This window comes from Myodes glareolus, chromosome 2, assembly GCF_982192425.1.
Source record: "Myodes glareolus chromosome 2, mMyoGla1.1, whole genome shotgun sequence".
Classification (NCBI taxonomy): domain Eukaryota; kingdom Metazoa; phylum Chordata; class Mammalia; order Rodentia; family Cricetidae; genus Myodes; species Myodes glareolus.
In genome coordinates, this window is record NC_142027.1 from 45,047,528 (window position 1) to 45,169,423 (window position 121,896).

At 43.9% G+C, this 121,896-nt stretch overlaps 1 protein-coding gene, 1 non-coding gene and 1 pseudogene across 2 annotated transcripts; all 3 read left to right on the forward strand.

Moving 5' to 3' along the window:
• Positions 1–21,104: 21,104 nt before the first annotated feature.
• On the forward strand, positions 21,105–121,434 carry Gpr156 (G protein-coupled receptor 156). The gene is made up of 10 exons (XM_048422842.3): positions 21,105–21,275; positions 53,804–54,232; positions 54,571–54,707; positions 87,796–87,925; positions 88,189–88,299; positions 101,590–101,715; positions 102,595–102,690; positions 105,289–105,525; positions 112,261–112,419; positions 118,398–121,434. Exons 2-10 carry the CDS (start codon positions 54,137–54,139, stop codon positions 119,676–119,678), a joined length of 2,373 nt encoding a protein of 790 aa, XP_048278799.3. The 5' UTR covers positions 21,105–21,275; positions 53,804–54,136; the 3' UTR covers positions 119,679–121,434.
• On the forward strand, positions 89,155–89,311 carry LOC125393003 (U1 spliceosomal RNA). Its single transcript, XR_007229669.1, has one exon. It is a non-coding gene; the product is annotated as a U1 spliceosomal RNA (small nuclear RNA).
• On the forward strand, positions 96,563–97,485 carry LOC148122955 (small ubiquitin-related modifier 2 pseudogene; annotated as a pseudogene).
• Positions 121,435–121,896: the final 462 nt, after the last annotated feature.

The following is a 121,896-nucleotide window of genomic DNA, read 5'->3' on the forward strand; positions in this document are numbered from 1 at the left end:
TTCCTACTTGAAGAAAAGTTTAAGAGGGGATTTAACCAACCAACATACAAAACCCAACAGAGCTAGGGGGATGATAATGGGAGGTCATGGTAGTGAGCAATGAAAATTGAAATAGATTGTAGGCAAATGGATGGAGCTAGAAAATATATTGAGTGAAGTAACCCAGACCCAGAAAGACAACTATCACATGTACTTACTCATACGTGGTTTTTAAACATAAAGCAAAGAAAGCCAGCCTATAAACCACAATCCCAGAGAACCTAGACAACAATGAGGACCCTAAGAGAGACATACATGGATCTAATCTACATGGGAAGTAGAAAAAGACAAGATCTGAGTAAATTGGGAGCATGGGGACAGTGGGAGAGGGTTGAAAGGGAGGGGAGCAGAGAAAAATGTAGAGCTCAATAAAATCAATAAAAATAAATTTTAAAAAATTGAAATAGAGGTACATAGATAAAAACACAGACGGTGAACGTATAAGCACGCATGATAAACAGCACAAAGGCTAAATGTGTAAGACCAAAATTGTAAGACGTGCAAGAAGAATTAGATAAAAAAGTTATACCCAAAGACTCCAATATTCTGATTTCAGAATTGATCAAATCTTGAGCACATTTTATGCATGGTATGGCATGGTAAAAGAATTGAATAATTGGGGCTGGAGAGATGGTTTAGCAGTTAAGAACACTGGTTGCTCTTCTAGAGGTCTTGAGTTCAATTCCCAGCAACCACATGGTGGCTCACAACCTTCCATAATGAGATCTGATGTCCTCTTCTGGCTTACAAGGATCTGGCAGAACACTGTATATATAACAAATAAAAAAATCTTTTAAAAAAGAAACAAAAGAATAACATGATAAAATGGGTGTCTATGTATAAATACACCATCTCTCAAATGAACAAAAAAATAAAAACAAGATATTTTGGTATCTATAGAATGCTTACAAAAGTCAGATGTATTTAATACTGAATTCATCCTTGAAGAGAGAAGACTACCCCAGCATTCAGAAGGTAAAGGAGGAAGGATCATGAGTTCAAGGCCAGCCTGGGCTACTAGTGAGAACCTGCCTGAAAAACAAACAAAAACATTGTTAACAAATTCTCACAAGGACAGTCTCTGGCCCTGTTGCTTTGTTTGTATTGGTGAGTCTGTCACCCAAGGCCCTTTGCTTTTCTCTGCATTGCTGCGATGTGTCCTTAGACATAGTTTTTGATCTCATGAAAATAAAGTTGGAATTAGATCATACAAAAATTATCAAAATTGGGACTAGAGCGATGGCTGAGCCATTTGGCGTTCATACAGTACTTCCCTCACAGAGAACCAGAGTTTGATTCCCAGCTTACAGGACAGACAGCTCACAAACAACCTGGAACTCCAAAGCCAGAGGATCCGGCAGCCTCCTGGGGAACCTGCACTGACAGGCCCCTACCCACACACAGAAGCGCATGCATACACAAAGTTATGATTTTTAAATGATCAAAATCATGTGAAAAGAAAAAAAATTCAAAGTATAAAGTACTTAGAATCAACCAGAAAGAATCAGTGAATATAATAATATGCAAAGAGAATACTGCAGGCCCATCTCACTTATAGAACATAGGCATGAATATTCTAGAAAAGGTATTAGTAATCCAGATCATCTATCAGAAGGATTACCAAACACCAGACCCAAAATTATGATCTCTAGTTGAGGAGAGAGATGGAGGGAGATGTTTGAGCTATAAAATTGAGATATTTTAAAATTTGTCCTCATTGTTACTGAAACCAGTGCTGGAATTGGGAGGTGTGGCCCCAGTTCAGTCACCTGTCATCCACATGCCTGGAATGTGCACACCCCTCTCTGGCTCTCATTGTCTTCATGTGAAAGTAGAGCATACCTGGGTCTATTCTGGGAGTCTGTGGGTCTAGGACTACGGATGAGTCACAAGAATCCAGCCCAGGTTTTACCTAGGTTCTGTACAAGTCAAACCCTTGGTTACTCAGGAAGAAAACTGGTCACACTGCCCAATAAATCTTCCTGCTCTTTAATTTCACACAACAGTGCAGAGTCTAATTCCAACTCAAATGGGAATTCAAAATGACTAAGTTCTCCTTCTCAACCTACTCCAGGCGAATATGCGTGTCCTGGCTCCTTACTGAGGGCCCATAAAAGCCAAGGTTAACCTCAACTGCCTTGTGAGAGTCACAGACACTGGCAACAAGCTTGTTTTGAATCCCACCTCAGAGCTGCTCACACACCCAGCCTTCCTGTCTTCCTGCAAGTAATTTTTATTAAAGTGAGTTTACATATGCTTATTTACTTACTTTCTAATTTTAGAAAAACAGGCAGGCACAACAGAAATTTAACATTTTAACAATTTCCTTCCTTCCTCCCTCCCTTTCTTTTTTGTTTTTGTTTTTTTTTTGGGGGGGGGTTGTTTTGTTTTGTTTTCGAGAAAAGGGTTCTCTGTGTAACAGCCTTAGCTGTCCTGGAACTCACTCTGTACTCAGAGAGATCCACAGGCCTCTATCTCCCAAGTGCTGGGATTAAAGGCGTGAGCCCCTGTGCCTGGCTCATTTAAAGGAGTTCAGTAGCATCGAATACACCCACAGTACACTGTTGTGCAACCCCTTATTCACATTTTACATTTCCATTCATTAAAAAGAATAAATGAACCGGAGGGTGAGAAGATGCCGTTCAGCCATCTCAGAGTGCTTACTGCTCTTTCAGAAGACCTGGGTTTGGTTCCTAAAGCCCACATGGCCGCCCATAACTGATTGTACTTCCTGTTTCAAGTTCTCTTTTCCCCATGCAGGCTCCTGCACTCATGTGGTGCACATAATCTCAATGCAGGCTCACACACATGCAGGTAAAATAAAGAAATTAATCTTTTAAATTAATAAACAACCAAAGGCTAAGGATGTAACTCAGCAGGGGCTTGCACGGAGATCCAGGTTCGATCCCTGGTATCACATGAACACGGTATGGTGGTTCATGCACATAATCCCAGCACTGGGAAGATTGAGGACAACCTAGGATGCATGAGATCCTGTAAAGAGACAGACACCAACTGAAGGGAAGGATTCCAGGAACATAGGTGGCCAGGGAAAACTCCGTTCTGAAGACTGGCCTAAAGAACTACATCGATCGACTAAGAAGAAATGAAGAAATTTTTAAGGGGCAAAGTTTATTGAACTCCCTGTTGCTCCCCAAGAGCCTAAATGGTGCTGTTCTGTGATTGACAGCCAAGACAGTAATGATCATAGTTGTAATAACGTTTTAATCAAACCCAGGAATGTTCACATATGCTGCCCATAGGCCTGAAGAGTCATTCATTTTATGGTTGAAAAGAACAAAACAGATCCTATCTGGGCCAGCAGGAAGCAATGGAGACCAATGGAGATATGGAGAAAGGTTGAACAACTGTGAAGGATCCCCATGTGGTAACAATCAGACCACTTTACTCGACCTTAAATTTCAAAGTATTTAAATCTTAGAGTTGAAAACTTTAACAAAGTAATATACATAATGGATAATTGACTAAGGTCCATTAGGTTTTTGGAGGTTTTTTTTTGTTTTTTGTTTGTTTGTTTGTTTGTTTGAGACAAGGTTTTGCTATAGATTTGGAGCCTGTCCTGGAACTACCTCTATAAATCAGGCTGGCCTCGAACTCACAGAAGTCTGCCTACCTCTGCCTCCCGAGTGCTGGGATTAAAGGTATGTGCCACCACCACCCGACCAAAACAAATGACATTTTAAAAGGGAAAACTAGAACAGGGAATTTCTCAGGACTGTCTTACATTGTACAGCAGAGCCATCATTCACACGGCACGAGTTTAGGATTTAGTCCAGTAGAGTCCTCAACTAGGATGAATGGGGTCGGCTCAGTCCAACGTCGCTCTAGACCTGGCCCAGCCTGCCTAGGAACCAGACAGACTCAGTAGCCCGGAACCCTTTGTCGTCCCCTGTTTCCCCACTTCCCCCCACCCCTGTCCTTCAATGTCAGAGATGTACCTCAAAGAAAATCATTTTGGTCCTTGCTGTTTCAACCTGACAAACTTCCCCTTAAATACAGGCACCCTTGCATGCTCAGGTAGGAAAGAACATGGGGCAAGTTGTGGCAATATGTTATTTGTTGTGGAGTCTGGCCCCAGGCCAAAACCCCTGTATGTGACCTTTGAAAACTGACTGTGGGCTTTGCTAGGCGAGCCTCCTACACTCGAGGCACTGCCAGTTAATTGCAACTTGAACTGAAGTCAAGGATTTGCCTCCCTCCCCCCTCACGAGCCAGCCATGCCCATGTATTTATCTTCAAACCTCGGGCACCTTCCTCCATTCAGAGACCTCTCCTAGGAGTTGGCTGCTGCGGTTCCCTGGCACTTTCTCTTTACTGAAAGTCTTGCTGGAGCACATTCTGTACTTCGACCCAGGACCTTTCCACCCCTAGCCTCTTTCCCTGCCTCCTAGTCCCTGGTGGAATACGCAGCCTTCCTTTCTTAAAGGCTCCTCAACAGTGAGAGGGCGGCTTCCGATTAAACTGCACACACCAGAAAAGTTTCATTGATGAGCTAAATGCCCAGCAACGAGGCTTGTGGAAATGAGATTTCGTGCACCTAAGATAAAACTGTGCAGGCATTTAAAATGATGGATATAATTGAAAGGTGGTTTAATTATTAGTGGCTCTAAGTAGCACGCACTCCATCTTGTACATTCAAAAAGTACAACAGAATAGATCCAGATGTTACCTCTGGGAGCTATGATGTCCAGCGGTGACAGTTTTACCTATCTGTGTTTGGTCAAGGACATTAATATATTGTTTCTATAATAGAAGTTATCATTTTTAATATTCATACTCTTTTAAGAAGCACTTGTGTTTCTGGAGTTCATCTCTGAGTTTAAGCTTGCATACGAAGACTAAGCTACAATGTTGCTAAGTGGTTTGTAATAGTGAACATTTAGATGCGGCTCAATCTTGATTGCTTGAGAAAACAGAGAATAGCTTCTAGCATATGCATAGATTGTAATATTGGCAGCTTGACTGAATATTTAATGGTCTGGAAAGGCTTTCATGATATATTAAGTAATAGATTTAAAGTAACGAGTTACACCACTGTATTTTCATGCCTTTGACCTGGCCACTCCAGTTCTGAGAAAGACTAGCACAAAAAAACAAGTGTCAACATTGTGTCATACCAGTGACACATTAGAGGCTGCTCGAATTTTACCAATGGAGAATGCTGGAACAATGGCACATTCACATAGTGGAGGACCAGCGACCCTTAAAAAGAATGAAGTCTTTATGGACAAGCAAAGAAAGTGTGATTTAAGTGTGTAAAGTGTCATATATAAAAAAATGTAATTATACATATCTATATGTATACATGCCACGCACAAAAATGTAATTATATATGCATATATTTCATACATAGAAATGTACTTTTATGTATGGTGTATGGATATTATGCATATATAGACAATACAGACACAAGTATGTGCATGTGTGCATCATAGGATTGAATTCAGGACCTCACAGAAGCAGGGAGGGGAGGTATTTTCTTAAAAGCATTAAGACTAGGTAATTCATTCTCAATTTCTATCTTAAGAAGAGCTAAGATAACCATTAAGCTTCCCAGCCTCAGAGGACTGCCTGGGTTTGGACTCTGGACATCGTGCTTGGAGGAGTGTGGGAGTCCTGTTAAAACTCTCCCTCCAGATCAGGAGAGGGGAGGAAGAAAACAGAAAGTAATGGAAACAGAAAGTACTAGGAAAGAAGAATTGGGAGCTCAGTGGAGCAAGAGCAGGAAGCAGCTGAAGAGGAGAGGGGAGGCCAGTGAGGGAGGAATGGATGAAAACAAAGCATAGTGATGTATGTGTACAGAGACGCCATGATGAAACCCATTGTAGGGCAAGCACCATGGTTCAGTGGTTAAGAGCATGCACTGCTCTGAGAGGGGACCCAAGTTTGGTTCCCAGAACCCGTGTCAGGTGACTCATAACCACCTACAACTCAAGTAGCGGAGGATCCAGTGCCTCTGGCCTCCGCATACATCTGCAGTCACAGGTCCATGTGCACATGTGCGCGCACACACACACACACACACACACACACACGTCTGAAAATAATAAAAATAAATCTTAATTAAAAACAAAGCGGGGAGCTATGGTGTATAAAATATTTTGTGGCAAAAGCAGGTTGGAGATGGTGCTGGTTAATCTTTGCCAGAAACTTAGACATACCTGGGAAGAGAAAAACGCAGTTAAGAAATTGTATCCAACACACTGACCTGTAGGCAAGTCTGTGAGAGTGGCTTTGTTTGTTTGTTTTCTTTTTAATTATTTTATTGTATGGTATGAATGCTTTATGTGACAGTCTGTCTGTGTATCACATGCATTCCCTGTCCACGGAAGTCAGAAGAGTACAGTGGAGTTACAGATAGTTGTGAGCCCCCATGTAGGTGCTAGGAATCTAACCCAAGCCATTTGCAAGAACAGCTCCCACATTTTCTTAATCAATGATTGATTAAGATCACGGTATGGAGTACTAACCTTGGCAGGCAGGTAGTCCTGGGCTGTCTAAGAAAGTCAGCAGCATTACTCCATTGTCTCTGCTTCTCTGCTTAAATTCCTGCCTCTAGGTTCCTGCCCTGAGTTCCTCCTCTAACTTCTCTTTATGATGGACGGACTGTAAGCTGTAAGGAGAGACAAACCCTTTCCTCCTCAAGTTGCTTTTGGTCATGAGGTTTTGTCACAGCAGTAGAAAGCAAATTAAAGAGTTGGAGAGATGGCTTAGCGGCCAAGAGTACTGGCTACTCTTGCAGAGGAACCACGTTTGGTGGCTCACTTGTAATCCCAAGCCCCAGGGGATTCAACACTCTCTTCTGGCCTCCTTCAGCGTGGCATGCACACAGTGCCCAGACATACATGAAGGTAAAACATTCATACACATAGAATAAAAACAAGTAAATCTTGAAAGAAAGGAAAAAATGAAGGAAGATAGGAAAGAAGGAAGGAAGAATGAAAGAAGAGGACAAAGAGAAAAGAAAGAAAAGAAAGAAAGAAAGAACGAAAGAAAAAAAAGAAAGAAAGGGAAGGAAAGCAAGAGAACTTAAGACAGAGTTCACTTATTTTTGTCTTTGTTTTGTTTTGTTTTGCTTTTTTGAGACAGGGTTGGTGCGGGAGAATTATCTGTATTCTGTCAATCATATTTTAATAAAACGCTGATTGGCCAGGCAGGCAGTATAGGCAGGAAAGCCAGACAGGAAGTAGGGGTGGAGCAAAGAGACTGGGAGTATTCTGGAAGCAAAAGCTCTCTCTCAGCCACTCCTGTACAGACCACCGAAGAGGCAACATGTAAGCTGTCACACCGAGAAAGGTACTGAGCCCATGTGGCTAACATAGATCAGAATAATGGGTTAAGATAAGTTATAAGAACTAATAAGTAGCCTGACCTAATGAGCCAATCAGTTTATAATCTTATGGAGTCTTGTGTGTGATTTTCTTTGTTGCTTGCCGGCTGTTGGGGTACTGGGAGGGACAGATACCCCAACAAGTCAGCCCTCTTACTACATATGAGTTCTTAGGGTAAAAAAGGAAGAAGTTTGGAGAGAAATAACTACGTCCATATTCCCAAATATTGCTTATAAATGTTCTTTTACATTTAAAGGGGGATATGATATAGATATAAATAATTTGCTTTGTTATGGATTTTAAGGTCAATTTTGTTATATGTGTATATATTTCTGATTTTGATTGTGTAGTTCATTTAAAAATGCAATGTATAATTAAAAATATAGGTTGTTAATGGATAATCATCGATAATAGTCAAGCTTGTAGTAATGTTAGTCTGATTTTCTAGAAGTGCATAGATATATTTCGGATAGACATTCATATCTTTCAAAGACTACAGAACATGACATTTAATGTTTTAATAACTTAGGACTTTTCATGACAATGAGACACGTCTGCTCCTGGCAGCACCAATCTACTTCAAGAGGAAGATGGGCATCGAAGAGGCTCCTTATGGAGTTGGTTAGCCATTTGGGCAAGAAACTGCTCTTGCCTGGACTGTTATATAAACTGGACACAGAGAACCCACAGAGAGAGAACTGCTGAACTTGCCTAAAGGTGAGATGATCTTTCGGGGTTCCTGATTCATGAAAGAGTCTATGAGACATTCTACAGGACACAGCAGATAGTGACTGAATTGCCTTTAAAATTTCCTGCTTCATGGAAATGTCTCTGGATATTATGGGCCTGAAGGCCAAAGATGGGTGCCCCAACGATACAGAGGAACTTTGGGTGACTGTCCAGGCAGTGAGATGTCTCTGTCATTTCTAGAGTTTTGGAAGTTGCTTACTTCTTGTTTACTTAGGTAATATATCCTTCTGGAGTCTTTGATGGAGTTAAAGAATGGATAGTCGTAGTTATAGTTTTCCATTATTATGATAAAGATTTTGTTATAAATATTGTGACTGTAATTCTTGCTTGATAACTGTTTTGTTATATGTAATTTTACTATGTTAAAATGAAAGCCTTTCTTTTTTGTTTAAACAGAAAAAGGGGAAATGATGGAGGAGGGTTATCTGTCTATTGTGTTATTTTCATTGGTCAATAAAGAGACTGCCTTGGCCCATTTGATAGGACAGAAAATTAGGTAGGCGGAGAAAACAGAACAGAATGCTGGGAAGAGGGCTATGAGACAGACGCCATGGAGCCAGTCACCAGGTCAGACATGCTGAATCTTTCCCGGTAAGCCACACCTCGTGGTGTGATACAGATTAATAGAAATGGGTTAATATCAAGATATGAGAGTTAGTCAGTAACTAACTCTCTAAGAGATAATGGGCCAGGCAGTGCTTAAATGAATACAATTTGTGTGTTGATATTTCTGGGACTAAGCTAGCCATGTGGGAGCCGGGTGAGGCGAAAAGCAGGCCTGCCCGCAGCCCCTCACTACACAGGGTTTCTCTGTGTAAGAATCCTGGCTGTCCTGAAACTCACCATGTAGTCTAGGATGGCCTCAAACCCAGAGATCTGTTTGTCCTTGCCTCCCTAGTGCTGGGATTAAAAGTTTGCACCCCTGCCACGCGGCAATCTTTTGCTTAATACAATGTGTACTTCTGTTTCCCACAAGTCTTCTCCTGGGTGTCTTGTTCCTACCTGTCCTGTGGAATCATGGTCTGACAGGTGAGGCCTAGAAGACAGGTCCCTGTTGAGAGTCACAGTGGTGTTCTACCCCTATGGCCTTGGGTGCAACCACGCACTGACCAAAGAGGACGCTCACTTCTTTAAAAGGCTTGCTGGTAGCTAAAGGAGTAACCGAAGTGCTGCCTTAGGCATGGCTGTACCATGAAAAGGACGACCTAACGAAAGCCTGCTCGTTACTATGACTCAGTCTCTTTGTTCACACAAGACAAACACCCACACATAAGGACCAGGATTGCCCTACTCACGTTGTAGGAAGTTATTTGATTTGTGCCCCTGACACAGTTCTAACCCACTGGGTTATTGGAAGCCTATGGGGCACTGGTCCCTCTTCTTCAAAGCTGCTGCTGCTGCTGCTGCTGCTGCTGCTGCTGCTGCTGCTGCTGCTTCTGGGATCTTTCCTCAGGACAGATTCTTCCCATTGACGTTACTGTTTATTTCTCTAGGTACCACCCGGTGTGTACATGGTTAATTTTTCATCTCTCTGAACTTCTTTCTTCACTGTATTTATTATTATTATTATTATTATTAGTTTGTTTTTCAAGACAGGGTTTCTCTGTAGCTTTGGATCCTGTCCTGGAACTAACTCTTGTAGACCAGGCTGGCCTTGAACTCACTGAGATCCACCTGCCTCTGCCTCCCAGGTGCTGGGATTAAAGGTGTGCACCACCACTGCCCACTCTTTCTTCATTTTTAGAACAAGATGTTTGGCCTTGACTGTCTCGAAGGACCGACCGGTGCCAGTTTTGCAGCGCTCCACCTGCCTGCTGAGTCAGTTATAGAGGAAGGCGGTCACAGTTTTCTTTCCCCGGGTGGTCTTCAGACCCGGTGGGGAACCCCTCTGCGCTGTGTTTCCGTTCAACAGCACTGACGTTTAACCACGAGTCTCCACTGTCTGTTTAGACAGTGGTCAGGACATTCTAGTCCCACCCTACTGGACCAGTCATCTCCCCTTACTCCCCAGCAAAATCTCTGCAGTTCAGTCAAAACAGGCCTCTTGCCTTGGGCATCCCTGTGTCTCTGCGATGCTCAGGGGTCTTTTCCTTTGGGGGAATTTCAAGATAAAACTCCTAGGACTTTGTTTTCAAGTCTAATGAGGAACAAAATGAAAAGGGAATCACGATGAGAATCCAAAACAGAAGTTATAGTTTTTGAGAGGGGTTGGGGTGGATAAAAGGCTTAACTTAGTCAACGACAACAGCTAATTGATAATCTATCGATATAAACTTAGGTGATAACAGTGTTTGGACCTATGTGAAAACATTTCATCTACCAGCTGGACACTGGGTGCCTTTTCTTCTGTTTGCCTTGAATTCCCCACCCTTCTTAAGACGGCTCACTAATGATATTTTATATGCAGACCGTTTCTACTGAAATGTGTACATGTATACCATCAGTCTATCTTCAACTTCCTGTCAGCCATCTTGCAATTAGGAATTCATCTTGCTGTGTAAGCTGTTCCAACTTTGGAAACACTTCACAAGTTAGTTATCTTCAAAAAGTGGCCTCCAAAGTGTCAAGACCTCAATTTCAAAAATCTCTCCGATGACATGAATGAAGAATTCAACATTGTTGGAGAAAGTGAGATGTTAACATGGTGTATTCAATAATATATATATATATATATATATATATATATATATATATATATATATATATATATATATAGGGATTGAGTAGACAGCTCAGTGGGTAAAAGCACGTGCTGCTAAACCTGGTGACCTGAGTTTGATCTCTAGAGCCCATATGGTGGAAGGAGAAAACTGAGAAAAAGAGACTCCCTTAAGTTATCCTCCGACTTTCAGAGGTCATACTGTATTTTGTGTAAGAGCACACACACACACACACACACACACACACACACACACAATATAAGTAAATAAATTTATTTTTTTTTTAAAAAAGCAACAGTAAAAGCTGGGGCTATAACTCAAGTAATTAGTGCTTACCTGGCAAGCATGAGGCCCTGGGTTCAGTCCCTAATATAAACCGGGGGAGGTGGCCCCCTTCTGTAACCCTAGCACCCAGCAGACACAAACAGGAACACAAACATTAATTCAAGTCATTCTCAGTGATATAGAAAGTTCAAGGCTCTCTGGGATAGCAGGAGGTCCTATCTCAAAATAAGAAAAGACAAAAATAAAAAGCAAGTTATTTTAAACACGGAAACTCTAATGCCATGTCCGTTAACATCACTGCATCAGTCACCTTTGTTCCTGTCTTAGGGTTTCTGTTGAAGAGACACCATGACCACAGCAACTCTTATTATAAGAGAAAGCTGGTGAGGTAGCAGAGAGTTCTAAACCTAGATCTGCAGGGAGCAGGAAGAGACAGTGATCCACGAGGCCTGGCTTGAGCTTCTAAAACCTCCAAACCCACCCCCAGTGACACACTTCCTCCCACAAGGCCACACTTCCTATAATGCCACTTCCTGTGGACCTGTTGGGGCTGTTTTCACTCAGACCATCACAGTATCCTTGAAGTAAAATACAAGAGAAACACAACATAATGGGAAGGAGGTATTTGGGTTCATGATCTCAGAAGTTACAGTACATGGTTGATGTAGATGTTTCTAGGATGGAGTAAGACAGATTGTCACAGCATGTGGGGGGACACCCTCCCCCAAGCCTTATAGCCAGCAGGGGACTAACCTAAGGAGAGGTGAAGAAGGAGACTGAAGACAGTGCCATCTTTGCAAGCACTAGGTCAAAATCTTCCGAGACCGGCCTCGTGATTTGCTTTTGTTACACATTTAAACACAGTAGAACTCGTGACCTGTGACCTTTACAATAAAGATGAATTCTATTGGCTGATAAGCAGAGCTCAGGGCTAGGATTTAGAGGAAGGATCTGTGATAAGCGTAAGGACAGACTCTGTTGCTGGAGGATGCAAAGTTCTCGGGACCCCTTTCATAGGGATGTGTCCTATCCACTGCAGGGTTAGATTAGGGCAGAACAGTGTTCAGGATATTCGAGGGATTCAGGCGGAGGCTGGCTCCCGATAAACTAGCAAAGAATCGCCAGTTTGTTTGACCACATCACTCCAGCGTTCTTGGTGACCAAGCATCAATAGACCAGGGTGATTGACAATCCTGGTTTCTCCAATGCTTATTCTAAACTGTGCTTAGTGTAATAACAAACAGAAGGGCCAAGAAGAGCAAAACTGTTACTTTCATGGTGGTCAAAGAAGAGATACAGACAGACAGACACAGACAGAGGCCTGGAAGAAGATAGGGCCCCATGAATATAACACCCTACTTCTTCCTGTGACCTCTGGAAGTTTCTATCACTTATCAATAATGCCATCAAAATGGGGAGTCAAGGAGGCTGAAAGAATGACTCTGTTGCTGAAGTGCTTGGCGTGTAAGTGTGAGGAGCTGAGTGAGTTCAGGTCCCTAGAACTCATGTAAAAAAAAAAAAAAGGCCTGGGTTCAAGCCTACATCAAGCCCTAATGAGGTGCCCTGGAGTTCATTGGCCAACTAGTCAAACCAACTGGTGAGCTCAGCTCACTAGGAGACTCTGTCTCAAACAAGGCGGAGAGCAATTGAGGAAGACAATGTCAGCCTGTAGCCTCCACATGTAAGCGAATACACGCACACCTGCACACACACACATGTACGTACATACAGCGCATACACACACAAACAAAAACAAGTTTGTTAGTGGTTTGACCAACTCATAGACTGCTGGTACAATCCAAGATGCTTATTCAAAATAGTGGCAATTGATCAAAATCACAGCTGCCTGAGGCAGCAATACCTATTGGGACAAATAAGAAATTTAAAAGAGCCAGGTGTCGGTAGTGCATGCCTTTAATCACAGAGTCCAGGAGGTAGAGGTAGGCAGATCTCTGAGTGCTAGGCCAGCCTGGTCCAGAGTGAGTTCCAGGACAGCCAGGGCTACACAGAGAAACCCTGGCTCAAAAAGCCATTAAAAGAAAAAAAGAAAAGAAAAGAAAAAGGAGAAAGAAAAAAGAGAGAGAGATCGAGAAAGAGAGAGAGGGAGGGAAGAAGGGAAGGAAGGAGTGAGGGAGAAAGGAAGAAAGTTTTAAAAAAAAATCTGAAGAATAAAGATGGGCATGGTGGCCCATGCCTGTAATCTTTAAGGTTAGACTGTTTCTCATAGTGAAGTGAATTCTAGACCAGCCTATACAATAATGAGACTCTCTCTGTCTCTGTCTGTCTTTGTCTCTCTCTCTCTCTCTCTCTCTCTCTCTCTCTCTCTCTCTCTCTCTCTCTCTCTTCCAGAGCTGAGGACCAAATCCAGGGCTTTGTGCTTGCTAGGCAAGAACTCTACCTAACTGAACTAAATACCCAACCCTGGTCCTCTCTCAGATAGATAGACAGATAGACAGACAGACAGACAGGCAGATGAATAAGGGAAATGTGGTTTGTATGCAATAGAATTTTTTCAGCCATAAGGAAAGATGAAGTCATTCCATTTTCAGCAAAACAAGTGTGACTGGGAATAAGCAGATTAAGCCAGTCTCAGAAAGACAAATCACACATTTTCCCCTCATTTGGAGGTCCTGAACATTATAGGCAAACAAAGACATAGATAAATAGATGACATAAAAGTATATATAAAACTGCCTAGAAGAATAACAGGGAGTAGTTAGATGGGGAAGATGGGAATATGGATATTAGGGTATGGGGTTATGTTCAAAATACATAGAGTACTTCCATTAAAATGGTCTTATGTAACACCATGTAATACAATTTTAAACTTTTTAATTTAAAAGCAGGGGAATTTGAAAAGCTGTCACATTCCCAGATATGCAGAAAGGCACAGCATGTGCAGGGCTGTGTGCAGAACTGGAAGAGACTAAGAAGGTAATCGTGTGGTACAGAAATCTCACAAGCTTGAAAAGCAAGGAGAGAGAGAGAGAGAGAGAGAGAGAGAGAGAGAGAGAGAGAGAGAGAGAGAGAATATCCAGAGGCATCTGGAAGAGTCTAGAAACAGACAGGACATGGCCAGGGGTGTCTTCAGGAGAAGGGAGAACAGGAGAAAATAGTGGAGAGAGTAGAGATGGAGACTATGGAGGGGGGAGTCTAGAAAGTAGGGATCCGAGGAGAGAAGGGACAGGAGGCTAGCATGGGGCTTGGAAATGCATAACAGACATTTGTGAATAGAGACTGTAGGAGGCTGGAGGCAAGCATGGGCTTTGATAAGCAACCACGACCTACATCTGTCAGTAGAGAGTCATATGTCCCTTCAGTCAGAGGCTTGAGAAAAGACTCCTTTTGTCAGACAGAAGCCAGTTTCACAAATTCCTCGGGAAGTCTGGTTTTTTGTGTAACCACCAGGAGTCCTTCTATAGTCTAGGTTAAGCTCATTTCTGGATGTACAGACTGTCTGAGAAATTTCTTCCCAGGTTCACTCAGTGGTGTGTCTCCTTAATCTCCTAGGTGACTCTAAATCTATTCAAATTGGCAATGAAGATTAGTCAGTACAGTTATTGACTCAGAAAGCAACAAAGCCTTTATGATAAAAAGGTACCTATTTCATAATAATCTTTAATCAAATGTTCTTAATTCTCCAAATCAAAAATATAGGCTGTGTTTAAATGCTGACATTAAAAATAGATCCTACTATTCACTGCCTACAAGAAATTCACCCCAGTAACAAACACACATACAAACTTAAAGTGAAGAGATGTAAATATTCTAAGTTCACAGAATCAAAAATTAATCAGGTATAGTTTTTATTCATATCAGACAAAGCAGACTTTGAGCCAAAGTTATTCAAAAGAGATAAAACATGATCAATACAAATTAATAAAGAGAACATCCTTCAAGAATTTATTGATCTATTCAACTTCAAACATGAAAGGACACATAGCTAGAGATACAATAAAAGAATATAGCATCAGGGGGCTGGAGAGATGGCTCAGCGGTTAAGGGCATTGTCTGCTCTTCTAAAGGTCCTGAGTTCAATTCCCAGCAACCACATGGTGGCTCACAACCATCTGTAATGAGGTCTGGTGCCCTCTTCTGACCTGAAGGCATACATGCAGACAGAATATTGTATACATAATAAATAAATAAATATTTTTTTAAAAAAGAATATAGCATCAGTACCCTGCTCTCATAAGTAGATATAAAAATATACCTCCAAAAATCAACTAAGTTAAGATTCAAACTGTTCTGCAGATCAAATGGATTCAACAGACTTCTACAGTATATTCTGTTCAACAACCATGAGATGCATATTCTTAGAAGACCACAGGACTTTCTCCAAAATAGTCATCCACAAAGCATTTCTTTTTTTTTAAGATTTATTTATTTATTATGTATACAGTATTTTCAGTACTCGGCCTGCAGGCCAGAAGAGGGCACCAGATCTCATTACAGATGGTTGTGAGCCACCATGTGGGTGCTGGGAATTGAACTCAGGACCTTTGGAAGAGCAGATAGTGCTGTTAACCACTGAGCCATCTCTCCAGCCCCACAAAGCATTTCTTAACAAAAACAAAATAAAAGTAACTTCACATCTTGTGAAACCAAACACAATTAAAAACTTAAATCAGCTCCTAGAGAGTCTACAAATCAATGAAGACTGAACAACAGTGTATTTTGGCATGAACAGTGGGCAAGTGGGCTTTGGAAAAAAATGTTGAAAAAATATTTAAGGAATTTTTTTAAACCTAGAGTTGAATGAAAATTAAAACACAAATTACCAGAAATTTTGGAATACAGCCAAGAAAGTTCAAGAGGGAAGGTTGGAGCCACAATGGCCTATGTTGAAAAAATCAGAGCTGTCTCAGAATTATTAGCTTATCTAATTATTATTTCAAGGTCTTAAAAAGTGAAGAGCAAAGTAACCCTGAAATTAGTAAGTGGGAAGAAGTAATAAGATCAGGGTAGAAATTAATGAAAGGCAAACTAAAAGAATGATACAAAGGAACTATGAGACAAAGGGTTGATTCTTTGAAAAAATGGCAACCTCTTAACCAAAGTAACCAAAAGAAAATGGGAGAAGACCTGAGTTAATAAAATAGACTGGAAAAAGGGGCATAGTTACAGCAGATCCCACTGAACCGGAGGACACTAGAGAAAATTTTGAAAACACACCTTCCATTAAATGAGAAATATAAGAAAAAAATGGACACATTTGACCTACTAAAATAGTAGTACACAAACAAACTATATAGGGCATTAACAAGCAAAGAGAATTAAGCAGATATGAAGAATCTTGTAATGAAGACAAGCCCAGTGCCTGGTAGATTCACTGCCGAATTCTATCAGACCTTTGAAGAATCACCCAGATACTCACACTATCCCATAAAACAGAAAGGGGAAGAACATTTTCAAAAATGACAGAGATCCCATCTCACCCCATATCTTCTTCTCAGCACCTCATGGAGCCTTCTCAAAAATTGATCACATACTAGGTAACAAAACAAACCTAAACAGATACAAATAAATTGGAATTACCCCATGTATCTTATAAGGTCACCGTGGCTTAAAATTAGAATTCAACAGCAACACTACTTCCAGGAAGCCAACAAACGCATGGAAATTAAACAATGCTCACCTGAATCATCAATGGGTCAAGGAAGAAATAAAGGAAGAAATTAAAGACTTCCTAAAATTCAATGAAAATGACCACACAACATACCACAATTATGAGACACAATGAAAGCAGAGTTAAGAGAAAATTTCATACCACTAAATATCTACATAAAAAACTGCAAAAAAACCCACACTGGTGCATTAACAGAACATTTGAAAACTCTAGAACAAAAACATAAAGCCAGTCACACTGAACCTTATAGAAGAGAAAGTGGGAAGTACATTTGAACACATTGGCACAGGGAATTACTTCCTAAATATAACCCCAGCAGCACAGACACTGAGAGAAACAATTAATAAATGGGACCTCCTGAAACTGAAAAGCAAGGACATGGTCAACAAAACAAAATGGCAACCTAAAGAATGGGAAAAGATCTTCACCAACCCCACATTTGGACAGAGGACTGATCTCCAAAATATACAAAGAACTCAAGAAACCGGTCATCAAAAGAAAAATGAATAATCCAATAAAAAAATAGAGTATAGACCTAAACAGAGAACTCTCATCAGACACTTAAGGAAATGCTCAACATCCTTAGCCATCAGAGAAATGCAAATCAAAACAACTCTGAGATTCCATCTTACACCTATAAGAATGGCCAAGATCAAAAACACTGATGACAACCTATGCTGGAGAGGTTGTGGGGAAAAGAGAACACTCCTTCAGTGCTGGTGCGAGTGTAAATTGTTACAACCCCTTTGCATATCGGTATGGCAATTTCTCAGAAAATTAATAAACAACCTTCCTCAAGACCCAGCAATACCACTTTTTGTAAACCCAAAGGATGTTCAATCATACCACAAGGACATGTGCTCAACTATGTTCATAGCAACATTGTTTGTCACATCCAGAACCTGGAAACAACCTAAACGCCCCTCGACCGAACAATGGATAAGAAAAATGTGGTACATTTACACAATGGAGTACTACACAGCAGAAAAAAAAGCGATATCCTGAAATTTGCAGGCAAATGGATGGAGCTAGAAAATATCATTTTGAATGAGGTAACCCAGACCCAGAAAGACAATTATCACATGTACTTACTCATAAGTGGTTTTTAAACATAAACAAAGAAAACCAGCCTACAAACCACAATCCCAGAGAACTTAGACAACAATGAGGACACTAAGAGAGACATAGATGGATCTAATCTACATGGGAAGTAGAAAAAGACAAGATCTCCTGAATAAATTGGGAGCAAGGGGATTGTGGGGGAGGGTTAAAGGGAAATGGAGAGGAAGGGAGGGGAGCAGAAAAAAATGTAGCTCAATAAAATCAATAAAACTAAAAGTGATGGATCTGTTTTAAAATATAATGGAATTATGCCATCTATAGTAAAATGGGTGGAGCTAGAAATCATCCTGCTTAGGAAAATAAGCTAGCTCTAGGTTGAGTACATGAGTCTGTAGAACGCTTGCAGGAAATCTGGGTTCAGTTCCCAGCACCATAATGGCAGCTCACTAGGATATGCAATTTCCTCTTCTGAACTTGGTGGGCACCAGGCATGCACTTGGTGCAATGTGTACTTGCAGACAAGCACACATTAAATAAAAACAAATCCATTTTTTAAAAGATTACAATCACATGTTTGGGATACAGAAGCAGGAGAACTGCCATAGGTTTGAGTCTGGCCTGAGATACATGCCACATGAGACCCTGTTTTCAGGCAATTATACAATATATGTTTTATTATACACACATATATGTATATATATTAAGTATATAATATGTATTTATTATATCTATATCTATATCTCTATATATGCTTGTATATGAGGATTGGAGTTTGGGGGAATCCCCACCTTAGGGTCAGCTGGATAATTAGATGAGGCAAATCAACAAACATCGATTCAGTGAGAGACCCTGCCTGAATAAATGTGGTGGAGAGAGAAAGAGAGAGAGAGAGAGAGAAAGAGAGAGAGAGAGAGAGAGAGAGAGAGAGAGACTTAAGCTTATTTATTTATTTATTTATTTATTTATTTATTTATTTATTCGTTCATTCATTCATTTTTGAGACAGGGACTCACTCTGTATATTAGGCTGACCACAAATGCAAAGATTCATCTGGCTCTGCCTCCCAAGTGTTGGGATTAAGGCATGCACCAGCATCTCCAGGCTGAGATGCAAACCTTGTTAAATAAAATAAAAACATAGGTGGTCAATGCTCTTAGGGAATGAAGATGAGGCAGAAGTATCCTTGGACTTGTACACTCGGGTAGTTACCAGGGTGACAGGAACACACAGCTCGCTGCGGCGCACAACTCAATTTAGGTCTGGAACAGACAGAATGCTAAGAAGGAAAATTTTAACTCATCTCACAACCTGAATGATAAGATCTGGAAGAATGACGTTGAAGGACAAGACATTTGATTCAGACATTGAAGGGCTGAGGGCATTTCAACAGGTAAAGATGTGGATGGCGGAAGAGAAGGGGCCAAAGAAATAGATGCATCGACAGCCCGGGTGTATTCAGAGATCTGCAGTTGATAAGGCTTGATGGAAGCGGAAAGAGGGTTGGAAAAGCAGCTGCCACTCCGACTGTGAAAGCTTGGACGGTGTTAAAATGGCGAGGTCTAGTTATTGCAGGAGTAGGCGGGTGGTTTGTTTCGCCATGAAAGTGACATATTCTCAAGTCTGTGCTGATGGTGAGGAGACCTGAGGCAAGAGAACCTGTTAGGAAACTAATAAAATGATTCAGCCCAGGGTAATTAAAACTTAACAAGGGCAGCAGTGTGGGAATGCAGAGGGGAAGAGTCCCCAGAATCACTTCTGAAGTAAATGTGGTAGTGCCAGGTGGGAGATGAAAATCGGTGCCCAGTACCTGAGGAACTGCGGGACAGTTTAATGGAAAAAGGACAGAAGGGTGGGAAAAGGGACCGGGCTGGAAGGAGTCCAGTATAGAGGGGCACTGAGAATAAAGGACTCCCTTTAGAGGGATTTTGAGGGAAGGTAAAAGGCCAAAGAGATCAGAAGGGAAGTCCTTAATGTGGAACCACAGGCTCAAGATCCAGCTTTGCACTCTGAAGTGAGCATTAATTAGCCGAGAAAGGTTGTCCTGGAAATGTGTGTGTGAATGAGCGCGCACGAGTACTTACTCGTGGAGGCCCGAAATTGATGGCCTTTGTCTTTCTCAGTTGTCCTCAGCCCTAGTTTTGAGACAGGCATGCGCACTGAACCTGAAACTTACCAATTTAGACTGGCTGTCCAGCAAACCCGGGAGATCTGCCCGTCTCTGTCCCTACACACACACCTCCTCCCCGCACTCCGTGCACTCCCAACTCCGGCCTTGAGATAATAGTCACGGGGCTTTTACACACAGGTGTCAGAACTGACTCAGGTCCTCGGGCATTGTTCCAGCTCCCCCACCCCACGACTCCATGGCCTTTTAAACCAAGTAACTCCAAAGGCAGAGAATCAAAGGGACCTCCTCAACCCCTCCATGAAAATTTCTAACCGTGCAGAACCGGAAGTCACGTTTTGCTCATTTTCTTATATAAAGTGCTTGCTTAATTTCTTTTCTAATACTTTTCTCTTTGATGAAGTGTGTTCCTGTGAAAAGAAGCCTTTGAGTGGCATAGTGGGCGTGTAAAAAGTTAAACCCAACCCTCCCTGCCGTGTGATCTGAACCGTGCAGCCCTAGTCGCTTCCACCTCCTCTCCTGTCCCTAAAGTATGTGGTAAAAATGTGGTGTTTGTGGGACTGAGAAGTGGCTTCCTGCCTGAGCGAATCCTACAGTCATCGCAGTCCCTACATCCTTGTACATGGACACGTGGGTCTGTAGTTTTAGAATAAGACAAATGAAGATATGAAATTCAAAGTAAATTCCCAGGACTCAGCTCACACTCGCTCCCAACCTGGGCCCAAGCCGGGTTTTCCTTAAGTGAGTCCGACACAGGTACATTCCTACTAGCAACATTCTTGTCTTTCTGATTCTAAAATAAGCATAAACTCAATGCAAAGAATCAAAAAGTACAGAAATAAAAGAAGAATAAGGAAAAGGGAAGAAGAGAGAAGGGGAAAAGAGAGAGGGAAGTAGGAAAGGAGAGAGACAGGAAAGGCGTGGGGTGGGAGGGACGCAAAGGCCCGGAGAAAACTAATGGATATCTAATTCTCAAACAACACGAACAAGTTTGGGACCTGAGTCTGAGGAACCAGGCACAGGACCTGAGCATCCTCCTAGACAGCGTCCCTCGGGGCACTTTGAACGCACTGCGAGGAGCTGCCCAGGGGACTGTCGAAGAGAGCAGATGGGAGGATGCGGGTGTAGTGGAGCAGTCTGCGGCGAAGCGCAGAATCGGGTCCTGGCGCGGGGTGGCGCCAGAGGAGGGACGGCGTGCAGGCAGGGGAGGAGGCGACCCGCAGGGCACCGCGCACACCGCACAGCCGCCACTCCTGCTGTCAGCGTGGCTATGGGTGCGTCCGCGTCCCTCCCGCCTCCTTCCAGCCCCGAGAGCCCACCAGAGACCTGGAGAGCACGCTCATCCCAGCCACAGCGGCCGGGGACCCCGCGAGGTGAGCAATGCGCCCTTGAGGACCCCACACGCGAGATTTTGTAAGAGCTCCTGGTGGATGCCGTGTGTCCACAAAACACGGAGCACCCGAATTCTACAGTAAGAAGTAGAGAGGGAAGGGGCACTTCCTTCTCTGCAAAACCTGGGCAGGGTATTCTGGAATGATTTAAGAAATCCAAAAAGTAATAGAGAAGAACGCGTGGCCACGCATCAGGGATGCAGATGGCAATTTGGGAAGGAAAAAAAAAAAAAAGAGGAGAGAGTGCTGTAACTGGGTGTGAACACAGTGTGACTTCTCTGTTTTGTTGAAAGAACGGCAAACTGCTGAAAAAGAGGTTTCAGAACTAATTCCCACAGTCTGGAGATTTCCAAGCTTGACCCCAAATCTACCCTGCAGGTGCAAGCTCCTCCGGAGGGCAGGGCAGCAGGCTGCTGTTCCCAATCCTGACTCTGAAGTCTGAGAAAAAAGTTTTACTACACTGTGTACGATGTGTGTGATGGCTTTGTTCCTGGGCACCAGGGGAGTGCCCCAGGCTCCCGAGCGTCCTTGGATCTGGCCAGCACTTAGAAAGCTAGGCACCACGTGCTGCTTCCTTAGCTTTCCTTGAAATGCTACCATTTCAGGAGTAAGATCCTTAGGGGAGGATGGCATGGCTGTTCTTACCCATATACTGTTGTTCTGGGTGCATGCATGATGAATAGGTAAATTGTACCCTGACCCTATAATGAATTGATTTTTCCATTGTATTCTTTAAACGTGATTTAGAGGGTGACATGGTGTGCACACTTTGGTGAAAAGAAAAGGTTTTCCGGTGGGAGTTTAAAACCACCTTGTGTGTTGGTGTGTTAATTAGGCAGCCAGGTGGGTAAAGAAAAAAAACAACCTTTTTCTCCACCAACAGCTGGATTCTCCCAGCAGTTGGAGTACTAGCCAGGCTTCCAAATTTGTAAATTATTTGCTTGTATTTAACTGCTGCTGAAGGAACACTTGGGTGTATACAGATAAGTAAAGGAGAATCGACTTGTCTGGGGCCTTCAGACACTTGGAGTCTGGGTTATAACGTGCTTTGGTAAACTTAGCTTAAATCAGGGCTCTCTCAGAAAGGGTGGTGTTGCTCTCTGGTCCTCATTTTGCCTAATTCCCTTTTGGGATGACTACTGTATCTGGCATATTCTCTTTGTTTCTCTGCCTCTCACCTCCAACTTTCAGCTTCTCTCTGTTCCCTGATGGCCCAGAGTTGGCCTGGTCAGAGGCAGAACAGTGATAGTCTGGAGACAGACGTGCCCTGGTCTAGGGAAAATGGAAATGTCCCCCAGCAGAGACAAGGAGGGTAAACAGCAGGAAGCAGCTTCCAGCCTAAAGAGCGGAAGGATGGTCAAAGGAATGGGGTTGCCTGCAAAGAAGAGGCCTTGGACACATTGTTCCACGAAGAGGGCTCCTACATTCCACTGACTCCCTATTTGTCCTTAAAGGTATTTGAAAGTGGTATTGGAAGAAAATGAGGCTCCTGAGAAGTGTACCAGCTCCTCAGATTTACCTTTTAAAAAATCTCTGTGTGCCTGCGTGTCTGTATGTGTCTGTGCGTCTGTGTGTGCAGGCACAAGCAGTCAGAGGATGCCACAGGTGTGGGTTCTTGTCTCCACCTTGTTTGAGGCAGGGTCTCTGGTATTTGTTTGCTGTGTGCACCAGGCTAGTTGGCAAGAATCCAAGGAGTCTCCCATCTCTGCCTCTCCCCTCCAGGCCTGAATGCACTGTAACATCTGGCTTTATTTGTGTTCTGGGGATCTAAACACTTCTACAGCAAGCAGCTTACCTACGGAATGCATGTTTCGTTTCAGATCTTGAATGTTTTCCAGGGAGTAACTTGGGCCAGTGAAGCACAGAAGCGGAGAAGTGCAGGCTGACTTGAACAGAGAAACTGGACTTGATAGTTGAACAGAAAACAGATGGAGCCCTTGTTTTCAGAAAGGATTGAGAGCTATTGGTGTTTAGTTTCTGATGAGTTTGCTAAAGGATGCTGATCACAAGTGCAAATCCCTCACTTCTTTCCCACCAACACTTTATTATGAGAAATTTTATATATACCCAGAAGTTACCTACCTTTCTTTTCATAAACTTTTAATAATCTTATTTTTAAAAATTTATTGCTGGGTGGTTGGTGGTGCCTGTCTTTAACCCCAACACTTAGGAAGCAGAGACAGGTGGATCTTTGTGAGTTCAAGGTTAGCCTGGTTTACAGAACTAGTTCTAGAACAGCCAGGGATACACAGAGAAACCCTGTCTCAAAAAAAAAAAACTGCTTATTTTTATTTTTTGCATGTGAGTGTTTTTGACTACATGTATGTCTGTGTGCCATATGCATGCAGTTCCCATGGAGAACAGAAGAGGGCATCAGATCCACCTGGAACTGGAATTACAGGTGGTTGTCAGCTACCACGTAGGTGCTGGAAATGGAACACAGGCAATCGGGAGGAGCAGTCAATGCTCTTAACCACTTACCCATCTGTCTAGCCATTTTAATTATCTTAAAACATAAAAAAAATAAGAGTTTGAAACTCAGATGTATGTGACCCAGGCCTGGACAAAGGTTAAATCAGAAACTGATTAGGAAAAGAATATTAGAAAGATATTTTTGAGAAAATATTAATTATATTATATAAATTTTGTTCTTGTAAATCTCTCATAACAGACAACAGATCTCTTGATTTGGGGGTGTTCTCTCTCTCTCTCTCCCCTCTCTCTCCCATCCTCCTCCAAATTTAAGGTAGCATATGTGGTAAAGAGACAAGAGGAGGAAACGCACACTGATGCTATTCTTTTACTCACTCATTCATTTATTGAAGCAGGGTCTTTCTATGTAGTCCACGCTGACCTCCAATTCCCAATCCTCCTGACTCAGCCTCCAATGCAGGAATTACAGATGTCTTATTCTTAAGACACCAGTTGGAGTTATCACTCCCTCCCCCATGTAAAACCCTCCAATAGCTTCAACTCACACTTGAATAAAATCCAGTCCTCTATCAGAGGTGACCACAGCCCTGCATGATGGGGTGTGCTTGACTCCACTAGGTCACATGGCTGTGGTTTTCACTGCTGAGCTCATCCCCCCTGATTCTTGTGGCCTTAGTGAGAATGTCCCTGGCATTTGCCACTTTTCAGTGCTGTATCTCTGTCTCTGTCAACTGGACAGATCCTCCACTGGAAACACCGTAAGAGCTAGAGATTTTTGTTGTTGTCTTATGGCTATGTTCCCACTTGGCAAATGATAAGCAATTAGCAGATATTACTGAATCAATTAGGTAATGAATAACACAAAGCCTTATCGCTTTCCCACCAGGCTTGTGAAACCAAGTTTTAAAAAAAATGGTAAAATACTAGAAGTCAGGTAGTCAATACTTTACAGGTAAATGATGGTCTGGAGATCAGTGAACTCCTTTATCTTACTGGTGTTCCTAAGCTTTGCCTGCTGGAAGTCGGTTCAGTTCTGGCCACACAGCCCAAGCAAAATACACAAAATTTCCCTCCCTCAAAATTTCCTTCATGCCTTTTTCTAGCCGCCCCCACCATCCGGAAGTGGTAGATTCCTCCTGCCTGGATGTTAATGGCTCCTGCACCCACGTAAATGCATTTGCGTAGATATCCTCTTTGTCTGACTTCTTTTTGCAGCAGTGTCTGTGAGAGCCATTGTTGTTATTGAGTATATCAATAGGATATTTCCTTTTATTGAAATAAAATGAAAGCCACCTTGAAAGGTGGTGTCCGTTGTATGAATATTACTGTTATGTTTATTCATGTTCCTGTTGATGGACACTCAGGTTGTTTCCAGTTTGGGGCTATTTTGAATAAAGCTGCTATGATTATGCTTATAGATTCTGCCTCTGTTTAGTCCTAAGTATTTCACTTGAAATAGAAAATCCTCCTGTGTCCCTGTGTGGAGAGACGTATGGCAAATTGATGGGTTCAGTGACAGGCAGTGTGGTGTCCTTCTGGAGATGTTGCTACTAGGAACTGATCTGCCTCATATTCTGGTGGGGCTCGCGCTTGAAAAATGAGCACCCATGCAAATCAGGGGAGCCCTCAGGTATTCCGTAGATGTATTTTAGGTCCTTAAAGAGACAGTGTGCCATGCCTCCTCCCTCACTGTTATATGCCCCTCCTCCTCTCCAGCTTCCCAGTCCCAGCACAAGCTGACGCTAATCAGCCTCTGAACACTATGCTACTGAGGTGTTAAAACATTCATGAGAAGGAGTCTTGTTCAGAACCTGATCAAATATTTATGTGTTTCCATGGGGCATTGGTTTCCATCTAGATTTCTTCAGGCGTTTTTCTGAGCTTTTTGTTATACTCACGAGACATACAGACAGATGATACAGCCTCAGATGATCCCGTGCTACTGAGGCCAACCTTAGAGCACCCTGCTCTCTGGAGACAGAGATAATTAGCACACAGAAAACTATTAGCTTCCCGTGTGTCCACATCAAGCATGCACTGTTGAAATGGCTGAGAAGAGAAGGGCTTGTTAACGTGATTTGGAGGGGTCAGCGAAAAGAATGCGCTAGAATGAAGGATTCATTAAAGTGGGATGCTTACACCTCAAATGCTAGGATGAGGGGATCACTCTTGTCCCAGGCTTGTCTCTTAAAGAAACAGAGCATTACATTCCCATCTCTTTTTTATAATAAAAAGCAGGGGATTAGGCACCACAGGTTGAAGGAATTGGGGCAACGATTCTCAAGACTGCTTCCGGCTTATTTGTGGGCATCATCTTTTTGGGGGAACCTGAGAAGGCTGGGCACTGGCCACATCCTGGCATAGTTGGTCTCTTTGCTCCTGTCCGGTGTTTGTGGTATGGAAATGTCTGGTGTCTCTTACACCTGTTTAAGGTATTGACAGAACAGAGGACAAAGTTAAATTAAGGGGAAAAACAGTTTAGGACCAGGGAATTGAGGGGGTGGTGTATCTGACTTGTTTAAGGTGGATCCTTCAATTTGGCTCCCTGGAACTCATAAGAATTCTTTGGGTTTGAGAAAACAGGAGTTTTAGACATATGTATTGTATAAACGGTAGCATATTTATGTCAGAATGACTGTGACAGATATTTTTGCACAATGAAAAGTATTTTTAAGACTATGGAAGGCAGCATGAGAGAGAAATTTGATCTAAAATTTGTTTGGTGAGGCTGTTCTTTTAAACCGGCAAAAACTCTCGCTGTCACACTGCATCAGAGATCTTTGAGAAGGATAAAATTTTACTTGAGTTACTGATTAAAAAATGACAGAGAACTTAATTGGTTGGCAGCCAGAGCTACTCTTCAGGGTCCTCCATGGTCGCTGAAGGTCACATTTGCCTTTTGCTGTTTAGCGCAGGGTCTGCCAGACTCCAGAAGATCCTGTGGGCTGAGAAATCTGTAGGAGGACAAGCCTACCTTGACCTGAGCAGCTAGCCTGTCGATTCCAGCGATTCTGTCCACGTCAGGAGATCTTCAGTTTAGATGAAAGGCAGTTTTGCCCAGTGGTCCGCGCTTGGCAGTTGAAGTGAATTGTGGATGGACGTTGTTCTGTGCCCATTTGTCTTCTGTCTTCTTTGGAGGAAGCAGAGTGCTCCTGCTAGGAGCCAACCTGTCTCTTTTTGTTGTGAAAAGTTTTTTAATAATCAAATATTTAAATATCACATTTCCCAGATCTCTGAGCAGTTGAGGTCTGTTTATTATGTATAACTACAGTACAGAATCTACCTGGAGGGCTGGGTCTGAGCTTGACCGAAATGACTCTCAACGTAACAGGTAAAATTTACACTCATAAAAAAGACAGAAAGAAGAAGAAACTGCTTGCAATAGAAGGTTAATGGCAGAACTGACAATAGTAGAGACCATCCTAATATATTTTAAATGAGGGTTGGATTAAATATAAGGTATTTTTGTAAGAGACTTAAAAGTATATGCCAGTTTAAAACATGAGATTTATTGTTTTTGTAGTCTGAAGTGAGATGAATTAACAATTATAGCAGTAAGTACAGGTGCATTAAGTTACATGTATGAACACACAAACAGAGAGTGAACAGGAATTGGGGAAAGTAGGTGGACTTGGTGGGCTCTACCCAAGGCACGCCACTGTGCAGAACAGACATGTAACAGAGTCAACAAGAGGAATTTAGTGGAAAAAAAAATAAGTAAACAGAGTACACTTCAGTAAAGATGGGAGAACCTGGTCACCTGACCTGGCTCAGTGGTAAGGTAACAGAGTTAACAGTGGAGAACCAGGCAGGGAATACCTCAGTAAAGCTGGCAGAACTTGGTCAGCTGACCTGGCTCTCAGCCAAGATGGCTGTGAAGTCACCTGACCCCAATCAAAATGGCAGTGGTCACATGTTGTATGGAAAAGCCACAATTTTTGAGCTGCAGGGATTTTAAGCTTAATAAGAGAAACCCAGAGGTGTGATCCACCCTGTGGCTAAGCCGCCATGCCACAAGCTGCAGAGGGGGGCAAAAGGCTGGAACCAAAAAAAAAAAAAACTGCACCATGCCACAGATGAAATTGGAAAAAGCCGGGGAACTGACATGGATAGCTTGCTACCCACAGCTGAATTTGTGAAAACCAATGAAACACCACTAGGCACACTGTGAGACGTCTCTCGACTGTGGCGGGGTGTGAATTAGTGTAAACATAGCAGGGACCCGTGGGCCGGGCGTTCCCTGACCCCAGGTGGGGTGTTATGGCCTGACTGAATCTGGTCGGGGTGACTCAGAAGTCAGAGAGGCCAGAGGCTGCTCTGAGTGACCTTTTATGGCGAGGAAAAAAAAAGGAAAAGAAATGGGAAAAAAAGAGAAAGAAGAATCTGTCGGATGCCCCACACAGAATGTGCAGGCTGATTGACCCCAGGTCAGTCCAAACATGATTTTAGCTGAGGGAAGGAACCATAACAGAATGGGGGAGACTCACCAATAGAAATCGGTGGTGGGAGTAGGAAAAAAAATTGGTTCAGAAGTCTCGTCATGGTACCAATGAAATGGATTTGCTGTGAGTCTCAGGCAGCTTGCTGAGGGGTCGAGACCATGCAACAGGTACTAAAATGAAGGTGGCTGGTCCCCAGGCTTGTGGTGGCTGGCTGGTCCCCGGCGAACGGTGTGGGCAGGAGGCGACAAACAGATAGGTGGTGGGTGGGAGACACAGAGATCGGTACACAATATAGAATGAAGTTGGACATTTATTCGGTGTTATGGAGGGGGAAGGAAAGGGGGGAAGCGGGAGGGAGAGAGAGAGAGAGAGGCAGAGAGAGAAAGAGAGAGAAAGAAAAGGGGGAGAGAGACTACCTTTCTGAGAGAGGGGACAGAGAGAGAGAGAGAGAGAGAGAGAGAGAGAGAGAGAGGCTGAGGCTGCAAGCAGGAAGGAAGTGGGCATGGCTTGTCTCTTAAAGAGACAGAGCATTACAGATGGATGGATGGATGGATGGATGGATGGATGGATGGATGGATGATATATAGATGACAGATAGAAAGGAAGAAAGATAGATGGTAGACAGATAGAAAGGAAGAAAGATAGATGGTAGATGCATGATAGACAGACAGACAGACAAATAGAGACAGATAGCAGGCTAGCAGAGAAAGCTAAAGGCCAAGGTATTGATGGGACTTTAGTCTGTTTGTCATAGGTATCCATGTAACTTTTGGCCAGAAATTGGGTCAGATTTTGAGTCATTCTTGGTATATGCATCCAACATAGGCAAAATCTTGAGATATGGTCGTAGAAAGTACTTCCAGACTATTCTCTGATGTCCTGTCCAGTCTAGAGAGAGGCTCGGTGCAATCCAATCTAAGGGAGGTGACAACAGGAGGTTAGGTTCCCTTAATATATTACCAGACAGGACCAGAGCAAGTCTCAGTACCCACCTTACTACTCCCAACAAAATGCAAATGCTCCAAGTTAAACAGGATTTAGAGGCTGCATGCTGATTCTCAGCTCTATCATAATTCCTTTACTTAAATGAGGGTGACTGGGGCCTAAATACCCCTTCATCCAGCATCTGTCAGCTGAGGGTTAGTAGGTGTGGTGGTCTGAATGACAATGGCCCCACAGGCCCAAGGGAATGGCACTACTGGAAGGTGTGGCCTTGTTGAAGGAAGTGTGTTACTAGGGGTGGGTTTTGAGATCTCGGATGCTCAAGCCAGGCCGACTGTGTCTCTTTCTTCCTGCTGCCTGCCCTCAGGATTCAGAACCCTCAACTCCTTCTCTCGTACCATGTCTGACTGTGGTACATGCTTCCTGCTGTGATAACAATGGACTAAACCTCTGAACTGTAAGCCAGATGCAATTAAACACTTGCCTTTAGAAGATTTCACAGTAATAAAATCCTAAGACAAAAGCAACAAAAGGCTAAGCGATGGGGCTGCCAAATCATCATCCTAGTCCACCAGACTGGATTGTGTCAACAGCTAGGAGTGGAACCAAAGTCATGTGCATGATGGCCCCTGGACAGGGCTGCCAGCCACCTTCCTTCAGGCTGCAGGTTCCTATTCAAAACTGACCACACTTTTTATCAAACTGGGATGTTGATTTTTTTTAACCTGGAATGAATATTGGTATGAGGGATGTTAAGTGTGATAGCCTTCCACAGTGATGCTGTGCTGGGGACCGTAACAGAGGAAATGATGGTTCTGGGACATCAGACTTGGGAGTAGCAGTTGGGGAACTTTGGATCCATAGCCATCCTTGAGTATCTGAGACAAGCTGGTTCAGAAGCCCCTGTGGATACCGAAGTCTCCAGATGCTCACGTCTCTCATGTGAAATAGTGTAATATTTGCATATAGCCTGTATGCATCCTCTTGCATAATTTTAGATTATTTATGGTACCTATTACAATGTAAATAATTCTATATTTTGTTGTTTAGGGAATGATGACAAGAAAAAAAAATCTATGCACAGACACAGTTTTCCTTTCCCCAGTATTTTCAGTGTGTGCGCAACAGAGTCCATAGATGCAGAACCTTTAAGATAGAAAAGGCTGGCTGTATGTGGATTAGCCAGAGCTCTGGAGTCAGGGACAACAGTTCCCACAGATAGAGAAGGCTCACTGTTTGTGGATTAGCCAGAGCCCTGGAGTCGGAGAACGTATTTCTTGGAGTGAGAACAGGAAATGGCATGGGAAGGTCTCAGGCAGAAACTTCCATTCAGGCTGGTTGAAATTCTTCTCTTGCTATGATGGCACGGCAGCGTTCCAGAGTGACACTGTGTGCACTAGGCTTCCCATGGCCACCACCTCTGCTGGAACATCAGGCTGTCCATGGGCACTGCCGGCACTCCGTCATGGATTCCTGAGGGTAATTGGAAAGACCTCGAGAGAAAAAGCAAAGGTGAACATCTTAACTAGGAAATGCCAAGAGCCTGAAAGTGTGGCCTGGGCTGAAGGTGTGGTAAGGACTTGAAAATGCCAGTTTAGCAAGATTCTGGATCAACAAAACTTTTCTTGGAGGCTAGGCATGGTGGCATATGCTTTTAATCCTTGCACTGAGAAGACAGGCCAATCTTTCTGAGTTTGAAGCCAACCTGGTGTACATAGAGAGTTCAGGCCAGCCAGGGCTACTTAATGAGACCCTGACCCAACTCCAACCCCCCCCCAAATAGAAGTCAAGTAAGTGAACTGGAGAGATGCTTAAGACAGCTCTGTTCTTCAGGGGCCCACAGCTTGGTTCCCATCACCCACATGGTGGCTTTCTGATGTAGGAAGTCCTTCTGTATATGTGTTGTTTTTATTGGTTAATGAATAAAGAAACTTTCTTGGCTGTGGTAGGACAAGAGAGTAGAGCTAGGCAGGGAAAACTAAACTGAATGCTGGGAGAGGAGAGGTAGAGTTTGGAGAAGTCATGTAGCCCCACTGGAGACAGACACTGGAACATTACCTGGTAAATCACAGCCTCGTGATAATACACAGATTAATGGAGATGGGTTAATTTAAGATATGAGTTATCCAGAAATACGCTTAAGCTATTGGCCAAACAGTATTGCAAATAATATGGTTTCTGTGGCATTATTTTGGGACTGAGCAGCCAAAAATGAACAAGCAGCCTCCTACAACAGCTCTCTACTACCTGTAACCCCAGTTTCACGGGGCCCAACACCCTCTTCTGATCTCTACCATCTCTAGGCAGGCATATGGTGCATATACATGCATGCAAACAAAACACTCATTCAGATAAAATAAAAATGTAAAGGCAACATAAGAGGACAGAGGAGGTATGGTTTGCACTGGGTAGGACTGTAGGAGAGAAATGGATGCTGGAAAATGAGTGAGTAGGTAAAAAGTTAATTCTTCGGATTTTCAGCTTAAAATGTTTTGAATTCCACACACATATCTGTCACACCACACACACACACACACACCAAGATCCTGTAAATGTCTATTAGAATGAAACCAAGTCACAGAACCAGAGCCAGGAATGAGGGCCATTGCTTGCCCAGTGCCATTCTGGGGATGAGAACTGGAAGGCCCTCGGGTGTTTGCCAGATCTGCTCAAAGTCTCTTCCACAAGACCTATCACGGCCTCTTCAAGCCTGAGAGGCCATGTTGCCCCACAGCTTCATGAGAATTCCTGCAGAGGCTGGGCCAGCTCTGTATGCCCCATCTCTGGAGGAAGCAAGCAGAGCCAGCAAAGGCCGTTGGGGGTTGGAGTGGTGGGATTCCGCAGACAGAAGCCTAGGCTATTCTTGTCCATGCCTCTGCTGGCTGCCCATGGACTCTGGCGGCCTCCCGGGAGGCTACACGTAGCCGAGACATTGGAGTAGTGATGATTATCATTTCTCCAGCGCTCGGATTGTCCGGTAGCACTGGCGACTCTGTGCTTTAATTGGCTTCTCTTGAGTGACATGAGGTGAGTCCTCTCTCCAGGAGAAGTTTCTCTCTGCCTTTGTCCACGAGGATCAATTAAAAGCAAATGTCAGAAAACCACATGCACCACTGGGCTCTGGGGACTGGTCTTACTTGCTATTATAAGTTTTCAGGTCCTTTAAAACGTTAAACCATGTTGAATTTTTTTGAATTTTTAAATTACAAATTAATACTCACATTATACAATGAGTCAAGTAAGAAAGAGGTATATGAAAAGTGCTATTGAACCTAAACTTTGTGTATTCGCTTCATTGTGGGGAATGTGTCAGAGGTTCAGTGTGAATGCTTTCTTTCTAGTTCATTCCAAACCAGTTATTATGAATTATATTTTATTTTATATGTAAAAAGAATAACAACATACCAGTTACTATTTTCATTTTACTTATCATCACATTATGTGCATATTCTAGGTTAGCACATATAAATCATCCAATTTGCCATTAATAGAAAATTTTCCTAAGTTCTCCACTGATAACTATTCGTGCTTACCTCCAGATCCTTTGCTTTTACACAACAAACTGTGCTATATTCAGTATACGTTGTCTCTGCACACAGTTTGAGGGGTTTGTTTGTGTTTATCTAGTTTTTTTTTGTTGTTTTTTTTTGTTTTTTGTTTTTTTTTAAGCAGGACTGAAGGTTGAACCTAGGGCCTTATGCGTGCCATGCAGGGCTCTACCACTGAGCTGTGTCCCTAGTCCCCATACACGTTAGTTTCCGTTTCTGTTGGAGAGATTCCACAGACTGGCATTTCTAAACCAATGGGAACACACACAATTGTAATTCTAGGGTGGATGAGGGGATCCTTGCCACCTTTTATCTTTCTCCCCCTACCTTCCTGCAGGAAGACCCGTGTGCAGGAGAGCCTATGGAAGACTCTCTGCCAAGTCTGGATTATACCAGCTCAGCGGTAGGGAGTCTGCCGGTCTCGGTTTCATTGTATCTAGCTCTTGCTGTTGGTTGGCCAGACTGTTTATAATTCCCTTTGCTCATTTATTCCATGCTGTGGAGTAGAATTATACACAGCCTTCATCTGGGGTGGGGGTGTGTGAGGGGCAGTGTGTTGGGGAGGGCCGGGCTTTCGATAGTTTCCCTGCTCTCCCAGCAAGCCGGATCTGCTGTGTTTATAGCGTGCTTTCTTCAATGGTTTCCCTGAGAAAGGTCCTTGCGTTCCTGTCTCAGTCTTCTTCCATTTTCAGGATTTGGGGGAGCTTTATAAGTATATAGTCAATCAACTGTAACTGATTATTTGACATGAGGATAATTACATGCGAAGCTTGGGGTCGGAGCTTAAGGATCAGCGCCAAGCAGCAGATGTGAGCATTTAAACAAATGGTTTTTGGGAACCCTGGAGTTAGGAATGAACTTTCCAATGGAACTTGGCTTTCAGTTTTAGTTTTGCTCTTGTTGTGATTTGAAATTTAGTCTGTTGGGTCAGGGAAAAGCAGAACTCCCAACCATACCAGAGATGGCGAGACCAGCAGAAGGCCCCTGAGGGAGGCTGCTGAGTACAAGTTAGCAAGATCCAGCTGACAGGAAAATAGCGAGATGTTTAAGTCCCCAGTGAAGGCGGTGTGTGGACGAGGACCTGTGAGCTAGCAGACATGTGGGAATTTGTGACCCTAACCTTAATCTGCACTTAAAATGATAATGCTAGCGATTAGGGCCTTTCCCGGGCGGTCGGTTTCCTGGGAACACTTCTGCAGGCTGCTAAAGAAAAACTGCTTCCAGAGGCTGTAGTTCGGGCTTAGGAGCTTCAGAGTAGATTTTGAATCCCAGATTGAACACTAAAATAACAAAACAGAATAGAAATTATTACAACTAATTTCTATAGACAAATGTTTAAAGCTAGTTTTCACAAAAACATTAGCTTTTATGTTAAAATGTATTTTACATAAGCTTATAATTTTCAAATACATATTCTATGATAATAATAAAATTAGTGCATCTGTCTTTTATAACTTAAGGATTCTATTCTGTATTTTTCTTTCTTTCTTGGTTTTTCTTTATGGAAAGTGTTTCTTTATGTAGCCTGGGCTGTCCTCAAACTCACTCTGTAGACCAGGCTAGCCCCAAACTTACAGAAATTCATCTGCCTCTGCCTCCTGGGTACTGGATTAAAGGCGTGCACCACCATCACCTGACTCTATTAAGTATCTTTTTTTATATTGAATACAGTTTTTATCTTATTTATTGTATTTTATTTTTCTCTTTATATACTTTTTATTGATTTTTATTGAGCTCTACATTTTTCTCTGCTCCCCTCCCTGCCTCTCCTGTCCCCTTGAATCCTCTCCCATGGTCCACATGCTCCCAATTTACTCAGGAGATCTTGTCTTTATCTACTTCCCATGTAGATTAGATCTATGTATGTCTCTCTTCGAGTCCTCATTATTGTCTAGAATCTGTGGGATTGTGATTTGTAGGCTGGTTTTCTTTGCTTTATGTTTAAAAACCACTTAAGAGTGAGTATATGTGATAATTGTCTTTCTGAATCTGGGTTACTTCACTCAAAATGATATTTTCTAGCTCCATCCATTTGCCTGCAAATTTCAGGATATCATTATTTTTTTCTGCTGTGTAGTACTCCATTGTGTAAATGCACCACATTTTCCTTATCCATTCTTCAGTCAAGGGGCATTTAGGATGTTTCCAAGTTCTGGCTATGATAAACATTGTTGCTATGAACATAGTTGAGCACATGTCCTTGTGGCATGGTTGAGCATCCTTTTGATATATACCCAAAAGTAGTATTGCTGGGTCTTGAGGAAGGTTGTTTATTAATTTTCTGAAAAATTACTATACTGATATCCAAAGGGGCTGTACCAGCAAGCACTCCCATTAGCAATGCTACCTTTTCCCCACGACCTCTCCAGCATAAGTTGTCATCAGTGTTTTTCATTTTGGCCATTCTTACAGGTGTAAGATGGAATCTCAGAGTTGTTTTGATTTGTATTTCTCTGATGGCTAAGGATGTTGAACATTTTCTTAAGTGTCTTTCAGCCCTTTTAGATTCCTCTGTTGAGAGTTCTCTGTTTAAGTCTATACTCCATTTTTTTTATTAGATTATTTGTTCTTTTGATGACCAATTTCTTGAGTTCTTTGTGTATTTTGGAGATCAAACCTCTGTCTGATGTGGAGTTCTTGAAGATCTTTTCCCATTCTGTAGGCTGTCGTTTTGTCTTGTTGACCATATCCTTTGCTTTACAGAAGCTTTTCAGTTTCAGGAGGTCCCATTTATTAATTGTTTCTCTCAGTGTCTGGGCTACTGGGGTTATATTTAGGAAGTGGTCTCCTGTGCCAACACATTCAAGTGTACTTCCCACTTTCTCTTCTATGAGGTCCAGTGTGGTTGGCTTTATGTTGAGGTCTTTGATCCATTTGGACTTGAGTTTTGTGCATGGTAATAGATATGGGTTGATTTTTATTCTTCTACATGTTGATATCCAGGTATTCCAGCACCATTTGTTAAATATGCTTCCTTTTTTCATTTTATATTTTTTGGTTCTTTGTCAAAAATCAGGTGTTCAAAGGTGTATAAATTAATATCTGAGTCTTCGATTCGGTTCTCTTGGTCCTCCTGTATGTTTTTATGAAAATACCAGGTTGTTTTCAGTATTGTAGCTCTGTAGTAGAATTTGAAGTCAGGGATGGTGATGCCTCCAGAAATTCTTTTATTGTACAGAATTGTTATGGCTATCCTGGGTTTTTTGCTTTTCCATATGAAGTTGAATATTGTTCTTTCGAGGTCTGTGAAGAATTTTGCTGGGATTTTGATGGGTATTTCACTGAATCTGTAGGTTACTTTTGGTAAGATTGCCATTTTTACTATGTTAATTATACTTACCCAAAAGCATGGTCTTCTTCAATTTCTTTCTTCAAAGATTTAAAGTTCTTGTCACACAAGTCTTTCACTTGTTTGCTTAGAGTTACTCCAAGATATTTTATGCTATTTGTGGCTATTGTGAAGGGTGATGTTTCTATGACTTCTTTCTCAGCAAATTTGTCATTTGTGTAAAGGAGGGCTACTGATTTTTTTTTTTTAGTTAATCTTGTATTCTGCTACATTACTGAAAGTGTTTATGAGTTGTAGAAATTCCTTATTAGAATTTTTGGGGTCGCTTATGTAAACTATCATATCATCAGCAAACAGTGAGACTTTGACTTCTTCTTTTCCAATCTGTATTCCTTTGATCTCCTTTTGTTGTCGTATTGCTCTAGCTAAGACCTTAAGAACTATATTGAATAGATAGGGAGAGAGTGGACAATCTTGTCTTGTTCCTGATTTCAGTGGGATTGCTGGGGGTTTCTCTCCATTTTGTTTGATGTTGACTGTTGGCTTGCTGTATATTGCCTTTATTATACATATTTAGGTATGTTCCTTGTATCCCTGTTCTCTTTAAGACTTTTATCATGAAGGAATTGTGTATTTTGTCAAAAGCTCTTTCAGCATCTAATGAGATGATCATGTGGTTTTTATTTTTCAGTTTGTTTATATGGTGGATTACATTGACAGATTTTCATATGTTGAACCATCCCTGCACTTTTGGGATGAAGCTGACTTGATCATGGTGGATGGTTTTTCTGATGTGTTCTTGGATTCGATTTGCCAGTATTTTATAGAGTATTTTTGCATCAATGTTCGTGAGTGATATTGGTCTGTAATTCTCTTTCTTAATAATGCCTTTATGTGGTTTGGGTATTAGGGTAATTAAAGCCTCATACAAAGAGTTTGACATTGTTCCTTCTGTTTCTATTGTGTGGAACAATTTGAGGAGTATTGGTATTAGATCTTCTTTCAAAATCTTGTAGAATTCTGAGCTGAAACCATCTGGTCCTGGGCTTTCTTTTTGTTGTGAGACTTTTGATGACTGTTCCTATTTCTTCAACAGTTATAGGTCTGCTTAATTTGCTTATCTGGTCTCTATTTAATTTTGGTAAGTGATATTTATCCAGAAAGTTGACCATTTCTTTTAAGTTTACCAATTTTGTGGAATACAGATTTTCAAAATGTGACTTGACGATTCTCTGTATTTCCTCCATGTCTGTTGTTATGTTCCCCTTTTCATTTCTGATTTTAATTTGGATATTCTCTCTCTGCCTTTTGGTTAGTTTGGATAAAGGTTTGTCTATTTTGTTGATTTTCTCGAAGAACCAACTCTTTGTCTCATTGATTCTTTGTGTTGCTTTCTTTTTTTTTAATTTTGTTGATTTCAGCTCTTATTTTGATTATTTCCTGCCATCTAGTTCTCTTGGGTGAGTTTGCTTCTTTTTGTTCTAAAGTTCTCAAATGTTCTGTTAATTCACTAGTGTAGGATTTTTCCAGCTTCTTTATGTAGGCATTTAGTGCTATGAACTTTCGTTTTAACACTGCTTTCATTGTGTTCCATAAATTTGGGTATGTTGTGTGGTCATTTTCATTGAATTTTAGTAATTCTTTAGTTTCTTCCTTTATTTTTTCCTTGACCCACTGATGATTCAGGTGAGCATTGTTTAATTTTTATGTGTTTGTGGGCTTTCTGAAATTAGTATTCCTGTTGAATTCTAATTTTAGGCCATGGTGATCCATTAAGATATATGGGGTTGTTCCAGTTGTTTTTGTATCTACTGAGGCTTGTTTTGTTACCTAGTATATGGTCAATTTTTGACAAGGTTCCATGAGTTGTTGAGAAGAAGGTATATTCTTTTATGTTTGGATGGAATGTTCTATATATGTCTGTTAATTCCATTTGAGTCATAACATTTGGTAGTTTCCTTATTTCTCTGTTAATCTTCTACCTGACTGACCTGTCCAGTGGTGAGAATGGAGTGTTGATGTCTCCCCCTATTAGTGTGTGGGGTTTAATGTGTAATTTAAGCATTAGAAGTTTCTTTTACATATGAGGGTGTCCTTGTTTTCGGGGCATAGGTGTTCAGTATTAAGATTTCTTCTTGTTGGATTTTTCCTGTGACTAATATGAAACGTCCTTCTTTGTTTCTTTTGATTGATTTTAGTTTGAAGTCTATTTTGTTAGATATTAGGATAGTTACACCAGCTTGTTTCTTAGGTCTATTTGATTGGAAAATTTTTTCCCAACCCTTTACTCTGATGCAACGTCTGTCTTTGAGGTTGAGGTGTGTTTCTTGTATGTATGCAGCAGAAGGATGGATTCTATTTTTGTATCCAATCTGTTAGCCTGTGTCTCTTTATAGGTGAGTTGAGTCCATTTATATTAAGGGATATTCGTGATCAGTGATTGCTATCTCTTGTTAATTTAGTTTTTATTGTTGATGATGCTATTTTGCATGTTTTCCCCATCTTTGGGATTTGCTGTTGTGAGACAATCAATTATCTGTATTTTTGTTGATGTAGCCAACTTCTTTGGGTTGGAGTTTTCCTTCTAGTACTTTGTGCAGGGTTGGGTTTGTGGCTAGATATTGGTTAAATCTGGTTCTGCCATGGAATATCTTGTTTTGTCCTTCTATGGTGATTGAAAGTTTTGCTGGGTCTAGTAGTCTGGACTTACTTCCGTGGTCTCTTAATGTCTGCATAACACTTGATCTTCTGGCTTTTATTTTCTCCAATGAGAAGTCAAGTATAATTCTGATAGGTCTGCCTTTATATGTTACTTGGCCTTTTTTCTTTGCAGCTATTAATATTCTTTCTTTATTCCTTATGTTTAGTGTTTTGATTATTATGTGGTGAGGGGACTTTTTTATGATCCAGTCTATTTGGTGTTCTGTAAGCTTCTTGTATCTTCATAGGCATATCTTTCTTTAGGTTGGAAAAGTTTTCTTCTATGATTTTGTTAAATATAATTTCTGTGCTTTTGAGTTGAACTTCTCCTTCCTCTATATCTATTATTCTTAGGTTTGGTCTTTTCACAGTGTCTCATATTTCCTGGATATTTTGTGTTAAGCTTTTGTTAGATTTAATGTTTTCTTTGACTGATGAGTGTATTTCCTCTATTGTATCTTCAGCTCTTGAGATTCTCTCTTCCATCTCTTGTATTTTACTTTTTATGTTCACATTTATGGTTCCTGATCATTTTCTCATGATTTCTGTTTTTATAATTCCTTTGGGTTGTATTTTCTTTATTGTCTCTAATTAAGTTTTCAAGTCTTGAATAGTTTCTTTCATATGTTTGATTGCTTTTTTAAAAATTTCTTTACGAATTTACTGATGTCTTCCATTTTTTGTTGGTCTTTTCCTCCATTTCTTTGAGGGAATTTGTCATTTCCTTTTTAAGGGCCTCTAACATTCTCCTGAAGTTATTTTTTAGGTAATTTTCTTCTCTTTCATCTATATTTGGTTGTTCAAGACTTGCTGTTGTAGATTTTACTGGTGTCATGTTGTTCTTTGTGGTGTTGTGTGTATTCTTACCTTGTCTACTCATCTTTTCCTCAAAATGGTGTGGTTGGGACTGTCTTTAACTCTGGTGATTAATCTTCTAGGTGCCAGTGGATCCAATGCTCAGATGGTTGTTCCTCATGGTACAGTCAGTGCCACGGTTCTAGTTACCCCATTGGTCACTCCGTGTTCCTGGAAGTCACTCTGTGCTCCTGGGGTTTGCTCAGCTCCCATGGCTTTGGCTGTCTCAGACCTGCACTGGACTAGATTGCTGGCTCAGACCTGTTTCTGTAAATGTCCCTGATCTGGATCTGCTCCTATGGAGTCCCTGGCTTGGGGTTGGTTCTACAAAGGTCTCCTGCTCTGAACTTCTCCCTCAGAGGTCCTAGACTTAGGTGTGCCTGGACTCACAGAGGACCTAGCTCAGGTCTACTCCCTCAGAGGTCCCAGACTCACACCCAGACCCGCAGAGGTTTCTGGTTCCTGCCTACTCCCTTGGAGGTACCAGACCAAGGCCTGGACCTGCAGAGGTTCTGGCTCAGGCCTATTCCTGTAGCATGATGGGGGCCTGCTTGTTGGGGTATCTGTCCTGCCCGGTACCCCACAGCCAGCAAGCCCCAAAGAAAATCACACAGAGAGTCTGCATTAATTATAAACTTATTAGCCTATTAGCTCAGGCTACTTATTAGCTCTTGTAACTTATATTAACCCATTATTCTTATCTACATTAGCCACATGGCTAGGTACCTTTCACAGCATGGCAGATCACATGTTGCTCCTTTGGTGGCCTGGGCAGAACTGCGGAGGGAGCTTCCTGCTTCCCAGAATACTCCTGTTCTCATCGCCCTGCCTCTACTTCCTGTCTGGTTGACCCACCTATACTTCCTGCCTGACCAATCAGTGTTTATTCAAAATAAACAGATTGGCAGAATACAGACAATTCTCCTGCACCACATACCCTCAGAAGTCCCAGACTTGCGCCCAGACCCACAGGGGTCCTGCCTCAGGTCTACTGTCTCAAAGGTCCCAGATTCCGGCCCAGAACTGCAGAGTTCTCTGGCTCTGGCCCACTTGCTCAGGACTTGTGTCTGCTCTTGTGGAGTTTGCTGTATCGGGTCTGCTCCAGCCCAGGTTGCTGGCTCAGTCCTACTTCTGCAAAAGTCCCTCATCTGGATCTGTTCCCTCATTCACTGTCCCAGACCTAGGCCAGGGTCACTCCGGCACAGAACACTGACTCAATTCTGTTCCTATGGAGTTTACTGCCTCAGGCCTGCTCTGGCCTAGGTCGCTGGCTCAGTCCTACTCCTGTGGATTTGTTACCTCAGGCTACCTTAGTCCAGCTCACTGACTCAGACCTGCTCTGACCTAGGTAACTAGTTCAGTTCTATTAAGTATCTTAATTAGTGCTGTAGTTAATAGTAAGGATGGTCATGCTGTATAGTATTTGTACCCATAGGGTAAAAATTGCCTTTATTTTTAAATTACATTTCTTTGTGTGTGCTCACCTGCAGCCACAGAGTGCATGTCAAGATCAGGGATCGAGTTGAGGGACTTGGTTGTCTCTTTCTACCATGTAGGGCCCAGGGATTGAACTCAGGGCTTTAGACTTAGCAACAGGTGCCCTTACCCACTGAGCCATCTCACCAGCCTGTAAATGTTCTTTAAACTGTTTTGTCTTGTGAACAACAATAACAACAACAACAACAACAAGTAAGGTTAAAGATATTTCCAGCACGCAGTATCTGCTTCCGGCATCACAGGCTAACTGGCAGTGGACTGTTGCTCCCATAGAGAAAAATCTAGAAAAGCCATATTTAAAAAACTACTCAAAGCCATAGAAGACATACTAAGGCAGCGAAGAACTTAAGAGCTAAGACCCTGCCCCCCAGAGGAAAGAAACTCATTAAATACCTTGCATTCCAAACTGACTCTTTGCTGGAGCCACTTGCTCAATAATAAACAATGAAGTAGCTGCTAGGAGTCTCAGAAGAATCTTGTGCGATCTGATAGGACTGAGAAGGGCACAGGAGCACGGGGGACCACAGTCACAAAAGGGAAGGGGCCCAGTGACATCAGCCTAGTGGTGGATGGACTGCCTTGGAAGCAGCACAGACAAAAGAAGTATTTAGAAAATCACGCAGTGGCTGAGGGGATTGGAGCAATTGTTCAGAGGCCAAGAGTATCGCTCTTCCCAAGGATGAGAATTCAGTTCCCAGCACATGTGTCAGGAAGCTCACAGGCACCTGTAACTGCATCTCCAGAGGGATCAGATGCACTCATGCGCACATACCCACACACAGACATACACATAACAAAAATAAATATTAAAAAATTTAAAAGCTGGAAGGCTAACCGGAACTACTTGTATTGTTTTTTTTTAAATGTTTTTTAAAAAGTTTTAAGTGCATGGGTGTTTTGCCTGCATATGTGTCTATGCAGCACATTGATGTAGTACCCACTGAAGCCAGAGGAGGGCATCAGAGTCCTTGGAACTGAAATTATAGATGTTTGTTAGTCAGCATGTGGGTGCTGGGAATTGAACCCAGGTTCTTCTGGAAGAGCAGCCAGTACTCTTAATTGCTGAGCCATCTCTCCAGCCCTCCTACTTGAAGATAAAAATGAGGTTCAGGTCCTACCTAAGTGGAAAAGCCTGAAAAGCAGCCTAACTATTTTCTGGGGTTCCTGAAGGTCTGTGGCTGCACAGTTGGGGAGACAGAAGTCTTGTACAGTATGAACGATCAGCCAGTCACTGACTAGATCAGAAGAAACTGTTCTTATTTCGGCCCCCACAGAAGCCATTTCCATTTTCTTTTGAGGAAAGAAAACTATCTAGGGCATTCGTGTGCTTAAAAATAATTTATGAGATTCGGCAAAATAAAACAACAGGCACACAAAAATGCAGCTTCCAGAACGCAGTATGAAAAGGATAGCTCGAAGTCCCCGCTTTCAGAGTCTGGGGAGACAGGCAGCTATAGTTCCCAGGAAGGAATACTGGAGAAGAGAACCGTGGAGAAGACGTCAGAGAGTTTCTCAGGACACCTTAGGCCTAACTGTGTGATAAACAAGACAACAAAAATAATTAAGACTATCAAGGATAGCAACATAATAAACCTACTTCACCCTGTTGGTCTTTATGTGACCTACTACTCAACAATAGGAAAGTAGACCTTCTTTTTGGCTTAGTTACTTTGGTGTTGTCTGACAAAGCACCATGACTGATGTGGGATTCCCCTCTCTATGCTACCATTGGTTAATAAAGAAGCTGCTCCAGCCTATAGCAGGGCAATATAGCCAGGTTGGAAGAGAAAGAGAGAGAGAGAGTAGATGGAGTCAGAGAGAAGCCATGTAGCTGCTGAAGGAAAAAGACGCCAGTGAGAACCTTACCCAGTAAGCCACAGCCTCGTGGAGATACACAGATTACTAGAAATGGGTTAATTCATGATGTAAGAGCTAGCTAGAAATATGCCTGAGTCATTGGCCAAAGAGTGTTGTAATTAATATAGTTTCTGTGTGATTATTTGGGTCTGAGCGTCTGAGAAACGAATGAGCAGCGTCTGTCTACACATGACAAAACTGCTTATAAAAAACAGTATTTAATTTGGGCTCACTGCTTCAGAAGGTTAGAGTCTGTGACCTTTACGGCAGCAGGCAGCCGGACATGGTGCTAGAACAGTGGCTGAGAGCTCACTTCTGACACATAGGCAGGAGGCAGAGAGAGAGCTCACAGGGACTAGGGTGGGCGTTTGAAATCTCAAAACTCACCCCCAGTAACACATCTCCTCCTACAAGGCCACACCTCATGATCCATACATGAAGTTCCATACTGAATCAAGTATTCAATTATATGAGCCTATAGGGGTGGTTCTCAGTTAAGCCACCTCACTTTTTAAGTATAAATGGAACATATGTTTGAGTATAAATGGAACATATGGTCAAGACAGACCATATGTTGCATTCTATCATACCATAAAAATTCGATAAGATTAAGGAGATTGAAGTTATTCAGAACATGTTTTTGAACATGGTAGAACTGAGAAATCAATAAGAAATCTATAAACATTTGATAATAAAATAACATGCTTCCCAAATAACTTATGAATCAAAGAATTAATCAAGGGCTGGAGAGATTGCTTGGTGGATACAGTATCTAGCACACAAGCACGAGGACCCAGCTTCAGACCCACAGGAAAATCAAGAATGATGGCATGCATCCCTAACCCTTGGCTGCGGTAGAGTGCGGGAAGAGCTCTAGAGCTTGCTAGCCAAGACGGCTAGTCAGCCACTAAGTTCTGGGTTTATCATGTTTTTTAAAAAAAAAAGGTGAGGTCTAGTAGAGGAAGATGTTAAATCTGACTTTCACCCTCTACATGCACTCAAACACACATGTACAGGCATGTACACAAGCCTACATACACACAAAAATTTCATGAACACAAACTAGCTGGGTATGATGGCACACACCTTTAATCCCAGCACTTGGGAGGCAGAAGTAGGAGAGTGTTTGTGAGGGCAAGGATAGCCTAGTCTACATAACGCGTTCTAGGACAGCCAGGTCTACACAGTGAGACCCTGTCTCAAAAAAAAAAAAAAACAAAAAAAAAAAGAAAAGAAAAAAAGGTAAGTTGGGCGGTGGTGACGCATGCCTTTAATCCCAGCACTTGGTCGGCAGAGACAGGCGGATCTCTGTGAGTTCAGGGCCAGCCTGATCTACAGAGTGAGTTCTAGACAGCTAGGGCTGTTACACAGAGAGACCGTATTGAAAATCTAACATGGATGGGGGGCATCACTACAGAGTCTACTTTCTCCAGGAAAGTGTTCATAGCCTTCTTATGTATGACTGAGAGCATTTAAGAATCATGACTTGAATGATGAAAGGATTGGGTGGGTTTTTCTCTTTTATTGAAAATATGTTTTTTCATATAATTTTCATACATTTTTCATACAATTTTATACTTTTTTTCATACTGTAATCATTCTGATCACAGTTTCCCTTTCCTAAACTCTTCCCGATTCTTCCCTTCCTTCTCTTCTACCCAGATCTACATCGTTTCTATTGTTAGAAAATAAACAGGCATCTAAAGAAGAATAAGAAAAGAAAAACAAGTCAGAATAGGATAGAACAGAAGAAAAAGCCAAAAAAATGCACATGAGAAACACATACAGATGTAGAGACACATATGCTTGCACACACAGGAATCCTGTTAAAGTACAAAATCAGAAGCTATAATATATACTCAAAAGACTGGTAAGGTAAACAAACAAACAAACAAACAAACAAGCCCTGACACAATACTATGGGACAAAGAATCAAATATGTCATTCAATTCATTTTGTGTTGGCACTACTGGATACAGGGCATGCCGTTAAGAACAACCAGGAGGAAACCAATTTTTCTTTGTGAAAGTTATCAGGCAGAGAAAGCTTCTGGGTTGGAGGTGAGGGTATTCCTGCTTCCCTCAGCACTAGGACCCCATCAGATGCAGACCTGTGCGAGCCCTGTGCACACTGTCATAGTCTCTGTGAGTTCATATGTGCGTCGGTTGTGCTGTCTGCCCGGTTTCCTTGGTGACCTCCACCCCTCTGGCTCTTACAACCTTCTAGTTGTCTAATTTCCTAATCATACATCTTTGAAGTTGATTCTGAAGAATAACTCCAGTGGCTTGACACGTGTGTGCACATGGTCTTTATCAGAGTAGCCTGCAGGGTGTTATATCAATGGTTTGTGCAATTTGTACTCTGATGGAGTCCCGTATTCCTTGGCTGAGCTAGGGTTCTCGTTGGATGACTTCCCAGGTAATAGCAGCCATCATCACCTAAAACTTGTGAGAAGGCAAGGCCAGGCAGGGCAACATAGCAAGAAGTAAAGGCTGTGGGGAGAAGAAGTAGAGCAGGGAGAGCAAAAAGGGGCAGAGGGAGGAGAAGAAATTCCTGAGTTTTAGCTACGTTAAGGATAGCTTGTTAAGCAAGTGGCTGCAGAGTGACTGGGGTATTGATAGTCTGTATTTTCCAGCTTTCTCCTAAAAGAGCCCAAACTGCCCCCACTCAAGTGATGATGTGGATTGCACAGCAATGTTGAACTACAGTTTAGGGAAATCTATATCCAGTTCAGACGGGAAGTCACAGACAGTGTGAGAGCTCTCTTATCCCTGCCCAAAGGCTTTCAGGATGAGCCCCGGGGTCCCAGAGGCTTTGGCCCTCACATCTGTTTGTGGAGTAGAACACCCAGTCCCTTGAACAGAGTGATCTTCACAGGCTGTGTGGCGTCCTCACGAATGTCCTTTAGCCTGGGGCTCAGGGTCACTGTGCCCAGGAACTTAATGAGCCGCTCAGCCTGCGATCTGAGAGGGACAAGGTTCTCTGCTGCAGGAGGTAAAACCTGAGCTGTCCAAAACCCAAATCTGAAGCCTTCACCTTACTGTTCTGTCTGGTTTTCCTGTGGCTAGAAGCTTGATTTGGTAGGACACCCGACTGTTTGGCTGGCGAGAAATGACAGCAGGGACTTCACAGCAATTTTCATTGAAAGAGAGCAGCCAAGTGTCATTCATCCTTGGCCCTTAATAGTTTTCAAATGGGAACTTTATTGCATATTAATGAGCACTAATTTATATTTGTGGACTCATTTTTATGGAACTCATACCAATATAATTTACCTAATAGTAGCTAAGCGTCACTAGGTAACAGTGGAACTCTGAAAGTTAGTGACAGTTTCGTATGATGCTTTGTTTTTTTTCAATTATCAAATTCTGGTCTGTGGAATATTAAGGGGTCTCAAGAATCCAAGTATGAGGCAGCAGACATTCACAAGCTGGTTTTGTGGTTGTGCTAGCATGTACCTGAGAGTCAGCCACACATTTCAGGGCAGGTCTCTGAAGTCAGGAGATATGCCTGAGAAATGCAGCAGTATCCCAGCTAGTGAATTGTTGCAGATTATTACTTTAACTGGGCAAAGGTGTGTTACGGTTGTTTCTGCTGCATTTGTTTAATTATGTAAAGTGTGTTGCTGTTTTGCCTTGCCTGCCTGAGGTCCCTGATTGGTCTAATAAAGAGCTGAACAGCCAATATCTAGGATGTAGAGGGATAAGTGGGGCAGAGAGAGTAGAAAGGGAAGAGGAAACAAGAGAAGAGAATGAGGGAGAAAGAGAAGGAAGTGCCTGGGACCAGCCATCCAGGGAGCTGCCCACCAGCCAGACATAGAAAAAACAGGAAAAGTAGGACATACAGAATGAAAGAAAGAAGAGAAACGGAGGGGAGCAGAGAAAAATGTATAGCTCAATAAAATCAATTAAAAAAAAGATTGAAAGAAAGGTAAAAAGTTCCAACGCAAAATGTAGATGAAGAGAAACAGGTTAAATTAGGTTCTAAGAGCCAGCAAGAAGTGAGCCTAAGCTACGACCGAGCATTTGACTAACAATAAGTCTCCGTGTCGTGATTTGGGGGCTGGTTGGTGACCCAAAAGAAAGCCTGCTCCAGTGAACCTCTGGGTCATGTCAGCAAATAGGTATTGCTTGCCTACTGTGTGTAACAGGCACTGTGCTAAATGCTTGAGTAGTACTGGGTTGGCTTGTTCCAAGGGACATCCCTACCTCTTAGCACAGTGGCTAGCAGGTAACGTTAATCATTGTTCATTGAATTAAATGATATGATCTCTGCTCTCGAGGTCTGTAATTCATTATTCTTACAAAAGCTGATTTTTAAAATTTTATTTTATTTTCTGTGCATTGGTATGCGGGTGTTGGATCCCCTGTTGGAGTTACAAACAGTTGTAAGTGGCCATGCAGATGGTGGGACTTGAACCCAGGTCCTCTGGAAGAGCAGCCAGTGCCCTTAACTGCTGAGCCATCTCTCCAGCCCCACAAATTGTAGCTACAGATATTCAGGGAAACAATATGGATGGGTGGATAACGTTGGTTATGTGTACCCTCATGTTCTGTGTAGATGACCCTTCTAGATAGTGGAAAAGAAAGAAGTTGGCATTCATTGAAGATTCAGTAGGTATCAGTTGCCTTTGCATATGTACCACATGTGACATGATTTAATCATCAGCAGTCCCGTGAAGCATATATCCCTGTTTCATTGAGCAGGCAGCTAAGAACTGGAGAAATCCTGTCCCCAGACACTATTAGAGTATTATGAAGCTGGAGCTTAAATTGAGACCAAGCTATGTTTATCACAGTGCCATTAATGGATTAATTAATTGATCAATTAATCTCAGCATAGGAGGGAAGTCAGACTCCACATACTGGATGGAGGGGTAAGTTGGCCCAGGGACAGACATTACAGTATTCTCTTTGTTTAGATGACTCGCTGTTTATAAAAATCTCACTGCTTATAGGAAGGTACAAACACTTAATGCTCTTGCAGAGGACCAGGGTTCAGTTCCTAGAGCTCTCGCATCAGCTCACAGTGCTCCGTAACTCCAGAACATGGGCATCTGATGTTCTCTTCTGGCCTCTGTGGGTACTTTGACTGGAACCTGTGGGAATCCAGGCCAGCATCCCGTCTGCATACTGGCAGCAACAGCATCCTAGAGAAACAAAATGTACCATCACGGGGATCTATGAACATCCACACCCTTTTTTCCTAGCTCTGGAGCTCCGTCATGATTCAAGTTGCTCTGTTGTGCTTTATTGTATGGTGCTGGCAATCAAAGCCAGAGCCCAGAGCATACTAGGCGAGTCCTTTACCTGAACTGAGTTCCCAGGCCTGTCACGATTCCATTTTACTGTTAGTTAGGCGGGGTCCTACTCAATTGGAAGTGAGAATATGATCCAAGATGCTTGTGTTTGAGACATAAAAACATATGGTTCGAGTGTAAAGGACGAGTCAACACTTGCATATTTTCCAACACACACAGGCTTATAGATGTAACTTTAAAAATAATAAAACCTTCCCCCCATTGTTCTGACATTTTTCCTGGGGAGACTATTTCTGTTCAACCCAGAAAGGGAAGGCAATGACTGATCAAGTTAATACTTCTGTCTAAGTCCACTGTGGAGAACAAAAGAACTTTCAGGTTACTTACAGAACACGAGGGAGGGGTTACCTTGAGCATGGTAACACTTGGGCAGCTGAAGCAAAGCCCAACCCTGTTGTCAAGGTTTCTGTCCTGCCCAGTTCTCACAATCATTAAGTTCCAAAGAAATCACACAGAGGTCTACATTAGTTATAAACTGATTGGCCCATTAGTTTAGGCTTCTTATTAATTCTTATAACTCATATTAGCCTATTATTCTTGTCTATGTTAGCCATGTGGTTTGGTACCTTATTCGGCAAGGCAGTCACATCTTACTTCTTCTGTGGCTGGGTCATGACTGCAGACTAGGATTTCCTTCTTCCCAGAATTCTCCTATTCTCATTGACCCACCTCTACTTCCTGTCTTGTCCTGCCTATACTTCCTGCCTGGCTACTGGCCAATCCGTGTTTATTTAAAATTTAATTGACAGAATACAGACCATTGTCCCACACAACCCAGCATGGGTGGCAAATCGTGAAACCCATATCCTGGAGTTCCCTACCCAACTCACATGTTTGCTGCTTACACAACCTGCGGGACAGGCCTTCTGTGTCGGTTTCCCTCCAGTGAGTCTTTAAGTTTCTTGAGCCTCTGTAGTCTTTTAAGTTTCTTGTGAGTTTCACAAGCTGGTGAGTCTCCCTCTCCTTCTGTGTTTTAATCTGGAGGAAATGGCCACACAATTAAATTTACCTTGTTCCCTCTCTAGATTCTTTGGCTTAGGTCCACATTTACATCTGGAATCATTGTTTGGCAAAAAAGACCTTCTTCGGTCATTTCTCTTTTTAAAATATATTTTATAAAATTCTTAGAGTTTCATATATGCATACAAAGTATGTTGACAACATTCACCTTCATTCCTTCCTCCAGTTCCTACCAGATCCACCCAACTCCCAACTTCACTGGACACTTTATGTACACACATGTGCAGATAGACAGACATATAGACAGACGGATGGATAGAGATACAGATATATCCCATTGAATTCAGTTTGTGCTGCCATACATAGGCATGGGGCAATCTATTGGAGCAAGGCCCATCTACCAGGGCCACACCTTAAAAAGAAAACAGAAAACAACTCTCTGCCCTCTAGAAGCCATCAACTGCTTAGAGCACCTAGCTCTCATATTTTCTCAGCCTGAAATTTTTAGACAAGGTTATTACTTCTTTCAAACTGTTTTCTCTCCTCTCCACTCAGAATCCTGTTACGTGTGTATTGGAGCATTCCCAATCATCTCTACGCTCATTTTTATTGACCATTCTCCTCCTACGCTTCATCTTCAAGAATCTCTCTTGCTAAGTCTTGAAGGTAACCAGTATTTCTCTCTAAAGTATTTAATCTAGGGTATTTTGTTTCAGAGTTCTATTTTTATCCGAGGGAGTTCTGTCCAGCTCTTCGTATCTTTGTTTCCTGGCCCTTCTCGTGTTTGGCTTTCAGTTCTCGTAGCGATGTAGACCAGTTGTTTTAAAGCCTGTATGTGCTTAGCTGCATCTTTTCTGTTATCTGTTTCCATCAAACTATATTTTAAATCTTTTATATTTGTGAGCCATATTTATTTTGAATCTTTAAATGTCTGGTATGTTCATTGGATGTTGCATGTGTGTGTATGTATCTATATGATCATCTACATGTGCATGTGGGGTGCACATGTATTAGATATATGTGTGCATGCACATGGAGAGGCCAGCGGTTGGAGTAACTTATCTCCTCCAGTTGTCTCCTCTTTACCTTTTGAGACAGGATCTCTCCCTGACTTTATTCTCTCTAATCCAGCTACACTGGCTCTTCCTGTCTCTGCCTCCCCAGTGCTGGATTGCAAATGTACATCGCCCTGTTTGGCTTTTTAAAAAACGTGGATGCTGGGGATTGAACCCATGTCCTTATGCTTGTCAGCAAGCATTTCACAGCTGAGCCATGTCTCCAGCTCCTGGAGGATAGACATTTCTAATTTATGTTGCTAACTGTTAGATCCTGTTGTGTTGCTGAAAAAGAACTGGGTTGTGTTCTTGAGATGGCTGAATACTCTGAGAATTGCTCTGGTCCTTTGTAGGCTTCTTTGTTTGCTTGTTATTTGTTTCGTTTGTTTGCTTGTTTGTTTTGAAGCACTGTTAGGGCAGGCTCACAGCATCCTTTGGACTTGGGTTAATTTAGTTCAACTCTTATGGTGTGATTTTCCTGACGATTCTCTTCAGGGTTCAGCCTATTGTGAGTCTCTCTTCTCCGGCTGCTGGGAACACAGTGATGGCTGCTCTCGGGGCTGTGCAGCTGCTGCCTACAATAGTCACTGCTGTCACTTGTGCAGAGACTGTGAAAGCCTCAGGCTCCCTGCGGATCCCCTAAGCACCTTCTCTCTCTTTACTCCTCTCTATACTTTCCCTATTCCAATACTGTATTTTATAGATTCCAGCCACCTCAACAACCCTAAACTCCAGCTTTTACTTTCTCTTTTTCTCCCTCCCTCCCTCCTTCCCTCCTTCCCTTTCTTTCTTTCTTTCTTTCTTTCTTTCTTTCTTTCTTTCTTTCTTTCTTTCTTTCTTTCTTTTCTTCCTCTTAGCAAAACATCTAGTTTCTGTTTGGATTGGTTTTCCCTCCTGGTGCCCCAGTTCAGAATTTGCCTGCAGGCAGAATGTCTCTTAGGAACCAAAGTCCTATGATCTGTTGCCTAATGTCTGAAAAAAAAAAAGCATTGCTTCATACGTTTTGTCTGGCTGCTAAGTTGTTTTTAGGAGAACAGCAATTCTCACAGCGGCTAATTCTTCCTGGGCAGTAGCAGAAGTTCTATGAATTGCAAAAGAACTTGTTAGTAGATGGTGGTCATGTGACCAACTTTTCAATGACCAGAAATAAATAGGATTATTTATAATAAAAATTGAATAACTAGGTTAATAAATAGGATATAAGACCACTCAAAGCCCCATAAAACACAGTTTTAGAAAAGAATTCTATAGTGACTGCTAAAAGGCCTTGGGTCTGCTGCTATGCATAAAATGAACACAGTTTCCCATGGGAACATTATGTATAGGGATGTGGGGGTGGGTTTGCCTTAGGAAGGGTGTGGCAGACTTTACACCTTGAACCATGAGATCTGACTCTCTTCTCATGGTCTGAGGCTTCTCCCTAGTCAGCCAACACTATAACCTTTCAATTGTTCCCTTTTCAGTGGTCGAGCCCTCCAATGTTTCAGAACTTAGACCTAGGAGCTTGTCAACCCTAGAGATTTACCTGCGATAGGCTCCTTTGTGAATTTCTGTAACTAAGTGTCATCTTTGGGATTGCATACCTGCCCCCTATGGCAATCTAATCTTGTCCTACCTAAGTTTCCTGAACTGGGTATTCGTGGGTCAAAGGAAGGGTTTCTCAAGACTCAACTCCAAAAGCTTTCTCGAGTATGTAATGTATCATATGTCTCTACCAGGGAGTCTCAGTTTTACACATGCTGGGGACAGCTGGCAGTGACTGGACACTTGTGGTTGTTGTTGTTGAAGATGTGTGGTTGTTGGAGTTGGGAGGAAAGTGCCAGGCATGCCATGGAACACCCTGCAGTCACGGAATGGCCCAGAGGGAGGAGAGTGTCAGGCATGCCACAGAACATCCTACCTCACAGAATGGTCCAAAGGGAGGAGAGTGCCAGGCATGCCTCTGAACATCCTATAGTCATGGAGTGGTCCAGAGGGAAGAGAGAGCCAGGCATGCCACGGAACTTCCTATAGTCACAGAATGGCCCAGACAACAATGGATTGTCAAGTCAGGAAGACACGTCTTTGGCTTCCCAGTATGATGGGAAAGGCAATATGAAAACACGTCTCCTTTCAGACTGCCACAGTGTAACCTGCTCTGTGATTTGTGACATCGTTCAGCAGGGGACATCTGAAAAAAAAAAGTCTTTTTAGTTGTAATTCTAAGAAAATTAGAATATGAGTAGCCATGTCTTGTTTGCTTCTTAATTTTATATCCAGTCATCTGCTCAGACCACACAAGAATTCAAATGCTTGATGGGAGACAGTGGACTTCAGTTTTCTCGTGATTGCTCTGTCATGAAGCTGGTAAATAATTCAGAAACATAGCGGAGACCAGTGACCGGGCAACACCTGGCGCTGTATTGTCCGTGTCTAAGCACACAGACTCCAAAGATGACACTCTGCACCTGTCACCATTGTTCTGCCTTAATCATGGGTCTAGTGTTCCGTGACTACCGATTAGTAGCAATTAATATTTGTCCCAAGTCTCCTCCACAGAGAACCCTGTACTAGTGGGGTACTTTCAAAATCACAAAGTGAAAATGGCATCCTCATAAGATCCCTCCATTGTCCCCAGGTTTGTTCTCTGTCCTAAAAGATGGATTGGTTTTCAAAAGCAAGGATGGAACTCAGGCATGTCCAGTCTGCAACCCATAGACCACATATGCCACCCCTTCCTCTCTCTCTCTCCCACCCCACCCCTCCTTCTCATCTATCTTTTTAGCCAGACTGGCTTCCAGCTCCTGCTCACCTAGCTCGGCATTCCAAGCCCTGAGATGTCTGGCTTTACTTCTCTGAAGATCATACTATTCATATTACAAACATCTTCTGAGAGAGGTGACGCCTTCCTCAGCCCGCTTCTCAGTTCCTTCCCCTAGGAATGACAAGCCCATTGCCCTTCTGACAATTTAAAAAACAGGACAAACTCAGGGCAACTCAGCTATCTGGACATGGAAGGCTCCTCCACACACTGAGAGACAAGAGCAGATAGCTACAAGATAATTAATGCAGAGAGGCAACATGGGGTACTCAACCCAGAATCACCTAGAAGCAGAGCTTAAACCAAGAGCTAGCTGGGTGGTGGTGGCGCAGGCCTTTAGTCCCAGCACTTGGGAGGCAAAGGCAGGCGGATCTCTGTGAGTTCGTGGTCAACCTGGTCTACAAGAGCTTGTTCCAGGGCAGGCTCCAAAACAACGATCTTAGGACACAAATTTTGAGGAGGGAAAGGAAGGGGAAAGATGTGACTTATAAACCAAAAGTATAGTTTTTAAAGAGCTTAGCCACAAGGCTTTAAAGAGTGAAAAGATTTTTTTTAACCTAGAAATTATTAAACATACTTTAATCTGTTTCTAAAGTACTCATTACAATGAGCTTAATATATTTATTATGTAAGTATTATATAATATATGTAAGTATTAATATAAGTATTTTCTATCTTAAAATGTTGTGATATTTATAATTATATGCATAGAACTACACATAATAGAATGTGACGACATATAATTAAAATAGTAAAAATATTTTAAACCTGTGTGTGTGTGTTTGTCAGCTGGTCTGCTTGCTTTCCTGCAGGGCCCAGTGTGGGAGCGCGTGGAGCGCTGACCGCCCTCTGGTGGTGAACTGGAATCAACACCGTGTATGACCTGAGATGCCCACTCTCGATCACGTGGTTGCCGCTGGCAGCAAGGGGCCAGCTGAAGAATGTCTGGTGTTCAACTATGACTACTGAAAGAACCTAATTGAAACGCCCCTCACTTCTCCTGGAATCCCTCTTCGACCCTGGAGCTGAAGTCTGGCGGCAGCTCTGAGATGGGGCCTCTGAAGGAAAAACTTCAGTTGTTTCTGCATCCTTGGCAGGGAGTAGCCGCAACTGAGTAGGCGCCCGTGGAGGGGGCATGTGGTGACATGGAGCTGGAAATCAACTGCTCTGAATTCTGTGACAGTTTTCCTGACCAGGAGCTGGATCGGAGACCCCTCCATGATCTTTGCAAGACCACCCTTGTAAGTGAGCAGCCAGGGGCATCAGTGCTACTCATACATACCGGGGTGGAGGTGGGAGTGGGGGTGGGGATGGTAGAAGAGGAACGGCTCCTGTAGGACACGCTTCGCCCAGCTTTGGTTTTTTTCCTCTAGAGCCTTCATTCTTGTTTTGTTTTGTATTTTGAGACAAGGTTTCTCTGTGTAGCCCTGGCTGTCCTGGAACTTGCTAGGTAGACCAGGCCAGCCTTGAACTCACAGAGATCCGCCTGCCTCTGTCTCCCAAGTGTGCGCCACCACCGCCTGGCCCATCCTTCATTCTTAACTGCTTCTTCTTCTTCTTTTTTTTAATGCACCTCCAGACTGACTCACAGCACAGCAGTGCAGACGCCTCCCCGCTGTCTCCCGCCCTCTTGGGGGTTGTTTGGACTTTTCTCAGCTGTGGATTACTTCTGGTGCTTTTCTTTCTTGCTTTTACAATTCGCTGCAGGAAGAACAGGTAAGTGACTTCCTGCCTGCATTCTCACCTCCTGTAGCCAGTATTCTGAAACCCAGAGAGCTAACATCATCTTGGCCCCACCAGCAGCTTAGCCAGCATCCACCCCTGTGAAGCCTGTGAGCACAGGGGTCTTGTCCCCCATGCTCCCCACGGTGCCTCCAGCATTTAGAACAGATTGACACATAATGAGTGCTCAGTAAATATGTCTGGTGGTCTTGGAGGGGAGACCAATCCAAGCCGTGAATGCTGCCAAGAAAATGACTGGGGAAAGCGCGTGTTTCGGGGTTAGAGAACTACAAGATTTCTATCATGTAAGCTGGTGCCCAGTCAGCAAATTACACAAGGATGGCATTGTCTCCCGTGTGGTTTGTTCCCAGGGAACCAGTAGCTGAAAGCATTCCGGGGCAAGCTTTGTCAGCTGAAACAAAGAAACTTGGGGCTGGAGAGGCAACCTGGCTGGTTGAGTGCCTACCTAGCATTTACAAAGTTCTGGGTTCAGTCTCCTGCGTCACATACAACTGGGTGTGGTGACACCTGCCTGTAATCCCAGAACTCAGGAGGGGAGACAGGAAGATTAGGAGTTCAAGGTCATTGTTTTAGGGTTTTATTGCTGTGAAAAGAAACCAACTCTAGGTAACTCTTATAAAGAAAAAGGCTCCGTCAGGGTTGGCGTATGGTTTCAGAGGTTTAGTCTATTGTATGAAGAGTACCATGGAAGCATGCAGGAGGATGCGCTAGAGAAAGAGCTAAGAGTTCTGATCCACAGTCAGCAAGAGACTGGATACCAGCCTGGGTGTAGCTTGAGCACGTAAACCTCCAAGCCTGCCCCAACAGTGACACACTTCTTCCAACAAGGCCGCACCTACTCCTACAAGGTCACACCTCCTAATAGTGTCACTCCCTATAAGCCAAGCATGCAAACACATGAGTCTACAGGTCTATTCCTAGTCAAAGCGCCAGTCATCCTTGGCTATAGCAAGTTTGGGATAGGCTCATATAGCAAGTGAGCTGGCTCAGTGGGTAAAGGAACTTGCTGCCAAGTTTGATGACCTGAGTTTGATCTCTGAGACCCCACATGGTAGAGGGAGAAAACTAGCTGTTGCGAGTTTTACACACATACACACACACACACACACACACACACACACACACACACACACAAATAGAATAAGATTTAAACTTTACACTCCCAAAAAGGAAAGAAAGCCTTAACCTGGGAATACCGCGCTGTGGGCTCCCACAGTACACACAGTGGCCAGTTCAGTGGCTTCAGGGGCTGTGTCTTCCCTACACACGGAGCTGAAGGAGTAGAAGAGGACACAGAGGAGGCATTCGCCCATGTTAAGAACAGACAAGCAAAACCCCTCAATTGTTGAAGCACTGGGCCTAGAGTCCATTTTAAGTTTCAGTGGCAGTGTTGTCCTTTGAGGATGAATGCCATCGAACCTCCCTCTTGAGATTTAAGACTGCAAAGGTGAACTGTGATTCTGAGTACACGGCATTATGGATATTTACTGAGGATTAGTGTTTGAACTGGGAGAATTAGTATTTCGTTAGGATCTGCTATAAAGTTAAATGTAGCTTGAGTGGTATGCTTTCAAGTTCAACCTAGTCTTTTTCTTCTGACCAAGACTCATAATTTTTATATGTAATTGTTCACAAGGCAGGATTTAGCAAACATGGGGGTAAAGATGGCTCAAAGGTTCAGAGTTCTAGTTGCTCTTCCATTTGACTCAGGTTTGATTCCCAGCTACACGACAGCTCTCACCCTGCTGGAACACCAGTTCCAGAGCACCCTAAGGCCTCTTCTGGCCTCTGCAGGTACCAAGCACACATGTGGTGCACAGACATGCATGCAAGCAAAACACCCATCCACGCAGAATTAAAGTTTAAAAGCTTTATCAAACATGTATGCATACTGCTAAAGCAGAAACACCTTCTGGGTGTGGTGGCGCATGCTTTTAGTCCCAGCGCTTGGGAGGCAGAGGCAGGTGGGTCTCTGAGTTCAAGATCAGCCTGATCTACAGAGTGAGTTCCAGGACAGCCAGGACTACACAGAGAAAACCTGTCTCAAAAGAACAAAACAAAACCCAGAAACACCTCTGAGCAGCACTGAGATGGAAACATCTATATTTTTGTCATTCCACCAGAGATTTTTCTGCCTGTCTTGTTTGCAGTGGGAGCATGACTTGGCATAAAGAATGAGATCATAAGAAGCGCCATAGTTCAAATTACAGTGCATGGCAACGCAGCTTAAGAGATCTGAAAGGGAAGATGAAAAAACTCACTTTTAAGAGTGCCTTAGTGAACATAAAATTTGTTCAAATGAGCAACATCACAATCAGATGGTCTGACTGACTTCTGTCGCTCCTGTGCATGCGTTCTGTGTGTGTGTGATTACATATGAATGCCAAAGGAGAAAAGTATATTACTGAAACAAAATAGTATAATGATGATTAAGTTTAGTTGTAGACATTGCATTTTTTTTAATTTTAAAGTAAAGTTAACATAGCCGACAACAGAAAATCAGTAAAGGTGTAGGAAACCTGACCAAACTGGTACTTGTATGACCCTCCTCCCAACAGCATCAGGCTCACATTCTTCACAAGGACACACAGAACATTTGCCAGATTTACCTGGAAAGATTCTAGGCCCTAGACAAAGCTGTACTGCATTTAACTGTGGCATGGGAGTTCATACTTGCAACCTCAGCACTCAGGAACCAGAGCCAGAGCAAGGGGAGAGCAAGTGTGAGGCTAGCCTGGGCCATATAGTAAGGTCTGGAAAGGTTAGACCATGTCTGAAAAATGAAACAAATGAAGAAGAAAGGAAAGGAAGAAAGACAATATAAACAAAATTCAAATCATAAAAAGTATGTTCATTACTACATTGGAATTAAATTGAACTCAGAAAATCCTAAACTATACAGAATCTACTTAGGACACTTTAATAAAACCAAAGAAGGAATCAAAAGGAAAAGTAAAATAGAAAATACCTTGGACTGAATGAAAACAAACATGTCCCAAAGTTGGTTAGCTGTCTTTAGAGTACTCTGGGCACATGAAGAAAGGTCCCAGTCGTTAATCTCACCTTCATCCACTTAAAAAAAAAGACTACAGAACAAATGAGCCTAAACAAATAGTGGAAAGGAAATGATAAGGATCAGTAGGAATCGATAAAATAGAAAACACAACACAATAAAAATAAATAAATCAAAACTCAAAGCTGTGTCGGGTAGTGGTGGCGCCTGCCTTTAATCCCAGCACTCAGGAGGCAGAGGCAGAGGCAGGTGGATCTCTGTGAGTTTGAGGCCAGCCTGGTCTACAGAGCGAGTTCCAGGACAAAAGATCATAAGAATTGCTATGAGCCAAAATCCATTATACAGTGGAGAGGTAAGAAAGGAAAGATAGAATAACCCATTTTCAAAGGTGCTTTATTGAACAATGAAATTTGTTCACAGGCGCATCATTGCAATCAGATGATCCAGTCAGGCATGGCGGCACACGCCTTTAATCCCAGCACTCGAGCGGCAAAGACAGGCACACTCTGAGTCTGAGGCCAGCCTGCTCTACAGAGTGAGTTCCAGGAGAGCTGGGGCTGCACAGAGAACCCTGTCTCAAAAAAAAAAATTAATCAGATGATCTACTTCATTTCAGTTCTGAGAACTCGTGCGTGCATGTGTGTGTGTATGTGTGTGTCTGTGTGCTTGTGTATGTGTGTGTTGTTGTTGTTGTATGTCTGGGAAACACTGTTCCCTGGAAGCCATCTACTTCCTCTGGCTTTTACAGTCTTCCTAACCCTCCTCTTCATAGATCCCTGAGCCTTGAGGAAAGTGGGAGATGTAGATGGCCCATCTAGGGCTGAGCACTCTCCACTCTCTTGCTCTCTGTATGTTGACCAGGACCAGTTATGAATTTCTGTATTAATTTCCATCTACAGGAAACGCTTCTCTGACAAAGGCTGAGTTATATATTGACCTATGGGGATAGCAATAAGTCATTAGGAGTCATTTTATTGTTATATTGACCTAGAAGAATAATAGTTGCTGGTTTTCTTCTTGTGCCCATGACCTAACTGTCCATTGATTCTTGGCCTCATTGGCAGTTTCAGGAATGGATTCTATCTTAGTTAAGGTTTCTATTGTTACAACAAAACACCATGACCAAAAAACAAGTTGGAGAGGAAAAGGTTTATTTGGCTTACACCTTAGCATTGCTAGTCATCACTGAAGGAAGTCAGGACAACAACTCAAACAGGGCAGGATCCCAGAGATGGGAGCTGATGCGTTACATAACAAATCCAAAGGAATCAAGTATTTTTTTTTTTCAAGACAAGGTTTTTCTGTGTAACAGCCCTGGCTGTCCTGAAACTAGGTCTTGTAGACCAGGCCGGCCTACACACAAAGATCTGCCTCTCTCTGCCTCGAGAGTGCTGGGATTAAAGGGGTGCGCCACCACAACCTGTCAAAAAATAAAAATCCAACCTATTACAAAACAACAAGGTCAGGAAAAAGGTTTAACAAGTTTGTAGAGTGTAAGACCATGCACAAAACCTACCTGTGTGTCAATAGACTAATTACAGAGCATTGAAAAGTGAAGTTAAAGCAATACTATTTATAACGTCAGGGGGACTGTGAGACTTTGTCTTCAGAAAGGAAAGGAATTGATAAGGGAAAGGAGAAGGGAGCGGAAAGAGAAAAGAAGGAAGGAGATCTATACATAAATCGAACGATGTGGAATATCTATATATAAAAATGATGACATGCTAGAGAATTAGAAAACCTAAATAAGTGAAGGGGGCTGTGTTCAGCACTCTTAAAAACATCGGTTCTCTAACTGATCTGTAGAACACCCAGTCCCAGCCACACACAACCTCCCTTTAGATATACATTCATCAAGCTGATCCCAAAAGTCATACGAAGAACCTAGCATACCCAACACAGAGTTCAAAAAGCATAAAAGTCGATTTCAGGACTGACCACAAAGCTGGAGAAATAAAGTCAGCTCGGTACTGGCAAAGATAGGCCCGTACACTGACACACAGAGCTCACAGAGGTAAGCCCACATTTCTGTGGCCCGCACATACCAACCGAGCGTACAGGCAATTTCGTGACAAGGCAAGTTCAGCCTTTTCAACAAGCAGCACTGGACAAACTAGACACCCACATGAAATAAGTACCTCTGACCTGCACCGTGTACCCTGTGCAAAAACAAAACCTTAAACTGTGATATTTATTTAAGAATAATAGAAAAGTGTTGTGATCTTTGAAAAATATTCCTTGGATAACTCAAAAGTATAACCCATAAAAGAGAAATTTTAAAATTTGGGTTTATAAAAATGAAATAGCAACCTATCTTCCAAAGAGAGTTTTGAGAGTATAAAAAGAAAAAGCCATGAATTGAAATGAATTATTTATAAATCTGATAAAATACTTTTATTTGTGTGTGTTGGCATAAAATACTGGTAAGAGCACATTGTCTTACCCAGCAATCTTACTCCTAAGAGAAATGAGTCTATGTCTACAGAAAGACTTATTTTCAATGTTCATCACAACTATATTTTAATAGCCCAAAGCTGAAAAACAGCATAAATGTTCATCAATAGATAAATACAGAACCAAATTACTATATATTCATTAATAGAATACTATTCAGCCACAAAAAATGAATTGCTGATACTTGAAAAACTATAGACAAATCTGAAAATATTATACTGAGTAAAAGAGAAGCAGGTCAGGAACCTGGAGGCAGGAGCTGATACAGAGGCCTTGGAGTGCATGACTTGCTCAGCCTGCTTTCTTATAGAACCCAGGACCACCAGTCCAGGGATGGCTCCACCCACAATGGCCTGGGCCCTCCTACATCACTCACTAAGAAAATGCCCTTCAGACTTTCCTACACCCTCATACTGTGGAGGCATTTTTCCTTTCTCCCTCCCTTCTTCCTTTTTCTGTCTCTTTCTTTCTTTCTTTCTTTCTTTCTTTCTTTCTTTCTTTCTTTCTTTCTTTTTTCTTTCTTTCTTTCTGTCTGTCTTTCTTTTTTCCTTCCTTCCTTCCTTTTTTTTTTTATTAACATAGCTTTTTTGATTCTTTGGGAATTTCACATCATGCACCCCAATCCCAATCATCTCCCAGTCCCTCCGTATCCACACTCCACTCTTCTTGTAGCCCTTCACCAAAAATAAAATTAAAAAATAAAATAAAAATAAATTTAAAAAAAAAGAAAAGAAAAAGAAAAAAAAAGTCTCTGTCTTTCCCGCCTCTCTGTCACGTATTCATTTGTCCTAGTGGCCCTGGAAGCTGCGGTGTGTCACACAGTGTGCCCTTTTGGCCCAAACAGTTTTACTTGCAAATGTTCATGGCAATGAGTTGTTGGTCTGGTTCAAGGCCTCTGGTTTCTAGTACACCATCAATACTGGACCCTCACTGAAACTTTTCTTGGATAGACTGCTGTTGTCCTGAGTCAGGGAGATTCTGTGGCTATGGTTCCCTAGGACCGGTCCCTTCATGATCCCCTCCCTATGACCTTCATCACAGGTCATAGGTGGGGTGGCTGTTGGGGTGTGCCAACTCAAAGCCCTGGATGTGGGCCTGAGTGGTAGTTGAGTTGGTAAGTCTGGGCTTCCCCTGGGATAGCCCCCATCAGGCAAGCATCAGGGCCAGCCCTCCCACACCCAGGCCATCAGGATAAGTTCTCCTGTGCTCATGGTGAGGGTTGAGACCAGCTCTCACGGGTGTGGGACCAATTCTCCTGTTGCCGTGGCTAGTGTGGGGAACACAGTTCTCCCAGGACTTTCAAGGGTTGGGGCCAGCTCTCCTGTGCCCACGCCACTGGTGCCAGCTCTTCTAGAAGAGGACAGCTCTCCCACTGAGACAGCTGGTTAGGGTCAGGGCCAGCTCTCTGGAGCCCAGCGCACCGAGGGCCAGCTCTCCCATGACTGCCGGTGGTAATATGGGCCATGGACATCATCACAAACTCCAGCTGAGGTTGGACCACAGACCCATGCATGGCCCTTGACTGCAGCTCAGGCCTAGACATCACCTTGGCCTTGGGTGGCCATACAAACCATTCAGTTCAGTATTGCTGGGGCAGCAGCATGGCCCTTGGGCATCAGTGTTGCCTCAGGAGGCAGCCCAGACCAAGGGCATCCCCATGGCCTTCAGTGATATCATGGGCCACAGACATCTACACAGACCTCAGCTGTGGTAGGGCCAGGGACCCAGACATGGCCCTCGGTGGCAGCACAGACCAAGATACCATATGGCCCCATGTGGCAGCGCAGGCCACCATATCAGCCTGTTCCTCACCACAGTTCACTAACCACTCAGCTTCTCCTCTCCCATCTCTCCACTGCGTACCTGTTCAGAGTGGTACCCACCAGACAGGACTGTGGCTGTCTTCTGCCCACCCAGCTGAGGGGCACAGGGCAAGCCTGTCCAAAAGGTTTTATAATTCCCATTACTCAAAATTCTAGAAAACTAATCCATTGTTAACTAACTTGAACTAACAGAAGGGTCAACAGTTGACCGTAAGTGGATGAGGTTAGCAAGGAGAGACAGGAAAAAGGGATCATGAAAGATCATGTTTAAAAAAAAAACCCAAAAAACAAAACAAAACAAAACAAAAAACCTAAATAGCCATGAATGATTATAGTGACACAGAGAGAAGACAGTTTGCACTGGGGCTGAAGAGATGGCTCAGGGATTAAGAGGACTGGCTGGCTGCTCCTCCAGAGACTCAGGTTCGATTCCCAGCACCCACCTTCTTGAAATTCCAGCCCCAGGAGATCTGATGTAGGCACTACACACACATGCACACGTGGTGCACAGACATACATATATGTATGTCTATATACATACATATATAGGCAAACACATAAAATAAAAATAAATGTTCTACAGTCTTGTGTTTCTGAGATAGCACTCATGAGGAACAAAGTGTATGGCAGCAGGAATGCCTTCCTCTCTTTCTCCCTTTCTGTAGACCAGGCTGGTCTCACACTCAGAGATCCTCCTGCCTCTGCCTCCCAAGTGCTGGGATTAAAGAAGCCCTCCACCACTGCCCACAGGTGTGTTTTTCTAAAGGACTTGCTAAGTATCTTAAAACCAGCGGATAACTTTACTAGATATTTATAATTATATGGAAAGTATTTCCTTAGATTTTTCATGAACTTACTAATAAGAATACTCCTTTAATAATATTCTTACTAAACTGTACAACTTAACTGTTGAAATTGTTGACCATTTCAGGCCCAAAGGGAAGCTCTCCTGGTATGTATTCTGATGGGACATGCACAAAAGAGGGCCCCTGCTGTACATTCAATGTCAGGCCAACCATGTTCAATAAGGTCATTTATTCTGAGCCCTTATTTCACTATTACTGGAGATGATAGTTATAGATAGACTGATATTGTGTATCTCAAAATTGACACTGGAATTCCCACCATAATCTTCGGTAAAATGTTGCTGTGAGAACTATGAGTCATAATTATTGTGTAGAATGTGGAGTTTTACTCTACAGGCAGACAAACAACCTGTCACTGTTTCATGAATGTAGCAAAAGACTCGTCTCCTGGCTCAGAGCCAAAGTAGTCCACACTCACGGCAGAAACAGTAAGCAGCAACTATTTAGTCTTATCGGCTCCCAGGACAACGAGAGCACTGTGAAGGCCCACGAGGAAGGTGGATGCTTAAAGAACCAGTGAATTGCCTGTTGAGGAGAGGGGCCCTGGGCCTAGAGGATTCACTGCCTTTACAGTGAGTTATAAGGTGTGTGTGTGTGTGTAACAGAGAGAGAGGGAGGGTTGGAAGGACGGAGGGAAGGAAGGAGGGGGTTGAGATCTATGTTACCTTTCAAGGTTCCTCATGTATATATAAGCAATCCTGAGAAGGGCCTGGATAAAGAACAGATAGGCACCGTGTCTGGGAGTACCCAGCAAGACTCTGCGGAGAAGCTCCTGGGCCCACGCTAGCTTTGCATCCCACTCAGAGCTCCGTGTAAAAGCTCCTTCCATATCTACAGGAGTGACAGTCAGATACCCAGACTGGAAGTGTCTTTTCCTGTGTCCTCACTCCTGTACATCTTCCTCCCCGGGTAGGGTCCCCACATGGTCCTCTGACTGCTTCTGGCAGAGCTGAGTCTCGAACTCATGTGCCTTACTGCGTTGGCCTCCGCTGCCATCAGAAGATCCGTGCCATGGTTCTTCTGGTGCCCTTCTCAGAATCTCTGACTCCCTGGCTCACATGTCATTGATCCTCGTTACAAAAGTCCTTAAGATCTCCATGCTTTCTTGAGAAGGCTAAGACTCAGCTTTTCTGCATTCTTTCCATTTCTGAGAGCACTGTATTATCATCCGAGTGAGGCTGATCTTGTTACAGTCAGTCGGAAATGTTCAGTGGACTGAATACTTACTTATATGCCCAGGATGCTGTGTAAAACGTGATTTATGGGTTTCTGAGACCTTGAAATTTATCTGTCCCCTGAGTAGAGAAACATGGACAAGTCAAGGTACATTCTGTTTGGGAGGGGGGTGATGGTGGAAGTGGGGCTAGTGGGGAAGGGAGAGGACCAGTAGGAAGGGTTGGGGACTGGGGAAGGGTCAACAATATTTCAAAGAATATATGAAAATGCCATAATGAAATCCATTGCCTTGTATACTGATTTTTAAGACACTGGTTTCAAACCCCGGTATTGAAGCCCAATGCCCTGCTGCTGGGTAGGACCCGGGCTGTCTTTGTACTGATTGCTCCAGGGCTGTCTTTGTGGTCTGATTCATTGGCGCTGAAAGCAAGGTGAAGGAAGGACAGGCAAGCAATCCCAACCACTTAGGGCTGAGGGAAAGCTGCGCACGGAGTTCTGGGATCATGGCTGTAACCTTTGACCTTGTGATTGCTAACCGGGACAGGAGAAGAGGAAGCAGTCCAGCTGGGAACAGACGCTGGCCATGTAGCTCGTGTTAGGATGATGTCGCAGGGTCCATGGCTGGATGAAGCAGAGGAGCCAGGAACAGATCCTGCAAGAAGCTGAGATTCACAGAAGGAAAATATTATTTGGGTCATTGTTTCCAAGGGATTGAGCAGCGAGCTAAGAGCAGATGTAGTATTGATGAGGTCAGCTGCCACTGGTGTGTGGGAAGAGGACCGGAAAGGACATGCAATGTGGATGCAGGGTGCTGGGTTGGGGAGGTCTCTCCTGGGTCCTACTTGTGGAATGGAGCACAGTGGGAGTGTGTGGAGGCTAATGAGGCAGTGGGGTTAATAGTGGGGTCTCAGCACAGGGCCTAGATGGACATCAAGCCCAGACGAACTGCTCACACCGTCCTTCAAACAACTGTGAATGTGAATTTACACAACTAGCCAAGCCTAGTGGCATAAACCTTAGGAACCAGAAGCTGGAGGATCACCGGTTCAAGACCAGCCTGGGCTACATAGCGAAATCCCTGTCTGAGAAAACCAAAAATAAATAAGTAACTGAAACAAAAATAGATGTGTGGGCTGGCAAGATAGTTAAGTGGTAAAGGCACCTGCTGTCAAGTCTGTTCACCTAACTTCAATCCCAGGGACTCATGAGGAGGAAGGAGAGATCTGACTCCCACAAGTTTTCCTCTGATCTCCACATGCATTCCATAGTATGCATCATGCACACAAACAGACAAACACACTGGACAGACAGACAGATAAGAAAGCAGCTGAACACAACTGCCATTAGCCTATCACAGCTGATGATGATGGCATTCACTGAATCGGGAGAAGGGAGTTTTAACTCCCTTACCAAATATTGAGATCCTTGAACTCCTTTTTAAAAAAATTTAAAGATTTGTTTTTATGCTCATAGGTGTTTTGCCTGTAGGTGTGTCTGCACACCATAAGGGCACGCAGTGCCCTCAGAGTCAGGAAAAGGACACCACGTCCCCTAAAACTGGAGTGACAGGCAGGTGTGAGTTGCCATGTAGATGCTGGGACTCGAATCCTGGCCCAGTACTCTTAATCACTGAGCCATCTCTCCAGCTCCTCTTCTTGGATTTTTAATATTTATTTATTTACTAGTGGTGCTGAGGGTGGAACCCAGAGCCTTGCCTTACTTGTGCTAGGCAATTAGTCTGCCATTGGCCACACCCCACCTCCCGAGTGTTTTCATCATTGCTCTCCATTGTACCCAGATTACGCTGTTTCCAAGGGGAGCACTTCAGCTGGCCTGTGAGTTCAAGGCCAGATTGGTCTGCACACAGGGTTCTGGACCAACAGGGACTACACACACACACACACACACACACACACACACACACACACACACCCTAAGTTGTCAAGCAGTGTGCCAGATACTATCTAGGTTCTAGGGGTTATATTAAAGAATAAACTAGTCAAAAAAAAATCCTCTGCTTCATAGAATTTGGTTTCTCAGAATATGAGGAGCCAGGAAGTAAAGCATAAACATAAGGGATTTTAGTGAACAAGGAGAGTGAATGGGAGCGCTTGGGGTGGCCATGCTGGCCACGCTGGTTTAGAGTGGCCAGGAAGGCCTTGCTGAGAAGAAGGTAACAACACTTGAAAATAGACTAAAACGGCTTGAGAAACCAGTCCTGAGAGGAGACCAGCCCAGACAGAGGGAACAGAAAGTGCAGAGGTCCTGAAGAGGGGACACCCAGTGTTCAGGGAAAAGGAAGGAGACCAGTATGGCTGGAGCAGATTAAATGAAGCCGAAGAGAGGAGGGTGAGATCAAAGGAGCAGTGGGGCAAGCTCTACGGACACTCTGTAGGTCGGCAGAATTGTCTTTGGCTCCTGCCCTGCATGTGACAGGTAGCCATGCTAGGCTTTGGAGCTGAGAAATAGCATTGGGCAGGATGTCTAGAATATGAATAGAGCATTAGCATTTAAAGGAGTTGAACAAAACTAGCTTATATAAAACCATCTCTCTGGGTGTCTTAATCCAAGCACCTAGAGGGTAAAACTTAGAAATTCCTGGTTTGGCTCATGGCTGGTAAGTGGGCACCAGCCCCACTAGCCTGGGCTGTGGTTCCCTGGCAAGGCGTGTCCACATCCACTCTCTCTGTTTTATGATCTTTGCCACCAGAGGGTTGGCATAGAAGAGGCTCTCTCGGGGGACAGGGTCCTTGGTCCAGGCTGAGAGAAACTTGGTTCGGAGAGGGATGAATAGCTAACCCAATGGTACTGTTCCTTTTCATTTTTGTTATTTGAGTGTGTGTGTGTGTGTGTGTGTGTGTGTGTGTGTGTGTGTGTGTGTACATGAGTACAGGTAACTGAAATGACCATAGCGAGTGTCAAATACCTCTGAAGCTAGAGTTACAGACATGTGTGAGCCACCTGACGTGAGCACCAGGAACTGAACTCATGTCCTCTGTAAAAGCAGCGTGTGTCCCTAACCACTAAACCATCTCTCCAGCCCCTCCAATGGAACTGCCCTGTATAAGCCATGGGCTAAAAACTGAAGGAACAAAAGGAAGAAGATTACAATATTACTGAATAAAAATTTTTTTAAAAAGGGGGCTGTTTTATATTCAAGCAGAATATAAGAACTATTATTCATGAAGAGAAAGATCGTTAAATGTCTCTACATTGAAACAAAGAATCTGGGTGTGGTGGTTACTTGGGAAGCAGAGGCAGGAGGATTTCTGTGAGTCTGAGGCCAGCCTGTTCACATAGCAAGCTCCAGGACAGCCAGGAGTACATAGAGAGATCTTGTAGATAGATAGATAGATAGATAGATAGATAGATAGATAGATAGATAGATAGATAGATAGATAGATAGATAGGGATAGATAGGTAGGTAAGTAGCTAGATATTGAATTCTTCTGTTAAAGATACCACTAAAAGAAAAGACAGCCAAACTACAGAGTGAGACAATGTATTCATAATGTATGCATCAGTAAAGGGTTTTTATCCAGAATGAAGAACTACAAATCAATGAGAAAAACAGAAAACCTTTTTTCTTTTATTGAAGACAGATCCTTTCTCATACAATCTATCCTGATTATAATCCCCACCCCTTTGTTCCTCCTCTTTGCTCTTTACCCCCTCCCTCCAGATCCACTCCCCTTCTGTCTCTCATTAGAAAAGAACAGGCTTCTAAGAGATAGTGACCAAACATAGCAAAATAGAACATATTAAGATGAAAGAAGTTTTTTAATGGAGAAAAGATTTGAAGTAACTCTCCACAAACAATCCAGCTAGCCCATAAACGAATAACGGTCCATCAGAGACACGGAAATTGAAGTCACAGTGGACAGCCTACAAGGCTTGCTTAATGTCAAGTAGGCAAAAGATGAACAAAATTAAGTTTGGAGAAGATGAAGAGCAATAGGAATTCTGGTGCATTGTGATGGAAGTGCAGTTGCTTAGCTAGAGGGATACCCCTCTGAGAAATACCTCATGATGCAAGGCATTGTGTGAATGTCATAACACATTACACACACCCAGACAGCACCGCCTACCACAGACCTAGGCTATAGAGATTACCGCTGTATATGCAGACTGTATGCATCTGGTATCTGGCAACAGTTTAATCCCTAGGTCTATATCTAAGGAAATGAAAGCATACGTCCACATCTAAACTTACAAATGGATGTTCATGGTATTATTTATAATAGCTCCAGAGTGGGAATAACTAACCCATGTCAGCTTTAAAAAGCCAGTCATAAAGTGGCGTGCACTGTGCGATTCCCCTTCACAGAATAGTACAAAGGTCAGAACGAACTAAATTATAGTGTGAAAAGTCAGTGCAGCATTTTGCCTTTAGAGAGAGGGAAAGGTAGCAGTTATGATGTGGCTGGAGTGTTCTCGTTTTGGACTTGTGTGATGGTTACAGGGATGTCCTCTTCCTGACAGTCCACTGAACTATACCTTTATAATCTGTGTACATAAAAAAATAGCTTCCCTTGTCTGCAGTCATTATGTTTTAAAGGCAAACTGTCAGAAAAGTGTAATTATAGGAGTCATGGACAGGAAGTAGCTACACCTTCAGGGGCCTATGGGACATAGGGACCAAGGGTTAACTTCTGAGTGCCCTCTTTCCATAATTTTAGATGTCATGAGCACTGTGCTCCCCAGATTCACGTGTGGAAGCCCTAAGTCCTAAGGTGCCTGTGTATGGAGACAGAGTCTTCACAGAAAAATGACTTACGTTAGGTGACAGCACTAATCCTGCGGGGCTGGTGTCCTGAGGGTGCACGCAGCAGACGCATCTCCTTGTGCTGAAGCGCCTGCGAGGACCCAGCAGGCAGCTGTCCGCAGGCTGGAAGGGATGCTGCTCTCCAAAAACAGCCTTGCTCAATGCATGATCTTGGGCTTCTAGCAAGAATAAAATCCTGTGTAACATGAGGGTCGGCTTGTTGGCGTATCTGTTCCCGCCCGGTACCCCACAGCCAGCAAGTCCCAGAGAAAACCAATCACACAGAGATCTCTATAAGTTATAAAGCTGATTGGCCCATTAGGTCAGGCTACTTATTAGTTCTTATAACATATATTACCCCATTATACTTATCTACATTAGCCATATGGCTTGGTACCTCTTTCAGCTGTCAGCTCACATGTTGCTTCTCTGGTGATTTGTGCAGGAGTGGCTGAGGGAGCTTCCTGCTTCCCAGAATATTCCTGTTCTCATCGCCCCACCTCTACTTCCTGTCTGGTTGACCCACCTATACTTCCTGCCTGGCCAATCAGCGTTTTATTAAAATACATGATTGACAGAATACAGACAATTCTCCCGCACCAATCCTGTTGTTTAATTCCTCGAGCCTGTGGTATTTTGACATGGGAGTCTGCGCGGATTGATTTGGTGGATATTCCCACGTGTTCAACTGTCTTTCTCTGATCAGATACTGTATGGAGACTTAGTCCTACATTCCTGTGCTCTCCCTGAATACAGGGAGATTCAGTAAACTGTATCTGAATACCCATAGTTTATTCCATTGGGGTACTAACTAGATTTGAAAGTAATATAACATTAATCTGCACCTGATCCCTCCCTCTTCACTTTCCATGAGGCCAGGAGCTTGCTTTTACCGTTGTGATTCACCAGATAGTGAACATGTTTTCAAGCATATTGAATTTGGCAATAGCAACTGACTCTCTCTCTCTCTCTCTCTGTGTGAGTGCGTATGTATATGTGTGTGTCTCTGTGTATGTCTGTGTGTCTGTGTGTGTGTCTGTGTGTGTGCCTGTGTGTGTCTCTGTGTGTGTGAGTGTGTCTCTCTGTGTGTGTCTCCTATCTGCCTGTCTGTGGCGGGAGGGGTGGTGATGGCTGCACTGAGCCATGCACAGTGACCTTTGTTTCTATCTGACTGAGCAGATGTAGGAATTAGTCATTGTCACTCCTAGATGGCGCAGCTGCTGCTGGCCCCACCGCTTCCCTCGCTCCTGATAGATTTATCAGGGTGTTTTGTTTGTTGAAAAACATGCCTGAGCACAAAAGAGCTAACAAATTGGAGTCACTTACCTGCAAGTAAAGATTTCTAGAAACATGGTTTGGTTTTTATTTCCTGCACATCTTTAAATACACATCTTGAACCTTAAGAAGGAGGAGGAACAGGAGGAAGGGAAGAAAGAGAAGGCAATGTCGATGGCTATGCTCTTTCTGGGACGCCAGGATGATGCTTTCCCTTCTTTCACTTTAGATGTGGCACGGCCTCCAGCCTAGGACTGCAAAGAAACAAGTCCCACTCTGTGCCTTCTTCAGGCCTGGGAACACCTTGCCTCTGGTCCCACAAAAATGAATGGTCTGGGTTTACTTAGCACTAAATATCATTTTATAGCTAGACCATCGAGAGTGATATTTTATTTGCATTTTAATAAATAAAGCTTGCCTGGAGATCAGAATGCAAAGCTAAGCCACTAGAGGTCAAGGAGTGGTGACACACACCTTTATTCCCAGGACTCAGGGGAGGTAGAAGGATCTCTGTGAGTTCAAGGCTACTCTGGACTACACTAGAGTGATTCAGAAACAAGAAATCCAGGTGGTGGTGGCCCACACCTTTAAACCCAGTGTTTGGGAGTCACACACTTATAATCCAAGCACTAGGGAGGTGGAGACATGAGCAATATGGCTGGGCGGAGAGAGGAATATAAAGGGAGAGACAGGAACTCACTGGAGTGTGGAGTCTGAGGATTCATGGAGAGAAGATCTCACCCTTACGATCTGAAGATTTGGTAGCAGTAAAAGGTCTTTCTAGTGATTGGCTGCTTTGCTTTTCTGATCTTTAGCTTGAACCCCAATATCTGTCTCTGGGATTTTATTATCTGTGCTACAACTATCTACAACCCTCAGATTGTAACCACCACTTCCTGGGACCTAACACTCTTACTGTCCTGATGTCTCCCCGGCTCCAGTAGATCAACTCTGGGGATCCTGACACAGGCCTGGGTGGCCCTTTGCATGTTGGAACTTGGCCCCAAAAGCCAATGTAGTTTGGTGGGCTTGGGCTTTTGTCTGTTTTCATTCTGCGGCCCCAACAGTCACCAGATCATGTATGTCAGCATGCCCCAGGGTAAAGCTAAAGGGAGCAAACCACAGCTGTCAAGAACCGTTCATTCCTTTCTCATGGTCCATTGCCTGCCCAGAGTCCTAGACCTGAGGAAGATGTCCCAGCCAGCCTGGGTCTGTATGGCCCCACCCTTCCCTTGTTGGACACTGTGGGGGTTTTCTGCCTGATAGACTCAGTGTACTCTTTTGTGGAGTCTGTCTGTCCTTTCTTCCCCAGAATATCTCCTGGCTGCGCACATCCTTATGTATTCAGTCCCTTGCTCACCACTGCCTGTGATTTCAAGGTTTTTGTATCTGCCTGCAGGATTTAAACTCTCCTCATTTCAATTCTTTGACTACCGTTTGTCAGTGCTGACAATATTTCTACCTCTGGAAGCGACAACAGTCATCTTTGCATGAGAACACAGATGCACATCAGCCTTCACGGTTAAGGCTATCTCCCAAAGCAAGAGACTTAAAGCACCTATTAGCCGTAGTTCATTTTGGATAGATTCTATTATGGAAACATTGCTTTAACATTATATAATTTTTTGCCTGTACTGTCTGTTAGATCGTAATGATCATTCTAAAATTTACTGTTTCACAGGTTGAAAAAATTATAGATAGAAATAAAATATATTATAAAATTATAAATAAAAAATACTATAGATAAAGCATTTTATCTATAATAGCCTAAATTTACATATTTGAACCTTTTCTTCTTATTGCATGTACTTATTTATCTATGTGTATATGGGGATTACAGGCATGTACATGCTACCGTGTGCATGTGGCAGTCAGAGGACAACTTTCAGGAGTTGGTTCTCTCCTTCCACCATGAGTGTCCCAGGGTCAAATTCAGATTGCCAGGCTTAGGAACAATCACCCTTGTTCACAGAGCCGCCTCACTGGCCTCGTATCCAAACTTTTAAATGGTAGTTTATCTTTTAAGTGTTCTAGAATTGTATCCTGCCACACTCACTCAGGATCTCTTCACACCTCCCTGGTCTTTTTCTTTCTTGGCTTCAGAATGGTCCGACCTCATTTATTAGGGTCCCTGGTAACTCGTGTTTTCCTTCCATAGAACTTACTTTTCTCTTCTCCTCAAAGTGGCTAATGTCAGACGGTTCAAGCTGATATACTCTGAGTACATAGCCTAGGCATCAGACGAAACTAGGCGACTCCCTTTCCGTCCGGATGCTCGGGCACTTGGGAAACATAGTAAAACAGGAATGAGTTTAGCAAAGGACATCGTCCTCAATGAACCGTGAGTAGGAACCCCTCAGACCTGCAAGATAACAGGAGAAATCCAGAGGCCCTTTTGATGTCTTTGGAGATGGGGCTCATACACCATACATCAGCCCTGCCTTTCAAAAGTTTGCGGTACAGTCTCACCATCAGGAAGCCATCACTGGACAGTAAGTTCAAGGATCACTAATCCCAGACCATTTCATTGCCCCAAAGGTGCCCTGCACTGGTTTGCAGCTTCTCTCTGGTCCTCCTTCCCTGAGCCCCTGGAAACCAATTATCCTTTCTATAGCTGTAGCTTTTCTGCTCCCGACTCTTCATGTAAATGGAGTCACACATTAATGTCTGGCTTCTTTTATCCAGTATAATATTAGCATGTTTCAAGTGTATTCGTGCAGTAGGATCAATCAGCGTTGCATTTCACTTCTTTTTGTGACTGAGTAGCATCCCATTACATGGATGCCACACATTTTGTTTATCTAGTCACCAGCTAATAGATACTTGGTTTGCCCTGTTTTGAGGCTGTTATTCAATAAAATGCTGCTCGGGGCATTCACATGGAAGTCTTTGTGTGAGCACACATTTTGCTTGCCATGGGACAGCGTTTCGTGGCAACTGTTTAACCTACCTTTAAAGCTGTTTAACAAAATGGCTACATCAGTTTAAAGTCCCACCAGCTATCTATGGAGACTCTTACTTCTCCACATCCTCACCAGTGCCCATATGATGACCTAATTCCAGTCATCCCCGTGGATATAAAGTAGTGTCTCACAGTTTTCATTTCCATTTCCTTGGTGACCAACAATGCTGAGAGTTTTTTCATATGATTATTAGTCATTTCTGTATCTTCGCTGGAGACACACCTATCCAAATCCTTTGATAATTCCAAAAATATTCATTACTTTATAGGAATGTACTTGAATTAATGTATGTCGAACTTGACTTGCATTACGCTCTCCTATGAGACTTTTTAAAACAAAATCTTTGTGCTGGGCCCTAGACAGATGACTCAGAGCTTAAAAGCATTTGTTGCTTTTGTCGAGGGCCAGGTTCAGTTCCTAGTACTGACGTGGTGGCTCACGACCACTGGTAACTCCAGTTCCAGAAGATCAGTGCTCTCTTCTGGTCTCCACGGGCACTGCACGCACGTGGTGGACATATACACATTCAGGCAGAACACTTAAATAATAAAAAAGTGCATCTTTTTAAAAAATGATGCTTAGGCTTGGCTCCCAGTTAAATCAGAATATCAAGCAGACATTAAAAAAATCTGTGCAGGTGATTAAAGTTTTTGAGAAGCATTGCTACAGGTGAGCTGACCAGGCTCATGATGCTAACACAGAAACATTAACAACACAGAAACACAGACATTATGCAAGTCATAAATTAGAGAGTTGACTCAAATATAAGTCATAAAGTGGCTGATGGGACCAAAAGGCAGCAATTAGCTATTTAATGGGGGGATTATAAAATGAACATCTCTGCCAACATTTAATCCCAACACTCGAGAGGCAGAAGCAGGCAGATGTCTGTGAGTTTGAGTCCAGCCTGGTCCACAGAATGAGTTCCAGGACAAACTCCAAAGCTACAGAGAAACCCTGTCTCAAAAGAAAAAGAAAGAAGGAAAGAAAGAGAAATAAACATCCCTGTCACAGGAAGTTTCAAACCACCTACAGCTAGGGAAAATGACCTAGCCGTGAGTCTTATCCAGGAGACACTCTCATGAGGTAACAACCATGCGTGCGTGAGAATTAAAGCAGTCGTGTGCGTCATGACACAATTAGATGTGTGAGCCCAGGAAACTTATCTCAACATCTGATGTTCATTAAGGGAAAAAAAAAATATTCTCTAGGAAAAACTGAAAGGTGGTTTTGAAAGTCACAGGAGAAGTGGAGGCTATTTTTAAAGACTTTATTAGAAGCATGGCAAAAGAGCAAGTGAGGGATTTTCAGATATCTAAGCACATGAAAACGTGACAGTCACAGCGGTGAATGTAAGAGGAGAGCAGGGGCTCACGGAGTGTTGGGTTAGGAACGGTGTCGGGCGTGTGTGTTAGACATTTAGAAGTGCTTTTGAAGAGAGCTAAAAGCACATGAGGGGATTATTTTAAAATCTATTAAAAGGAGGAGGCTGGAACGACGGTGGCATCTTTTGCTGCTCTAGGGGGACAGGGACTGCTCCACTTTCAGAAGACAATGGGCTGCAGAATTTCACATCTCTGAGCTTATTGGGGACACCAGAGTTACTGTCACCCCAAGCTGCCTCCTAATGGGACCCAGTTACAGTCATCAAGTAGCTCTCTGGATTTTACATATTCCTGTTTAGGCAGTCAAATAAATACAGGTTAGCTTTTAGGAGGCTTCCAGAAGCATCTTCCCTTGGTTGTCCCTCTCCCTGAAGCGTTTGCTCCCACCCACCCCTTACCACTAAGCCTCTTAGAAGTGTTCCCTCAGCAGCCACCTCTGTCTTCTTATCTGTAGTTGATTCTTCAACCCTTTCCTCCGGCTCCACGGAAAGGTCATTAAGTCTGATTCCTTGCCAAGGCCACTAACTCAATGGATGCTTCTTAACCATCACACTCTTTAGCTTTTAAAGATACACCAATGCAGTTAACCATGTCTTCTTCCTTCCTTTCCTTCTTTTTTTGTTTGTAGACAGGGCCTCACTATGTAGCCCAGGATTATTCTGGAACTCATAATCCTCCTGCCTTTGCCTCCCAAACACCAAGATTACAAGCATGTGCCACTGTGCCTGGCTCCATTCTCCTTTCCGAACATTCTCTTTTCTTAATTTCTCCCATTTATAAAGTCCAGTTCTGGGGGGCTGGGTAGAGGGCTCAGGGGTTAACAGTGTTTGCTGCTTTTCCAGAGGACTCAAGGTTTAGTCCCTAGCACCACCTCAGGTAACTCCCAGTCCAGAGGAATGCAACATCCTCTTTTGGCCTCACAGGCAATATACTCATGTGTACACACACACACATGCTCACGCGTGCGCGAGCATGCACACACATAATTAAAAATAAAACAATTTTTTAAGAATCCAGTTTTAGGGGGCTGGAGAGATGGCTCAGAGGTTAAGAGAATTGCCTGCTCTTCCAAAGGTCCTGAGTTCAATTCCCAGCAACCACATGGTGGCTCACAACCATCTGTAATGGGGTCTGGTGCCCTCTTCTGGCCTGCAGGCATACACACAGACAGAATATTGTATACATAATAAATAAATAAATAAATAAATAAATAAATAAATCCAGTTTTACCTCTGTACTCATCAGTTGCTTCCAAAAGTTCCAGAATTCCATCTACCCACTTAATTTTGATGTCACCCTCCCTGGATTCCAGTCTTGATTTACTTCTTACACTGCGCTTTTTGTCTGGTCTTAATGTCTCCTCTTCAGTATCCTCAGCCATGACTTTCTCTAATCCTGTCTGACTTCACAGTTGCCATTAATGATTTTTCCATAGTTAGTTTAGATTCACTGACTAAAACCAGACTTTAGTTACTGCTGTGGAATAATGCTTTTGTACACTGTAAAGATTTGTCACTTGTATTGGTTTAATAAAATGCTGATTGACCAGTAGCCAGATAGAAGTATAGGTGGGGCAACCAGACTCAGGGAATTTTAGAAAAAAGAAAGTCAGAGACACAGTCATCAGCCAGACACAGAGGAAGCAAGATGAGAATGCCTCGCTGAGAAAAGGTACCATATGTTTATGTGGCTAAGCATAGATAAGAATTATGGATTAATTTAAGCTGAAAGAGCTAGTTAATAATAAGCCTTGCTAACAGGCCAAACAGCTTACAATTAATATAAGCCTCTGTGTGTTTCTTCGGGACTAAATGGCTGCAGGACCAGGCAGGAGAGAAACTTCCATCTACAAGCAACTAGTCTTGCTCTCCCCTTACCATGTAATTTCCATCTTGTTTATTTGTAGATGGAGACTGCTCATTTGTTTCCTGGCCACCCAGACCCAAATAATCACATAGAAACTCTGTTAATTACAACACTGCTTGGCCTATTAGTTCAGGCTTCTTATTAACTAACTCTTACATCTTAAATTAACCTGTTTCTATTAATCAATGTATCACCACGAGGCTATAGCTTCCTGTTAAGTTTCCAGCATCTATCTCCTCCGGCAGTTACATGGCGTCTGCTTGACTCTGTCTTCTTTCTCCCAGCATTCAGTTTAGTTCCCCCTCAACTAGCTCTGTTCTACCCTGCCATAGGCCGAAGCAGCTTCTTTGTCAACTAACGGTAAGAAATCATATTCACAGCATACAGAGCGGAATTTCATATCATTTATTATCCATATCTATTTCTATCATCTCCCATGTATACAGATAGTTGCCAACAAGTCTCAGCTATTTAACCTCTGGAATGTCTCTCAAATTTGTCTCTTATTATTCAGCTCCATTGTCCAAGTATAGTTTTAGCTTTTTAAAAGATTTGTTTGTTTACTTTATATTGGTGTTTTGCCTGTGTGTATGTCTATGTGCAGGCATCAGATCCTAGAACTGGAATTACAGACAGTTGTGAGCTGTCATGTGGATGCTGGGAACTGAACCAGGGTCCCCTGGGAAAACAGCCAGTGCTCCTAACCACCGAGCCGTCTCTCCAGTCCCCTTCATTTGTTTTTATTGGAATGGTTGCCATATCCGCTTATTAGGTCTGTCTCATTTTGTAAGCTTCGATCTTTTGTTAATATAACTTAAGAAGTTCAATGTGGTTTCCTAATGCAGGCTTGGACTTGCCTACACAGCTCCCTAGGTAAGCATTTAAAGTTTAGGGAAGTTTTGTTTTTGAGATAGGGTCTCTATGTATACCAGACTGTTCTGGAACTCACAGAGGTGTAGCATGAGGGCTGGCTTGCTGGGTTTCTGTCCCGCCCAGTACCCCACAACTGGCAAGCCCAAAGAAAATCACACATAGGGCTCCATAAATTTATAAACTGATTGGCCCATTAGGTCAGGCTTCTTATTAGTCCTTGTAACTTATATTAATCCGTTATCATTATCTATATTAGCCATAATGGCTCAGTACCTTTTCCAGCTGGACAGCTTACATGTTTCCTCTCTGGTGGTCTGTGCAGAACTGGCAGAGGAACCTCCCTGCTTCCCAGAATTCTCCTGTACTCATTGCATCACCTCTACTTCCTGTCTGGTTTTCCCACCTATACTGCCTGCCTGGCCAATCAGCATTTTATTAAAATATGATTGACAGAATACAGACAATTCTCCCACACCACAGAGGGTTCCTCTGTCTCCTGCGTGCTGGGACTAAAGACATGTACCACCATGCCTGACACACATTTAAATGTTTGTGTTGCTTGTAATACACAATGCCCACGTTTTCCCTTTACTCCACGCTCCAGCAGTGTAGTGTGCGCGTTGATCACCTGCTGTGGTCAGGTTTTCATGTAGAAGTGTTTCACGGCACTCTGTCACCAGAGAAACACTCATTCACCCTTTAAAACAAACCCCTGCCTCTTCAAATAAGGGTCCTGGGCCAGAATTAGCAGAACCACCCAGAAACCTGTCCGAAATACAACCTCAGACCCAACCCTAGAGTCTACTTAATCCAAAACTTTTGGGGGTGATGAGGACCAGCAGTCTGTGTGTTGACAAGTCTCCCCATGGTTCTGGTCCTTCTGGGATTTAAGAACACCCGCGATAAGGCACAGTTCCTTTATCAAGCTCCACATCCTTTGACCAATGCTTATTTTATCTCAGAAGTAGATCTCCGTGTTCACTCACCCACTGCCTTTGCTAACGTCTGAGTCAAGTCCTATATTTTTATATTCCACATCTACCACGACGCCCAGCACTGAGAAGGGTGTTGATCGGAACTGAGGACATTAGAGGTTGGGATTTAGCCCAGTCAGTGAAGTGCTTGCTGGGCAGCCTGAAGCCCTCAGCTCCGTCCCCCGCACCCACACAAACATGTTGGATGCAGTGACAGTCACTTAGAATCCCAGCACTGAGGAGTCAGTGGGGATCCCTGGAGCAAACAGGGCAGTTATTCTAGTCAAATCTATGAGCCCCAGGTGCAGAAGAGAGCTCTCTCAAACAGGAGAGCTGGCTCAGAGGTTAAGAGCACATCTAGTTCCAAGGATTCTAAAACCCTCCTCTGGCCTCCATGGGTGCCCATGGGTGCTCCTCAACACAGACAGACAGACAGACACACACACACACTATATACATATACATATGTATATAGTGTGTGTATATACATATATAGAGTGTGTATATACATATTCATATACATATATATACATATAAACAAAAATAAACATTAAAATATAAGGTGACAAGCAATTGAGGAAGAAGCTGCTCTCAAGTTCTGCATGTACACTTATGTGAATGAAAATTCAGCTTACTGAAATATACCTTCTCCCCTACAAGATTTATGCCTGATAAACAAATGGAATCGAAGACTTCTATTCATTTTTTAAAAGATTTACTCCCTTTTTTTAAATCAGTGGGTGTTTTGCCTGTATGTCTGTGTGCCACACGCATATGGTACCCTCAGAGACCTGCAGTAACTGCTCTGAGCCACCATGTGGGTCTGAAACTTGCAGCATGCATTCTAAGTGTTCTTAATAATAATAAAAAAACCTGGAGTCAGATATTAGGGGGTGAAAGCTGAGAGGTCAGAAAAGCAGAGCGGCCAGCCGCTAGGGAGACCTTTTGCCTCTACCAATGCTCAGACCAAAGGAGTGATCCTGTCCTCAGACTGCTTCAGACTGCGCCTCAGACTGCATTCACAGATTGCAGCTGTCTCCACCAAACTTCAGACTGCACTGAGCTCCTGTCTCCTCCCGTCTTATACTCCTCTCTCCACCCAGCCATATCACTCCTGTCTCCAACTCTCTAGTGCTGGGATTAAAGGTGTGAGCTACCACCAGCTGACTGTTTCTCTTCGAAACTAGATTAATCTAGTATAGCTCAGGGTGGCCTTGAACTCACAGAGATCTGTCTGCCTCAGTCTTCCCTGAGTACTGGGATTAAAAGTGTGTGTCACCACTGTCCGGCCTCTAGTGGCTTTGCTCTGCACTCTGATCTTCAGGCAAGCTTCATTTGTTAAAACACAAACAAAATATCACCACAGAGACTGGAACCTGGATCCTCTGGAAGAACAGTCAGTGCTCTTAACCAGTGGACTATCTCTCCAGTCCCAACCCCAAGGCTTCTACTCTTAAAGACTGATACATATCACACACATACACACACCAATACTAAATGTTAGCAAACATATGGAAAAACTAAATCTCTCATGCATCTCTGCGTGACATTTTGGTAATTTCTTAGAAAAATTAAACACATACTGTGTGACTTAGTCATTGTATTTCTGGGTATTTACCCTAGAGAAATAGAAACATATGTTTACCCAAAAATTTATATATAAATATTTATAGTAGCTTGGTTTGTGATACTCAAAAACTGGAAACATTGACAATATACTGTCTGAGAAGGAAATTCAGACAACAATCTCATTTATAATAGTTTCAAAAAAAATCAATGAAATAAATTGGGAGCTTGAGAGGAGACTCGGGAGCTGGAGCACTTGCTACACACATTCGAGGACTTGAGTTTGACTCTCCAGAACCCATGTAAAGCTGACATGGTAGTTCTCATGGCTGTAATTCTAGGACTCTTATGGGAAGATGGAAGGTAGAGTCAGGACAATCCCAGAGGCCCATGGACCAAAGCAGCCGACAACCCAGAGAGCATGACTTAAACAAGGTAGAGAGAGAAGATGGACACTTGGGGTTGTCCTCTGACCTCCATGTGTGTACCCATACCTGTAGCCATGAGTGTGCACATGCACAGATATACGCACACATCACCCCCCACACATACACACAATTAGTTGTTCCTTTTTCATCAGATTATAGGAAAGAATGCATAATTCCTGTCTGTCAGTGCAGAGCCAACGCTGCCAAGCCATTGCAGGAGCCAAGGCTTAGAGACACTAGACAATGGCAAAAGCCCAAGAGCCCAAAGCCAGCTGCAGCAGGAATTCAGACTGGATTCCAGCCACTGAATAAAACCAGGAAGCATAATGGGAAATCAGCCAGAGTCCTAGGACTGAGCCAGTAATGGGTCCCTGTGAAGAGCCCCGAAGGCTGTGTGTACCACAGGGAGAGTGCTCCTCTGTGTCTGCTCTTGCTGTCCTGTCAGCCAAACCGGGCCTTTGGGGAGCCAGGTGCAAACCCACAGTCTACTAACACTGTTAAACAGTGTTAGCAGCCAGTATCAGAAAGGCCTCTGAGAAAGAACAGAGTCCCAGGCAACTGAGATCAGTTCAGGAAAGTGAAAGAATGCTAGAGGATCCCAGAGTCAGAGAGGGTGTGCTGGTCAGTTGTGCCCACACTGTCCCCAGGCCTTTCGTCGTAAATGAGAGTCAGTAAGATGCGAGTCTCAAGGCCTTGGGACTCCAGTTCTGCCCTGGACAGCTGGTGGGGACAAGGCAACAGGGAGCAACAGATCTTCTTTCATGGTTCTCTTAGTTCTCATTTTTCTAAGACCTGAACTCCTAACACTCATCTAAATCTAATGATAAAATTAATATAACAGGCTAGGCGGGGGTGGTGCATGCCTTCAATCCCAGTACTAGGAAGGCCGAAGCAGATGAATGTCTGAGTTCGACGGCAGCCTGGTCTACAAGAGCTAGGTCCAGGACAGGCTCCAAAGCTACAGAGAAACCCTGTATATATGTTTTAAACAGACATTTAATAAGGTATTACTGAGAGACCCCATATAAGGTGCTCGTAGGTAGAAAGCTGGGCCAAACTCAGCTCCGGGGTCATGGATTCCCAGATTCTGGCCCAGTAGAGAACCATTCTTGCTTGTATTCATGTATTCAGCATTCCTCACAGAGTCCCGTACACACCATGGCCCAGCATTCTCCTGACATAATAAACCTGAAGACTGAAAAGGGAGGAACAAGGAGCAAAGACGGATTTACAGCCACCTGGGGCTGGCGCTCTGCGACTGGAGGTTTCTAACGGCCAACTCTGCTTGTGCTTTTTGTCCTGCTTAGAACCAGGGCGCCTGTGCTGGCTTTGTTTTTGGAAGAGCTATGAGAGTCTTGCTAGAAATCACTGGAGGCCTTTCCTACAGCTGCAGTGGGGCAGTGGGAGGGAGAACGGAAGTTGAAATCACAGCCTGAACAATCAATCACAACTCACGTGGAACTGGAACCCCTCGGGTGGCAGAGCTTGGGGAAAATTTTCTTCTGTGCGTCTGTTGTCCCCGCTTGTTGTTTAAAAGCACATTTAAAATATTGTACAGTTGTCGTGAGACATGGAAATATACATTTGGGAGTTGATATTTGTTTAAATAGATACCAAATGTTACCATAATACTCTTAAAGAAAGCAGGCTTCCTTTCTAAGGGCGCCCTGTGGCTTTTGCTTCCTCTCACTTCCACTACTGTCCTACACCTGAGCCGGCACAACAAGCTAGGGGACATTTGCTGTGAATTGGAAATCTAAATATCCATATTCCAGCTTTTAAAATGGATGTGAGGATGCAGTTTTGAATTGAGACTCAGTTATGTTTGTAGCCCAGGAAAGCTATGAATTCTGAAATATGTGTACTATAAATCTATATGTATTTTCATATATTAAATTTATATAGCATGTATACACATATAGATCCTACGGGCTGTGTAGATGGCTCAACAGACAAAGGCACTTGCCACCACGCCAGACTCTCTGAGTTTGGTTCCCGAGACCGATGCAGTGGAGAGAAAAGCCACCAGCTGTGACTTGTCCTCTGAACTCTGTGTGCATGCCATGGTACACAGGTGCTAAGACACATGTAGATAAAAATAATTTGAATTGTTCAATCTCTATGTTCGCATGTGTGTGTGTTAGACCGCCCTGGATGCCAAGGGAAGGGCTGTTAGTGTGATATGCAGTTCTTATTCTGCCTTAAAAGAGGAATCAGAAAACTATCTTCGGCCTGAGAAAGCTAACACACACACACACACACACACACACACACACACACACACACACACACCGCGCCACACACACACACCAGGAAGCAGCCTCATGAGTTGGGGGCAGAGACTCTAGCTAATCTGCATTGGCATCTCCATTTTCTTAATGCTGTGATAGGTTGCTATTCAGGAGTTAATGTTTGACACAAAATGACCATTACTGAGAGGACGAGCAAAGCCGAGAACGCGGAGGCCATCGGCTAGAGGAGAATTTGGGGCCAGGACACTTGGCAAGTTCTCTTTAGTGCTTAATAAGCAGAGCTTTTATTTGGATGATCAATGGACCGGGATGGAAAATCCACCGCGTCTCTGGAAACCAGGTCGGTCGGCTCTTACAGGCCAAGGAATTGAGGCAGAAATGCACGTGACTGGCTTGCTGATAAGCTAGCGGCAGGAGAAGATTCTGTGGCTAAGGGGAAGAGTGGGAAGGTCCCACTGCTGCTGGCCTTCCGCTTCCGGGTCCTTTACAGCGTCAGTGACGGTGGGTCCAAATGACAGGTTGGTGGTTGGGAATTGTGCTCTTTGATTAGACAAAGCTGTACAAGCACTGAGTCTGCTTTGAAAAGCAAGCAAGCTTAGAGACGCCAGGCCCACCCAGTGCTCAGGGCTCCACCCAGCGCTCAGGGCTCCACTCAGCGCTCAGGGCTCCAAGATATAAAAGAGTCAGGCTTCCATGCCAGCGGCAAACAGCAAGGCCATCCAAGATCAGCGGGTTTTCTGAAATCTGGGCGAGCAATGTGTGCCGTTCACTTCTGTCACTAATGTCAGCTGAGACGTGGGGTGTGTGGTCATCAAGATGAGGTCTGCTGGGCCCTCGGGGCTCTCCTGGCCACGTGACCTGGGAGATGGGTCAGAGGAAAGCATTTCCTAGGAGAATTCTCTCGGAAGGATTTGGCCAATGGAAGGGAACCTTTGGAGGAGGCTGAACTCATTGGAGACAGTGAACCTACATGTGCACGTGCGTATGTGAATGAATCCTGCCACAGATGCTGCGGTTCCCTAGAAACAGAGGGTGGGAGAGCACAGAGCTGCACAGACATCCTGTTAGGATCTCTTGTTTATTTCTGGACTTCTTTCAACACATGCTGGGAGGGAAGCCCAGGAGAGACTCACCCACACAACTAGGCTTGTCAGTGAGGACTTAGTCTGGTCAAAATCCATAGTCTGCAGAAATCCACAGCCCTAAAATAACTCCGATCTTTTTGTGTGCAGTAACATCAAGGAAGTCTCAACCATTCTATGAACATCCACAGAGCCACCCGGAAGCCACTTCTATTCCCCAACATGTGCCTTCTTTATCTAACACATGGATAGTAAGCTAGCTCATGACCCCCTCTGGCTTCCAGTGATTGAGAAGGAAGTTCCCAGATAAAGCTGGAGAGCAGTTAGGAGGCTGTTGCAAGGAAGACTTTGATCAGTTGGTGGCAGCAGAGGTAGTGAGAGGTAGCTGGGTTCTTGTTGTGTTTCCAGAATGGAACCAATGAGGCTTCAAGACAGATTGGATGTGGGAGGTAAGCAAGAATCAGCAATGACTTCAAGGTTTTTGATCCAAGCAAACAGAAAGATGGAGTTCGTGTGCTGGGCTGGAGAAGGATGGCAGATCAAGACAAGGAGTTAAATTCTGAATGGACTGTGGGGGAGAGAGAGCGAGCGAGAGCGAGAGAGAGAGAGAGAGAGAGAGAGAGAGAGAGCCAGCACCAGGTGTGGTGGTACACACCTTTGATCCCAGGCAGAGGCAGAGGCAGGTGGGTCTCTGTGAGTTCTATGTCAGCCTGGAACACATAGCAAGTTCCAGAGCAGTCAGGTACACACAGTGAGACACTATCTTAATGAGGATGGGGTGGGGGAGTATATTTATGTTTCAAAATTCTGAAAGTAGGACTCCTTCAAATGATGAGACAAAGGGTTCAGAGACCCTGAAGCAAAATAAAATGAAATCATTCTGATGCGTGGATGTAGAGCCCAGGAAGCTGAACGGTTCCACTGACCTCTCTGGATGGTCCTCTCAGGAGGTCCCAGTGGGATGAAGCCACAGGGCAGCACAGGCGTAAGGCACAAGTGTTAGAGGTCATGCTGTAGTATTAGCGTGAGGTGTGCAGAATTTGGACTGATGAACTCAAACCAAACCATCAAAACGACAGCAGATCAGGTCTGTGGCATGACACCAGATCACATAATAAAACTGGAGTTTTGTATTTATAATCTTATTGTAACATAATATGATCAAAAGCAGCGGACTGAACGAAAAACTCAACAGATTCTCAGAAATGAAGTGTTTTCCCACTGCTGAGCTGTGAATGACTCCTGTACTTGTTGTAGCGGCGACGGAGCTCAGTGATAGGGGCTGGAGAGACAACTCGGTGGCTAAGAGCATACACTGCTCACTGCAGTCCAGAGGCCTCAGGTTCAACTCCCAGCACCCACACGGCTGACAACTGTCTGTAACTCCAGTTCCAGGGAATCTGATGCCTGTTCCTGTCCGGACACACAACCGGTGCACAGACACACATACAGGCAAAACATCCATACCCAGAAATTTAAACAGAACCAAGCTACCCAGTGTTAGCCTTTGCATAACTCATGACGTATGCCCTGTGATGTTTTAAGCAAAGTTTCCTTCTAGCCTAGCCATTGCTTGCCCAGATACATCCCAGATACAACCTTGAACCATGTTTCCAAATTCAGTAACTCAAAGTCCCCTAGCTCAGCGGCCAATGTTTGAGCTGGTGACTGCCACAGCTCCTGGATCTACTAGACCACAAGAGTGGCAATACAGGATTAAACAAGACCTACAGATGTTTGTTTGCATGTCCTGAGTCTACTGGAGAACAGAAAATTTGAGAAAGTCCTTGCCTCATGTTTCTAGTCGATCAATAAGGAAGAAAAGAAAAAAAGAGAGATTGTTATATAATCGCTAACACCCCCAACACCTTGTTCTCTGACTGCTAGTCACCTAGTCTAGACTTTTCTTCATACGTGCAACACAAATCATGTCATTGTAATTAAGTGTGTCATATTTAAATCTCCTGTGCCTGGTTCTCTAGCAGACAGGGCTGAGGCAGAGCGGCTCCAGCCCATTTCTCCCTGGGGCTGAGCAGGATGGTGAGTGTTGACAATCCAGACCTCCAGCAGCCATGGAGGAGAAACACACACTGAGCTGGGAGTCTGTCAAAGCAGGAGCTCACTTGATTGCCTCAGGGCAGAAACTTATATAAGGCTGAGGTAGTGGACTGGAGTCTTGGGGTGGGGTGAGGTGGAGTGAAGAATAAGGGCCAATAATATCCTGCCATGTCAGTGGTGACTAGACAGAGGCGGGTCTAGGTCAGGCTGTACTGAGTCACTCCTCTCCAAACTCAAGTTAGGCTTCGGAAGTAACTCAAGTTACTGGGCCTCTTCAAATTCAGGTTAGGCTCAGGAAGTTACACAGGGCCTCATGAGGCCCAACTCTCTTGGCATTATGAAATCTGGATGTTTGTAGATGAGGGAAGACATTCAGCTTTGTAGACTTCATCATTTAGTTCAATAGAAAAATAAAATGACATGGTAGCTGAATACCTCCCAACGCAGCAAAGACAGTCCCCCAGACAAGTCATTACCTACTGAATTGGAGCTGATTGACAGTTATGTGGCTTCACAGGTGTTTGTTCACTCAGCCAAACGGAACAGGTTAATCATCTCCTATTCCTGTTCTTCTTTTATGAGATACCCTCAGTAAAACCTCTCAAGAAAAAAAATACCAAAAAAATACACATCTGGGTCCATGGCATGTTTATCTGGACAAGGGGTTGACAGCAGGGCTTGAGACGTGAACACTAGAGAATGCCTATTTCCTCAAAAATAACCAGACAGGGCTCCTCTTCACTAAGTCAGGAAGGGGGAGAATTCCAAATTAGGATCCGTGACATACTGGATTGTGAAAATGAGACCAAATTAGGGCGTTCAAACAAAGTAGGTGCTGAGCTGAGCGGGGCTGCAAAGCTATTGTCAGAGATGTAGACAAACAGATGTTTAGCTATGAGATCCTGGCAGGAAGCCATGAGAGGGCCACCATCGTGGTCATGGCTTATGTGTAGGAGCTTGTGAGAGGCAAATGGAATAGGATCTCAAGCCCTGGTCTTACAGAAGCTCAGACATCAGTGATTCACAGAATAAGCCTGATTTCCCCCTTAGATTAACATCACACCCCGAGCCTCTGCTGGTGCCAACTTTGTCCAGGACCCCAGTTATCTGCCTTCCCCTGTAGGCTCCATCAACCCCTGACTTCGTTTTGCCCCTCCTAAAAACGACCCTGACTTAATCCCCTGTTTTTAATCTCTGCCGCCTCTTGTTTCAGTCAAGTAAAGAAAGAAAAGCAATGTGTACAAGTAACAATTCGTTTATGTGAAGAAACCCAGATCCCTCTGCAAGCAGTGGTCTCTCTTACAGCTCAGTTTTACAAGCCCCACGCTGTCCCCCTGTGCACCGGCTGTGGCCTGTCCCTTAACAGTCTCAGCTTCTCCCACCAAGCCCTCGTCTTTCTCTGGCGTCATCTGTGTGCCAATGGTCAGCCTTCCTTTCAAAGTCCCAGTTATAAAAGCAAGAGATACAAGAATATGTGTTCAAGAAAATAAAAGCCAGGAGCGCTGCGTAGATGGCTCAGCAGTTCCAAGCTCTTGTTGCTCTTTCAGAGGACCGGGGTTCAGTTTCCAGCACTTCCACGGTCGGCTCACAGCTCTCCATAGTGCCAGCTCTGAGGAATCAGATGCCTTTTGTTGTTCTCCACGGGCATGAGGTACACACATGATACACATACATACATACATGTAGACAAAGCATTCATATTTATAAAATAAAACTTTTGAGACATTTTTGGTGTTTCATTTGTTTGTTTTGAGACAGGATTTCTCTGTGTAACAGCCCTAGCTGTCCTGGAACTTGCTTTGCAGACCAGACTGGTCTTGAAATCACAGAGATCTGCCTGCTTCTGCTTCCCAAGTCCTGGGATCAAAGGCATGCACCATGACATCCAGCATGTAAGTTTTTTTCTTTTTTAAAGTATATATATTGACACATGCCTGCAATCCCAGCACAGGACAGAGACAAGAGGATCAGGAGTTCAAGGGCATCATAGCAAGTTCAAGGCCAGCCTGGGCTACAATAGGTCCTATCTCAAAACATAAAATATAAAGTAAACCAGGGTTTGGTTATTTTTAAATGCATGTAAATAAACCGTATTGTTTTTGTTTCTTGGAGGGCGCACAGTGGCTTCTCCCAGTGACCGGGGCTGCAGTGCGGATTGCCCTTAGAAGAAGCATTGCTCTGGCATGCCTTCGACACTGCTGCCATGGGTCACAGCTATGCCACTCTTCCTATTTCCACCCAGGATTGTGAAGATGTCCAGTCCCAATCTGAACATTGTGACTTTACTGGGCAGCTGTCTGACTTACAGTAGCGCTTACCTTTTTGGGATTCAAGATGCTTCTGTGGGGAATTCAATGGAAGCACTCGTTCAGGTAAGTGACATTTTGAAATTTTGTTTCGGACACCATGTTAGATTTTGATAACATTTCACGATGGTAGCTCTGTCTATGAGTGGCAGATATGTATCCATGTTGTAGTTATGTATCCATGCTATAGTTATATATCTGTATTGTATCTGTGTTACGGGCACATTCAGTGAGGCCCACTTTCTACCCCTGTCCTCTGTGGGCCTGAGATGTTGATGATGGAGGAAGGTTCCACTGTGACTCTTGCTTCTGTCCTCATTTGCCCTCAGATGAGACTGTCCATGCTGTGCATTGGGACATCCCTTGTGTTCGGCCCTATTCTGGGGAAGAGCTGGCGACTCTACAAGGTGTTCACCCAGAGGGTCCCCGACAAGAGAGTGGTGAGTTGGGCAGCCGGTACACAGTGCTGGTTTGCAGCAGGAGCTCCACGGAGGCTCAGAGCTGGGGAAGTTAGTGCAGACCTTTGGGACAACTACAGAATGGCTGGAATTCTTGCTCCTCACTTCAATCCTTAGAGTGATGTGACTCCATAAAGCCCCAGACTTCTTGGATTGAGAATGAGCACAGCCGGGAACTAGATCTGGGAACATGGGCTGCTTTAAGTACACCAGGCTCCACGGGAACCTGTGAGCTGGCCAGTACCTGACACAGGGGGAATGAAAACAAAATGCCCAGAGAGACCGGCTCTTGGCATAGATGGGAGCTGTAAGTGAAAGGGGGGGGGTGTAGAAAAGCTATAGCTAGAAGCAGAATGATTTATCTCTCTAGGGCGCAGGTCTTTTCTATATAGGCAGTTTTCTGCCCTGAGAAGGGCATAGCTAAAGCAGTGAGCAAGAAATGGGACTCAGCAGGCTTGACTGTGCAAGCCCCGCAGCAGCTAGGTCACCCGCATGTCCTGACATCCAACATTTATTATAACCATACTCCTCCACTTTATCAGATTCCCTGATATGACTGCCCAGACCATGAGTCTCTTTGGCTAGAGACTCCCCAGACTTTATATATAATTCTGTCAGACTACTTCTCTGTAATTATGGGATGTTAAAAACCAAACATTATTGAATCATGATGGCTACTTAGCAAAAGTTTGGCTGTGAGTAAGCACACAGATGCAGAAAGTTGGCTAAAAGGACGGAGTTCATCCCTCTTGATACGGTTTTTCAAAACTAGTTTGGGTTATTTTGGGGGGGGAGAGAATTGACACACAAGAAATACAATATTAAAAGTGTGACAGGATACTTACCTGGCAGGGGAACACCATGATTAGGAGGTGGTTTTTCCAGAGAGAGGCTCACACACTTAGGGTGAGCTGACCCCTGAGATTTCCACACACACAGGAAACTCAGCTGCATAATTTGTGGTAGTGAGGGACTGTATTAGCTCTCTCCCTTGAATAAAAAGTGTGGTATTATGTCAACCCATGAAACATGTGATCCTGCAAACTCCGCCATCCCCAGGTGCTCAACATCCGCTGCCCTTTGTTACATCGTCACATTGTTACATTTGTCACATTGCTACATTGTTACATTGTCACATCGCCACACTGTTGTATTGTTACATTGTTACATTTGTCGCATTGTTACATTGTTACATTTGTCACACTGTTACATTGTCACATTGTTACCTTGTCCCTCCCTTCCCCGAGGACACCACTGTTTTGCTTTCTGGCATTAAAGATTAGTTTTCCCTTTCCAGAGGTTTCCATCAGTGGAATCATGGGCTGGAGAGATAGTAGAGCAGTTAGTGCAGTTGGATTCTCAGCACCCATGTTGAGCATGCGCACATACCTACACAAAAGTGCACACATGTGTTTAATTTAAAACTAAAATCTTTTTTAAAAAAACAAACTTTATATTTATTTTATGTGTGTGAGTGCTGTGCCTACACGTATGTATGTGCACCATGTGTGTGCCTGTGACCAAGGAGGTAAGAATCGGACATCAGATTCCGCAGAACTGGAGTTACAGATGGCTGTGAGCCACCACGTGTGTGCTGGGAACCAAATGTAGATCCTCTGTAAGTACCTTTAACCACTGAGCCATCTCTCCAGCACCTAAAAACAAATCACTGAAGAGAAACAAAAGTTCAAAGTCATCCTTAGCCACATAGTAAGGACACATGAGACCCTATCTCAAAAATAAATAAATAAACTAAAATAAAATTTTGCTGCTGGTGACATAGTTCAGTGGGAAGATTGCCTGCTGTGAACCATGGAGTGGGTACTCTTCTTTAATCTGGTTTATTTTATTCATGTAATGATTTTGAATGTAATTGCTCATCCATATTGCTGTGTACAGCAGTCGTTTATCTGTTTGCCCATTGATGGAGTTTGAGTTGTTTCCAGTTTGGGATTAATACAGACAAAGATGGTGTGAACATTCATGTCCTCATATTTGCATAGATACATGCTTCCATTTTCTTTGCTCAAAACTTGAGAGGAAAATGGTTGGAGCACATGGCCAGGGTGTATTTAACTTTGTTCTGCATGTTTTTGTTTTGTTTTGTGTTTTTTGTTTTTGAGGTGAGGTCTCACTGGGTAGCCCTAGCTTGCCTGGAACTCCACTATGTGTGGAACTCACTATGAATTCAAGATTGGCCTTGAATTCACAGAGATCTGCCTGCCTCTGCTTTCTGAGTACTGGAATTAAAGATGTGTGCCCCCACTCCTGTGTTAACTTCTTCTTTGTGGCTCATGCTCTGGTTATTAAATATAAGAAATATTTGCTTAATCAGTGTCATCAAAAGTTTGATTTTTTCTCCTGAATTTACTTCTAGAAATTTTAGAGTTTTTTTAAATGTGTGTGTGTGTGTGTGTGTGTGTGTGTGTGTGTGTGAGAGAGAGAGAGAGAGAGAGAGAGAGAGAGAGAGAGAGAATGGGCACTCTTGCCACAGCATATGTATAGTTCTCTCCTTTCACCATTTGGGACCGGGGGATCAGCTCAGGTCGTCAAGCTTGCTGACAAGCAGTTTTACATGCTGAGCCATTTCACCCGCTCGCAAACAAGTTTTTAAATTGGTTTGCCAATCTGCGAAAAAATAATGTTAGGATTATGACTAAAAATGCTTTGAATCTAAGATTAAACTATTAAGAATTGATTCCTTAACAATGATGGTTTTAAATCTATAACTACTGTACATGTCTCCACCCATTTAGGTTTTTATTAATTTATCTCAGCAATATTGTGTGTTTCTTAGTATAGAGCTTCCACAAATTTTCCCAGATTTATTACTCTTCCAGTTGTTATATGTTGCATGTTTTAGTGTTTTGTAAACTATACTTTTGTATTGATTTTTGCTCAGATGCAGACAGACAGGTGGGTTTTGATGTTGATCATGTGTTTCAACCTTGCTAAATTCCATAAGAGTTCTAGCAGTTTCATTTTAAGACGGTCTCAAGCTGACCTCTGTCGTCTAAGCTGGCCTCAGATTCATGGTGATCTTCCTGTCTCAGCTTCCAAAACACCAGACTACAGTCATTCTAGCATGTGCAGATTTGTAGCAACTTCTTTTTATTTTATTTTATTTTATTATGGTTTTTCGAGACAGGGTTTTTCTGTAGCTTTTGGAGTCTGTCCTGGAACTCGCTCTGTAGACCAGGCTGACCTCAAACTCACAGAGCTCCACCTGCCTCTGCCTCCTGAGTGCTGGGATTAAAGGCATGCCCCACCACCACCCAGTTCTTCTAGCAACTTTTTAATAGACTCTATTAGATTCTCTGTATTGCTGTCACATCACCCATGAATAAAGAGCTCTTTTCTGATCGAACTGGAAAAAAAAACAATAGTACAACTTCAAACTGAGGTGACAAGAGTAAAATATCCTCCAATTGTTGTTATTTTATATAAATATGTGTGTCTTGACCACATGTATATCTGTGCACCATGTGCATGCAGTGCCCAAGGGGGCCAGAAGAGGGCATCAGATCCCTTGGAACTGGAGTTACAGATATTTGTGAGGCTCCATGTGGATGCTGGAAACTGAGCCTCTGCTGGCGCTCTTAAAGGATGACCCCTCTTTCCAGCTCCCTTCAATTATTCTTGACTTATGGGGAAGCCCTTCCATACTAAGCATGGATTGGGTCTGTGGCTTATCCTGTAGCCACTTAGGAAGCAGAGGCGGGAATTTGGTGAGTATGAGGCCAGCCAAAGCAAGACCCTGTCTCAAAAACAAAACAAAACAAACAACAAAAAGAATCATCATGTTCATGCATGAAGAGGTCATAATGAGTTGCATTATCATGTATAATTAATGTATACTAACAAAAACATTTTAAAGAATGAACAAAAGCATGGATGTTGGCTGCAGTTTCATAGACTATTTTTCCAGTAGTGGAAGGTTTTTTGTGTCCCCCCTTAGGTTCCTGATAATTTTTTATCAATATTGATGCTGGGTTATGTCTAACAAAATTTCCTTGTCTATTGAAGTTGATATATTATTTTCTTGTTTGATGTGCTCATATGATGGATTGTGTTAAAATGATTGTGGGATGCCCAAACAAACTTGTATTCCTGGATAAACTTAAGTTGGTCATGCGCTGTTATGTGCTTTGTGTTTGGTAGAGTTCCTTTTCATAAAAATTTTATTTGGATTTGCACACTTACACTTTTAGCAGCTATTGCTTTGTAGTTTTCTTTTCTTATAGTGCGTTCATTTACCTAGTTTGGGTAGCAGGGTAATCCTGATGTTGTAGAATGAGCTGGGAGCAATTCCTTTCTCTGGTTTCTAGGGAGCTTTGTAGACAATGGTAAAATTGCTATGTACTTCTCACCACACAGCAGGGTCCTTCCCTTTCTTCTCATCCCAATCTGTGTGCCATTGCTGTGCACTTCTCACCACACAGCTGTGCACTTCCCGTCTTCTCATCCCAATCTGGTTGCTATTGCTTTCATTTTTACATGTTCTATAAACCCTATTCAGTTGTCATAATTTTTATTAAATAATTATCTCATAAAGGAATTTAGAAAAATAAATAACATATTTTTCTACATAGTTGGTATTTTCAGTGCTCTTAATATCCTGTACACATTTTTTGTTTGTTTTTTGAGATGAGTTCTCACTATGTAGCCCTGATTGGCCCGCCACTCACAGAGATCCATTTGCCTCTGCCTCCTAAGTGCTGGAATTAAATAAGTATATAACCACACTCAGCCTTATAGCCTCATTTTCATTTGATATCATTCCCTTTTGACCTGAAGGATTAAAAACGTTCTAGTGTGAGTGTAGAAGTGCTGAACTCTTTCAGCTTCATAGGACTGAAGATGTCTTTATTTTGACTGTATTCCAAAAGGTATATTGCCACTTGGTTGTTGTGTAGTGTTGGGGGGTGGAGCACAGGCCACTCACACTAGGCAGTGGATCTACCGCTAGCTGCAACCCAATCTTTGAATGTTTCCTTTTGTTTCTGTACTTGGATGAAGATGCCCTCTCCCACTGTCTTCTCACTTGGCCTTATATGGTGAGGTCTGACTCCTGATCTTTGCTCCTCCGTACAGAGTGTGTCTTTTTCCCTAATTGTTTTTCCCTAAAGTGGTTTCTCTTGTGAGCAATTTGATTAAGCAAAGTTTATCTTGTTCTTGTGAACATTATAACTGGCTTGCTTCTTTCTTTTGGTGGTTGTCAAGAACGTGGATCTACCACATCCATCACTCTGTAGAAAAACGAGACTCCAAATAGATCAAGGACCTCAACATTAGAACAAATACCCTGAACATGGTAGAAAAGAAAGTGGGAATAGACTTGAACTCACTGGCACAGGTAAAGCGTTTCTGAACAAACAGCATAGGCATTAAGACCAACAATTAATAAACGGGACTTTGTGACACTAAAAACTTCTATACAGAAAGGACACCGTCATTTGGACAAAGCAGAAGCCTACAGAATGGAAAAGTCTTTACCAATTAGATAGTTAGCTAGAACATACAAAGAACTAAACATAAAAAAATCGACAGTGTTATACATATTTTTATTAAATTGTCATAAACAGTTTAACATTTATTGTCATAAAAAAAATTCTCACTTCATAAAAGAAAAGAGTCCAAGACAAGCACCTGTCTCTGCAGCTCATGCTGAGCCTTAGCCAGAGCAAGAGGGAAATGGATTTGTCAGAAACCTGTTATAGGACGCATGCAGAGAGGACAGATGTGAGCAGCCTTCAAGTAGCGATGACAGCAACTGCTTAATATGGAAAAGGGATCCCGGTGACTGCTTGGACAGATGATAGTGGGATTTTGACTCTATGCAGAAATGAAAAACCCAGGTGTTGAGAAGGCTTAGTGGGTAAAGGCACTTGCTGCCAAGTTTGATGATCTGAATTTGATCTAAAACCCATGTGATGGAAGGAGAGAACCAACTTCCACAAGCTGGCTTTTGACCTCTGAGTGTATGAACATGCACATATAACACACACATGAATACATTTTTTAAAAAGAACTCTTGGGGCCAGCGACCTAGGCTGGAAAAGGCCTGAGGCGGCAAGCTCCACAGGAGTGGGAGCAGATCCAGACCAGGGACATTTGAAGGCAGGACTGAGCTATAGTGGACCTGAGACAGTGAACTCCCAGGAGCAGGTACAGGGGAGCAACTGCTGAGCAAGAGAGCCAGAGCCAGAGACTGCCGAGGGGTCCAGGCGTGAATCTGGGACCTTCGAGGGAACAGACCTTTGCTGGGCCAGGCATCATTCTGGGACCTCTGAGAGATTAGGCAGAAACCAGAAACTCTGCAGTTCTGGGCGTGAGTCTGGGACCTCTGAGGGAATAGATCAGAGCCAGAGACCTTTGCAGAACCAACCCCAAGCCAGGGACCTCTGCAGGAGGAGATCCAGACTGGGGACATTTACAGAAACAGGTCTGAGCTGGCAGCCTAGACCAGAGCGGGCTTGAGACAGCAAACTCCAAGGAGCAGAGCAAACCCTGGGAGCGCTGAGCGACCTCCAGGAACACGGAGTGACCAATGGGGTAACTAGAACCTTGGCACTGACTGTACCATGAGGAACAACCATCTGAGCCCTAGATCGCTGGCACTTAGAAGATTAATCACCAGAGTCACAGACAGCCCCAAGCACAGCAATTAGGGGAAAAGATGAGTAGACGAGGTAAGAACACACACAACACTACAAAGAGCAAAATGACACCAGTAAAACCTAAAGACCCTACAGCAACAAGACTTGAACAACCAAATATAGATGGAAGAGAAGAAAATAACATAAGAAATAACTTCAGGAAAATGTTTGAGACTCTTAAAGAAGAAATGAGAAATTCCCTCAAAGAAATGGAGGAAAAGACAAACAAAAAATTGGAAGATATCAGCAAATTCCTTAAAGAAAACCAAGAAAATATAATCAAACATATAAAAGAAACTATTCAAGGCTTGAAAACTGAAATAGAGACAATTAAAAAACACAAACCAAAGGAATTATAGAAACAGAAATCATGAGAAAATGATCAGAAACCACAAATGCAAGCATAAACAGCGAAATACAAGCAATGAAAGAGAAAATCTCAAGCACTGAGATACAATAGAGGAAATAGACTCATCAGGCAAAGAAAGCATTAAATCTAACAAAAACTTAACGCAAAATATACAGGACATTTGGGACACCATGAAAAGACCAAACTTAAGAATAACAGGTACAGAAGAAGGAGAAGTTCAACTCAAAATCTCAGAAAATGTGTTTAACAAAATCACAGAAGAAAACTTTCCCAACCTAAAAAAAAAGATACGCCTATGAAGATACAAGAAGCTTATAGAACACAAAATAGACTGGATCAATAGACTCGCCACATAATAATCAAAACACTAAACATACAGAATAAAGAAAATATTAAGAGCTGCAAAGGAAAAAGGCCAAGTAACATATAAAGGTAGACCTATCAGGAGACAATGAAAGTCAGAAGGTTCTGGTCAAGCATTATGCAGACATTTAGAGACCACAGATGCCAGCCTAGACTACTAGACCCAGCAAAACTTTCAATCACCGTAGAAGGATAAAGCAAGATATTTCATGACAAAACCAGATTTAACCAATACCTAGTCACAAACCCAACCCTATACAAAGTACTAGAAGGAAAACTCCAACCCAAGGAAGTTGGCTACATCAACAAAAACACAGATAATAGATGAACGCACAACAGCAAATCCTAAAGAAGGGGAAAACACATAAATTAACATCACCACCAACTAAACTAAATTAACAGAAGATAACAATCACTGGTCATTAATATCCCTTAATATAAATGGATTCAACTCCCCTATAAAAAGACACAGGCTAACAGATTGGATACAAAAACAGAATCCATCCTTCTGTTGCATACAAGAGGAAATCTCAATACTGAACATCTATGCCCCAAATACAAGGACACTCTCATATGTAAAAGAAACACTTCTAAAGCTTAAATCATACATTAAACCCCACACACTAATAGTGGGAGACATCAACACTCCACTTTCACCACTGTACAGTCTGTCAAACAAAAATTTAACAGAGAAATAAGGGAACTAACAGATGTTATGACTCAAATGGTCTTAACAGACATCTATACAACATTCCATCCAAACATAAAAGAATATGCCTTCTTCTCCGCACCTCACGGAACCTTCTCAAAAATTGACCACATACTCAGTAACAAAACAAACCTCACGGCCGCTCCTGGTGCTGCCTGTGTGCTCCTTCAGTGCGGACCTGGTGCCTCTTTTGTGAAGCGGCAGCTGAGGAGACTCCGGCGTTCGCCATGGCCAACGAGAAACCCAAGGAAGGAGTCAAGACCGAGAACAACGACCATATTAATTTGAAGGTGGCAGGGCAGGATGGCTCTGTCGTACAGTTTAAAATTAAGAGGCATACACCACTTAGTAAACTAATGAAAGCCTATTGTGAACGACAGGGTTTGTCAATGAGGCAGATCAGATTCCGGTTTGATGGACAGCCAATCAATGAAACAGACACACCTGCACAGTTGGAAATGGAGGATGAAGATACGATTGATGTGTTCCAGCAGCAGACAGGAGGTGTCTACTAAAAAGGGAACCTGATACTTTACTCCAGAATTTTGTTATAGACCAAGAATACATTCGCAATTAGAAAGCCGCAATTTGGTTCCACCACATCCTGACTACTACGGTATAGTTTTCTCTATTCTTTCATTTCCCTGTCCCCATTTCTTTATTGTACATAAAGTAACTGGTGTATGTGCACAAGCATATTGCGCTTTTTCCTTTTTTCTTTTTTTTTCTTTTTTTTTTTTTCTTTTTTAAACTAAATGGCCAATGTTCTGTTTTGATTGACATCAGATGGAGGTGGTCGGGGGAAGTACTGGTTCTGTGAAAATACCCCCTACTCCATTAGTGGCATGCTCATTCAGCTCTTATCTTTATATTCCAGTAAGTTATTTTGCTCTCAATGTTTTAACAAAAGAACCCAACCACAAATCCTTGCATATCTTGTTCGATTGGAGAATTTTAATGTTTTTCATTTATCATTGTAAAACCAAGGACAATTTTATAACTTTTTTGTACGTAGCTGTTACATGTAGGGCAATCTGTCTTTAAGTAGGAATAAATTACTCTTGAACAAAATGATCCTAGATAGTTTTCCCTCCAAGTCAAGCGTCTTGTTGTTTAAATAAACTTCTTATTTAAAATGGAAAAAAAAAAACCTCACTTTACAAAAAAAAAAAAAACTAAAAAACTGGAATAACCCCATGTGTCTTATCGGATCACCACAGCTTAAAACTAGAATTCAACAGCAATACTAATGCCAGAAAGCTCACAAACACATGGGAATTAAACAATGCTCACCTGAATCATTAATGCGAAGAAAGAAATAAAGGGAGAAATTAAAGATTTCTTCAAACTCAATGAAAATGAGCACACAACATACCCAAATTTATGAGACACAATGAAAGCAGTGTTAAGAGGAAAGTTCATAGCATTAAATGCCTATATAAAGGAGCTGGAAAAATCACATACTAGTGAATAACGGAACATTTGAAACTTTAGAACAAAAAGAAGCAAACTCACCCAAAGAACTAGACAGCAGGACATAATCAAATTGAGAGCTGAAATCAACAAAATAGAAACAAAGAAAACAGTACAAAAATAAATGAGAAAAGGGGTTGGTTCGTTGAGAAAATCAACAAAATAGAAAAAGCTTTATCCAAACTAACCAAAAGGCAGAGAAAGAATATCCAAATTAACAAAATCAGAAATGGAAAGAAGGACACAACAACAAACATGGAGGAAAAACAGGATCATCAGGTCATATTTTGAAAACATGTACTCCACAAAATTGGAAAACTTAAAGGAAATGGACAACTTTCTGGATAAATATTACTTACCAAAATTAAATCAAGACCAGATAAGCAAATTAAACAGACCTATAAATGCTGAAGAAATAAAAACAATCATCAAAAGTCTCCCAACCAAAAAAATCCAAGGACCAAATGGTTTCAGCTCAGAATTCTACAAGATTTTCAAAGAAGAACTAATACCAATACTCCTCAAATTGTTCCACACAATAGAAACAGAAGGATCAATGCCAAACTTTTTATGAGGCTACAATTACCCTAATACCAAAATCACATAAAAATATTCCTAAGAAAGAGAATTGCAGATCAATCTCACTCATGAACATTGATGCAAAAATACTTAATAAAATACTGGCAAATCAAATCTAAGAACACATTAGAAACATCATCCACCGTGATCAAGTCGGCTTCATTCCAGAGATGCAGGGATGGTTCAACATACGAAAATCTGTGAATGTAATCCACCATATAAACAAACTGAAAAATAAAAACCACATGATCATCTCATTAGATGCTGAAAAAGCTTTTGACAAAATACAACATCCCTTCATGATAAAAGTCTTGGAGACAGAAGGGATACAAGGAACATACCTAAACATAGTAAAGGCAATATACAGCAAGTCAACAGTCAACATCAAACTAAATGGAAAGAAACTCCCAACGATCCCACTGAAATCAGCAAGAAGACAATGTTGTCCACTCCTCCATATCTATTCAATATAGTTCTTGAGGTCCTAGCTAGAGCAATAAGACAACAAAAGGAAATCAAGGGGATACAAATCAAAAAAGAAGTCAAACTCTCACTATTTGCAGATGATATTATAGTTTACCTAAGAGACCCCAAAACTTTTACTACAGAAATTCTACAACTCATAAACACTTTCAGTAATGTAGCAGAATAAAGATTAACTAAAAAAAAAATTCAGTAGCCCTCCTTATACAAATGACAAATGTGCTGAGAAAGAAATCAAAGAAACATCATCCTTCACAATAGCCACAAATAGCATAAAATATCTCGGGGTAACTCTAACCAAATAAGTGGAAGACTTGTATGACAAGAACTTTAAATATTTGAAGAAAGAAATTGAAGAAGGCACCAGAAAGTGAAAAGATCTTCCATACTCTTGGGTAGGTAGAATTAATATAGTAAAAATGGCAATCTTACCAAAAGCAATCTACAGATTCAATGCAATGCCCATCAAAATTCCAACAAAATTCTTCACAGACCTCAAAAGAACGGTACTCAACTTCATATGGAAAAGCAAAAAACTCAGTATAGCCAAACCAATCCTGTACAATAAAAGAACTTCTGGAGGCATCACAATCTGTGATTTCAAACTCTACTACAGAGCTATGGTAGGGAAAACAGTTTGGTATTGGCATAAAAACAGACAGGAGGACCAATGGAACCAAATAGAAGACCCGGATACTAAGCCACACACCTTCGAACACTTGATTTTTGAAAAAGAAGCAAAAAAATATAAAGTGAAAAAAAGAACACATATTAACAAATGGTGCTGACATAACTGGATATCAACATGTAGAAGAATGAAAATAGATCCATATCTATCACCATGCACAAAACTCAAGTCCAAATGAATCAAAGACCTCAACATAAAGCCAGCCACACTGAACCTCATATAAGAGAAAGTGGGAAGTAAACTTGAACTCATTGACATAGGAGACCACTTCCTAAATATAACTCCAGTGGCACAGACACTGAGAGAAACAATTAATAAATGGGACCTCCTGAAACTGAAAAGCTTCTGTAAAGCAAAGGACACGGTCAACAAGACAAAATGACAGCCAAAGAATGGGAAAAGATCTTCACCAACCCCATATCAGACAGACGTCGGATTTCCAAAATATACAAAAAACTCAAAAAATTGGTCATCAAAAGAACAAATAATCCAATAAAAATGAAGTATAGACCTAAACAGGGAACTTTCAACAGAGGAATCTAAAATGGCTGAAAGATACTTAAGGAAATGCTCAGCATCCTTAGCCATCAGAGAAATGCGAATCTAAACAACTCTGAGATTCCATCTTACACCTGTAAGAATGGCCAAGATCAAAAACACTGATGACAACTTATGCTGGAGAGGTTGTGGGGTAAAGGAACACTTCTGCATTGCTGGCGGGAACACAAGCTGGTACAGCCCCTTTGGATGTCAGTGTGGCAGTTTCTCAGAAAATTAGGAAACAACCTTCCTCAAGACCCAGCAATACCACTTTTGGGTATATATCCAAAGGATGCTCAACCATGCCACAAGGACATGTGCTCAGCTATGTTCATAGCAGCATTGTTTGTCATAGCCAGAACCTGGAAACAACCTAAATGCCCCTCGACCGAAGAATGGATAAGAAAAATGTGGTACATTTACACAATTGAGTACTACACAGCAGAAAAAAAATAACGATATCCTGAAATTTACAGGCAAATGGATGGAGCTAGAAAATATCATTTTGAATGCGAATACTCAGGCCCAGAAAGACAATTATTACATGTACTCACTCATAAGTGATTTTTAAACATAGAGCAAAGAAAACTAGCCTCACAATCCCAGAAAACCTAGACAACAATGAGGACCCTAAGAGAGACATACATAGATCTAATCTACATGGAAAGTCGAAAAAGACAAGATCTCCTGAGAAAATTCGGAGCATGGAGATCATGGGAGAGCGTTGAAGGGGAGGGGAGAGGCAGGAAGGGGAGCAGAGAAAAATGTAGAGCTCAATAAAAATCAATAAATTAAAAAAACATTCTCTTCATACTAGTCAAATTATAGAAAATACTAATTCCTCCATCTTTCAATCCCATACCTGAGTAAATGGTAAAGTCTGGTAGTAAAACCTCTCCATTTCTCTGCATGCTTATAGAGATGTATCTCTATACATCTAGAAATAAAAGTGAACTTCATTTATAAGACCCCTGGAAACCTTTGCCAGAAAAGTTAGAATATCAAAATATTAACCCAGCTGAATGGTGGTGCATGCCTTTAATCCCAGCACTCAGTAGGCTGAGTCAGGTAGAGCTCTGAGTTTGAGTCCAGCCTGGTCCACTGGGCAAGTTCCAGGACAGCCAGGGCAATGAGAAACTATTTTGCAAAACAAAAACAAAATAAACAAACAAAATGTTAAACAAATGGAAATGTTTAGTGGTAACAATAACAACAACTACTGAATATACGGGGAGGCGTTTGGTCTTACAGCCTCATCATGAATGGGGTTAGTGGTGGTGGCGTTGATGGCTGGGTCCTATGGAGCGCTGTTACGATAGCCCACAGCTCAGAGCACGGGCACACTCTAGCAACTGTGTTAAATACAGCCAGCAATCGAGGAGACATTCTGACCGTGACTCTTTTGCAGATTATCAAAGACCTGCAGTTGCTGGGGTTGGTGGCAGTCCTGGTGGTGGCTGATGTCATCCTGCTTGTGACATGGGTGCTGACGGATCCCATCCAGTGCCTCCAGATCCTTGGTGTGAGCATGAAGGTGAGGGCCTTTCCCTAGGCCTCATAATTCTTCATCTGGGCTGGGTTCTCTGGTCATCATTCAGCAGCACTCACTGAGCAGCTGTCCTGCAAAGAAATCGGGAGCCGTGGCTGCCCCGAGCACCCTGTCGCTTGTCTGCAGCCTGCGCTGCCACCCACAGCGCTCCTCATGCCCCTGATCTTCGCGTGGGTGTCCTCCCAGATGTCAGGGCATGGGGAGTCCGCCTGACGCGTCTCTCGGCTTGCAGTCACTGATGAGAACCTCCCGCTCTAGGGTGTTGCCTTCCGCTCCCTGTTGAGAGATACGGGTGATGTTTTGAGGCTGTCTCTATGATGCTTCACCTTCGGTTCAAAGCCACCCTGCGCCAGTCGAGCTCCTGGGGGAAGGCTACATAACCTAAGTCTCCTTTCCAGACAGAGGGGTAAGGAGGAGGTCACAAGATCACCTTCCTCACTGAGCTCAAGTGAAGATTAGGAGAAAGAGTTCAGATACAGGGGCTGAGTGGAATCAATACTGCAAGGGTCAGTGAATAAAGAGTTGACTGTTTTTGAATAATGGTTCACAGTGTGAAATACTCTTGTAATTCTGCTAAGGTGCTGTCTGAAGCTACCGTGGTAGCAAAGCGCACACCCTCAGATAAGCCCCAAAGTGGCCCAGTGTCTCTAGCCAGCCACCTTTCTCTCCCTTCCCTCTCGCTCAGGCACTCTGGTTTAGGTTCTAAAGGAACATAAACTTTCCTACATTTTTCTCCCGTTTTTACATACTGAGCGGGGAAATTCTCTGCTAGGGAGGAGTTCATACCCCCTGGAAGTTCACAGAGCCCTGCTGTGTGGTCCCAGGGATTTAATGCCCTTGGTTCTGACCTTGTGTCCCTCACAGGTGACAGGGAGAGACGTGTCCTGCTCTTTGACCAACACACACGCCTGTGCTTCGCGGTACTCTGATGTCTGGATTGCTCTGGTTTGGGGATGTAAGGTTGGTACCACAACTCCACAGGTTACAGGCCGTCTCCAAAATAGGCTTGGAAAGAGAATCGCGGATTCATGAGATTTATTCATGGATAGAGATGACAGAGAATGGTGAGCTCAGAGTCAGCCTGGGCTCATGGGGAAGTCCCAAAGCTGTGAGCCTTTTATTTCTTCACCGTTTACATTTGGAGGGGCACTTTTGCAACTTCTCGTGGTTCTTCATGCAGTCTACCAACAAATCACTGGGTTCAGTTTCTCTCATATTATGATCTGGTTTTTTTTTTTTCTGTTTTGGGTGAGTTTCTGTGGGAGGAATTGTGTTGTTTATTGAGGGTCTTCATATGCAGTCCTCACTGGCTGTGTAAGCCAGGCTGTCTTTGAACTCACAATGTGACTCACTGTAACTGGATTAGGAGTATTTCTTTTTTCTTTTTCTTTCTTTCTTTCTTTCTTTTTTTAAGAATTCAGGAAGCAAACAGTCATCACTCGCTTGTATCTTGGAAATGGTTGGGAACTGAACCTCTGAATGCTGCTATCAAATGGCGCTGAACTCTGCCCTGGCCCCTTCCGAGCTAAATCCCAACCTCATCTAACCTCCGGGAGCCATAATCCCCCTGGAGTAGGGACAATGATACAGCCCCTTGAGAGCTGCTTTCACTTGCTTAGAATTTGCACACTAGAGTTTCCAGCCACTCCTGCCCTTAGTGAGGGCTGCAGAACTTTACATCTTATTACTCTTGTTCTTCCTCTGGCTCTGGACAGTTCTGAAGTCCAGAGCTCAGTCATCTCAGTTCTTGGATCCTGGAGCTTATCCTCCGCTTCATCCCTCCACCCCACGCCCTGTCTTCGTAAACCTCCTCCATTATTTTCTGTGTGTTCCCATCGCACTTCTGTTCACTACCACGGTGTCTATAGGATATGAAGAAAGGAATACTGCCTCAGCCGACCTCCTGGGGGCGCCTGCCAGCAAGGAGCTCCTGAAGAGGGTCCCCCCCCCCCCCCCGCCACCCCAAGCTTGCTAACAAAAGGTAGATGACAATCAAGGATCAGGTGTGACACCCTCAAATAGCAGTCTTGGGTACAGTGGCTTTTACTCATACCTGTTTCCCTTTTTAGCAAGAATATTAATGAAATTAATATTCCCTTATTATGGAATTAAACTGTTTCATGAAAATCATATCTAACATTTCAGAATCACAGAATTAATTTTATTCACCTTTGGTAAAACTAGTAATGATGTTGTTCCTGAGTGGCACTCAGTGGTACCAGTTACCAGGACTCATCAGTGAAGATCCGATGGTGACTGGGTTTGATGCTGCACCCCCTTTTGGTAGAACCAAATCTTCCAAAGTTACCCCTAAGAGCCATGCCTGCAGTTGGAGTTGACCAGGTCATGTGATTTCAGTGTCAACAGGATACCTGGCCTGACTTTCCTTCTCCCAAATCCCCTTGGTTCTCAGCCTCACCTTATACCCAACAGCATCTACACATTACAGTTCTGAAAGCCCTCCATTCTGCTATTGTTGCCCTCCTGATGTTATCACCCTTGTTGTTTTGAGTCTAGGTCTCAACGCATGGCCTAAACTGGTCTCAGACTCACAGCAATCCTGCTGCCTCAGCCTCACAAGTGCTGGGATGCCTAGTTACCCATCATACCTGGTTGTGAATGTCCTTGGTTGCAATGGTTTGTAGCATAGTACTCTGAGCAAGTCAGAAAGACCAGTGCATACAGAATCTGTACACTGACGTTCAGATGTGCGCAGCTGCCTCTGGGGAAACAGCACTGTCAGGGACCATGCCATTTTCTCCCTAGTACAAGTGAGAACTGGGAGGACGGATTTATGCTTGTGAAGAGAGAGAAAGTGCTGGGCCCCGGTCCTTGTGATAGAGGGGAATGTCACAAAGCAGTTCAGATGTAGCGCCTACTGCCTGTGCCTCCCCTCCTTGTTGGGGTCCCAACCTGCCTTTGTTCTCCTCTTTTTCCATCTTTCTTCTCCCAAGAATCCCTGCTGCACAGAGCCACCGGTAGCCTATGGAGTTCCTTTGTGGGGAACAGAAAACAGTGCTCTTGCAGGCAGATGCAGACCTGCAGGTGCAGAGCCTGGCAGGCAGATGGTGCCTTTGAGTACCCTGGGAAATCAAATAATAACCTCTCCCTCTGGCACTGCCCTGCTGCGGTAGCACAGGACTGGAGAAGCAGACCGCAGGTCCCTTCCGGTTCCCACATGCCACTCAGCCGCGCTCACTGCCATAACGGATATGTAGCACGCCCCCACACATATACAACAGCAGGAGCCGGCTTCCCTGCCTTCTGCGTGCCCGCTGCCCGTCTGTGGAACTCCTAGGCACCTCCACTAGGCTCTGTGCCTTCTCCCCGAAGAATGTTGTATTATCCGATAGCTTGTTCGCCAGCCTCTGATAAACTCGTTCTTAGTGAAGGACCAGAAGTGACTTTCAGAACCCGTAGGTAGAAGGACTTATCTCCTGGTTCCTTGGGACGTCTCTTAGTGTGAGCTCACAGCAAATCTTTGCGCACCGGTGTTACCGATGAGGACACTGGCCCCGACCCTGCTCCTCTGACCTGTGGTTCCTGCTCCTCCTGCAGGGGCTGCTGCTGCTGTATGGTGCTTACCTGGCTGGCCTGACCAACCACGTCAGCTCTCCTCCCGTGAACCAATCCGTGACCATCATGGTCGGAGTCAACCTCCTGCTGCTCACCGCGGGCCTGATTTTCGTGCTCACCAGACACTTGCACTCCTGGCCCAATCTAGTCTTTGGATTCACGTCTGGAGGGATCTTCGTTTGCACAACCACTGTGAACTGCTGTGTGTTCCTTCCCCAGGTACCACGAGGGCTTTGCAGGGTTCTTCACGGGCGCGATGGGTCACTTGCTTTCCCTGCAGTCATGGTGGTCAGAAGAAGGCCTACAGCCCCTCCGTACCTCTTCAATGCTTAGGAGAAGACAGCTCTGTTCCCGAGTCAGGCCAAATAGGGCTCCCAGTGCTGGGGGGTGGTCTGTTCCTCGAGGTGACCGCACCCCTGCTTCCCACCCAGCTCCCACTCTGCTCTGAAACTTACTGTGTGGCTCAGGCTAACCTCAAAGAAGAAAGCCTTTTCCTTTCTAATTTGGGATTTAGGATTGCAGGTTCGTACAGAATTTTCTGTTAGAACTTCGAGATGTAGAATGGTTTTCCTAGCCAGGTGTGGTGGTGTACCCCTGTAACCCCAACACCTGGGAGAAGGAGGCAGGAGAGTTGAGTCGCCCTCAGATACACAGTGAGCTTGTCTCTGTCTCTCTGGCTCTGTCTCTCTCTCTCTCTCTCTCTCTCCAAACACAGAGTACCCTCTTTATGAAAGGGAGAAATTAGCCGGGTGGTGGTAGCACACGCCTTTAATCCCAGCAATCAGGAGGCAGAGGCAGGCAGATCTCTGTGAGTTCAAGGCCAGCCTGATCTACAGAGCAGGTTTGAGTATACAGGATATCCAGGGCTGTACAGAGAAACTCTGTCTTGAAACACACACTGTAAATGGAGACTACTTTTCCATTTCCTGGCCACCCAGACCCAAATAATCGCACAGAAACTATATTAATTGCAACAATGCTTGGCCTATTAGCTCAGGCTTCTTATTAACTAACTCTTACATCTTAAATTAACCCATTTCTATTAATCTTTGTATCGCCATGAGACTGTGGCTAACTAGTAAGTTTCCAGCATCCTTCTTCTTCGGCAACTATATAGCGTCTGCCTGACTCAGCCTTCTTTCTCCCTGCATTCAGTTTAGTTTTCCTGTCTACCTACATTCTGCCCTGCCATAGGCCAAAGCAGCTTCTTTATTAACCAATTGTAATAAAAACATATTCAGAGCATACAGAGGGGAATCCTACATTAATACACACACACACACACACACACACACACAGAGAGAGAGAGAGAGAGAGAGAGAGAGAGAGAGCAAGATTAAAATGCATTTCCTATTACGGAGGTTAAGAATAAAACCAAATAAAGGAGGATGGCAGAAGCAGAGAAAACATCCTGACAAGGAGAGAAGAGATGGAGAAATCTTTAAGCCTAAGGAGGAATGCTCTGGTGGCTGTTTTCCTAAGCTGATAGGCCACAGGGCCTTATCCATCACCTCAGTGATCTAGCCACTGGATGCTTTCTTTTTCCCTCTCTCTCTCTCCCTTTCTTCCCCTGAGGCTAGCCCCCCCATTCTGAATCCCTTCCTGTGGTGAAGCTAATGGCTCACCCCACTGTTGACTGTCAAGGTTACAGACAACTGGACCACCATGGCGTGGCATGTAGGCACTTCAGTCTCCTTCCTGCATAATAATTATCAACAAAACATTCAACCAAATAAACCAACAGTGGGGGGGGTGTATGAATGGATAAACCTGGGTGTGGCTTTTGTGCCACAAACTGGAGGGACTTTGCAGCATCTTAGCACTGTAAGAACTGCACTAGAGAAGACTACTAAAAGTGGAGGCTCACCCGGGTGGTGGTGGCGCACACCTTTAATCCCAGCACCCAGGAGTAGGGGCAGGTGGATTTCTGTGAGTCTGAGGACAGCCTGGTCTACAGAGTGAGTCCAGGGAGGGCAGGACTGTTTACACAGAAACCCTGTCTTGAAAAACCAAACCAAAACAATAACAACAAAAAGAGTGGCGGTTTGCCGGTTGTGGTGGCACACGCTGGTAGGATTTGCTTAAGGAGGCAGAGGCAGGAGGATCACGAGTTTGAGGCCAGCCTGGGCTACACATTAAAAAAAAAAGAGTGGAGGTTCATTGTTTGGGCCCCTCCTCCCTAGCAGATGCGGAAGTGAGGAGAAACTTTGGGGTAGCCTAGCCTTTTTCACCATTCCTTTTCTTTTTTATTTACCTGTGAAAGAACTAAGCATTTGCCTTGCCACCCTCTCATCTAGCTAGGGATCTCCCCAGAACACCATTGAAACGCTAGAGGTTTCCTGGAAGGTGTCTGAGAAACTTCCTACCTTCCTGAAAAGAAATAAGTAAATACAGATAAACATTGTTGCCATGTCCCTTTTACCTTCTTTCTGCCTTGAATACCTGAATATATGTAATGTTTGGTGTAAAGATGCGATCAATAAAATATATTTATTATATGAGGGGACTGTAGCTCCTTCTGTGTAAAGATATACAACCAGGACAGGGCTTTTTTTTTTTTTTTTTTTTTTTTTTTTGATGTTGTTACTTTGGTTTGGTTTTGGTTTTTTGATTTTCAAGACAAGGTTTCTCTGTTTAGCCCTGGCTGGAACTCTCTCTCAGTAGACCAGGCTGCCCTCCATCTCATAAGAGATCCACCTGCCTCTGCCTCCTGAGAGCTGGGATTATTGAAGGTCTGTGTCTCCACTTGGCAAAAGGATTCTTAAGGAAAATGCGCATGCACAAAGGAGACCACATGGCTGAAGGTCCGGCCACTTTCTACAGTTGGAAATGTTCCAAGATATTTATTCTGCTTGGTCAACAGGATTCCAAGGGCATTGCTTCTTTTCAACAAAAGCAAACCTCAAAGTCAGGAGTCTAGCCTTCGATAATAAAATATTGAATAAGGATGAAAACCGATGCTAAATTGAAATGAAACCCTGAATAGGCAATTTAGACACTACAAAATATTGAGTTAGCAAACTAAGGGAGCAAAAGACAGACAGATATAAGAGACAAAATTTTAAAATATATAAAGAATAGGTCTAGGGGCAGAGTTTATAGTGAACAGAGGGAGAGAGAGGGCCAACACTAACTACCAAGGACCTCAGAAGGAAAGGCTTTCTGAGGAACACGCCCTGTGAAAATGGAAGCAGTCTCCCTGGCTGGCCCTGTATTGTGTTTCTGCCTGGCACTCTTACCCTTTGTCCTGAGCCTCAGCACAGGACTCCTTCCTCTGGTTAGAATCCTCTGCAGCTGTGCTGAACAGATTAACTGCTGTCTCCCAGAATTTACCTACTGCTGCCAACGGTGCAGGGGCGAGCGGGGAGGGGACCGCTACTGAGTCCCGGAATGTGGTGGGCGGGCGGCCGTCCCTCCCCTGCCTTACCCCTTTTCCTCCTGGTTTTCTTGGCCTTCCTGTCTCTTTACCTCTCATCTTTTCTCTCTCTCTCTCTCTCTCTCTCTCTCTCTCTCTCTCTCTCTTTCGCTTTTCCCTCTTGAACTGACTGTGTTCTGAGACTAAACTATATTTTATAGTATTATAGTTTTAGGGACTAAGTCGTTTTTCATCAGAGAAAAATGACCGAGGTCTGTTCCTAAATTGATTTCTCCTCTGAGCTCAGAGATGTTTGGTAGAAGCACGACTGGTTCTCCCTGTGAGATTCGCGCTGTGCCCCCAGGGCTGAGAGACAGCTGAGCACATTAGGGAAGACGTCCGTGGGGAGCTAGGGGAGGATCGGATGATGGCTGGAAGGGAGGTGAGTCCTGGGCTAGCCAGAGCCTTCCAAGCTGCTGTCGGAAGGGTCTCTAGGCGGCGCTGGAGAGCAGGGTAAAGCGACTGAAGGGAACCAAGAAGCTTGTACACAGCTCTCAGGAAATGCCTGGGTGTCTCTGATGCCAAGCGCTGAGGTCATCGCCAGCCTCCAGCCAGCCCCTGGTTTTGTGACCTGAGTGTGACCCATCCCCCCTTCCATTCCATCCCGCAAGGCAAAATTCCGAGGATATTTTCTCTTTCCGCTCCGCATCTGTGACACACTTAGGACTTGACCCCTTTCCCTTGTACCCACAAGACTGGAGAATTGTAAATTTATTTATCTGTGAGTCCTTTGGTCACATCTTAGCTGGTACGTACAGGCAGTGACGCACAGGGTCCTTCCCCTCTTTAAGTCTGGTGGGAAGCAGATATAAGAGGAATTAAGATATGTGTGCCGAATGCTTTGGAAGCTGCCCTAGACTTTCCTAGAGCTGGCGCGGCATCTTCACAACAAACAGGCGTTGGAGGTCAGTCTTGACACAAATGCAGCAAGCAGGTAGAAAGAGATAAGACCGAAAGTGAGAAAGAACTCCTAAGAGTGGGAGAGCTCCAAGGAAGGGATATCCTGACTTTCATATATAATAAGATCTTTTCATCTTATTGTATTTAAAAATACTTTTATTTGTGTGTATGTGTGTGCATATGTGTATGTGTGTATGCCATGGTGCACAGATGGAGGTCAGAGGACAACTTTCAGGAGGAACTGGTTCTCTCCTTTCACTGTGGGGGTTCCTGGGAGTGAACCCAGGTCACCAGGCCTAACAACAAGCACCCCTACCCACTGTGCCATCTTGCCAGCCCACTCTTGGCTATTTTTCAATTAATTTTATTTTTATTAATCTTTTATGTGCTTGCATGTATGTCTTTGCACCATGTGCATTCTTGGTACCCACAGAGTCCAAAAGAGGGTACCAAATCCCCTGGAACTGGAGTTACAGACAGTTGTAAGCCAATATATGGGTGCTGAGACCCGAACTGGAGTCCTCTAGAAGAGCAGTCAGTGCTTTGAACTGCTGAGCCATCTCTCCAGCCTCTCTACTATTTTTGAAATAGAGATAAGGTGAGAAGTCAGAGGGTAGAGGGGCAGCTCTGTGGGTTTCTAGAAGCACGGTGTGGCCTGATGCCACTCCGATTCCCACGGGTACTGGTTTCCTGTGGCTGCTGTAATAATCACCAGTGGCTTTAAACCAAACAAATGTATTGGTTTTGTCTTAGGGTTTCTATTGCTATGAAGAGACATTGTGATCACAGTAACTCTTATACGAAACATTTAATTGGTGTGGCTCGCTTACAGTTTCAGAGGGTCAGTCCGCTATCATCAGGGCAGGGAGCATGATGGTGCACAGGCAGACATGGTGCTGGAGCTAACAATCCTTGCATCTTGACACAGAGGCAACAGGAAGTTGACTAACAGTCGCACTGAGGGAAGCTTGAGCAAAAGAGACCTCAAAGTCCACCCCGACAGTGACATAGTTCCTCCAACAAGGCCATACCTCCTAATAATGCCACTCCCTTTGGGGACCATTCTCTTTTAAACCACCAGTCTTGAAGTTCTGTAGGGCAGATATCTGAAATGGGTTTTATTTGACTATAACCAAGGTATCCATAGATCTGTATTTATTCTTCAGACAAGGGGAGAATCCATTTCTTGGCTTTTCCAGTTTCTAGAGACCCCCTGTCTTCTTTAGCTCATGGTCCTCCCTCCCCCTTCTGACCCAGCAAAGGGGCATCTTCGTGGCCATCCCTCCTCTCTCTCTTTACCCCCACCTTCTTCTCTGACTCTCCTCCTCCTCTCTTATATGGACTCTTGTAATGACAATGGGCCTACACGAATAATCCTTCCATCCCCAACCTTAACATTACATTCACAAAATTCCATTGGCCATCTGAGATAACAAACAGTCAACCAGGTCCAAGGACTCAGAGACAAGTAAGAGATGTGAGGAGTCAGAACATGTGCTATAGCATCCACATCACCCAGAGGCCAGAAAAGATTTTTTTTGCTGGTCCTTTGAAGGAAGTGTTTTGATCCTTGAGGATCAATTATGGATATCCCAGGGAATACAAAGAGTCAAGTCTTGAGGACCAGGACCTTCAAAAAGAAGGAACTAAAAGGGAATGGAGGACTTTGGTCAAATGGTGCCTTGGCTTCACCAGCTTGGGGAGGGGGGGTGTGCTAAACCCAAGGCTAACATGGCCTTGTGCTTATGTTGAGCTAGTCCTTGAAAACCGTGCCAGCATGGCTCCAGCAGGGATATTGAGATGCCAAAAGTAAGAGATCTCTGCCTCTACTGCTGCAGTCCCCTGTCATTCACATCTTGGCACTTGCTAGGTCGATGCACTCTGTAGCAGACTCCTGTCTGAGAAAGTTCTAGCTCACTCTGACACTATGAAAGTTGACCAGCCCATGCCTCTACCGAGTGCTCTCCAAAGACAGGTTCTGGACACCCAACGTTCTGTCTCTTCATCAGTTACATGAGAATCCAGAGTGTAGTGGACCTGATTCCAGCTGTCGAAAGTGATGTGCAACCATGGGAAAGTCACACTCCTACCCACTCTCACTGTTGAAAATATGGTCATGTGTCAGGCCTGACATTCCATTTTTGTTTTTATTTTTTGGGGACCTGTGGGGTTTTATTCGGTCTTTGGTCATTAATTTGGAGTAGAAAGCCTCGAACAATGAACTGGGCTCTCAACAGAAGCACATCGTTCCTCAACAACTGAAAATGCCAAGAGGCACTGCACGCTGGTAGAGGCAGCTTCATAGACACGTTCTTGTTCAGTCAACTTCCAAGCAGGAGCTTTAGAACACTGCTCGAGACACATCTTTGCTCTGATTTCCTTTGACACTTTGACATCAGAGAGGCTGCTCTGTATCATAGTCTGTCTTTTTCCTGGACAGTTTTAAAGCATGACACCTTAAAATTTCCCGTGTTTTCTGTCATTCCTGCCCGTGAACACTGCAGAGCAAATGACGTTGTAAGGAGTAAATAGCTTGTGTGTTGGTGACGGTGTCGTTCCTTGGTATTTACGAGCAAGAGCAAGGGAAGTATTTCTGGGCGTGTGATTAAATAAATAACATGTGTTCTTTTGACTAACAGCTGAAGCAATGGAAGGCATTTGAAGGAGAAAACCAAACAACCCGACACATGGCCAAATATTTCAGCACCCCTAGCAAAAGCTTCCACAGCCAGTTTGACGAGGACCAGAACGGCCACCTGAGGGATGAGAGGAGCTGCGTGGAGAGGCTCCTCACAGAGGTAAGGCCCACCTTGCTTAGTAGGCTCCCTGTGAGGAACTTCAACCCCGCAGAAGCAATCCCACGTGCCCTCGGGGCCCTGCATGCCTGCATGGCCCCTCGTGTTCTCACGGCCCCCATGTTCACTCTGCCAACATTCTCTGCCCTAGTTATTCTTCTACTTTCCCCCAAAGCCTGCAAAATCCCACCACCACCCCAGGGACCCTCATCCATCTCACCCATGCAGCAGCCAGGTGTAGACTGAGGTCTTTGTGCTACCTGTTGATGAACCAGACAAACTCGGGTCCTGGCCTCGAGGAATTTGCAGTCAAGTGGAACAAATGGATATTGATAAGTAAACATTTCGTCATAAACTGTGCTAGCAAAGACAGGAGAGGAGGTGCAATGACAGAAGAAAGTTTATCTAGCCTGCACCGAGTCCTGGCTTTCATCCCTGCCTGCTAACCCGGGTGTGATGGCAGCTGCCTCTAGTTCCGTCCTCAGGAAGTGAAGCAAGAGAGGTGAAGGTCATCCTCAGCTGGCACAGGGGGCTCGCGGCCAATCTGAGCTACAGGACTCTACCTCCAGAACCAAAGGAAGAAAAGAATTGAAATTGTAATGACGAGCAGGAAAGAAGCAATCAGGATGATAAGTGAGGGTGATGGACTGGGGAAGGGGGAAAAGGAACCCGGCAGAATCGTGAGAAAAGGCTCTGGATGAGTCTAATGATGAGGACCAACTGGCCAGGGGAAGAGTCAAAAAACAGACAAACAAGCAAAACCCGCGCAGAGGAAGCAGCATTAGAAAGACCCTGGCTGTAGTGACTAGGATCTGTGTGGGCACTCTTTATGCACAGTCGTGCTGTTGTGTCCACGACATGATGGGGCCTCTCTGGGACAACTCAACCTTCTCAGCGCCCAGCGTTCTCAGATGTGTCTGCAGGTGGAGGTGGGGTGAATAAGGGTCTCTGAATGTCACCACAGCATCAAGGCAGCTTGGGTGCCCCAGCCCTTCGGGTGCCCTGGCCCTTCTTTATTCTGTACTTGAACCAGAATTGGCCCCTCTCCCAGACAAGCATAATGTGGACTTGAAAACCCTGAGGACTCTGCTCCATAAGAAGGCAGTACAGGGCCAGGGCCAGGGCCAGGCGAAGGAATTAGTAAGTATTTTGACACAAATTAAATCAAATTACATACACACACACATAAATATGTGTATGTGTGTATGTAATTTGATAAATATATATATATGTATAGGTGTGTGTGTACATATATATATGCAAAACATGTCTGAGTTAGTGCTATTAGGGAAGCCAAACTTGTTTTTGATAGCAGGACTGTGTCCTAGGCATGAATATCCCCATGAGAGGACAGTGTGGGAGAAACCTTAGACTTAGACATGCCCAGATAAAAGGCCAAGTCTGGCCAGCACCCACGGTGTCTGCTTCTCTGGTCTCCCACAATATTCCCTCCCCTCTGGGTCTTCTCTACCCATCAGAGAAACCTCTGCTTTTCTGCACTCTTTATTAAACACTCTGGACATTATTTTAAAGCCAGCTTTCTCTCCACCTGGCAGGGCACTGGCCCTGCCTCTGGTGTTCTGTAAAGTTTTTAAAGAAATATTTTCCCCAATAAATAGAAGGCCTGAAACTTGGCTAGACTCAGCAGGACGGTCCTCATTTACAATCAGCTAACACTGGAACAGCCAAATGGACTGGAACGGATTCTTTAGCCTTATGGTAATTTTTTTTGAGCAGCTTATTGTACCTCGGCCATGCTACCCTGTTTCCCACGCAGTAGCTGAATGTGCTCTTTCCAAAAGAAACCTTGAGTCTGCAGGGCAAGAGCCCTTAGCAGGCGCGAGTATATTAGTAGCAAAACACCGCTTCTGTTAGGCTGGCAATGCCCGATCATCTTCCATAGAACAGGCCCGGGAACCAGTAGCCAGTGCTGGAGACCTGAGGTGGGCAGCCAGGGGATGGTTGGCTCTGTATCCTGGGTGCTACCCCTGCCCCTTCCTCATGCAGGACAGCCCCTGCCCAGCCAGGGTTTGGTCTAAGCTCACTAGACCTCCTTTGCAGTTGCCGTGACTTGACAGCCCAGCTTCTCATTCGTGTCTTGTGTTTTCTGTTTGTTTTTGTTTTTGAGACAGTGTCTGTGTAACCCAGGTTCCATCAAACTGTGATCCTCCTGTCTCAGTTTCCCAAGGACTAGAATTACAGGCGTGCTCCACCACAATCAGCTCTTCCCTTGGCCTCTCACACAGCACGTTTCTCTTGCACCAGTGCGCATGAGAGCAGTAGACAGACTGCCCCTTGTGCTGGCGACCCATCCTTTCCTCCTGGTACTAGAGACGTGAGATGTGGACTCCTAGGGTCTGTGCCCTCTTCCGGGTACCTCTGACGTGTTGCTTCCCACCATAGACCAAAATAATGATTTAAATATTCGTGCTGCCGCAGGAGGTCAGATCTTGGACTCCTTGTGGCAGGACCTCACACTATGCCTCTAATTAACACAAAGCCGCGGTGAAAACACAGTCTTGCTTCCTTTTGTGGAAGAAGGGAAATTGACTGTTTACATTGATGTTTCTAAATCCGTAGTCAGCCAGCTTCAGACGTAGTCAGCCAGCTTCAGACGTTTGGTGATCTGGGAGGAGGGCGTTCTTCCCATCGGGATGTTCATAAGAGTTTCCTATACTCAAAGTCATTTGTAGAGAAAACACGAGGAAACAGAATCCTGTTTCACCCCTAGAGTGGGCTCATCAGCTACGGCTTCTTCCTGCCTGCTGAGGCTGGCATGAGGATTTGCAGGGTGGGTTCCAGGAATGGGTATTGGGGGAGGAAGAAAGGGATCAAGTCCCTACCTAGCAGCCACCACCATGATTACCTTGCGAGGTCCTTCGAGCCACCTGACACATCCCACATAGCACAAGGAGCCTGAGTGTTCCCCTGTCACTCGTGGGCTCTGTTCTGGGTGAGTCTCCACTCACCAACCAGCCGACCTATGGCTCTTCAAAACGGGGAAGGAGACCTGGCAGGTGGGAACTCCTCTGAAAGTCCCTTCCACCTGCTCCACCAGTCTCTCACTGGCCTTGGCTTCTCTCTGATGGCAAGGAGGCCCACTAAACCATCAGGAAAACAGGAGAGCCAGCACCAGTAAATAATACCACCTCCTGGTTTTGCCCAGGGACAGGGACTTACAGGCCACTGCAGGTTTATTGGAAGGTTGTATTCCAACCTTAAGTGGTCATTTCTGACCAGGTATGGTGTGCATGCCTGTAATCTTAATGCTTGGGATATCAAAGCAGGAGAATTGCCGTGAATCTGAGGCCAGTTTGGGCTACACAGAGAGTTTTAGGCCAGCTGGGGTACCCTGTCTTAAAACCAAAAAGAATCATTTCTGGCCAACTTTTCAATGTAATTTGATAGACAAGTCTAGGTTCTGTCCATGAGCAGGCTAGAGTTTTAACTTCTGCTGTTTTTAAGATTTATTTATTATGTATACAGTGTTTTGGCGTGTATGCCTCTAGGCCAGAAGAGGGCACCAGATCTCATTACAGATGGTTGTGAGCCACCATGTGGTTGCTGGGAATTGAACTCCAGGCCTCTGGAAGAACAATCAGTGCTCTTAACCTCTGAGCCATCTTTCCACCCCCCCAGACTGGAGTTTTATTTTTGTAAGACAGAGTCCAGGCCGGGCAGTGGTAATGCACACTTTTAATTCCAGCACTCGGTAAGCAGAGGCAGGCAGATCTCTGTGAGTTCGAGGCCAGCTTGGTCTACAGAGCAAGTTCCAGGACAGAGAAACCCTGGGGAGAGAGAGAGAGAGAGAGAATTCTTTTGTTTCCAGGCATGATAAAGGGGTGTCCCAGGACTGGTCATTAGCTCCTAAAAAGGAGTCAGCCACAAGATCAGCACTGCATTATCCAGGCAAATCTTGCTGGAGCCCAATGCTCACCATACCATTTTCCCCAGAGTCTGTTTCATCTTCCTCAGCCCACCCATTCCTCGTGAGACACTTTTCACTGCTGCTCTGCCTTGTGCATGGTAGAACACACATTCTGAGCCAGACAGTTCACTGCTGCCCTCCACGAAGGCAAGAGTGTGGGCATGCCCGGACACCCAGCAGCAGCTCACACCCATGCCTGCTTCCTGCCTCACAGTGTGCAGTTAGGACAGGCACACTTCTGCAGCTGTCACCTGTCTGCCCTCTGGGGCACAGCCTGTTGACTCACGGACATCTGCACAGGAGGACAGTATCTAGACGGCAGAACTGCCCCAGCCTCCTTCGCCTTCTGCACTGGATTCTAGAGCTACTTAATCAAGCTATCTGCTTTCAGCTCCTATATTAATCCTTTTCTTACGTTATCACAGATTGATTTGGAAATGAATGGGACTCACTGTGATATTTCTGGGCCTGTATACAGTCTGCATTGATCATGGCTGTCCTCACCTTCTCCCCCACCTTACTTCTCCCCACCCCCCACCCCCACCCCCACTTCCTTCTTAGTTCCTAGTAGCCCATTTTCTACTTTTAGGTCATTATTGTTTTTGCATCGACACCCGAGGGGAAAATAACACGAACTATTTGACTGGGTCTGGTTTATTTCACTTAACATGGTGTCCTGAAATTCCAACCATTTTTCTACAAATGGCAGGGTTTCATACTTCTTCACAGTTGAATAATACTCTGTTGATGTTTGTTGTATTTTATTTATTAACTCTTCTGCTGACGGGCGCCTCAGCTGGTTCCCTCCTTTGCGTTTTGCAGTCAGTGCTGTAACAAGCATGGCAGGGTGCTAACGATACCGATTTCATTTCCTTTGGCTCTCTGTCTACTCAGGACTGGGATAGCTGGGTCACATGGTAGCTCTACTCCTAGTTTTTTGAAAAACCACCGCTTTGATGTCCAAAGTGGCTGTACTAATTTCATTCCCACCAACATCGTATGATGGCTATGTGCTCTCCACACCCTCACCAGCATTTTTAACTATAGATATTCTAACTGGATAAGGTTATTTCTCATGTGATTTGATTTTTGTATTTCCCTTATGGATAAATATGTTGAGTATCTTTTCATATATTTATTGACCGCTAGTATTTCTTCTTTAGAGAAGTACCTATTTAGATTGTTCACCCATTTTAAAATCGGACTCCTTGAATCTGTTTTGTGGAGTTTTTAAGTTCTTTCTATATTCTGCATATTGACCCTCTGTAGAGGAACTGATGGCAAACAAACGTCTCTAGGTCTATCGGTCATCACTGTGTTGTTTTCTGGGCTGCTCAGTAGACTTTTACTCTGATGTAACCCCACTTGCCACTCTTGCCTTGATTTCATGTTAAGCTACAATAATGCTGCTGATACACACACTTCTTTAAGAGCTCGTGATAGCCAGTTGGTTCCTTAGGCCTCTCACGCCAGGAGACCCTGCCACTTCCAAGGACGAGTTGAAGCTGCCTTGAGATTCTCGCTGGTTCCCGTAGTTCCAGTATGAATGGTACCTCCCTCTCCTTCCCGTTCTCCAGGCTGTCACAAGAGGCAAAGCGTTTGTTTTCTCTGTGGTTGTCCCGAGAGACGTGCTTCAGATTCATCTGTGGTTCGCACAAGTCTGAGAAGGCCGAGCTGAACAATCCCAAACACTCTTCAGTCTGGTTTCCTCAGAGTAATCTGACCCTCTTGGGGCTGGGGGAAATGAGATGATGCTGTAGCTACCAGCAAGCCTTGAGGCTGGGCCCCCTTCATCCTCATAGATAGCAGTACACAGTCCAGGGCTGGGAGGAGAGCCCATACTGCCTTTCCTGGGAACCACATACCCGTGGCTGTGCTAAACACTTGGCAGGCATTATTTCACCCAATGTTAAGTCCCGCCTCCAAGCTTAAGGTCACCAACCAGTACACTGAAAAAAAACTAGGATTTAAGCAGGGTCTCCAGTGTCACATTTTCCACTGCAGAAGGCCTTTAGAAACATCTTTTGTTGATGGTCTTGCTTTTATTCCACAGAAAAACGCAGTAATCGAAAGCCTGCAAGAACAAGTCAACAACGCCAAGGCGAAGATAGTAAAGCTGATGTCTTCGGAGTGCTCCTACGATTCCCCGGAGTGGACTGCCCCAGCTGCAGCCTCCGCCCACAGGCTGGCAGTTCAGGGACCTTCAGAACCTCCTCCTGCCTCTGAGAATGCTATCGGTGCAGCTGCCGAGGACTCCCTGCTTGCCTCAGAGGCCTCCCAGCACCTGAAAAGCCCTGGGGCATCTAGAAGGGATGCCAGTCCTTCCCCAGACCAAAAGGACAACGTGACTTTGAAACAGTTCTGTGATCATTTGGACACGGGTTGCAGCCAGAAGCCACAGACTGAACAAAGTGAGGATCCAGAAAGAGGTGATCAGGGACTCATGACACCCAGCCAGAGTTTCATGGCTGATGGAGTGGGGTGTGACCCCCATAGACCCAAGCAGAATTCAGAGGAACTCCCAGAGAGGCCACCTCGGGTCAGTTCAGTGGTCAGAGAGAAGCTTCAGGAAGTCCTACAAGAGCTGGACCTGGGTCCCGAGGCTCCCCTTTCCCCATTACCTTGTTCCCAACAGCTTTGGAAGAGCGCCACTTCCCGCAGTCCCCAGAAGCTGTCCCCATCTAAACTGGGTTTCAGCCCATATGTGGTGAGGAGGAGACGGGCAGCCCAGCGGGCTCGCTCCCACATCCCTGCCTCGGTGACCCTCAATATGGGGCAACAGGCAAATAGGACGGTTTCTGGTGCCCAAAGCGGGCTGGTTGGGCAGAGCCAGAATAGCCCCAGGCTGGACCACCAAAATGCGAGGTCCAAGGTACCAAGGTCCTCTTCTGTAAAACTGTCACCACTCACAGATCCTCCCCAGAGACGGAGTGCCCTAGAGGGTGGCAAGCGATGCCAGTCCGAGCCTCAGGGGGCCGGAGGATGTGATGTAAGCGCTCCTTGCCAACCTTCCGCTTTTGCCCTATGCCCACCCTCTTCACCGCGTCTGCCCAGGCACCGTCAGTCTCGACTCCTAGCGTCCCCTGGATATCCTTCCTTGTCCTCTGGGTGCTACAACCTGGACAGTGAGTCCAGCAGCTCAGACGAATTCTTTTGTCGCTGCCACCGGCCCTACTGTGAACTCTGCTTCCAGAGCTCTTCGGACTCTGGGGACAGCGACACCTCAGACAGTGACCTTGAGCAGGTTTCAGGACGAGCCTCCTGGGAAAAGCTGTGGTCCCGCTCCAAGCCTGTTGTGAACTTTAAAGATGACTTAAAGCCCACACTAGTGTGAGAAGCAGCAAGGTAGGGCTGGCCAGAGGCCAGTCTGGGTCCCTTAGAAATAGGGATCGTGACAGGAGAGCTAGATTACAGTCTTCGAGGACCAGATCAGCGCCAGCCTTGACCAACCTCAGCTGGGTTTCCACTGTGTTCACTCTTAATTTGAAGATGTCTCAATCCATGAAAAGAAGGGCATTGTCCACCCGGCTACTACCTCAGCATTACTGTGAAGAGCTTTGGCGAAGGACTGTAGAAGAGCTCCTTACCCTGAAGGTGCTAAATGAACGGACAGAGCTGTCCATTCAACTCAGCCTGTATTCTACGAAGCTCTGAATGTATACCAAGTGGCTAGCTGACTGGCTGAACAGAAAGATGCGTTGACGGATGGGAAAATTCTGCAGAACCACTGTGACCCACCAAATTAGCCTTGCGGTGACCAGACCTGCCAGATAGATAAGCCTACGCTGGTATCTGTCCAACCCGCAGGAAGGGTGACTGGCTTCCTGCTGAAGGCCGGAAGCATCACTGTTTCAGGGTTCCAGCTTCTGGTTCAAGTCAATGCAGCACTTCCTACCCTGCTTCTTCCTGTCCAGCCACTACCATGGCTCCTCACTCACCATGTTCCCCAGCAGTTTCCTGACATGTGCCCACGGTCTTCTCGGATGGACTCAATAGCACCTGTCTCTTGCTGCCTCCCAGTGACACGGCCGTTCTACGTGAACACATAGCAGCAGTCTGTGCTGGGAGACTTATTGGTCAAAATGGGGAAATAGGAAAGAAGAAATGAAGGGCCAGGAGTAGTGTTTAATCCCAACACTCAGGAGGCAGAGGCAGGTGGATCTCTGTGAGTTTGAGGCCAGCCTGGTCTACAGAGTGAGTTCCAAGACAACCAGGGCTATGTAGAGAGACCCTGTCTAAAACTAAAAGTACAAAAAAAAAAAAAAAGGAAGGAAGGAAGGAAGGAAGAAAAGAAAGCAAGAAAGACAAAAGGTTGTGAACATTTTGCCTGAGTCTGGCTTGGGACTTGGCAATAGCAAATTCTAGTAGTTCCTAACGACAACCCTTTAAAATAGATACCCTTATTTCTGCAGCTGGGGACCCTGGGGCTTGGAGAAATGCGATGTCTCTCCAGCACCATGGGGCTGGAAAGTGACTGGCCTCTGCCAGTTTGTGGATGCTGCTGATGGCTTTCCCCGGGGACGCAGCTCTCTATTCATTCTTCTGCGAGTGGCTGGCGAGAACGAGGAGAGAGCTAAACACAGGCAGAGTGGACTTCGAAGATGTGCTCAGCCTGCAGTCTCGGAGGACAAAACCAGTTCTTCACCCCCTCTTTCCACTGCCGGGGCACCCTGCAGTAGTTCCAGGGGAGCCACGGAGTTGATAAGAAGTGGATTCAGAAACCCATCTGCCACTAAAGCTGCAGGGAAGGCAAGCGGGTCCACTTCAATTGTTTAACCCGTCATCTCCTGCCCTGGCTGCCATCCTGCATCCGGGCTGCGTGTTGTGAAGGAGTTTGGGTTTGGGGGAAGGGGTGCATTTGATATAAAACATCTCACAGATGTATCACATTCTCTCAGGGTCTGCTGACACCTCGTGAGCCTCCAGGTGCTTAGCCATGGGGGCCCTGCTGGCCAGACAGCAGCTTCTGCCGTCTACTGTTCAATACCAACTTCATAATTTATTCTGCGTAGGGGGCTGTAGTTCCCATGTGTGTTGTTTGTATGATGACCAAGCATACCTTAATAAAAGGGAAATGACCCTCAAAGTAAGTCTCTTCTAAAGCTATAGTTTTGCTCTGGGGAGGAGGAGCCTGGGGAAGACTAAGCCGCTGAAAGAGGAGAAGATACAGAACTGCCCTTGGGCTGCAACAGTTCCGTGAACAACTTTGTATGAAGTTCCATTTGTAACAGACTCTCTGATGATCTCTCTGCACAGGTCCTTAACCCAAAAACATTCCCTTGAGCGGGTAGAGGACACGGAGAAGACCCCTAGAGACTCCTCCCAGCTAGTGAGGTCTCTGGATGAGCTTCTCCTTAGCTCCCCCCCCCCAGTATGCTACCACCAGCAGCCTTCTGTTCCTTATATTGGACCTGAGGATTCACAGTCAAATATCCGTGGTTCTGCTTCTAGACCCCCCAATCTCACAAGTCCTTCCACAGCCCCATTCGTTTCTAAAGTCTCCCCACCTGCCCACTATATGCACTGTGCAAATACTTTGCCTTTCAGGGTTT

Excerpts from the sequence above, each read along its gene's own strand:
- Gpr156 (XM_048422842.3), top strand. The coding sequence starts at position 54,137 with ATGGAGCTGGAAATCAACTGCTCTGAATTCTGTGACAGTTTTCCTGAC. Across the intron at positions 87,926-88,188 it reads CAATGGAAGCACTCGTTCAG|ATGAGACTGTCCATGCTGTG; the intron begins GTAAGTGACATT and ends ATTTGCCCTCAG. Across the intron at positions 102,691-105,288 it reads CTCTGGTTTGGGGATGTAAG|GGGCTGCTGCTGCTGTATGG; the intron begins GTTGGTACCACA and ends CTCCTCCTGCAG.